General features: G+C 44.4%; 1 pseudogene; it reads right to left on the bottom strand.

Moving 5' to 3' along the window:
- Positions 1–81,891: 81,891 nt before the first annotated feature.
- Positions 81,892–84,228, bottom strand: LOC123396476 (annotated as a pseudogene).
- Between the last annotated feature and the right edge of the window lie 59,951 nt (positions 84,229–144,179).

Raw genomic sequence — 144,179 nt, 5'->3', positions numbered from 1 at the left:
CAAGTATGAGCTAGAATTGTTTGAAACAAATGTACATTCCCAACATACATCTGATGAAAGAATTCCTAGCTTACTAATGGAATTCCCACCTAAGAACTTCCGAAATTTCTGGTCATGCAATCTGGTCCACGGATGCAAGGATAAATTCATCAATCAACTCCTATACTAACCCGTCCAGTGTATCACATCCGTCAACACATAACAAGAATCTCGGAAGCTCATCTATCTCAGACCCTAGTAATCACAATGATACTAAGTGTGGCGGTACCTCCGAACTCTCTGCACCAGTACTGGGGATGTCGGGCTTATTGCGCCACTACTAGTATTGAAGCAATTTCGAATATCCTCCGTCCTGAGATACTAAGAAATCTGAATGATAACTATGCGCTCAAGAATCCCCTAGAGCTCAAATCCCCGGAATAAAATCAACACAGCAGGCGGCACCAAGACATAACTCTGTCACATCGGCATCATATAGATTCCAAAATAACCACGTGAACCTAATTTTTTTTGAGCGGGAAGAGGAGTAGAATCAAAATTTCCTAAGTCGTGAACCTCACCAGAGCATAGAAGAGGAGAAAAGAGAAACCTACTCTCCGATATAAATAAGACTCAAAATAGTTTTTCACTAGACTCGACTTGGCCAAGTTCGATCAATCAAAGGCTCACATGGTCGTAAGGCTCTAATTACCAACTTGTAACAACTAAGATGCAACACTTTACTTATTTGGGGGCGAGGCCTCAAGAGGGGAAAGAGTCGCATCTAAATGTTTCGCAAGCATGATAAACATTGCATTACATAATAGATGGAAGAGTAATAAGATTCGACTTACATTCGCCACAAGCTAAATTACAGACCCACACAGTCATACATTATTCAAATGGAAAACAGGGTCCAACTACGGACAAGATAAACGATAAAAGCTAATGCTATCCCGCCTTGCTGGGCCCACGATCATGACCAAGTGCCTCTAATCCTCGGGATACATCACGTACAACCTGCCACTAGCCTCGTCCAACTCCCACTTTAGCTGGGCATCCTCGGAAACATCTGCATCTGGGGTACCTGTACCTCTGGGTGGTCGTAATAATCTGTGAGCCACACGGACTCAGCAATCTCCTGACCTTGGTATCGAGTCTAACTAAGTTAATAGGTGAGGTCAGGATATGTGTTTGAGTTTGCAGCAACCTAAGCATTTATGGTGGCAAACTTACTGTAACGCCCAAGATGCAATCTTATCCTTATTTTGGCACGAGGGCCTCGACAGGGATAGAAGCGCATCTCGTCGTTTCGATAGAATGGATATTGTTACAAGTACATGTACAGAATAGATGAGTATATGGAATTGGCTTACACTCGCAACAAGCTACATCAGAGTCTCATCAATGCAACAACAAAAGCAGTCATCATGAAGAAGAGCAGGGTCCGACTACGGACGAAAACAAACAATGAAAGAACGACGTCCATCCTTGCTATCCCAGGCTGCCGTCTTGGGGCCCATCCTAGATCAAAGAAGAATAAGAAACTCCAAAAGCACAATCATCGCGCTCACGTATTAATATCACTTTACTTGTACCTGCAACTGGTGTCGTAGTAAACTTTGAGCCGCAGATACTCAGCAATCTAATTTCCAAAGGTATCAAGACTAGCAAAGCTTAATGGGTGAGGTATGGTTAAGTGGTGAGGCTGCAACAAGCAACTAAGCATTTATATGAGGTGGCTAACTTACAAGTACAAGAATACAAGAGGGGGTGATCTACGCATAGCGGACATGAACTACTGATGATCAAATGAATGATCCTGATCACCTACTCACGTCTGACATAACCCCACCATGTCCTCGATCGGAGAAGGAGCTCACGAAAGAGACAATCATGGTTACGCACCTAGTAGGCAAGTTTTAATTAAGTTTACTTCAAGTTATCTAGAACGGGATGTTAAACAAAGTTTCCACATTGCCACATAACCGCGGACACATATTTCCGAAAGATTTAACCCTGCAGGGGTGTTCCAACTAGTCCATCACAAACTACCACACGCTGCGCCGGAATAACCTTGATCAGGGAAAACCCGTGATCTCCTGGGGTTCCTATTGGAAAATGTGACACCCTCGGCTTAATCGTACGCTAATCATACACGCAAATGCGTACGATCAAACCCAAGGACTCACGGGGAGATATCACAACACAACTCTAGACACAAATAAAATAACATCAGCTTCATATTACATGCCAGGGGCCACGAGGGCTGGAATACGAAAGCTCGATAAACAAACGAGTCAGCGGAAGCAACAAATATCTGAGTACAGACATAAAACATGGGGTGCCTTAGAGAAGGCTAGCACAAAAGATACAACGATCGAACGAGGCGAGGCCTCCTGCCTGGGAACCTCCTAACTACTCCTGATCATCAGCGGCCTCCACGTAGTAGTAGGCACCGTCGGGGTAGCAGTCGTCGGCGGCGGGGACCTCCATCTCCTGGGCTCCATCATCTGGTCGCAGCAAACAGATCAAGGGGACAAGGGGGGAGCAAAGCAGCGGTGAGTACTCATCCAAAGTACTCGCAAGTCTTACATCAGAACTATTCTAGATATGCACCAGTATCAAAGAAGGGGGGTTATATGTGGACAGACTGCAGCAATGCGAGAATAGAGAGAGAAGGCCTGGTCCTATCGAAGACTAGCATCTTCAGGGTCTTGCAGCAATAGACGAGAGTAGAACAGGGGTAAAACATTAATAGTCATATTGTTGCAGCAATATTAAAGTGAGGTCACGCCTAAAGATCCTCCCTCGACTCCCTGCAAGGAAGCAATCCCGAGGAAAACTAATTCCAGTTAAGTAACAATTGTAGTTGTATAAGATCGGGGCACAACTCCAAGTCGTCCTGTAACCGTGGACACGGCTATCCGAATAGTTAATTTTCATCCCTACAGGGGTGCACCACATGTCCCGTCACGCTCGATAACACTCTGGCCGGACATACTTTTCTGGGTCCTGCTCGGCCTCGGAATATCGACACGTCGCAGCCCCACCTAAGACTAATCAGAGAGGCCAGCCCGCCGGTCTAAATCCTAAGCACAAAGGGTTCATGGGCCCAGTTCCCCTTCACGCTCCTGCACGTGGCGTGGGCGGCCGACGTCAGTCCTAGCATCCCTTAATCACAAGGGCGATGCATCTCGGGACCACTCGGGCGCGCGCCGCTACACTGCTGGCATCTGAAAAGCTTCGGCTGGTACCGCGACGCCGAGTACCCATAATTCTTCCCGCGTAGCCGGTTAGTGCGAAAAGGTCTCCGACCAACCCAGATCAAATACCCAAATCCATTAGCATTTTAATTAGGCCACCAACACTGTCTCACGGGAATCCACCCGTCTTACAACTAACCACCAATGATCCCAGTAACATGGTCGACTAACTGTGTGGTTGTAACATCGGGGGAATCCGAGGTATCACCCTCGTTGGATTCCGAACGATGTACCGTCAAGGTGGGCTTAGAGGAATCACCCTCGGGGGTCCCACACTCGCGGGGTTGCACGACAGAGGCGTCATCGGGAATGGTGAAAGAGGAATCACCCTCGATAACCACGACCGACTAGCTATACTACAGAGATATCATCAGGAGTACTTAGCGAGGTGTCACCCTCGGTACCCGATAGTATCGCTGTAGCGTCGTACAACGAAGGGGGTGAAAGTGTTGTGTCGGGTCTGGCTCGTCGATCAGAGATCGAGATTTGAAAAACAAGCGGGGCAACTGAACTACGGGGTCAGAGGGGATTACTTCTCCACCTATACTAGGCATATTAAAAGTACATGACTGATAGTAGCAGTTCATCAAAAACAGGCTATGCATCAGATATAGGAGCTAACTACAACAGTAGCAAAATACTAATGCAAGCAGTAGGAAGATAGACATAGGCGATATAGGAATGATCAAGGGGGGGTTTGCTTGCCTTGCTGCTCTGCGACAAAGGACTGATCGGCAGGGTCGTAGATGTACCCGGCAGCAGCGTCAGTCTCGGGGTCTACCGGTAAGAAGAGGGGGAAGAAACAATAAATAATAGCACCGATGCAACACAAAGCATGACATGGAAAGATGCAGGCTAGACATGAGCTAACGCAGCAACATCCGTCATAGACGGGTCGGAAGAATATCTGACGATATTTTCCGGGTCTCGGGCTACTACTGGTTATACTGCAAACGATGGAAAAGTTCCATGTTTGCTATGCTAGGGACGCGTGACAGACGAACGGACCGTGTATCCGGGTTCGTCTCGCTTTGCTGATCAACTTTCATGTTGAAATTATTTTGATCTGACTTACGGATTATTTAATATTAATTTTCAAAGTTTTATTAATTATTTAGGAATTAAAAACAGATTTAAATGATTTAATAAAATCCCATTATGACATCATCGCGATGTCAGGCTGACATCAACATTTGACTGGTCAACTAACCAGCGGGTCCCGAACGTCATAGGCACAAGTTTTATTTAAGATTTAATATTAATTAATCAGATTAATTTAGTGGGGGACCCGCGTGTCATACTCTAAGTATTCTAGTTAATTAATTTAACTAATATATCTATTTATTTATTTATTTAATAAAAACATTATTTTTTATTTTTTATATTAACTATCGCGTGGGGCCTCCGTGTCATAGACAGCGGGTGCATTGGCCCCACCGGTAAGTGACCCTAGGCCATTTACTCATCTTTTTATTATTAGATACCTAACCATGCAAATACCGTATTCCTCTAAATATCCATATACGCAAATACATACATCACATCTCATACATACATACATACATACGCATCTAATACATCATTTGTTTTTATTTCTTTTCTCTCTCAACACTCATCTCCCTCTATGCTAACAAAGAGACAGAGAACTCTCTCTGCTCCAACTCAACCTAGAGGAACCAAATATTCAAACCTTCCTACCGGAGTCTACCGTCGACGGATCGGGGTCCCGTTTGCCGGAACGGAACCGGGGCGGCGAGGAGAACGACATGGTGGGAGGAGCCCGAGGAGGGGCTCACCGACGGTGACGAGACGGCCCGATGAAGCCGGAGTTCGCACGAAGGTGAAGGTGACGACGGTGACGCGGTTCCGGTGAAGACGGGCGTGCCGGCGAGGAGGAGCCGGCCGGAGGTTCGCCGAGAGGGGCCCCGGTGAGGAGGGGCCCCCGGAGATGGAGCCGCCGACGGGGAGGGGCGGCCACCGTAGAGAGGGCCGCCGGAGATGGACCTCTCGGAAGGGGCCGGCCGACGAGATGGGGAGGGCCGAGGCCCCTGCCGGCGGGGTGGAGGCCGAGGGGGGGGGACCCGCCGGCGGAGAGAGGGGAGGGGCCGCGGGGGGAGGAGGAGGCCGTGAGGTGGGGGGCCGCCGGGGGAGGAGGGTCGGTGGAGGGAGGCCGTGGGGGAGCGGCTCGTGGGGGAGCGGCACGCCGGCGGGAGGAGGAGGCCGGCCAGGGAGGGAGTGGAAGAGGGGCGCCGGCCGAGGTGGGAAGGAGGAGGGAGCGAGAGGGGCTCGGTGGGGGGGGGGGGGCGAACGAGAGGTGAGGGGAGGGGTCTGGCGTCGTGGGAGAGAGTCACGGGAGGTGGGGTTCTCTCGTGGGGATGAGGGGCTGGGACAAGGGAGTGGGGGGGGGGGGGTGGCGGCGCACGGTGGGAGGGGGAGTAGCAAGGAAAGGCTGGGGGGGTTCGCTAGGGTTAGCGGGATGGGGGTGGCCGGCTGGGCCTGGCCGGTTGGGCCTTTTGGCCCAGCCAGGCCACGGGGGGGGGGGCTTTCTTTCTTTCGCTTTTTTTTGTTTTTTTTTGTTTTCTTTTTTATTATTACTTATTCTAATCCCTTTTTTTATTCTATTCTTATTTACTTTCTTTCATCATTTATTATTTATACTTTTAGTCCTTTCTTTTGTTTATTTATCTTCATTTACTATATTTCTTTACTTATTTTGTTAAAGCCCCTTTCTTAATATATCGGGATCATCAATGATTCCAAAAGTACCCGACTTGATATTATAATATGTTAGGGAATCTTTATAACTCCCCGACGTTGTTATCTCAACAACATAAAAATCTTTTCACGTTTGACTTAATCCCGAAGCTTCGAATTATGATTCGGTTTCAACCATCACGAGAACATTGATATAGTTAACGGTGACGTGGCATCATTAGCGTAGGATCACTATAGCTTAATTACAATAATTACTGTTGCAAAAGTCGAGGATGTCACAATTCTCCCCTACTAACAAGAATTCTCGTCCCGAGAATTAAGAGGTAGAGGGAAAGAGCCCGGGGTATTCATCACGAAGATGATCCTCGCGTTCCCAAGTGGCTTCATCTTCAGAGTGATTTGACCACTTCACCTTAAGGAACTTGGTGACCTTGCGACGAGTCTTACGTTCAGCTTGGTCGAGAATGCGGACCGGATGCTCTTTATAAGAGAGGTCTTGTTGTAGTTCAAGCATATCGTGATCCACTGCTCGAATAGGGTCCTTGAAGCAGCGATGAAGCTGAGAAACATGGAAGACATCGTGAACCTGAGATAGGTTCGCCGGCAGTTCCAAATTGATAAGCCATTTTTTTGCCTTTCGAAAACAATGAAAGGACCAATATAGCGAGAAGCTAACTTGCTCTTGATCTTAAAACAATGTGCACCTCTCATTGGGGTGACACGAAGATGTGTTTCCGCCAGGTTGATAGACCATATCCTGAGGGTGACGGTCATACTGACTTTTCTGACGAGACTGAGCAGCCTTCAGATTCGCATGAATAATGCGGACTTGATCTTTAGTATGTTGAATAATATCCGGACCGAAGAGTGATCGGTCCATTGAACGGTGGCTCGAGAATTTCATACGAGACCAAGTGTAAAGGATACTTTGGAGTCATAGATGTACAGGAGAGTCAGGTTTCAATCCTGTGGAACTTTGGGTTATGGGTCCACCATGTGGGCCGAGAGTAGACAGAGGGGTGACATATTACATGGTCTTGGTAACAAGACATGTCAGAGGATAACCTGTCAGTTATGTTGGCAACATCGTCGATACCAAGGGCGGGGAACGAATAGAACCATTTTCCTGCTCGTTGAAACGAGGCAGGCCAATAGGCAAGGTCCTCGTCCACCGGCGGCTACCGGAATGTTATCCACAATAGTAATATGGTCTTACTGACAGAGTTGTACACCAAGAATTTTACCTAAGCAGGGAATTAACACTGCTTAGATAAGTTATGCCACAATAAAAATTAAACAGACCAATGGGAAGGGAAAATGTGTTCACACACACAAGTATTAGAGTATACCATTCCCGAGGAAATCCTAGAGTATGGTATACATGATAGGTCATCCAGTACATAACCATCTTGGTAAAGAGACAAGAAGAATCATCATGTTTATCCATACCATGTGGTTTGGATAATTGATCAGGAACAATTTAGCATCGCGCTTCCAATTGTTCCTGTTGAATTTAGAGTACCACATCCGTGCTTTGGGGTAGCATCGACATGGTCATCAGATAAAGGTTGGACTTATGGATATACAAAGAGGAACCAGGAGGGACAACTTACAAAGCTAAGTCATACAATTTCCTCATGGTAGAATGGCGAACCTTACATATGGAAGGATTTATAACAATAGGTCCTCCGACCCAGTGTGCCAGACAAGACATCATGGTACCGTTTTTCCTAAAGACCAAAGTTATAATTATTGGGAAATGTTCCAACCATCATATCTGCCAGAGAATTAGACCTGATCGGTGCCGGGACACCTCACACTCAAGATGACTGAGAAGAAAAATGAAGACGCAAGATTCTCATGATATGAACTACACAAGCAATTCTTGAATCAAGAATTTGATTTAATACATATGAACACAATGTCAAGACATTCGTGCCCACATAGAATTCGTACGTCAAAATGCAACCGGGTTCTCATTTGGACACCATCATCGAGGCTAATCAAGGCGCCATGTGTAAGTCTGGATTAGCTCTTATGAAAGAACTTCTTTTCCTTGATCAAATCAGTCAGTAGCTTGACATGCTAAGAGAAATTATATGGAGTGAGGATAGCAAATCTTCAAAACATATAACACTTCACACATGCGTGAATGATTTGGTATTTCACGAGAGGCAGCGAAACAAAAACTTTCCATATTCACGGTGGAAAGAGTGCACGTGAACTTTGGGAAATACACTTCTACTATCCCCATATTCTTCATGATCTAGGCACAAGGATAATGATTTCAAGAGCTTCATCGTGGTACATAGAGAAGTTGAGGGTGTGGCTGATAGGCTCAACAGCAATCCCTCAAGGTTTTACCAGTGTTGAACTTCCAAAATTTATAATATTAAGGAGATAACATTTGTCAAATAAAATGGTATAATGTCGTATGCTCGAGGGAACAACAACAATTAAACATTGGTCGAAGGCTGCACTCGGAAATACGGGTTGAGTAGCACAACCAATGCTAAAATGATGAGTCAACATCCAACACACCAAGAAGGAAAACAATCAGTTGTTAACCTCAAGGGGATAGGGTTGGCAGAAGTATGGGAATCACACATCAGAGTTCATTTGTCGGTATACCAGTTAGAAGCAACACGGGACCAAGAAATGAATGGTGATGGCAAGAAGTATTACTATATCAAGAATTCCTAATACGCGTGCAATTTTCACGACATCCTTGACATACCAGATAGTAATACTCCAAGGTAGAAGATAACATAAGCTGGATAGTGAGTAACACAAAGGACAACACAAAACATGAACACGTTTGTGTTGGAGGGAAAGCAACACGGGTGTCGATGATAATACAAATCATCGAGGGAAATAGATGGTATTTCTCAACATGCATTCAATTGTTACGCTCCAAGAGCTCCGAATGCTGATGGTGATCACGACACATTTGTCGAGAAATTTCATGAAGATGTAATCGTTTAGCGACGACATCAAGCAAGGGAATGATGAAGCAAGAGGTTGTCGGAAACACAGATAAGACTGCTCGCTTAGAATTGAGATTGCCTTTCAAGACAACCAACATGAGGTGGAAAGCTCGATCCAAGCTTAACGCACAGTTGGAATTGTGTTTGAGGGATGAAGGTTATAGATAGCATGATCGAGCTCCAACATGACGATGATGACGTAGCTTAACAGCTTGGAATGACAAGATCGAGTACAAACTCGTAAACAAGGAAGATTACTAAAAATTGTTGAATCGCAATGCGTATTCGATTCAGATATCGATGTACTCGCGTGTCCAACAACTCAAACACAAGGCAACTAGAATTAAGGAAAATATCATAGTTGATGAGGAGCTCACAAGAAGTTCCATAGCTCCGCGATATCCTCGAGCTACAAGGAATTATACTCGGAGGTAGATCAACTTTACGGTTTGGACCGGCGTGTCGATCTGAAGAAGACAAGTACTTTAACTCGTCCGAGAATGAAATCAAGGTACGACAACATGGTCGGAACCACGACTGGAAAGGACAAGATCACATATCCCATATTTGAACTACAGAATGAATTGATTATTTATACGAGAAGTTTCTATGATAGTATCAACGTCGTTTCCATGGGCATGAACACAATGTTCAAGGTCGACTCCCACTTCATCAATGCATCACCTGCCATTTATTCCTCGCCTTTGATCAAGTTGTAGCTTTGAAAGAACATTTGGCAAAACACCAGAAGAGCAAGACTTGTGAAAACTCTTCAGGTCATATTGATTAAGGAAGGCACATGTCCAACCCATCGGGGCATCTTAGGAACATATACCACAAACTTCAAGAGTAACTAACACATGCCTGAAGGGCATGGCTGACAATTCGTATGGTACAACTTATCAAAGGGAGAAGACACAATTTACCAATGGCATCATGTGTCAGGGGAAGCAATTAGAAGAATTTTCTAAAGCAAAGGATGTCGTCGGATAATAACTCAAATGAGTCTGACAATCCAAAAATGATCTGATGTGAGTAACGGTACTCAATCAGAGGGATATAGGATGCAATGCATCGTGTTAATAGAACATCTGAAAAATATCGATACTTAACTACCAAAGGAATTAAGATTTCTAGATTGGTGTATCATAATCAGATGCTCCGGTCAAATACAAGTAAGCTGAATGGATTTAGATGGACAACCACCACAGTTGATTTGTCGAGAACCAGCTCTGTCTGGAAGGACGTATGCGCCGGAAGATAATTCAAGAGTGTCTGCAGATGATTGTGTGCATTCATACAAAAGTAGAATCGATAAGATTAGAGGAAATTCACAAAGGAATTTAATGAATGCGGCTAGACATATGGATTTAACCCTAACACAAGCAGGTGAAAAAGGTCAAAAGCAATAGGTTACAGGGGATTCCGAAAGATCAATTAGTAATTCGAAGAACTCTCGAAACCCGAGACAACTAATGATGGACGAATCCCCGATAAGAAAATTCATTGCCTCTCGTAAAGTAAGAGTAATTGGAGAAGAAGGTATGAAGGACATTTGTATGTAGTCATCCATTGTGGTTGACGAAGGAAGGGAAATCGCAAGAGCGATGGGCACAAGTTCTAGAGAGAAAGCATCGGAGAATATCATCGGAGTCTCCTCACGAATTGAGTCATTATCAGGAGTGGGGACTCTTCGGACGGAAGTATTTACGAGAACCTAATGTTAGAGTTAGTAAAATCTTTGACCCGAAATAGAAGAGAGAGTAGAGCCCAGAGTATAGGAAAGGAGTAAAAGATACTAATACCACCCAATTGAGATGTGGGCCCGTAAGCCACAACATCAGTGTTAGTAAAGTTTTTCAAACACTAGACTCAACTTTGGCCAAGGAGTTGGAAAGGGGGCTACCTACAGGCAGTCGGCTCTGATACCAACTTGTGACGCCCTCGGCTTAATCGTACGCTAATCATACACGCAAATGCGTACGATCAAACCCAAGGACTCACGGGGAGATATCACAACACAACTCTAGACACAAATAAAATAACATCAGCTTCATATTACAAGCCAGGGGCCTCAAGGGCTAGAATACGAAAGCTCGATAAACACACGAGTCAGCGGAAGCAACAAATATCTGAGTACAGACATAAAACATGGGGTGCCTTAGAGAAGGCTAGCACAAAAGATACAATGATCGAACGAGGCGAGGCCTCCTGCCTGGGAACCTCCTAACTACTCCTGATCATCAGCGGCCTCCACGTAGTAGTAGGCACCGTCGGGGTAGCAGTCGTCGGCGGCGGGGACCTCCATCTCCTGGGCTCCATCATCTGGTCGCAGCAAACGGATCAAGGGGACAAGGGGGGAGCAAAGCAGCGGTGAGTACTCATCCAAAGTACTCGCAAGTCTTACATCAGAACTATTCTAGATATGCACCAGTATCAAAGAAGGGGGGTTATATGTGGACAGACTGCAGCAATGCGAGAATAGAGAGAGAAGGCCTGGTCCTATCGAAGACTAGCATCTTCAGGGTCTTGCAGCAATAGACGAGAGTAGAACAGGGGTAAAACATTAATAGTCATATTGTTGCAGCAATATTAAAGTGAGGTCACGCCTAAAGATCCTCCCTCGACTCCCTGCGAGGAAGCAATCCCGAGGCAAACTAATTCCAGTTAAGTAACAATTGTAGTTGTATAAGATTGGGGCACAACTCCAAGTCGTCCTGTAACCGTGGACACGGCTATCCGAATAGTTAATTTTCATCCCTACAGGGGTGCACCACATGTCCCGTCACGCTCGATAACACTCTGGCCGGACATACTTTTCTCGGTCCTGCCCGGCCTCGGAATATCGACACGTCGCAGCCCCACCTAAGACTAATCAGAGAGGCCAGCCCGCCGGTCTAAATCCTAAGCACAAAGGGTTCATGGGCCCAGTTCCCCTTCACGCTCCTGCACGTGGCGTGGGCGGCCGACGTCAGTCCTAGCATCCCTTAATCACAAGCGCGATGCATCTCGGGACCACTCGGGCGCGCGCCGCTACACTGCTGGCATATGAAAAGCTTCGGCTGGTACCGCGACGCCGAGTACCCATAATTCTTCCCGCGTAGCCGGTTAGTGCGAAAAGTACTCCGACCAACCCAGATCAAATACCCAAATCCATTAGCATTTTAATTAGGCCAGCAACACTGTCTCACGGGAAACCACCCGTCTTACAACTAACCACCAATGATCCCAGTAACATGGTCGAGTAACTGTGTGGTTGTAACATCGGGGGAATCCGAGGTATCACCCTCGTTGGATTCCGAACGATGTACCCGTCAAGGTGGGCTTAGAGGAATCACCCTCGGGGGTCCCACACTCGCGGGGTTGCACGACAGAGGCGTCATCGGGAATGGTGAAAGAGGAATCACCCTCGATAACCACGACCGACTAGCTATACTACAGAGATATCATCAGGAGTACTTAGCGAGGTGTCACCCTCGGTACCCGATAGTGTCGCTGTAGCATCGTACAACGAAGGGGGTGAAAGTGTTGTGTCGGGTCTGGCTTGTCGATCAGAGATCGAGAATTGAAAAACAAGTGGGGCAACTGGACTACGGGGTCAGAGGGGATGACTGCTCCACCTATACTAGGCATATTAAAAGTACAGGACTGATAGTAGCAGTTCATCAAAAACAGGCTATGCATCAGATATAGGAGCTAACTACAACAGTAGAAAAATACTAATGCAAGTAGTAGGAAGAAAGACATAGGCGATATAGGAATGATCAAGGGGGGTTTGCTTGCCTTGCTGCTCTGCGGCAAAGGACTGATCGGCAGGGTCGTAGATGTACCCGGCAGCAGCGTCAGTCTCGGGGTCTACCGGTAAGAAGAGGGGGAAGAAACAATAAATAATAGCACCAATGCAACACAAAGCATGACATGGAAAGATGCAGGCTAGACATGAGCTAACGCAGCAACATCCGTCATAGACGGGTCGGAAGAATACCTGACGATATTTTCCGGGTCTCGGGCTACTACCGGTTATACTGGAAACGATGGAAAAGTTCCATGTTTTCTATGCTAGGGACGCGTGACACACGAACGGACCGTGTATCCGGGTTCGTCTCGCTTTGCTGATCAACTTTCATGTTGAAATTATTTTGATCTGACTTATGGATTATTTAATATTAATTTTCAAAGTTTTATTAATTATTTAGGAATTAAAAACAGATTTAAATGATTTAATAAAATCCCATTATGACATCATCGCGATGTCAGGCTGACATCAACATTTGACTGGTCAACTGACCAGCGGGTCCCGAATATCATAGGCACAAGTTTTATTTAAGATTAAATATTAATTAATCAGATTAATTTAGTGAGGGACCCGCGTGTCATACTCTAATTATTCTAATTAATTAATTTAACTAATATATCTATTTATTTATTTATTTAATAAAAACATTATTTTTTATTTTTATATTAACTATCGCGTGGGGCCTCCCTGTCATAGACAGCGCGTGCATTGGCCCCACCGGTAAGTGACCCTAGGCCATTTACTCATCTTTTTATTATTAGATACCTAACCGTGCAAATACCGTATTCCTCTAAATATCCATATACGCAAATACATGCATCACATCTCATACATACATACATACATACATACGCATCTAATACATCATTTGTTTTTATTTCTTTTCTCTCTCAACACTCATCTCCCTCTCTGCTAACAGAGAGACGAAGAACTCTCTCTGCTCCAACTCAACCTAGAGGAACCAAATATTCAAACCTTCCTACCGGAGTCTACCGTCGACGGATCGAGGTCCCGTTTGCCGGAACGGAACCGGGGCGGCGAGGAGAACGACATGGTGGGAGGAGCCCGAGGAGGGGCTCACCGACGGTGACGAGACGGCCCGATGAAGCCGGAGTTCGCACGAAGGTGAAGGTGACGACGGTGACGCGGTTCCGGTGAAGACGGGCGTGCCGGCGAGGAGGAGCCGGCCGGAGGTTCGCCGAGAGGGGCCCCGGTGAGGAGGGGCCCCCGGTGATGGAGCCGCCGAAGGGGAGGGGCGGCCACCGTAGAGAGGGCCGCCGGAGATGGACCTCTCGTATGGGGCCGGCCGACAAGATGGGGAGGGCCGAGGCCCCTGCCGGCGGGGTGGAGGCCGAGGGGGGGGGACCCGCCGGCGGAGAGAGGGGAGGGGCCGCCGGGGGAGGAGGAGGCCGTGAGGTGGGGGGGCCGCCGGGGGAGGAGGGTCGGTGGAGGGAGGCCGCGGGGGAGCGGCTCGTGGGGGAGCGGCTCGCCGGCGGGAGGAGGAGGCCGGCCAGGGAGGGAGTGGAAGAGGGGCGCCGGCCGAGGTGGGAAGGAGGAGGGAGCGAGAGGGGCTCGGTGGGGGGGGGGGCGAACGAGAGGTGAGGGGAGGGGTCTGGCGTCGTGGGAGAGAGTCACGGGAGGTGGGGTTCTCTCGTGGGGATGAGGGGCTGGGACGAGAGAGTGGGGGGGGGGGGGTGGCGGCGCACGGTGGGAGGGGGAGTAGCGAGGAAAGGCTGGGGGGTTCGCTAGGGTTAGCGGGATGGGGGTGGCCGGCTGGGCCTGGCCGGTTGGGCCTTTTGGCCCAGCCAGGCCAGGGGGGGCTTTCTTTCTTTCGCTTTTTTTTGTTTTGTTTTATTTTCTTTTGTTTTTTATTATTACTTATTCTAATCCCTTTTTTTATTCTATTCTTATTTACTTTCTTTCATCATTTATTATTTATACTTTGAGTCCTTTCTTTTGTTTATTTATCTTCATTTACTATATTTCTTTACTTATTTTGTTAAAGCCCCTTTCTTAATATATCGGGATCATCAATGATTCCAAAAGTACCCGACTTGATATTATAATCTGTTAGGGAATCTTTATGACTCCCCGACATTGTTATCTCAACAACATAAAAATCTTTTCACGTTTGACTTAATCCCGAAGCTTCGAATTATGATTCGGTTTCAACCATCACGAGAACATTGATATAGTTAACGGTGACGTGGCATCATTAGCGTAGGATCACTATAGCTTAATTACAATAATTACTGTTGCAAAAGTCGAGGATGTCACAGAAAACCTCAACCTCAAGATAGCCCAAAGTATCCTTGGTATCCCTTGCACAAGATGTTCGAGAAGAGTTAAACAAGTCCAGCAAGGCCACCCGATGAGCCAGATCCGCATCTTGAGTCATGCGCTCTCTATCTACGGGCATCAACTGTCTATGCAAAGTGGACGATGGCCAGACACCTCGAGTTTCCCCAGGGTTGCAGCGCTGACTGCTAGATGGGTGGACCAACACTCATGAGGAGCACTAGCCCATGGGTTTATCAATTTCCTCGGGTTAATTACTCCCTACGTGGCTCGTTAGTTATTAGGAAAATGTAGCACCAAAGTTAGGCCTTGCCAGACGAGTTTTATCCCAAAACGAAAATCTAGGGGGTCCCCATAACAACCCCAAGCATGTTAGGAGTGCTCATTTATGGAACATAACACCGGTAGTCGAAACTAAGGTGGCAAAGGTGGAACAAAACACCAGCCTAGAAAGGCCGAGCCTTCCACCTTTTACCAAGTATATATGTGCATTAAATTAAGTAACAATTAATATGGTGATATAACAAAGAACCCATGTTATCACATGGAAGCATCTGCACCTGCAACTAACAACGCTATCCAATGGTTAAGCAAGCGGTAACATAGCCAATCACTGGTTTGCTAGATTGTAGAAAGGTTGAAGGTTTCATGACAATGTTGAGAGGCTAACATTTAACAGGTGGTAGGCAACGAGACATAGCGAAAGAAACAATACAACTAGCATGGCAATGATAGTAATGGTATCTAGGGAAATGATCATCTTGCCTCAGATCCCGCTTGGAAAAAGAACGACTCCGCGAAGCAAATGAACCGATGTAGTCGAACAGGTCCTCACATTCTCACACAATTGCGGAACTCTATCGAGTCAAAGAAAACCGGAAACAAGCATCGACACACGATATTCACCACACACATGCATGATATGATGCAAACCCTAATATGATGCATATCGAGTTTAAATTATGCAAGTCATGGCATGGCAATTCACAACAATCAAACACTATACGTTAAGTCAAGCTCAAAATTGAACGAGTTGCATATAGACGAAACTCCACGTTTAATTATTTAGTTCACTCCCGTTAATTTCCATGACAATATTAAATGTTGTTAAACATGACAAGGTGTGAAGCACAAATAAACTACCTATCTAAGCCTTTTAAATGAGGTCGGAAACGACATATAGCATTCTCGAAATGACCCCATGCACTAACTTTGTAATCTATCCTGATTTGTCCTAACCACATTTTATGTTTGTTAAAAGGAAAAACAAAGTGGTTCACGTGGTTGTACTGGTCGTTCTAGTCGATTTACATATATGGCTCATCTCCAACGGAGCTATGATTAAATAACTACGAACTAAACCATTCTTAACACGTTGACACGCAAATCAATGCAAACAGCATGCTTAACAACTTTAAATATGCATGTGAGTTGGAAAATATTACTCTACGCGAAAATCTACACGTTTTACATATACAACTTGTCGCGATCCGACGCACGGTTTAAAAGTTATGAACGTTTTAATATACGCAAGGTTTCTCTAAAAGACTAAATCGCAGGTTAAAAGAAAAATCGCTACAAGCCCAATCTGTTTACTATGGGCTGAACCGGGCGGCGTGAGATAGATAAAGTGCGTCGGGGCAGGGAATAGGAGCGGCTTCTCAACGTGGGCCTATTGGGCCGGTCGGAGGAGGAGGCGGCCTGGTGGAGCGTTGGCTAGGCCAGCTGGCCTGGCCGTTGGGCTGAGCGGGGCGACGCAGGGCGCGACCCACCAGCCAGCGACACGAGCGGGCGCTCAGTCAACACACGCCACTCGTCTCCTGCTCGACCCCGAGCGACACAGGGCCGGTGTTGGCTACACCGGGGCAAGGGCGAGGGCGGCGTCAGTGCTGCTGGACTCCGGTGGCAGCGGCTGACGGCGGCAAGGGAAGCCGAGGGGCGGCAAGATCCGAAACTTGAGCTCCGAAAAAGAAAAGATGAAGCACTTGAGAAAAGAAGTGATATCATGAGCCACTCCGAAAGAAGAATTGAAATCACTTCGAAGAAATAAGGACAAGAATAAGAATTGTGTTATGCTCATCCTTCATCAAATTAAATTCATGACAAGTAACGCATTTATTATACCACCTATTCTTCTTGAAAGGATTGAAGAGAGAGATGAGCACAAACTGAAAAAGTATTGAAGGAACCACCGGTAAGAATTCGCAAATGAATGGAAATACCATGAATGAATAAAGATAAAAGAGAGCGAAGAGCTCATGAACCACCTGAGAGAAAACTTGAACACAACACCGGGATAATTGAGAGACGAACGAAGAGACAACAATTGAGAAGGATTTGAGAATGTAAGCTGAAAGCTGAGAACGAAGAAATGTTCTGAAATGATGGCCTTCGGAGGATTGAGAAAAGAAAACAACTCTGAAATGCACCAGATAGATATGGAGAACTCTCATGATTGGGAACAATTGCGAAGATAACACTAAGCTGAGAGGACAATCTTCAAAGAATGGAAAAAGACTTGAGAAAAACTCGTCTTCGGTTTTCAATGCACAAAATGACAAGAAGGAACACCACCAAAATTACTGCAACACTCCGGAATGATGAACAAGGAAAAGTTGAGCCAACGAAGAAATTAATTCGAATAGATCTTGGAAAAGGGATATCACTGATGAAATTCACACTTACGTCACACTTGAAAAGAATTAGAGATCTCCGGGAAAGATTACAAGAGAGAGATAAGATCCTAGGAAAGAACATGTGGGTTATGGGCCCACTAAAAGAAAACTTCGTTGAAACAATTGATTAGAAAAGAGAGATTTCACTGGTATAAAGAAAACTTGATGAAGTTGAGAACCTTGAAATAATTGAAAGGATTGAAAACAAGAAACTTCCGAGAATCTTCAACACACCGAATAGAATAGAGAGAGATGAAAAACAAAAAAAAAGACTTGATGAGAATTACCAACATGGAAAAAATTTAAAGGATGAAAAGGAAATTATGACACCAAAATCTTGAATTGACTCCCATAGAGGGAAAACAAAATGAAGAAATGATGAACTCAAAACTCCCGAGAATCTTCACCAAGAATCACAGGAAACAACACACAAGATAATATGGCGGAAGAAACACTGAAAAGAAAGGCACTAGGATGATAATCTAATCACTGAAGAAAAGGGTGGGAGGGCGGGGAAAACAAAGACAACTTGGGACACATGAGATGAACTCCGGAAAGAAATAATGGATTGATCTTGCAAATTTTGGAGATGATTGAGTTCACTTGAAGAGAAGCACGCCGGTTGAAAAGAATTGATCTGACGACATCGGTTGAAAAGGATTGAAAAGACAACTTGATTGAGCAAAAGAATTTTCATTCCCATAAAATATGAGAACACCACTTAGGAAAGATATGAAATCACCACTTGACATCGAAGAAACTCGAATTACCATATTCCAACAAAACAAAGGATGCGGCTTACGAAACAAGCCAGAACAAATATATGACAGAGATTTCGCTCGATGTTTTCGTGGATAGATTCGCACGGGCTGTATCCTAGAGTAGACATCATGTACAAGGCAGTGCACACGACATACAAAGCGTCCCCGAGTCGTAGAAAGCTACAAGGACTCTATAAGACACAATGAGAACCGTTGTAAGACGACCGTGAACAAACGAATCCACTAGATGTTGAACCCCCAACTCATATCATGCATCTGTTGGAAGATTGTCCTATAAGTAACTACTTGAATTCGTACCTAAGAACTCCAGAAATTTTCTGGACATGCGATCGGGTCCATGGATACAAGGAGTAAAATCCATCACTCAACTCCTGGCAATAACACTACCCGTCCAGTGTATCACATCCGTCAACACATAACGAGAGATCTCGGAAACTCATCTATCTCAGATCCTCATAATCACAACGATACTAAGTATGGTGGTACCCCCGAACTCTGTCCACCAGTACTTGGGATGTCGGGGTTATCTTGCGCTACCAGTATTGAAGCAATTTAGAACATCCTCCGTCCTGAGATACTAAGAAATCTGAATGATAACGATGTGCTCAAGAATCCCCTAGAGCTCAACTCCCCGGAATAAAATCAACACAAGAGGAGGCACCAAGTCATGACTCCGTCACATCGACATCATATAGATTCCAAAAATATCCGCGTGATCCTAAAAAAAATTGAGTGAGAAGAGGAGTAGAATTAAAAATCTTACGTCAGGATTCCTCACCAGAGCATAGAAGAGGAGAAAAAGGAATCCTACTCTCTGATATATAACTAGACTCAAAGCAGTTTTTCATTAGACTTGACTCGGCCAAGTTCGATCAATCAAGGGGGCTCCTAAGTCAGTGTTGCTCTGATACCAACTTGTAATGTCCAAGATACAATCATATTCTTATTTTGGCACGGGGGCCTCGACAGGGATAGAAGCGCATCTCGTCATTTCGTAAGAATGGATATTGTTACAAGTACATGTACATAATAGATGAGTATATGGAATTGAATTACACTCACCACAAACTACATCAGAGTCTCATCAATACAACAACATAATCAGTCATCATGAAGAAGAGCACGGTCCGACTATGAGCGAAAAAAAACAATAAAAGAACGATGCCCATCCTTGCTATCCCAGACTGCCATCGTGGAGCCCATCCTAGATCGAAGAAGAAAAATAAGAAACTCCAAAAGCACAATCATCACGGTCACGTCTTAATATCACTTTACTTGTACCTGCACCCGGTGCTATAGTAATCTGTGAGCCACAGGGAATCAACAATCTTATTTCCAAAGGTATCAAGACTAGCAAAGTTTAATGGGTGAGGTATGGTTAAATGGTGAGGCTGCAGCAAGGGACTAAGCATTTAGATGAGGTGGCTAACTTACGAGTAAAAGAATAAAAGAGGGGGGGTGATCTACGCATAGCAGACAAGAACTACTGATGATCAAATGAATGATCCTCATCACCTACTTACGTCAGACATAACCCCACCATGTCCTTGATTGGAGAAGGAGCTCATGGAAGAGACAGTCACGGTTACATGCTACGGCAACAAAAGTTCTTCCCCGGCAATGGTGCCAGAGATCCTTCTGTTGTCTCTTGAGCTTGTGTTGTTTTTTCCCTTGAAGAGGAAAAGGCGATGCAGCACAGGAGCAGTAAGTATTTTCCTCAATTTGAGAACCAAGGTATCAATCCAATAGGAGAATCTCATCAAGTCGAGAGTACCTGTGCAAACACAAAAGAGCTTGCACCCAACGCTATAAAGGGGTTGTCAATCCCTTCAAGATTGATTGCAAAGTGAGATCTCAAGGCGGAAAGTGCAACGAAGAAAAAGTGTAAGGCTGAAAATATGGTGTGGAGTAGACCCGGGGGCCATAGTGTTCACTAGAGGCTTCTCTCAAAATAGCAAATATTACGGTGGGTGAACAAATTACTGTCGAGCAATTGATAGAACCGCGCAAAGTCATGACGACATCTAAGGCAATGATCATACATACAGGCACTACAAGAAATATGCTCATATGTGATGTTTTTTAAAATGTCGTTGACGAATTCGTCATAAATCTATGACGATTTCATCCGAGATCATCGTAAACCGTTTGAGGGGATCAAATCTACATATAGATTACGACGATGTGAGTCAAAACGTCGTAACCGCATAAGATGAGATCGTCATAACTTTTACGACGATTGTAAAAATGTCGTAACATGTTCTAACTATGTTGACATGTCATTCGTGGGTCCATTCTATCCCACCTAATCCTAGTTTGTGAAGCAACCTACTATTCTATCATTCCGAAAATTCTCGAAAAATTCTCATAAATACTTTGGACTATATATTTCTCAAATATGTGAAAACCCTCCCTTCCATAGTTCAAAAATAATTCAAAAATATTCATTTTCCTATTCTGTTCAGAATAGCACTTTGTGTAGGAAGTGCTATTTCTATTTCTTTGATTACCCTCATATTGTTTGGGTGCTCTTTCCTACCCAAATCATTGCCTCATGAAAACTTTCGTAACGATTTGCCTAGTAAATCTTTCTCAACAAATTTCCAAAGTTTGTGTTCAGCTAACGGCTTTGTGAAGGAAGTACTAGATAAGAATATCCTGATGAGTTGAATTTTTTCCACGTCATCTATGTGCCCAAAACATAGCTCTCCATAAATTTTTAGCCACATCTAACAATCCACGTGAGCTCATCATCCAATCTTTGTTTCTGGTAATATTTTCATTTTGTGAAGCAACTAGACTTTATATTTCTTTATAGTTGATGAAAATTTACCACAGGATGACACTGTCCATATAACCTCACTCCACCAAATTTTAACTCATTTAATTCAGCCAGTTTCCCTCAATATTTTTCCCAATATTCTGTTCAGTAGAGAGCATTGTGAAGGAAGTATAAATTTTTCTTTATCCAAATTTTATGAAATGTTTACAGTACCTTAATGTGCCCAAATTATCATCCTCCTCCAAATTTTAGCTCAATCCAATCATCTATGTGAACCCAATTTCAATTACCATTTTCTGTCCAGATTGGCACATTGTAAAGGAAGTGTCACTTTTGCATGTTCAAATGTTATAATTTTTATACAGTGCCTTCATACGCCCAAATTAACATCATACACCAAATTTCAGCTCAATCCATTCATTCATTTGATCCCATCTTCAACATTCATATTTCTGCACAATGTGTTAGTTTGCAAAGCAAGTGCCACCTAGATTCATCCATTTGAGCTAAAAATTTCCCAAGAGAGTCTCCTTAGTAGATGATCATACTCAGCCAGAATTTAGTCCCATTGTCTATGTGAATTACCCGCACCGCTAATCAAACACTTGGTTGCTAATTTATGTTTGAGCTTAGTTCAGTCTCCTCGTGAGATTCTTCTATTGTATTCTTATTGCTAACACCTATCGAGGGATTGTACAACCCACCAGACATGCCTATTCCACCTAGAACAGGTGGCAACGCAACGGTCAGGCGGTGACCATGCGGCTGGCATGCAAGTTCACACCCTTTGGAGTTGGGGCCCTCGACCACCATCCAAACCTCGACGTCAAGGCACCACACCATGTATTTCTAATTAAATACATACTTATATACCTATAAATGATTTTTGGGAAAAATAAAGAGCAAACTATAATGCAGCTTCAGTTCAAATTTAACCCGCTTCCAACTGAATCGACATAAATTTGTCTTTTTCACGAGAGGTGGATAAAAGATTTTAACACCTAACCATTTTGTCAATTGTACATTAAATATGGACTAGTATTTTATAAAAATAATTTGGTCTAATTTTGAAACAAATATATGGTAGGTCCTTCACAAAAAAACTCATTTTGGTCACTTGAAAAATGAAAACTTCCTTAATCAACATTGTTTGCCATTCCAATATGCACCCTTGTGCATAATATTATATCATTTAAACAAACTATGTCATGAATGTGGTCATAAGATTGATCATTTGGCTTGAAAGCCATGAATCTTCACACATGATAGCCCATTTCTAAGAACACTTATTTAAAATAATTGTCGCATTACTTGTTTATTATTTTTCCTAGTAACATTGTCACATATAATGACACAATGCAATGGTTTTCCATTTTTTTCAATTTGTTTTGAATTTTTCATGGCCATTTCAAAACGCGGTCAAAACATCGGGTATGACCGTTCCTACCTAGTGGTTGAACCTTGACAATATTTTGGTGTTTCTATGATTAAATAGATACTTGTGTACCTAAAATGATTTTTAAGAAAAATAAAGAGCAAACTATAATGTAGCTGCAGTTCAAATTTGACCCGCTTTCAGCTGATTCAACGAAAATTTGTCTTTTTCACGAGAGGTCAATAAAATCCATTAACACCCAACCATTTGGTCAATTGTACATTAAGTATGTCCTAGTATGTTAGAAAAATGATTTGGTACAATTTTGTTACAAATATATGGTAGGTCCTTCACAAAAAAACTCATTTTGGGCACTTAAAAATGGAAAATGATTTTTTCATGCAAGGAACATGAAAACTTCCTTAAGTAACATTGTTTGCCATTTCAATATGCACCCTTGTGCACAATATTAGATCTTTTGAAGAAACTATCCCATGAATGTGACCATAAGATTGATCATTTGGCTTGAAAGCCATTAATCTTCACACATGATAGCTCATTTCCGAGAACATTTTTAAAAAATAATTGCGATATTACAAGGTTATTATTTTACCTAGTAACTTTGTCACATATAATGACACAATATGAAGGTTTTCTATTTTTTTGATTTTTTTTGAATTTTTCACGTCCACTTCAAAATGTGGTCAAAACGGCGGGTATGTCGACCATTCATATTATTTGAAAATGTAACAAGCTCTCATGTTTATGAAATTTGGTGTGGTATTGGTTTATAGTCTCTAGAAGGCGTGGAAAGTTTGTGAAAAAAATTACTAAGTTTTATCATGTTTATTTTGACAAAAGTAATAGTCTAAAGAAACACAAATTATTTAAAGCATTCCTATTGGATGGAATAGAGCTCTCCTAGATTCCTCTATTTTTAGTATTTGCAAACTACTCCCTCCGTCCCAAAATAAGTGTCTCAAGCTTAGTATAAGTTTGTACTAGAGCTTGTACAAAGTTGAGACAATTATTTTGGGACAAAGGGAGTATTTTAAATCACTGATTTTCCGAACCAATCAAAACCCTTCCCACGGATCGATGACATGGCGCCCATCCATCCATCCGTCCATCTCTTCATCCCACATCCATCCATCCATGTAAGTACAGAAAAAAAAACTAAAAAAAGCAACCCAAACCCTAGGTCAGATCCCCCCATCCCACCCTTCCTCCCTAGTCCCCATCTCCTCGCCGCCGCCGCCACCTCCTCCCTGTCCCCGCCCCCTCCCGATCCCCACCACCTCGTTTGAGGACAGGGACCACGAGCTGTCCTCGTCGGAGGCGGCGGCGCGGCGGCGCGCGCACGGGCCCAACGAGCTGCTCGACCACCCGGGGCACTCGGTGCTGCAGCTCGTGGCGCAGCAGTTCGAGGACACGCTGGTGCGCATCCCTCTCGCCGCTGGCGCCGTCTCGTTCGCGCTCGCGCTCTCCTCGTCGGCCGGCACGCTCACGCTCTCGGCCTTCGTCGAGCCGCTCGTCATCTTCCTCATCCTCGTCGTCAACGCCGTCGTCGGGGTCTGGCAGGAGACCAACGCCGAGAAGGCGCTCGAGGCGCTGCGCCAGATCCAGTCCGACCACGCCGCCATGCTCCGCGACACTGAGTGGGCGCCCGCCCTCCCCGCGCGCGACCTCGTCCTGGGGGACATCGTCATGGTCCGCGTAGGGGACAAGGTCCCCGCCGACATGCGCGTCCTCAGGCTCGTCTCGTCGAACCTCCGGGTCGAGCAGGGGTAGCTGGAGGTGAGGCTTCTCGATGTCGTCGAGTTCTACACTCCGTCCAAACTGAAAGGTGTGATATTTCGCCCTACCCTTGCGCCCCGCGTCAATTTTAGTGGTGGTTTGTATGTTGTGTGCTCTAGCGGATAGCAATGTCGCATCTTGAGTGACTAGATTGCCATGTATACTACACAAGTAGCTGTCTAGGATCCCTTCTTTATATTAAAATATGTGAGAATGATCGACCACTTTGTGAATACATGATGGCATAGAGTAAATACATAGTTTTAGATGAGCTGCCTAACCCTGCAGAACCCTTTATCTCATCGATGTTGTGAAAAAAGGGCAAACCATATCTTGTAATTTAGCTGCCTCATAGTTCCAGTGTGAAAACTATTTTAGGAGCATTGTTTTACTATTAGATTAAATTGCTACTCTTAATTACCCCGATACCGATGACATAATTACAATCAATTCCCTCACACCCTTAGCTCTTCAAATTGTATATGTTTTGGGTTTTCACACATTTGGTACCTCTGCCCGGCGAAAACATAGGGGTTAATCATGTTGTGCAATTCTATTCAGGCCTGGTTCAGGGAACTACCCGAAGGCGTGCTTGATAGCCTCTCACCGGAGCAAGTCCTGAACTGCAGCAGCCTCTCCTTCCAACGGCGACCAAGGTAACCTAGACCTCTTTCATCTATTCTGCTTCGATTTATTGTTGAGTTGCTGGCCTGTTGTTGCTCGTCAAGTGCTGCTGCTGTTGTGCTCTGCCTCTGCTGATTGCTTACGTTGTTCATGTGCTGCTGCTGCTGATTGATGTTTATGTGATGCTGCTGCTGCTGTTGTGCTCTGCCTCTGCTGATTTCTTATGTTGTTCATGTGCTGTTGCTGATTGATGTTCGAGGGGTTCGTGGACGAGGAGTCTGATGGCGAGGTCAAGCCCTTCCCCGCCGGCAGGAGCGGCTTCTCCGGAGGTAAAGAAAGGGCCCCTGTCAACCCCGCGTCGATTTGGGTGCTTCTGTTTGCCCTGCTCCTCTGACCTCTGAGGTGAATAGACGGTTTCTTGGGCCCGTCGTGCGATGGATGGATCCCGCGTCTAGGCCGCCTCTTCAGAGATCCATTGGATTTCCTGCTCTGTTCAGGATTTGGGGTGGTAGATTTGAGTCGTTTGGTGGGTTGGTGGTCGGATTCGCAGCAGTAGCTAGATGTAATGTCGATTTGTGCTAATTTTATGTGAATGCTCATTGCAACTTAATTACCCCGATTTCATATCTAAACTTTTCCTTTTTCATGTGACTGAGATATATCTAGAAAAAGATCCTTGATGCAACTCCGATGACTGATTAGAGAAGCTTGATGTTTATTTTTGTGAAAAATATGGTGCTGTATCCCCCCGCAAAGAAAAAAAAGAAGGAAAATATGGTGCTGTAGATGTGGCTTGTTCTGGAAAACTTTTATCTCCCCTCCCCCTGGGATTTCTCTGCACTTAGGTTCTCTGCAATATTTTGAGGGTGGAAACTTCTCTCATGGTGTATTTGCAAGTATATTTATGGATCGCTGTTTATTAGTCAAGGTTCTACTTGGTGCTAGTTTCCCGATCCCTACACTGATTATAGTTTCCTGGTAAGGTTCCACTTCCTCTATTTTCATGCATGGATCGGATCCTGGAGTATATTTCATTTAATGTGCCTCTGGTATCTATTTCTTTTTACCAGGCCTTATCGGTACTGATTCTATATGCTAGATGTACTGCTATTAATCCTGCTGACCCTCACATCCTGATTAGTGTCAATGGTGCACTAATCTATAAATCAGAAGGTATGTCCTGATACCTGATTAAACTGCTATTGAAGTTTGAGTGCTAATGCAGCATATCATTTTGATTAAAGATTAATAGTAGGCAATGTAAACTGTAATCAATAATTCAGGTAAAAACTTAAATATTCATAGTAGGCTATGTAAACAGTAGTCCACAGAAAAAGTACGTCGTTGTTTCCATGGTATTTTTGCTTTGTAGGCAATATTACGGTCTAATGTTTTTTTTATTTTGTTTCTTTCTCTGTTGCTAGGAAAGTGGTGAGAAGATGTCGATGATGCCTACTTGGGACATTCAAATCAACACAACATAAAAATTTCTGAACCTATGTCTCATAGAAGAGTGGAATGAACTCCATTGTTAGCAGATGTGCCATTGTTTTATTGTGGAATTCTGTCTGTTCTTGCTATATTTCTGTGTAAGGAAATGTATTCATGAGATGAGTTATTGTGTTATGTAAACTTGGGAGATGTATTATGTGATGTTATATGATGGATGATTTTAATTTGACTTGGAGTTTTCTTGATTTGAATATGAAATAGTATTGGATTTAATATTGGACAAATAATTGGGTTGAAAAGGCCCAACAAATAGAAAAGAAACCAAGTTCTGGAACGAAAAGTTTTGAATTTAAAAATGAAAAAAGGCCAAAATTGAAACTGGACCAAATGTATTTGGGCACTAAAAGGCCGGGGCCCAAATTATAAGGATACAAAAAGAATTTGAAAAAAATATATTAAAGTGGCTGTAAATAGGCTAGGGCCCAAAAAGAAGCCCAATAAGAAAAAGCTCAAGAAAATAAAATCAGTCCATGTGATCAATTGAAATGGGTTGGGCTGATTTCAACCTTGACGTTTTGATTTCGTCGTAATTTTGCCACGTAGGACTACCACGTAGGACTGGGTTAGATTACCAACGACAATTTACGATCGTCGTAAAGGTTACGACGATCGAGGAATCATCGTAAAAGTTACGACGATTTCGATCAAAACGTCGACGTTGTTCATTTCTGACGCTCCGTTTTCGACGCTTGGTTTTTCGTCGTAAGATCGTCGTAAACTAAAAACCGTGACGATGTAGCGACGAAAATATAGCATCGTGTAATAGCATATTCCTTGTAGTGAGGCATCACGTCCGAGACAAGTAGACCGATACTTTCTGCATCTACTACTATTACTCCACACATCGACCGCTATCCAGGATGCATCTAGTGTATTGAGTTCATGACAAATAGAGTAACACTTTAAGCAAGATGACATGATGTAGAGGGATAATCTCAAACCAATGATGAAAACCCCATCTTTTTACCCTTGATGGCAACAACACGATGCGTGCCTCGCTACCCCTTCTGTCACTAGGTGAGGTCACCGCACGGTATGAACCCAAAACCAAGGACTTCTCCCGTTGCAAGAATCATAGATCTAGTTGGCCAGGCAAAACCCACAACTCGAAGAGAATTACAAGGATATGAAATCATGCATAAGAGAGATCAGAAGAAACTCAAATAAGATTCATAGATAATCTGATCATAAATCCACAATTCATCGGATCTCGACAAACACACCGCAAAAGAAGATTACATCAGATAGAGCTGCATGAGGATCATGGAGAACTTTGTATTAAAGATCCAAGAGAGACAAGAAGCCATCTAGCTACTAGCTATGGAACCGTAGGTCTACGGTGAACTACTCACGAATCATCGGAGAGGTCATGGTGTTGATGAAGAAGCCCTCCGTATCCGAATCCACCCTCTGGCACGGCACCAGAACGTGCCCCAGATGGGATCTTGCGGAGACAGAAGCTTGCGGCGGCGGAAAAGTACTTTTGATGATCTCCTGATTTTTTCTGGGATTTTAGGGAATTTATAGGCAAAAGTCCTAGGGCAGAGGTGGCCCAGGGATCCCACAAGCCACGGAGGCGCCCCACTGGCCGCAGCTAGGGGGCTTGTGGGGCCCTGCAGGCCCCCTGCCCTGATTCTCAGGCTTCCCGATCTTTTTCTGTTTCAGAAAAAATCTTTTTGGCAGTTTCGTTCCGTTTGGACTCCGTTCAAAATCCTCCTCTGAAAGGGGTCAAAAACATGGAAAAAACAGGAACTGGCACTTCACACTGAGTTAATAAGTTAGTCCCAAAAAATATATAAAAGGCATACAAAACATCCAAAGTTTGACAAGATAATAACATGAAACCATAAAAAATTATAGATACGTTGGAGACGTATCAAGCATCCCCAAGCTTAACTCCTGCTCGTCCTTGAGTAGGGAAGTGATAAACACTGAATTTTTGATGTGGAATGCTACCTAGCATAGTTGTCCTTTGCAACTTCTTTCATGTGACATGAATGTTTAGATCCGTAAGATTCAAAACAATAGTTTGCTATTGACATGGAAAAAATAATACTTCAAGCAAACTAGCAAGGTAATCATGAACTTTCAAAATAACAAGGCCAAGGAAAGTTATCCCTACAAAATCATATAGTCTGGCTATGCTCCATCATCCTTACACAACTAATGTAAATCATGCACAACCCCGATATGGGCCAAGTAATTGTTTTCGCACTCTTACTTTCTCAAACCTTTTACAACTATCACGCAATACATGAGCGTGAGCCATGGATATAGCACTATAGTGGAATAGAGTGTGGTGGTAGTTGTGAGACAAAAAGGATGAGATGGTCACATTGACTCGGTGTATCAAAGGGCTATGGAGATGCCCATTAATAGATATCAATGTGAATGAGTAGGGATTGCCATACAAATGATGCACTAGAGCTATAAGTATGTGAAAGCTCAAAAGGAGAACTAGTGGGTGTGCATCCAACTTGCTTGCTCACGAAGACCTTGGGGAATTTGACGAAGCCCATCATTGGAATATACAAGGCAAGTTATATAATAAAGATTCCCACAAGCATATGGTAGTGACAAAGCAAGAATCTCTCAATCATGAAGAACATGGTGCTATTATGAAGCACAAGTGTGGAAAAAGATAGTAGCATTGTCCCTTCTCTCTTTTTCTCTCTTTTTTTTATTTGGGCACTTGGCCTCTTTTTTTTGGGCTCTTTGGCCTCTTTTTTTTATTTTTTATTTCCTCACATGGGACAATGCTCTAATAATGATGATCATCACACTTTTATTTACTCACAGCTCAAAACTCAGAACGATGATAACTCTATAGGAAATGCCTCCGGCAGTGTACTCGGATGTGCAACGATCTAGCTTGGCGTATGACGTTGGAACATCTCGCTAGCTATCTTACGATCATGCAATGGAAATATGAGAGTGACGGCACAAGTCATGACACAGAACAGTGGGAGTTTCATGGCAATATATCTCGGAATGGCTATGAAAATGCCATAGTAGGTCGGTATGGTGGCTGTTTTGAGGAAGGCATATGGTGGGTTTGTGCACCAGCGAGAATTGCGCGGCACTAGAGAGGCTAGAAATGGTGGAAGGTGAAAGTGCATCTATACCATGGACTCACATTAGTCATGAAGAACTCACATATTTGTTGCGAAAGTTTTTATTAGTAATCAAAACAAAGTGCTAAACGCATACTCCGAGGGGAAGGGTTGGTAGGTGTTAACCATCGCGCGATCCCGACCTCAACACAAAGGATGAAATTCAATAGATCAATTATGCTCCGAACTCCTAACATAGTGGTTCACCATACGTGCATGCTACGGGAATCACTAACTTCAACACAAGTATTTCTAGATTCACAACACCCTACTAACATAACTCTTAGTATTACCAAATCCACGTCTCAAAACTAATTCAGAGGAATCAAGACTTCTCTTTCTACTCAATGCACATGAAGATGGAGGTTTTCGTATCCTCTTTGGGTACCTATCACCTTTGGGACTACTTTCATGGCATAAGCCAACTACCAAGTATCGCACCGCCGTGCTCTAAAAGATCTAAGTGAAGCACATAGAGCAAAATTATCTAGCTCAAAAGATATAAGTGAAGCACGAAGAGCATTCTAGCAAAATCACGATGAGTGCATGTCTCTCTCTAAAGGTGTGCAGCAAGGATGATTGTGACACAACAAAAAGAAAAGACTCCTAAGATACAAGACGCTCCAAGCAAAACACATATCATGTGGTGAATACAAATATAGCTCCAAGTAACGTTACCGATGGATTGAACACGAAAGAGGGGATGCCTTCCCGGGGCATCCCCAAGCTTAGGCTTTTTGGTGTCCTTGAATTTGGCTTAGGATGACTTGGGAATCCCCAAGCTTGAGCTCTTTCCACTCCTTATCTCTTTGTCCATGAGAACATCACCCAAAACTTGAAAACTTCACAACACAAAACTTAAACAGAAACTCATGATATCATTAGCACAAGAAAACAAACTACCACCTCTTTAGATACTGTAGAAAACTTGAATTCTATTTATATTGGTGTTGGCTATTGTATTCCCACTTTTCCATGGCTAGTACGCCCCGATACTAACCATAATTTCATCAAAACAGGCAACCAACTCAACAAAAACAGAATCTGTCAAAAACAGACCAGTCTATAGCAATCTGTATACTTCGTATACTTCTGGTACCTAAACAATTCTGAACAATTACGACTGCGTGCGAAAAAGGCATATCAACCAGCAGCAAAAAGAATCAACTCAAAAGCACTTTCTGGATAAAAATTAAAAATCATCTCGTTAGTGAAAAGTTTATGTCTTTTTCCAGCCGGATCAAACAACCATTACCAACACTAATCATAAACGTTTTGCTTGGCTCAAACACTAAAAGAAACACAAGAAACACAATCACAACAGAATTATGATGGTGTGGACGCAACAAAACAGAAAGAAAAAGAAATAAATTCATTGGGTTGCCTCCCAACAAGCGCTATTGTTTAACGCCCTTAGCTAGGCATAAAAGCGATAGAATCACTTATCGTCGTCTTTGGTGCTCAAACCATAAGTGGCCCTCATCATAGATTCATAAGGCAATCTTATTTTCTTTCTAGAAAAGTGCTCCATGCCCTTCTTTAAAGAATATTGAAATCTAATATTCCCTTCCTTCATATCGATGATAGCACCGATAGTCTTAGGAAAGGTCTACCAAGAATAATTGGGCATGTAGGATTGCAATCAATGCCAAGAACAATGAAAACCATGGGTACATAGTTCCTATTTGCAATAATAAGAATATCATTGATCCTTCCCATGGGTTTCTTGACAGTAGAATCCGCAAGATGCAAATTAAGAGAACACTCTTCAATCTCATTAAAACCCAGAACATCACATAAAGACTTTGGAATCGCGGAAACACTAGCACCCAAATCACACAAAGCATTGCATTCATAGTTTTTGATTTTGATAGTAGGTTCCCACTCATCATGAAGCTTTCTAGGGATAGAGACTTCCAATTCAAGTTTCTCTTCAAGAGATTTTATCATAGCTTCGACGATATGATCGGTAAAGGCTTTGTTTTGGCTATAAGCGTGTGGAGAGATTAGCATGGATTGCATCAAGGAAATGCATTCAATCAAGGAGCAATTATCATAATTGAATTCATTGAAATCCAAAGTAGTAATTTCATTACTACTCAAAGTTTTAATATCTTCTACTCCACTTTGAATGCTTTTAGCATCAAGATAGATGGACTCCGAATCATTGGGGCACTTTTCAACCAAAGTGGATTCATATCCAGCCCCATCATCATTAGGTTTGACACAAGAAAACAAAGATTCAATGGGAGTCACACCAAGCACTTTAAGATCTTCATGATTCTTATCACGGGAACACGCCTTTTTAGGCCATTCATGTCTAGCACGAATTTGGGCGGTTATTTCTTTGCTCTCAATCATGGAAACACGCATAGCTTTCAAAGTTTCATCCATATTGATCTTGGGAGGAGCACATCTAACTTTCAAAGCATCAATATCACTAGACATTCTATCAACGCTCTTAGCCAAATCGTCAATTTTGAGTAGTTTTTCCTCTATGGACGCATTGAAAAAAAATTGCGAGTTGATGAACTCTTTGATATTACTCTCTAGATAAGAGGGTAACCTATTGTAATTTCCATGAGTATTGTTGTAGGAGTTGCCAAAATTATTAGAGGAGTTACTAGGAAAAGGCCTAGGAAAATAGTTTCCTCTAAAAGCATTGTTGTTGCCAAAATTATTCCTACCAACAGAATTAACGTCCAAGCTAGCGTTACTACTCTTAATCAAAGAAGACAAGGGCATATAATTAGGATGTAAAGGAGCACTTCTACTAGAAACCAAATTCATTAACTCATCCATCTTAGCACTCAACGAGTTAATTTCTTCTATAGCGTGTACCTTCTTACTAGTAGGTGACCTTTCAGTGTGCCACTGAGAGTAGTTTGTCATGATATTGTCTAGGAGTTTCGTGGCTTCTCCTAACGTGATTTCCATGAACATTCCACCGGAGGCAGAGTCCAAGATATTTCTAGAAGCGAATTTCAAGCCAGCGTAGAAGATTTGTATAATCATCCAAAGACTCAAGCCATGAGCGGGACAATTTCTAATCATCAATTTCATTCTCTCCCAAGATTGTGCAACCTGCTCACGATCAAGTTGCTTAAAATTCATGATATCATTACGAAGAGAGATAATCTTAGCCGGCGGAAAATACTTGGATATATAAGCATCTTTGCACTTCTCCCAAGAATCGATACTATTTTTGGGCAAAGACGAAAACCAAGTTTTTGCTCGATCTCGCAACGAGAAAGGAAAAAAAGCTTCAATTTAATCACATCATTGTCCACATCTTTCTTATTTTGCATATCGCAAAGCTCAATGAAGGTGTTAAGATGGGATGCGACATCTTCACTAGGAAGGCCGGAGAATTGCTCTTTCATAACAAGATTTAGCAAAGCGGCATTGATTTTGTATGACTCCGCACTAGTGGCGGGAGCAATCGGAGTACTAATAAAATCATTATAATTAGTATTCGAGAAGTCACAAAGTTTGGTGTTTTTAGTCATGGTGACTTCGGCAAGCAAGCAAGCACACAACCAAACAAAAAGCAAGTGAGAAAAAGGGCGAACGAAAAGGCGAACAAAAAAGGCAGACGAAAAAGGCAAATTGGTGAAGTGGGGGAGAAGAAAACGAGAGGCAACTGGCAAACAAAGTAAATGCAAGAGATGAGTTTGCGACACTTATTTGAATGAGTTCTTGACTTGATCCTCCCCGGAAACGGCGCCAGTGATTGTTCTGCTACGACAACAAAAGTTCTTCCCCGGCAATGGTGCCAAAGATCCTTCTGTCGTCTCTTGGGTTTGCGTTGGTTTTTCTCTTAAAGAGGAAAGGGTGATGCAGCATAGGAGCAGTAAGTATTTTCCTCAGTTTGAGAACCAAGGTACCAATCCAGTAGGAGAATCTCGTCAAGTCCAGAGTACCTGCGCAAACACAAAAGAGCTTGCACCCAACGCTATAAAGGGGTTGTCAATCCCTTCAAGATTGATTGCAAAGTGAGATCTGAAGGCGGAAAGTGCAACGAAGAAAAAGTGTAAGGCTGAAAATATGGTGTGGAGTAGACCCGGGGGCCATAGTGTTCACTAGAGGCTTCTCTCAAAATAGCAAATATTACGGTGGGTGGACAAATTACTGTCGAGCAATTGATAGAACCGCGCAAATTCATGACGATATCTAAGGCAAAGATCATACATATAGGCACCACGTCCGACACAAGTAGACCGATACTTTCTGAATCTACTACTATTACTCCACACATCGACCGCTATCCAGCATGCATCTAGTGTATTGAGTTCATGAAGAACAAAGTAACGCTTTAAGAAAGATGACATGATGTAGAGGTATAATCTCAAACCAATGATGAAAACCACATCTTTTTATCCTTGATGGCAACAATACGATGCGTGCCTTGCTACCACTTCTGTCACTAGGTGGGTCGCGACATGGTATGAACCCAAAACCAAGCACTTCTCCCATTGCAAGAATCATAGATCTAGTTGGCCAGACAAAACCCACAACTCGAAGAGAATTACAAGGATATGAAATCATGCATAAATCAAAATTCATCGGATCTCAAATAGTAAACACTACGGCCACTAGTAAACTATTTGCTATTTTGAGAGAAGCCACTAGTAATATTTGCTATTTTGAGAGAAGCCACTAGTAAACACTACGGCCCCCGGGTCTATTCACATCCATCGTTTACACCTTCGCTTTTACTTTGCTTTGTTACTTTGTTGCTTTCAGCTCTCACTTGGAAAACAATCTATAAGGGATTGACAACCCCTTCATAGTGTTGGGTGCAAGCTTTTGTGTTTGTGCAGGATCTTGAGATACTCTTCTGCCGGACTAATACCTTGGTTCTCAAACTGAGAGAAATACTTATCGTCGCTGTGCTACATCACCCTTTCCGCTTCGAGGGAACACCAACGCAAGGCTCCAAGGCCACGGGGGAAATCCTTTGCATACTTGCCTAGGAAGTCCCTTAAGGCGTAGCCGCAGCTGAAGGATTCCTGGTGTCGTCGACACAACTATTTCCTGGCGCCGTTGCAAGGGATACACAGCACACATCAGAAGTATTTCTGGCGTCGTTGACGGGGAGGAGAAATCAAGATCTATCCAAGTAGGTCTCACAAACTCTTCTCTTGCATTTACTTTTGTTGCCAGTTGCCTCTCGTTTTCCTCTCCCCCACTTCACATTTGCCATTTTCATTCGCCTTTTCCTTCGCCGTTTTCTTTTGCCCTTGCCATTTTCCTTTGCCGGTTTCTTGCTTGCTTGTATACTTGTTTGGTAGTTGAAGTCATCATGGCTGAAAACACCAAACTTTGCGACTTCTCGAGCACTAATAATAATGATTTTATTAGTACTCCGATTGCTCCCGCCACTAGTGCGGAATCGTATGAAATCAACGCAGCTTTGCTGAATCTTGTTATGAAAGAGCAATTCTCTGGCCTTCCTAGTGAAGATGTCGCATCCCATCTCAATACCTTCATTGAGCTTTGCGATATGCAAAAGAAAAGAGATGTGGATAATGACGTGATTAAGTTGAAACTTTTTTCCTTTCTCGTTGCGAGATCACGCAAAAACTTGGTTTTCTTCTTTGCCTAAAAATAGTATCGATTCTTGGGATAGGTTTGAAGATGCTTACATATCCAAGTATTTTCCGCCGGCTAAGATCATCTCCTTACGTAACGATATCATGAATTTCAAGCAACTTGATTATGAACACGTTGCACAATCTTGGGAGAGGATGAAGCTTATGATTAGAAATTGTCCCGCTCATGGCTTGAGTTTGTGGATGATTATACAAATCTTTTACGCTCGCTTGAATTTCACTTCTCGCAATATCTTGGACTCCGCCTCAGGTGGAACATTCATGGAATTCACGTTAAGAGACGCTACAAAACTCCTAGATAATATCATGACCAACTACTCTCAGTGGCACACTGAAAGGTCGCCTGCTAGCAAAAAGGTGCACGCTATAGAAGAGATTTACTCGCTTAGTGCTAAGATGGACGAGTTGATGAATTTGGTTGCTAGTAGACACACTATCGTAGATCATAATGACATGCCACTATCTTCTTTGATTGAGAGTAGCAACGCTAGTTTGGACGTGAATTTTGTTGGTAGGAACAATTTTGGCAACAACAATGCTTTTAGAGGAAACTATGTTCCTAGGCCTTTTCCTAGTAACTCCTCTAACAATTATGGCAATTCCTACGGCAACACTTATGGAAATCACAACAAATTACCCTCTTATCTAGAGAGTAATATCAAAGAGTTCATCAACTCTCAAAAGATTTTCAATGCGTCCATAGAGGAAAAACTACTCAAAATAGACGATTTGGCTAAGAGCGTTGATAGGATGTCTTGTGATATTGAAGCTTTGAAAGTTAGATGCGCTCCTCCCAAGATCAACTTGGATGAAACTTTGAAAGCTATGTGTATCTCCATGAATGAGAGCAAACAAAGAACCGCCCAAATTCACGCTAGACATGAATGGTTTAAAAGGATGCGTTCTAGTGATGCAAATCACGGAGATCTTAAAGTGCTTGGTGTGTCTCCTATTGAATCTTTGTTTTCGCGTGTCAAACCTACTTATGGAGGGGCTAGATATGAATCCACTTTGGTTGAAAAACGCCCCAATGATTCGGAGTCCACCTATCTTGATGATAAAGGTGTGGAGAGTGGAGTAGAGGAAGTCAAAATTTTGGGTAGTAATGAAACTCCCACTTTGGATTTCAAGGAATTCAATTATGATAATTGCTCCTTGTTTGAATGCATTTCTTTGATGCAATCCATTGCAAACTCTCCACATGCTTATAGCTAAAGCAAAGCCTTTACCGGGCATATCGTAGATGCTATGATGAAATCTCTTGAAGAGAAGCTCGAACTAGAAGTCTCTATACCTAGAAAACTTCATGAGGAGTGGGAACCTACTATAAAAATCAAGATGAAAAACTATGAGTGCAATGTTTTGTGTGATTTGGGTACTAGTGTTTCCGCGGTTCCAAAGTCTTTATGTGATATTCTTGGTTTTCATGAGATTGAAGAGTGTTCTCTTAATTTGCATCTTGCGGATTCTACTGTCAAGAAACCCATGGGGAGGATTGATGATGTTCTTATTGTTTCAAATAAGAACTATGTACCCGTGGATTTCATTGTACTTGACATAGATTGCAATCCTTCATTCCCCATTATTCTTGGTAGACCTTTCCTAAAGACTATTGGTGCTATCATCGATATGAAGGAAGGGAATATTAGATTTCAATTTCCTTTAAAGAAGGGCATGGAGCACTTTCCTAGAAAGAAAATAAGATTGCCTTATGAATCTATGATGAGGGCTACCTATGGTTTGAGCACCAAAGATGACTATATGTGATTTCATCACCTTTCGCCTAGCTAAGGGCGTTAAACAAAAGCGATTGTTGGGAGGCAACCCAACAAATCTATCCTTTTTCTTTCTGTTTTGTGTTTTCCACACTTTCATAATTCTGTTATGATTGTGTTTTTTTGTGTTTCTTTTCGCGTTTGTGCCAAGAAAAACCATTATGATTAGTCTTGGGGATGATCGTTTGGTCATGTTGGAAAAGACAGAAACTTTCTGCTCATGAAAAGAATTTTCATTTTTTCTGTAAGATCTTTTGAGTTGATTCTTTTTGCTGCTGATTGCTACGCAAATTCTCCAAACTGTTGTAATTGTTCAGAATTTGTGAAGTACCAGAGGTATACGAAACATACAGATTGCTATAGACTGGTCTGCTGTTTGAGATTATCCCTCTACATCATGTCATCTTGCTTAAGGCGATACTCTGTTCTTATGGACTTAATACACTAGATGCATGCTGGATAGCGGTCGACGTGTGGAGTAATAGTAGTAGATGCAGAAAGTATAGGTCTACTTGTTTCAGACGTGATGCCTACAGAAATAATCATTGCATAGATATCGTCACGAATTTGCGCAGTTCTATCAATTGCTTGACAGTAATTTGTTCACCCACCGTCTACTTGCTTTCATGAGAGAAGCCACTAGTAAACACTACGGCCCCCGGGTCTATTCACATCCATCGTTTACACCTCCGCTTTTACTTTACTTTGTTACTTTGTTGCTTTCAGTTCTCACTTGGCAAACAATCTATAAGGGATTGACAACCCCTTCATAGCGTTGGGTGCAAGCTTTTGTGTTTGTGGAGGATCTTGAGATACTCTTCCGCCGAATTGATACCTTGGTTCTCAAACTAAGAGAAATACTTACCGTTGCTGTGCTGCATCACCCTTTCCGCTTCGAGGGAACACCAACGCAAGGCTCCAAGGCCACGGGGGAAATCCTTTGCATACTTGCCTAGGAAGTCCGTTAAGGGCTAGCCGCAGCTGAAGGATTCCTGGTGCCGTCGACACAACTATTTCCTGGCGCCGTTGCAAGGGATACACAACAAACATCAGTGACCGATAAGGATTATGAATGCTCTGTCGACCCTGAGTTAATCACTCTGGTCGAATCTGATCCTTTTCACGGTTATGAGTCTTAAACGGTTGTAGCCCATCTTACCAAACTGCACGATATAGCCACCTATTCACTTGTGAGGAAAAGATCCACCACTATTATATCCTCAAGCTGTTTCCTTTCTCGCTAAAGGATGATGTTAAGACCTGGTTCACTTCTCTTGCTCCTGGTTGTGTGTGTAGCCCCCAGAATATGGTCTACTACTTCTCCGAAAATATTTCCCTGCCCATAAGAAGCAAGCTGCCTTGCAGGAAATATACAACTTTGCTCAAGCTGAAGAAGAGAGTCTCCCACAAGCTTGGGGGAGGCTCGTCCAGCTACTGAATGCTTTGCCTGATCACCCTCTTGAGAAGAATGAAATACTTGATATCTTCTATAATGTACTTGCCGTTGCTTCCAAAGACCACCTAGATAGTTGTGCTGGTTGCGTTTTTAGGGAACGAACCGTAGAAAAAGCTGAGATCCTATTGAATAACATCATGTTCAATGAGAATACTTGGACTATTCCCGAACCACCTCCTAAGCCAACTCCGAAGAAAAGAGGTATTCTATTCTGCAGTCCTGAAGATATGCAAGAAGCCAAGAAATCTATGCGAGAGAAAGGCATTAAATCTAAAGATGTCAAAAATCTACCACATATCGAAGAGATCCACAGTCTTGATAAACCGATACAGGTAGTAGAAGTAAATTCTCTGCGTAGGTTTGATGAGAGTGATATTCCTTTTGATAAACCTGCTAGCTTATGCGTGGATGAATTTGATAAAAAAAATTCCAAACAACAGAGTTTCAATGATTATGTTAGCAGACAATTGGAACAGAATGCTCGTATGCTTAGTCATTTAACTGCTTGTGTGGACAGAAATGTCAATGATCTTAAGCTTCTGAGTAAATATGCCTCTATGGTTACTACTCGGGTAGAACAAGTACTAAAGGCTCAGAATGACTTGCTCAATGAGTTGAATGACAATTCCATCAGAGTCCTCACTAGAGGCGGTAGAATGACCCAAGAACCTTTGTATCCTGAGGGTCATCCAAAGAGAATTGAACAAGATTCTCAAGGAGTTAGCACTGATGCACCTAGTCATCCTAGAAAGAAGAAGAAAGATGATAGGAACCTGCACGCTAGCAACCCTGTCGCTACTACACCTGAGAGTCCAAACGATGTCTTTGTCTTTGATGCTGAAACAAAATCTGGTGATGAACATGAGCCTAATGATAATATCAATAGTGATGTTCATGAGGATGCTCAACCTAGCAACGATAAGGATGTGGAGATTGAACCTGTTAATCTTGATAACCCACAGCCTAAGACTAAGAGATGCGATAAGAATGACTTCTCTGCTAGGAAGCATGGTAAAGAAAGGGAACCATGGGTTCAGAAACCCATGCCCTTTCCTCCCAAACCATCCAAGAAAAAGGAAGATGAGAATTTTGAGCGCTTCGTTGAAATAATCAGACCTGTCTTTCTGCAAATGCGTTTGACAGATATGCTCAAAATGTCTTTGTATGATAAGTACATGAAAGATATTGTGACTAATAAGAGGAGGATACCTGAGGTTGAGATTTCCACCATGCTTGCTAACTATACCTACAAGGGTGGAACTCCTAAGAAACTAGGTGATCCCGGTGTACCCACTATACCTTGCTCCATTAGAGGCAACTACGTTAGAATTGCGTTATGCGATCTTGGAGCCGGTGTTAGTGTTATGCCTCTCTCTCTTTATCGTAGACTTGAACTGGATAAGTTGACACCCACTGAAATCTCTCTGCAAATGGCCGACAAATCAACTGCTTTCCCTATCGGCATTTGCGAGGATGTGCCTGTTGTGGTTGCCAATGTCACTATCTTAACAGACTTTGTTATCTTGGATATTCCCGAGGACGATGTCATGGCGGTCATCCTCGGAAGACCCTTTTTAAACACCGCAGGGGCTGTAATAGATTGCAACAAAGGCAATGTCACTTTCCATGTCAACGGTAATGAGCATACAGTGCACTTTCCGAAGAAACAATATCGAGTACATTGCATCAATGCTATCGAAAAAACTTCATTGATTCTTATTCGGAGATTTGAATGCCCTATTCCTCGTGTCAAGATGAAGTATGTGATGCTTGTTGGGGATATACACATCCCCATTGAGGTGACCTAGTGACTATTCGAAAATTCTCCGTTCTCTTTTGTGATTCGAAAAGGTTTGTCGGGGAGACTTGATCAACCTCACTGACGGATTTCTTTCAATGACCATGAGATGGATGAATCGAGGAGTCACAAACCTCTGTTCCAAGCTTTCACCTTCGGTTGCTTAGAAGAAAAATAATAGATTTAGTTTAGTTTTCCCTGTTTTCTGTTTTAGCGTCCGGTGGAAAAGTACCCCGAAAATAAAAGTTCTCCGAACGCTGTGAAAATCAAGTATGATTTTTTCTAGATTTTTTGAAAAATACTGAGACAAAGAGCTTGTCTGGGGGCTACACCAGTGGGCCACAAGCCCTGGAGGCGCGGGCACCCGCCTGGCTGCGCCACCCAGGCTTGTGGGGGCCCACAGGCACCCCCTCCACTCATTCTTGCTCTCATCTGGTTCTCCTACCTCCAGAAAAAAATCATTTCGCAGCTCACACCCGTGTTCTTGCTCCTCTTGTTGGGATTTTCGATCTCTTTGCTCAAAGCACCATTCTCCGAACTGTTTTGGGGAAATTACTCCTTGGTAAGTGACTTCTCCATTGGTCGAATTAGTTTTTGCTCTAGTGCCTTATACTTCGTGTATTTTTGCTGCCTTGGTGACCATATGCTTGAGCTTTGCATGCTAATTTTAGCTAGTCCCAAGTAGTTTTGATGCGTAATATGGCCTCTAGGCACTTGTGGCAGTAGTTGCTACTAGTTTAGTTGAGCCTTGTTCACTTTTCCTTTGGGTCACTGAAAATTTCAGAAAAGGAAGATGTTTAGGAGAAACTATCATGGTGGTTCCTCAAGCAAGAGAGGTCCACGTCATGCGATTAGGGAGCCCGATCCTTACCAACCAAGGGACGCGTAGGTACAACCATGTGAAGGGGCTTCTCATGAATTTATGATTGAGGCAGGTTTCAAAGACGAGTTTGATGCACTTGTTCGCAACGTCGGACTCGAAGAATTCTTCTCCGATAAATGGGAACAGTATGTTGCTCTCACTGCCTCTTTTGTTCGTAGATTCAAATTTTCAGTTGGCCATGACACATCGGTATAGTTTGATCTCTATGATAAATCGTATACCATGGATTTAGAGGATTTTAATAGAATTTGCAAAATACCTATTTGGGGTAGCCTCAGTGATCCTCCTAAATCTTCGGTTAGAGATTTTTTCTCTGGTATTACTGTTGGAGAAACTAGAGACATTATGCAAGCTACCATGGGGAGTATTCATTTTCCTGCCTTGCATTACTTTGCCCTCTTCATAGGCAGAAGCATTAATGGCAAGATTGAGCATTGTCACCTCTGCGCACCCGACCTTAGTATCCTTAAGAGCGCAGTGATGGGTGACAAGAGTTTCAATATGGGAGCTATAATAGCAAGGAGGCTGAATAAGAATGCTAATGAAGGGGATTTCTTTGGTGGGATCTATGCCACACGCATAGCAAATTTTCTTGGAGTGCCCATCCGCGAAGGAGATCCCCCGCTTGATACGTCTCCATCGTATCTACTTTTCCGAACTCTTTTGCCCTTGTTTTGGACTCTAATTTGCATGATTTGAATGCAACTAACTCGAACTGACGCTGTTTTCGGCAGAATTGCCATGGTGTTGTTTTTCTGCAGAAATGAAAGTTCTCGGAACGAACTGAAAATTTACGAAGATTTTTCTGGAATAAAAGAAAAATACCTCCGCAAAGATCCACCGGAGGAGGCGTGCCGGTGGGCCACAAGCCCACAGGCCACAACCACCCCCTATGGCCGCGCCATGCAGGCTTGTGGGGCCCACGTGGCACCACCGCCCCCAATCTCAGCTCTATATCTTCCATTTCACCTGGAAAAAAAATCAGAGAGAAGGTTTCATCGCGTTTTGCGATACGGAGGTGCCGCCACATCCTGTTCTTCATTTGGAGGGCAGATCTGGAGTCCGTTTCGGGCTCCCGAGACGGGAAATCGTCGCCTTCGTTATCATCAACTTTTCTCCATCGACAATTCCATGATGCTCTTCATTGTTCGTGAGTAATCTCATCGTAGGCTTGCTGGACAGTGATGAGTTGGATGAGATCTATCATGTAATCGAGTTAGTTTTGACGGGCATTGATCCCTAGTATCCACTATGTTCTAGATTGATGTTGCTACTACTTGGCTATGCTTAATTCTTGTCACTAGGGCCCGAGTGCCATGATTTCAGATCTGAACCTATTATGTTGTTGCCAATATATGTGTGTTTTAGATCCTATCTTGCAAGTTGTAGTCAACTACTATGCATTATGACCCGGCAACCCCGGAGTGACAATAGCCGGAACCACTCCCGGAGATGATCATAGTATGAGGAGTTCATGTATTCACCACGTGTTAATGCGTTGGTCCGGTTCTTTATCAAAAGGAGAACCTTAATATCCCGTAGTTTTTATTAGGACCCCGCTGCCATGGGAGGGATGGACAATAGATGCCATGCAAGTTCCTTTCCCTAAGCACGTATGACTACATACGGAATACATGCCTACATTAGATTGATGAACGGGAGCTAGTTACATATCTCTCCGTGTTATAGCTGTTACATGATGAATCACATCCGTCATACTCATCCATCATCGATTCACTGCCTACGAGTCTTTTACTACTGTTGTTACTTGTTACTTTTTTGCTGCTACTACTACTGTTCCTTACTACTCTGCTGTTACTTGTTGCAAGACTTTGTTGGCTCCGACATCCCGTCAACAAGGCTTTTTACTGGCGCCATTGATACAACAGTTAGGAATAGTTTGCCGTCAACAGATCGTTTCTGGCACCGTTGCAATCATACTACTCTGCTACTAATACTTTGATTGCAGACACTAATCTTTCAGGTGTGGTTGAATCTGACACATTCAGCTGCTAATACTTGAGAATATTCTTTCGCTTCCCGTCGTGCGAACCAACATATTTGGGTTGAATACTCTACCCTCGAAAACTGCTGCGATCCCATACGCTTGTGGGACATCAAGGCTTTTTCTGGCGCCGTTGCCGGGGAAGCACAACTATATTCTCTAAGTCACTTGGGATTGACGTCCTCTGATCACTATGAGGAATCCGAAAGATCCAAGAACTAAAATCCTACCTTCCACTATGAGGAGACGTAAGGAAGTGCCATCTAGATCTGCACTTGATTCACCTTCAGTTTTGAGTAAGTTTGCGACATCACCTCCTGCTAGAAATCTTGATATGTCGCCTGTGCTTGATGATGCTACTTCTGCTGCCCATGATGCTTATGATGATGTTATGCTTGATACTATGCCTGATGATGCTATGCTTGATACTATGCCTGATGATGCTATGCTTGATACTATGCCTGATGATGATATGCTTGATACCATGCCTCATGATGCTATGCCTGATACTGCTTTGCCACTAGGTGCATTCCTTGATGCACATATTGCTAGAGTTGCTGCTAGACGTGATGATACTTCTGAAACTGCTGATACTATTGATGTAGAACCTGCTACTATGCCTGAATTGCCTGTTATGCCTGATACACGCTATGTTATGGAGGGAGTGATAGCTGAGGATTTTCTTGCGTCTAAGGATAGCTATGATGTTGAGAAACTTCTGTGCAAGTGGAAAGAAAAATCTCTGAACGCTAGGATGAAATACGACCCTAAGTTTGCCACTTCGCCTATCTTTGTGACCGATAAGGATTATGAATTCTCTGTCGACCCTGAGTTAATCACTCTAGTCGAATCTGATCCCTTTCACGGTTATGAGTCTAAAACGGTTGTAGCCCATCTTACCAAACTGCACGATATAGCCACCCTATTCACTAGTGAGGAAAAGATCCGTCACTACTATATGCTCAAGTTGTTTCCTTTCTCGCTAAAGGATGATGCTAAGACATGGTTCACTTCTCTTTCTCCTGGTTGTGTGCGTAGCCCCCAGGATATGGTCTACTACTTCTCTGAGAAATATTTCCCTGCCCATAAGAAGCAAGTCGCCTTCCAGGAAATATACAACTTTGCTCAAGCTGAAGAAGAGAGTCTCCCACAAGCTTGGGGGAGGCTTATCCAGCTACTGAATGATTTGCCTGATCACCCTCTTGAGAAGAATGAGATACTTCATATCTTCTATAATGGACTTACTGATGCTTCTAAAGACCACCTAGTGTTTTTTTGGAATGAACTATAGAACAAGCTGATATTCTATTGAATAACATCTTGTGCAATGAGAATGCTTGGACTATTCCCGAACCACCTCCTAAGCCAACTCCGAAGAAAAGAGGTATTCTATTCCTTAGTCCTGAAGATATGCAAGAAGCCAAGAAATCTATGCGAGAGAAAGGCATTAAAGCTGAAGATGTCAAAAATCTACCACCTATCGAAGAGATCCATGGTATCGATAACCCGATACAGGTAGTAGAAGTAAATTCTCTGCGTAGGTTTGATGAGAGCGATATTCATTTTGATAAACCTGCTAGCTTATGCATGGATGAATTTGATAACTTTGTTGCCAAACAACAGAGTTCCAATGATTATGTTAGCAGAAAATTGGAAAAGAATGCTCGTATGCTTAGTCATTTAAGTGCTTGTGTGGACAAAAATGTCAATGATCTTAAGCTTCTGAGTAAGCATGCCTCTATGGTTACTACTCAGGTAGAACAAATACTTAAAGCTCAAAATGACTTGCTCAATGAGTTGAATGACAATTTCGTCAGAGTCGTCACTAGAGGCGGTAGAATGACCCAGGAACCTTTGTATCCTGAGGGTCATCCGAAGAGAGTAGAACAAGAGTCTCAAGGAGTTAGCACTGATGCACCTAGTCATCCTAGAAAGAGGAAGAAAGATGATAGGAACCTGCACGCTAGCAACCCTGTTGCTGCTACCCCTGAGAGTCCAAACGATGCCTCTATCTCTGATGCTGAAACACAATCTGGCGATGAACATGAGCCTAATGATAATATCAATAGTGATGTTCATGAAGATGCTCAGCCTAGCAATGATAAGGATGTGGATATTGAACCTAGTGTTGATCTTGATAACCCACACCCCAATAATCAGAGATACGATAAGAATGACTTCACTGCTAGGAAGCATGGTAAAGAAAGGGAACCATGGGTTCAGAAACCCATGCCCTTTCCTCCCAAACCATCCAAGAAAAAGGATGATGAGGATTTTGAGTGATTCGTTGAGATGATTAGACCTGTCTTTCTGCAAATGCGTTTGACGAATATGCTCAAGATGTCATCCTCAGAAGACCCTTTTTAAACACTGCAGGGGCTGTTATAGATTGCAACAAAGGCAATGTCACTTTCCATGTCAACGGTAATGAGCATACGGTGCACTTTCCGAAGAAACTATATTGAGTACATTGCATCAATGCTATCAAAAAAACTTCATCGATTCTTATTGGGAGCTTTGAATGCCCTATTCCTCGTGTCAAGATGAAGTATGATTTGCTTGTTGGGGAGATACACATCCCCATTGAGGTGACCTAGTGACTATTCGAAAATTCTCCGTTCTCTTTTGCGATCCGAGAACGTTTTGTCGAGGGGATTTGATCAACCCCATTGACGGATTTCTTTCGATGACCATGAGATGGATGAATTGAGGAGTCACAAACCTCTGTTCCAAGCTTTCACCTTCCATTGCTTAGAAGAAAAATGATAGATTTAGTTTAGTTTTCCCTGTTTTCTGTTTTAGCGTCCCGTGGAAAAATACCCCAAAAATAAGAGTTCTCCGAATGTTGTGAAAATCTAGTATGCTTTTTTCTGGAATATTTGAAAAATACCGGGACAAAGAGTCTGTCTAGGGGCCACACCAGTGGGCCACAAGCCCTAAAGGCGTGGGCACCCCCCTGGCCACGCCACCCAGGCTTGTGGGTCCCACAGGCACCCCCTCCACTCATTCTTGCTCTCATCCGCTTCTCCTACCTCCAAAAAAATTGTTTCGCAGCTCAAACCCGTGTTCTTGCTCCTCTTGCTAGGATTTTCGATCTCTTTGTTCAAATCACCGTTCTCCGAACTGTTTTCGGAAAATTACTCCTTGGTAAGTGACTCCTCCATTGGTCCAATTAGGTTTTTCTCTAGTGGCTTATACTCCGCGTATTTTTGTTGCCTTGGTGACCATGTTCTTGAGCTTTGTATGCTAATTCTAGCTGGTCCCAAGTACTTTTGATGCGTAATATGGCCTCTGGACACTTGTGGGAGTAGTTGCTACGAGTTTCATTGAGCCTTATTCACTTTTCCTTAGAATCACTAAAAATTTCAGAGATAGAAAAGTGAAAAGATGAGGAGGTTCTTGAGAGGCTCTTCAAGCCATGACCCCAAGGATGACGGGAGTGAGAAGAAGCCCAAGTATCCGGTCCCTCGAATCGCGGAAGTTCGAGCGTGCGAATGGCGAAGTGACGCGTTCTTACGCGCCGCTAGAATTTATGAGGACTTTTATCACTTGGTGGAAACGCAGGCCTTACCACCTTTGTTGAAGATAAGTGTTTGCAATACCTCCTCCTCACTAATATCTTCGTACAAAGCTTTAACTTCTATCCGAGGAAGAATCCTGCTATGGTTGAGTTTAAACTGTATGATGTCCCCCAACGCATGTCACTCCAGGATTTTTGCAATGTTTGCAAATTACCTTACGTAGGGGATATTCATGAACCTCATCAACGGGACTTTGAAGCTTTCATCGGTACAATTGTTGTAGGAGAGGAGAGAGGAGTGTCTTGCGCTAGAGCTGCTAGCATTCATTTTCCCGTGCTTCGGTACTTCTCACTATTAGTGGGAAAATGTTTGATTGGTCGTGGGAAATCTGGGTAACTTAGTTCCCCAGATCTTGCGGTCCTGCGCGAAGCCCTTGATAATGATAAAAATAATAGCTTGGGGGCTATAGTAGCTCAACGGTTGAACCTGAACCGTTCTAAGGGTGTTGTCTATGGAGGTATCTACGCTACTCGTCTTGCGAGACACTTTGAGATACCCATTAGACTAGAGGAAGAAGAAGAGATTCTTCTTCCCGAGAGATATCTAGATTACGATACCATGGTTCGCCATGACTTTCTTGATAGAGATATAGGTGGAAGGATGATTTATAACCTGGTATTTAGTCAGGGTACTCGTGAGACTATTACTTTGCCTGCTCCTTCTTTGTTCAATCTTCATGCAGGCAGGTACACTATTATGCCCTCGGACATCTATGCATATTGGGGCTTGGCCCAACCACAGGTACCCGTGCCCGAGCCACCAGTCGAGTACCACACGCCGGTTTATCAATCGGAGCCAGAGGAGCTCACATAGCAGTGGCATCCTCAGTCCGCTCCGGAGTACCCCAGAGCTGGTTATTTCCCTCCTTGCGAGTAGACCAAGTTAGGCCAAAAGCCTAAGCTTGGGGGAGTGCGTGTTCTCACCGACTTTACATTCTTGCTTATGCTTTCACTTTGTTAGCGGGTGTTCACACTTTGCCACTGTATCATCCTTGCTAGTTTTATTTTCTTTTTCTCGTTTTCTTTTCCTGTGTCTGTCTAGTTTGAGAAAAAACCCAAAAAGATTTTCTTTTTCCTCTTTTGCTTGTTGGGAGCTTTCCCGTGTAGATAGTTTTCTTTTTATTTGGGCCAAGGTAGAAGATATTGGTTACAATGTTTAGTGGCTCTTGCATGCATACCTGTTTATATTTCAAAGAGCCATATTACTTTGTCTTCTCCTTTGTGTTTGCGTGCAGATTTCAGCGTAGTCCAATGCACGAGCACGCTTATTATTGTTCACATCGTTCGGTCGTGCAAGTGAAAGGTAATAATGACGATATATGATGAAGTGACTGAGCCTGGAAAAGCTGGTATGAACTCGATCTATTTTGTTTTTGTAAATATGACTAGCTCATCATGCATGATTCAACTTTGTTGTGAGAGAAACATGTTTGCAATGACAACTTAGAGATCATAGTTGCTTATGCCATGCTTATTTAGCTAGGAGCTTATAATGGTTTGTCTTGGAGGCCCACATGAATGTTGAGATGACTATGATGTAGTATGATAGGATGGTATATGTGTGTTTTAGATCCTAGTATGATAGGATGGTATATGTGTGTTTTAGATCCTAGTATGATAGGATGGTATATGTGTGTTTTAGATCCTAGTATGATAGAATGTTGAGATGACTATGATGTAGTATGATAGGATGGTATATGTGTGTTTTAGATCCGAGTGCCATGATTTCAGATCTGAACCTATTATGTTGTCGCCAATATATGTGTGTTTTAGATCCTATCTTGCAAGTTGTAGTCACCTACTATGTGTTATGACCCGACAACCCCGAAGTGACAATAGCCGGAACCACTCCCGGAGATGACCATAGTATGAGGAGTTAATGTATTCACCGCGTGTTAATGCGTTGGTCCGGTTCTTTATTAAAAGGAGAACCTTAATATCCCGCAGTTTCCATTAGGACCCCGCTGCCACGGGAGGGATGGACAATAGATGTCATGCAAGTTCTTTTCGCTAAGCACGTATGACTACATACGGAATACATGCCTACATTAGATTGATGAACGGGAGCTAGTTACATATCTCTTCGTGTTATAGTTGTTACATGATGAATCACATCCGTCATACTCATCCATCACCGATCAACTGCCTACGAGTCTTTTACTACTGTTGTTACTTGTTACTTTGCTGCTGCTACTACTACTATTCCTTACTACTCCGATGTTACTTGTTGCAAGACTTTGTTGGCTCCGACATCCCGTCAACAAGGCTTTTTACTAGCGCCATTGATACAATAGTTAGGAATAGTCTGCCGTCAACAGATCGTTTCTGGCACCGTTGCTATCATACTACTCTGCTACTGATACTTTGCTTGCAGACACTAATCTTTCAGGTGTGGTTGAATCTGACACATTCAGCTGCTAATACTTGAGAATATTCTTTCGCTTCCCGTCGTGCGAACCAACAAATTTGTGTTGAATACTCTACCCTCGAAAACTGTTGCGATCCCATACGCTTGTGGGACATCACCGCTCCATACAGCTTTCCTTGACCGCGTCGCTTTGACGTGCTACCGGTTTCTTGAGAGGGATTATGAATCCCTCCTATATCGTCTGATATTTAACCGACAACGTGTTTTCCATGTTAACCTTCCTGCTCCTGCCTTCTTCGACTTTCAGGTAAAACGGAGATATTACATAACCAGAGGAGAGGCAGAGGAGTTTGAGAGGGAGGCAAAGGCTGCTCGTCTCCGTGAGGCAGATATTCAGGCAGTGGCTACAGCACTCCCGTATAACCCCCATTATGATTTTGGGTGTCGCCACGACCATCCTTGGGAGTAGACCAACTTAGGCCAAAAGCCTAAGCTTGGGGGAGTACGTGTTCTCACTGACTTTACATTCTTTCTTATGCTTTCACTTTGTTCGTCGGTGTTCACACTTTGCCACTGTATCATCCATGCTAGTTTATTTTATTTTTTTCTCGTTTTCTTTTCGAGTGTCTGTCTAGTTTGAGAAAACCCAAAAAGATTTTCTTTTTCTTCTTTTGCTTGTTGGGAGCTTTCCCGTGTAAATAGTTTTCTTTTTCTTTGGGTCAAGGTAGAAGACCATGGTTACAATGTTTAGTGGCTGTCGCATGCATACCTGTTTAGCTGTCATAGAGCCATATTACACTACAATAAAAACGGTCAATCATGACCAAAAATAATGACGGTGATTTAATTGGTCACTGATCCATGACCAAAATTCTGAAATTAGTCATGACAAGTCTAAGAGGGTTCGAAGCCCATAACGTTATGACCTTTTGCGTTCATTAGTTCATCATCCTATTGCACAAAATGGTCATTAAGATGTGTAGCATTATTTATGATCATATTTCAGTGCTACCATGATCAAATATAAGGTCGTAAACATATGCGTCGAGGTGACTGTACGACACCTCATCAATTTTGCCTATGTGTCATGCATGCAGAGCGAAAATTTGTTTTATACATATATGGATGAAGTAAATGATATTAGATAAATACCAATAAATTATAATTATTCACTTTAATATCCAAAATATTTTAGAAAATACAATATAATTACCAAAATGAAATATATGAGCCCATGCTAATCTCATAATTTTTAGACCCTATTTAGATAAATAGTTTTGAAAGGTTGTATAGGGTACCTTAACTTGGTGTTTGAGACGATAAAAATTTAAACATGACCTCGTGCCTCATTTTAACACAATTATTATAAAAGTTCACATAAGAAGTATGGAGATATAAAAGTTTTCAACACATTATGTTGAATTTGGTTCCAATGTCAACCCACATGCATTTGTATAGAAGTAGAGAGGTGCGAGCCCTTTCTAGATACATATCTTATTTTCTTATTTTTAAAGTCAAATATGTTTGCCTTGTTAAATATATATTCCTTCAGTGAGACAAGGGTGACGCGCCTTGCGATTGGCCGCACAAGTGCTCTTTTGCACTGCATGTTCATAAGAAAATACACCTAAACTCATAGTATGTGTGCCTGAAAATACAACGAAACCACATCTCATCAACAAGTCCAATGATGTGGATATACAGTTAAACCACCTGTTTTTAGGCAATAAAAAATACAACTAGAGACAACAATATGGGTCCGTATTTGCTAAATCCAATATTTATACGGACTTGAGCAGACCCATTAACTAATAAGATATAATTCACTAAAAAATAGGATATAAAGTCCCTTCCCCCACAAAACTAAGCCTAACCCTATCTCCAGAGTCCCCCTCGACTCCCCTCCCACCTCTCCCGTCCCCCTCGACTCCCCTCCCACCTCTCCCGTCCCCCTCGACTCCCCTCCCACCTCTCCCGTCCCCCTCGACTCCCCTCCCACCTCTCCCGCCGCCAGCCTTCCTTCCCCTCACCAGATCCCCTGTGCTCCCATCCGCCGCGGCAGGCCCCTGTGCTCCCTTCTCCACCTCTCCCGTCAACCTCCCTGCCACCATCCCCTGTGTCTGTTTAGTGCGGATCTGGCTGCCACACTCTCTTCCCCCGTTCATTGCGGGAGGCCATGGTGTGGGCGCGTACGACCATGGCGTGGACGACCATGGTGTTCAAGGAGAACGTTGCGCCCTGTCGATTCATTTTTGGCATCCGTCCCTGCGCACCCCCGCTCCAACGAGTACATGTGACCAAGGAAAACGACGACAAGGCTGCCGACGGTATGCTGCAGAGTCCATGCCGGAGCAGCACACCCTTGTTCCTTTGTCGGGTATGACGCCGGCAGTGACAAGCAAGTCGGATTTCCCCCCGGTTCATCCGCTCGTATTCCTCTCTCAAAATAGTGCATGTGCTTTGTGCAAGCGCAACTGAAGTGGGTTAACTAGGCGGTAGTATTGAATTTGACTGGGCATATATTCGGCCCTGTGTAATTTCATTCAGTTTGGACAATGGAATGTCTACTTGGACATATGGTTTACTAGTTTGTGTGAAGCCTCTTACAGTATTAGTGTGTCTTCTCACAGGAAGTTGTGGCAGTGACCACCGAGGTACAGGAGGAGATTCTTCGTGAGATGCTCTATGCCTTTGTGGTTTGCTTGGTCTAGCAATTTTCTTATGCATATGTGAAGTTAGAATTGGCAACACCCTAGCATATCTATGCTGACAGTGATGCCCAGATGCAGAATGTAGGCATGTTCCAATTAGAAGGTGTTCCAACTTTTGGTATTATATTGTAAAGCCATCTAACATGTCCAGGTGTATGAACATTTAGTGTATTGATTGAAGATGTCCATAATTCTTGCCAAATGCTCGGTAGACAGCGAGTATATGTGCCATACGTGGAGTTATTGTTAAGCTGTTAAATGTAGCTGCCACTGCCTTATGGCCATGATTAAGGTGTGTACTTAATTAAATTGCTGATTCATTTTTATTTTAGAATGTTCTCAATGAATCATGATCTTCTTTATCCTAACATATATGTTTATGTTTCATGCATGCCTTGTGCTGACATGTAATTTTTGAACATCAGATCCAAGTTTTGGTATTGCTTGCGTGCGAAAGGTCAACGTCGTGTATGAGAATGACATGGACTTGATGATTAAGCTCTACCAATTTGCTGCCAAGTGAGAGCCTCCTAATTTTTTACAGTATATTTTCTAAAATTTTGTCTAAATATGTGGTATAACTATCTAGTGGCGTAAGAGGAAAACGTCTGTTACAGCCAGTAAAGCTGAATGTCTTTATTCATTATTCTGGATTTAGCAGTTTCCCGACCACATTTGTGTATGTTATTACATCACGTAGCTTCACGTATTGGTTTTCCAATGTTGCATAATCTTGTAATAATTAGCTAGTGCATTGTAATGTTGGTAAATGAAGCCACTAATATAGTAGAGCAAGTTTGAAAATTGCCCACACTGATATGTGTAATGTTGTGCCATCTCTTTTATTTATTTTCGAGGAGCTATCAGTTAATGTCCCAACCACTGTAAAGCAAACTGGTTAGGTGCAGTGGTGTTTATTAAAAACATGCCTTCTTCTGGTTAGATTTTACCTTTGCTTATTAGAGAAAATATATACTCACTGGTCAGCTTTCTGTATGCTCTGAAGACATAACAGAAAATAAGAACCGGAACATGAAGTCATTATTAGGAGCTTCCTCTGATGAACATTTCAAAATAGAAAATTCCAAATAAGTTTTCTGTTGCAAATTTTCTCTGTTTAAGACAGGAACTCTAAGAACAAAGCGCTTTAGATTTTCATGTTTAAGACAGGACAACGAACAGTGTCCTGTTGGCTGGAAAATAACAAACACATTCAGGGGCGGACCTACGTTCATGCAGCCGGTGTCACTGGACACCGGGTAGAAGTTCTGGTTGCCCTATGTATAGCTTGTATTTGGGACTGTGACACCGGTAAAATTTAATGCGGGACACTGGTTGGAAGATGGAGCAAACGAGAGCTTGCACGCAACACGGCAGTGGCCCATCTAGCTGCCAATCATCCATGGTGTGCTTGCTAGCAGCCATATCGATCGATTGGATCCTATCATGTACGTACGCGTGTATCATGTGCCTATATTCAGTTGTTGTCCCCTCCTCTGGCCGTGCCGCCGCCCCTCTCCCTTGCTCGGTTGCTGCTTTCTCGCTTCCTTTGGTCACACCACCATGCCTCGCCCACCCAACAGTCCCCAGCACAAGCATGCACATGTCTAGTAAGTTTAACTTCGAAACAATAAAGATTAACAATATGTTGTATTTATTTATTTCTATTCCTGCATCTGCAAACACAATAATGTAAATTGTTGTGCACTTGCAATAACATAATTATTAGGGAATTAACATGGGAATTCATGTTGCTTTCACTGATCGTATTTCTTTCTATTGTTTAGAATTCTTATGTTTTACTGTTCAACTTTACATAATCCGCTAGAATTTGAAGTGGAACATTTTATTTTGGTAAGACTATTCACAATTGGACATTTTCAGTTTCGAGTGTCTTACTTTTAAGTATATTTTCCTTAGTATTCATCCTTTATGGTGTATGTGTGGACACCGAGTGATTTTTGTTCTAGGTCCACCCCTGAACACATTGCAGTACCTGATTTCATGCCATTAGAGTATCTTGTTCGAAAACACGAGAGTTATTATTAGCAAATTTAGCGACTGCATATCAGTAAAGATTTTAAATTGAAAACACTGTGCAAACCAATAACCAGTATAACCTCCAATATAGAAATATACCTAATGGATATCTTTTTAGAAGTCTGCGGGTGTGAAGTTTTACATGGTTCCGGAAGTGGACAGGTTCTTAATACTTTGACCCCATTGAAGCATCACTTACAGTCTCATGTGTACCTAATGGATATATTTTGTATGCTTTCTTATGTTTGATTATTTGAATTACCAGGATGATCTGAAGCACCCAGAAGAAGTAGAGGACATAGAGGACAGGTCAGGAGGAGGGAACAAGAAACTTTGTTTATCATTGATGTTATGTGTGATCAACAAAATCCTGTGCTTCTCATTCAATCTTTGTCGAACTATGTTGAAGTGTGATTATGCACTTGTTGGGCCCTTTTGCTGTGCACCTGCAGTTGTAGAACTATTTTGTTGTGCACTTGTTGGGCCTTGAACCTTTATGTGTAGAGGAGTCGATTGATGATGTATTGTAATTCATGTGATGTGTTACTGAAATGAAATATATACAACTAATGTGCAATCTTTATTCTTTTCTACTTGTTTTTTAATGGGCCTATCTTGGGATATACATTCTTTTGGGAAAATAATGCATCAGCCTAAACAATTTAGACATTTTTAATAATAAAATAGTATTGGTGAAGGCCCATGTAGACAAGATTACTGAATTGGGCTGTGAAATTTATGATGATTCCATTTGGTCACTAGCAATGCCATGTCAGCACAGCCACGTCAGATCCTACATGGCTCACACAAATGAGTAATGACCAAACCAAAATTTTGGTCAATAGAACTCTATGACCAAAATTTTAGAAAGGTCAAGTTTGTTCATTCTTGACGGCCAACTGTTGACCTTGTAAATTTGGTCAAAAAAGGTCAATAAACAACAACAATGACGAATCAATGACCAATATAGGGAGTCATAATTGACCTTATTTCTTGTAGTGTTACTTTGTCTTCTCCTTTGTGTTTGCCTGCAGATTCCAGTGTAGTCCAATGCATGAGCACGCTTATTATTGTTCACATCGTTCGGTCGTGCAAGTAAAAGGCAATAATGACGATATATGATGAAGTGACTGAGCCTGGAAAAGCTGGTACAAACTCGATCTATTTTGTTTTTGTAAATATGACTAGCTCATCGTGCCTGATTCAGCTTTGTTGTGATAGAAACAGGTTTGCAATGACAACTTAGAGATCATAGTTGCTTATGCCATGCTTACTTAGCTAGGAGCTTATAATGGTTTGTCTTGGATGCCCACACGAATTTTGAGTTGACTATGAGGTAGTGTGATAGGATGGTATCCTCCTTTGAATGTTTCAAGTGGCTTGACTTGGCACATGTTCACGCATGTAGTTGAAACAAAATCAACATAGCCTCTATGATATTCATGTTCATGGTGATTTATGTCCTACTCATGCTTGCACTCAATGTTAGTTAATCTCAATGCATTTTGATGACTGTTGTCGCTCTCTAGTTGGTCGATTCCCAGTCTTTTGCTAGCCTTCACTTGTACTAAGCGAGAATACTGCTTGTGCATCCACCTCCATAAACCCAAAGTTGTTCCATATGAGTCCACCTTACCTACCTATATGCGGTATCTACCTGCCGTTCCAAGTAAATTTGCATATGCCACTCTCTAAACCTTCAAGAAATAATCTGTTTTGCGTGCCCGAGCCGCTCATGTGGTGATAGGGGGCTATCAGTATCTTCCATGCTAGGCGTGTTATCCTTGATATGTGTTTATTCACTATCATTCACGAGAAAGGGGCCGGTAATTGGAATTCCCAGTTCCATGCTCAAATCGAAAAGATAATTGCAATCAAAACTCCCCCAGGATTGATGTTGGTATGGACGGTACCCGAGGATTCGGCTAGCCGTGGAAGGTGATTGATTGGTGGTGGGGGAGTCAAAACTTTACTTTTCTGTTTGGGAACCGCCTATAGCATGTGTAGCGTGGAAGATGTTGAGAACTCTTAGTCATTGCGTTGACAATGAAAGCATGCCACCCAAAATTATTATCTCTGTTTCCAAAGCTTGAGCTCTGGCACCTCTGCAAATCAATGCTTCCCTCTGCAAAGGGCCTGCTTATTTATATTCATGCTGAGTCATCCTCTTCTTATAAAAGCACTAATTAGAGAGCACCTCTGTCGTTTTTATGCTTTGCTTTTAACTATGTTGAGTATGAATGTGACTGGATTTTCTTTGTCATGGATTACAATGTTTAGTCAGCCCTTGGTCTTTGAAGGTGCTCTGCATTTATGTTTTGCGGTCTCAAAAAGAGCTAGCGAGATACCATCTGTTCGTACTGCTTCATGATTGTTTTGATCGAAGTGTTAACGTTTGAGACTTATTATTCTTTGCTTGCTAGTTGATTATGCCATTGATATGAGTTTACCGTGAGACCTAGATGGCATTTGCTTATGTGGTTTGCTTGTGATCTTGCTGAAATTCTGGTTATGAGTTAGACATATTTGCAACAACAAGATCAAACAGAGTTCGTCAAAGTTTTTCTTTTGTCTCTTTCAGTTTATCAACTGAATTGCTTGAGGACAAGCAAGGCTTTAAGCTTGGGGGAGTTGATACGCCTCCGTCGTATCTACTTTTCCAAACTCTTTTGCGCTTGTTTTGGACTCTAATTTGCATGATTTGAATGGAACTAACTCGGACTAACGCTGTTTTCAGCAGAATTGCCATGGTTTTGTTTTTGTGGAGAAATAAAAGTTCTCGGACTGACCTGAAAATTTACGGAGAATTTTCTGGAATTAATGAAAAATACATGCGCAAAGATCCACAGGAGGAGGTGAGCCAGTGGGCCACAAGCCCAGGGGGCGGGGCCACCCCCCTGGCTGCGCCTGGCAGGCTTGTGGGGCCCATAGAGCTCCACCGCCTCCAATCTCAGCTCTATATATTCCGTTTCGCCCGGAAAAAAATCAAGGAGAGAAGGATTCATAGCGTTTTACGATACGAAGGCGCCGCCACCTCCTCTTCTTCATCTGGAGGACATATCTGGAGTCCGTTCTGGGCTCCGAAGAGGGGAAAACGTCGCCATCATCATCATCAACCTTCCTCCATCGCCAATTCCATGATGCTCTTCACCGTTCGTGAGTAATCTCATTGTAGGCTTGCTGGACGGTGATGAGTTGGATGAGATCTATCATGTAATCGAGTTAGTTTTGACGGGGATTGATCCCTAGTATCCACTATGTTCTGAGATTGATGTTGCTACTACTTTGCCATGCTTAATGCTTGTCACTAGGGCCTGAGTGCCATGATTTCAGATCTGAACCTATTATGTTGTCGTCAATATATGTGTGTTTTAGATCCTATCTTGCAAGTTGGAGTCACCTACTATGTGTTATGACCCGGCAACCCCTGAATGACAATAGCCGGAACCACTCCCGGAGATGACCATAGTATGAGGAGTTCATGTATTCACCAAGTGTTAATGCATTGGTTCGGTTCTTTATTAAAAGGAGAACCTTAATATCCCGTAGTTTCCATTAGGACCCCGTTGTCACGGGAGGGATGGACAATAGATTTCATCCAAGTTATTTTCCCTAAGCACGTATGACTACATACGGAATACATGCCTACATTAGATTGACGAACGGGAGCTAGTTACATATCTCTCCATGTTATAGCTGTTACATGATGAATCACATCTGGCATAATCATCCATCACCGATCCAATGCCTACGAGTCTTTTACTACTGGTCCTTTCTCTGTTACTTTGCCACTACTGTTGTCACTGCTACTGCTGCTACTCTGTTGCTACTGTTGTTACTGTTGCTACTGCTGCTATCATACTACCTTGCTACTGATACTTTGCTGCAGACACTAAATCTTTCAGGTGTGGTTGAATTGACAACTCAGCTGCTAATACTTGAGAATATTCTTTCGCTTCCCCTTGAGTCGAATCAATAAATTTGGGTTGACTACTCTACCCTCGAAAATTGTTGCGATCCTCTATACTTGTGGGTTATCACACGGGTGCTCCAACTAGTCTATCACAAATTACCATATGTTGCACCGGAATAACCTCGATTAGGGAAAACCCGTGATCTCCTCGGGTTCCTATTGGAAAACCTCAACCTCGAGATAGCCCAAAGTATCCTTGGTATTCCTCGCACAAGACGTTCGAGAAGAGTAAAACAAGTCTAGCAAGGCCACCCGGTGAGCCAGATCCGCATCTAGAGACGTCCGCTCTTTATCTACGGGCATCAACCATCTATGCAAAGTGTTCGATAGCCGGACGCCTCGAGTTTCCCCAGGGTGGCACCGCCGACTACTAGGTGGGTGGACCAACACTCATGAGGAGCACTGGCCCGGGGGTTGATTAAATTTCGTCGGGTTAATTACTCCCTATGTGGTTCATTAGTTATTAGGCAAATATAGTGCCAAAGTTGGACCTTGCGAGATGAGTTTTATGCCAAAACGAAAATCTAGGGGGTCCCCATAACAACCCTAAGCATGTTAGGAGCGCTCATTTACGGAACATAACACCGATAGTCGAAACTAAGGTGGCAAAGATGGAACAAAACACCAGGCTAGAAAGGCTGAGCCTTCCACCTTTTACCAAGTATATAGGTGCATTAAATTAAGTAACAATTAATATGGTGATATAACAAATAACCCATGTTATCACATGGAAGCATCAGCACCTGCAACTAGCAACGCTATCCAATGATTAAGCAAGCGGTAACATAGCCAATCATTTTTTTGCTAGGTTGTAGAAAGGTTGAAGGTTTCATGGCAATGTTGAGAGGCTAACATTTAACAGGTGGTAGGCAACAAGACATAGCGAAATAAACGAGATAACTAGCATGGCAATGATACTAATGGTATCTAGGGAAATGATCATCTTGCCTGAGATCCCGCTTGGAAGAAGAACGACTCTGTGAAGCAAACGGGTCGATGTAGTCGAACGGGTCCTCACATTCTGACACGCTTGCGGAACTCTATCAAGACGAAGCAAACCAGAAACAAGCATCAACACACGATATTCACACACACATGCATGATATGATGCACACCCTAATATGATGCATGTCGAGTTTAAATTATGAAAGGCATGACATGGCAATTCACAACAATCAAACACTACACGTTAAGTGGAGCTCAATATGCAACGAGTTGCATATTGACGAAACTCCACATTTAATTATTTAGTTCACTCCCGTTTATTTCCACGGCAATATTAAATGTTGATAAACATGGCAAGGGGTGAAGCACAAATAAACTAGCTATCTAAGCCTTTTAAATGAGGTCGGAAATGACATATAGCATTTCTGACATGACCCCATGCGCTAACTTTGTAATCTATCCTGATTTGTCCTAACCATATTTTATATTTGTTAAAAGGCAAAACAAAGTGGTTCAAGCGGTTCTACTCGCCGTTCTAGTCCATTTACATATATGGATCGTCTCGAACGGAGCTACGATTAAATAACTACGAACTAGACCATTTCTAACACGTCGACACACAAAACAATACAAACAGCACGGTTAACAACTTTAAATATGCATGAGAGTTGGAAAATATTACTCTACACGAAAATCTACATTTTTTACATATACAACTTGTCGCGATCCAACGCATGGTTTAAAAGTTACAAACGTTTTAATATACGCAAGTTTTCTGAAAAAGACTAAATCGCGGGTTAAAAGAACAATCGCTACGGGCTGAGTCTGTTTACTATGGGCTGAACCGGGCGGCGCGAGATAGATAAAGTGCGCCAGGGCGGGGAATAGGAGTGGTTTATCACCGTGGGCCTATTGGGCCGGTCGGAGGAGGAGGCGGCTTGGTGGACTGCTGGCTGGGCCAGCTGTCCAGGCCGTTGGGCTGAGCAAGGCGATGCAGGGCGCGGCCCACCAGCCCTCGAGCGATGAGGGCCGGTGCTGGCTGCATCGGGGCAATGGACGAGGGCGGCGTAGGTGTTGCTCGACTCTGGCGGCAGCGGCTGATGGCAGCAAGGGAAGCTGAGGGGCAGAGGGATCCGATAGGATCTGGCCAGGATCCACCGGATCCGGCGGTTGTGGGCAACGTTCGGTGAGGAGGAGCCCGGGGCGGCAGTGCTGCGCAGCTGGCGGCGGGGCACACCGACGGGGAACGCACGAGGCGGCGGCGGGGCATGGAGATCCGTTGAGGGCAGCACGCTTGGGGCCGGCGGACGGTCGACGAGGTCGTGGCGGCGCCGACCAGCTCGGGGCCCCTTGAGCACAGGAGCTCGGCAGATCTGTGGGAGGCTGCTGTTGCTCCCCTCGGGGCTGGCGGCGGCGCTAGTGGTCGATCCGGGCCTCCCCGGGCCCATTTTGGGCTCGGTGGGCCGGCGGTTGGAGGAGAGAGAGGCGCCGTGGGTGGCGTCTTGTTTGGGGTTTGGGCACGGGATCCAAGGGGATTAGGGTTTGGTCCGAATTTGGTAGGAAGGTTTGTTAAATAAGGAAAGGGGGTTGGGGTTAGGGGAATTAGCCCATTTTCGGAGCGTTCGATCTCGATCGGACAGCTTCGGTCGCGGGATTGGCTAGGATGGATATGATGGGATGTGTAGAGGGGGCTAGGCAGAGATGAGAGGGAAAACGGGCAACCCGACGATAGAGATTTTACACTGAAAAACGTCCGACGGTAAACCGATGACGGCGCCGCTACGTTCAACCGTTCGGGTATCAAATGGACTCTGATTGCGACGAAAATTGGCAGGCAGCCTACCTATACTATATTAAGACCGCACGCCAAGTTTCAAAGCAATCCGAGAATATTTGTCATGCACTTTTAAAAACAAATATTTTATTGATGCCGCGGGCGCGTGCATGTGTGGTTGGTCTCAAAACAGTCAACGACAAAAAGGAAAGAACCGGCAATTAATAATGGATGCGGTTTTGAAAACTGGCGACAACGTAGTGCCGATGCAATTCCGTATGATGCTAATGATGCGACGATGAATGCGACAAACAACCTAATCACACTGCGGAAACGGAATAAAAGGGGAATCTTTTGGAGCATCGGTCTCAGGCTGTCACACTTGCATTGAACAGAATTAACATTATGGTGGTCTACGCATGATGATCGAGATCTAAGAATGATCACTAGTGATCCCGAACACTTACTTACGTCATTCATAATCCCACTCTGTTCTCGATGAGAGAAGGAACTTTGAAGGAAACAGTCACGGTTACGCACACAGTTGGGAAGTTTTAATTAAGTTATGTAGAACTAGATGTTAAAAAAATATCCATGATTGCCACATAACCGCAGGGGTGCTTGAACTAATCCATCACAAATTACCACATGCCGCATAGAAATCTTCAACCACGAAGCTCACGATCTCGTCGGAATCCTTAGAGGAAAACTCAACTCTGAGAAGACCCAAAGTGTCACCGGAATCCCAATGCACAAAATATATCGTTAAGGTAAGGCAACTCCAGCAAGACCACCCAACGTGTCGACGAACCCGATAAGAGCCGCGTATCTCAATCTTAGGACACGACGAATGAGCAGCACATACAGTGGCCGGATAGAAATCCCCCGAGTTGTCGCGTGTGGCCCCCGCAAGTGGCTCTAGTTCGGATCAATACTCATGAGGAGCACTATAACACCCAAGATTTCTAAATTTGGATTTCCTTGGATTTTTAAATTTTTGGCTTTGGTAAAAACTTTGAAGCTCTTTTACAAACCTTCTTAAGAAAAACTTTTGGAGCCTTCTTTCTCCACCAAATAAGTTTTAAAGATATTATTTTGGCCTCTTCTCAAAATGAATTGGTTTAGAAGAATAATCTTCTTTTTGCAACTTTGGAAATTATTCCATAAACCTTCTATTTTTTCTTTCAAAAAGATTTACTTCATCCCCATTCTATTTTAAAACCTTTTTACACCTCTCCTAGCCCTCAAGATTCATTTCTTATTATTTTCCAAAACTTTAGAAGGCTTGGATCACCCTTCATATTTTATTTTCATAAAAAGGGATTTTGTGTAATCATTTTGAACCCGTGCCATTTTACAAAGGAACTCCTTTATTCCTTTGGAGTCTTGACCCCAAACTCTTGCAGTTTGTAGCCCTTACTATCTCCATTAATTTCCATCAAAGTTTGAAATTTTCATATTTGGTTTGACTAAAGTTTGACCACAAAATCTTGTTTTCTTTTCAAACCTGTCTTAAACTTCTCAAAAATTTGAAAATTTCTGCAATGCTTTTGCACCCAAAGAGAATACTTCCCAAAAAAATTCAGCTCGAAATTCATTCATCAGCCACCACTTTCAATTCACCAAACACATCACCTACACTCTGAAACTGCAAGTGTGTGAATTTAATTTCACACAAGATTCAGTTCAGAGCCGCAGCTCCAAACCTTCGTCAATCTCACCAGTATCATTGTATGCGGCGTCGATCCTGTGCACAAGCTTATCTGTAGTGCCGCTCGAAGTTTGGACACTTCCTCGCGTCGGTGGCAAGCTGGCAGAGCGGACCAAGCTCCGGTAGCGGCCCTGCAACGGCCACAGCACCTCCTCTGCTGCAGCCTCGCGCCGCCCATCGCCTCTTCAGCCTCCGCGTGTCCTCCTGCACCTGTGCATGCCATAAGAGCCGTTGCCATGCTCCGGTCTTCACAGAGCGCATTTTCTGACGCCGCAGCGCACAGCAAGACCCGCATCGTCGCCGCGCCCCCTCCGTCGATGACCAGCCCGTCTCTGGTCAAAATTGAGACCCCATGGTGGTTAGGTACGTCCCGCACCACCTAATCGCCTTCCTGAGCCCCTGCTTCACCGGAATCGCTCGCCGGAGTAAATGTCGAAACTCCTCCCGCGGCTCCTATATATAGAGCCTCTCCCCCGAGCTTCGGAGTTCATATCCTGCACCTCTCCACACCTCTGCTTCACTCCATAGCAACACCCGATCCAGGAAGGGGTCCTCGAGGGGCCTTCTTCCCCAACTCCGGCCGCCCCATCTGCTTCGGGATCCGGCCATTCCTAAGCAGGGTAAGCCATAGTAGGACCTCCAGAGACATCCATTCGCACCCAGGAGCCCTTCCCCTCCTAACCCCTCGTCCAATTGATCACAAGAACTTCTTTGTCGTCGAATCCCCATCTCACTAGAGCTGTCGTCCGCCGGAGTCTTGCTGTCGTCGACGTGAAGCTAACCCCTCATCTAAAACCACCTCCATCAGACGGGCGGGTCGAAGGTGAGTACAGCCGCACCCTCAGCCAGCCCTCTGCTCCCTCCTATCGTCGTCGGCAACCATCGTGTGCTTCTGGCACCGGTGAAGCCTTCGAACCTGACAGGGGGACCCCCCCTTGTCAGTGTCTCCCCTCCTCTGAAACGTTTTCATGGAAAACGTATTTTGTCCAAAGCCATTTTCTTTTCAAGGGAAACGCCTTTCCCTTTGGGCGCTTTGACTTTTCGCCACCTAGCCCATGTCCTTATTTATTTCTATTGCAGATTGGTACGTGAAACTATTTTAGCTATAACTTTTGATCCACAACTCCTTTTTCAGTGATTCTTTTTGCAAAATTATCCTTATAATGCCTAGTTTATTTTAAGATTTTTCTAAAAATAGTTTGGAGCCAGTAGCTAGGCAGTGCCACTTGTGTCTTTGTTTGCTTTATACCATAGATTCCGATAGAGGGAATGCTGCGGTAACAAAAGTACTTCCTTGGCGCTAGGAATTCTTCTTGTTACTTCTCTGGTTTGCGTCGGTTTTTTCCTTGAAGAGGAAAGGGTGATGCAGCACAGGAGCAGTAAGTATGTCCCTCAGTTTGAGAACCAAGGTATCGAACCAAAAGGAGGGCCTCGTCAAGTCCAAAGTACCAACGCAAGCACAAACAAGCTTGCACCCAATGCTTCAAAGGGGTTGTGAATCCCATCAAGATTGTTTGCAAAGTGAGATTTGAAGGCGGAAAGTGCAACGAAGTAAAAAGTGTAAGGCTGGAAATATGGTGTGGAGTAGACCCGGGGGCCATAGTGTTCACTAGAGGCTTCTCTCAAAATAGCAAATATCACGGTGGGTGAAAAAATTACTATCGAGCAATTGATAGAACCGCGTAAAGTTATGATGATATCTAAGGCAATGATCATAAATGTAGGAATCACGTCCGAGACAAGTAGACTGATACTATCTGCATCTACTACTATTACTCCACACATCGACCGCTATCCAGCATGCATCGAGTGTATTGAGTTCATGACGAACAGAGTAATGCCTTAAGCAAGATGACATGATGTAGAGGGATAATCTCAAACCATAGATGAAAACCCCATATTTTTACCGTTGATGGCAACAACACGATGCGTGCCTCGCTACCCCTTCTGTCACTGGGTGAGGTCACCGCACGGTATGAACCCAAAACCAAGCACTTCTCCCATTGCAAGAATCATAGATCTAGTTGGCCAAACAAAACCCACAACTCGAAGAGAATTATAAGGATATGAAATCATGCATAAGAGAGATCAGAAGAAACTCAAATAAGATTCATAGATAATCTGATCATAAATCCACAATTCATCGGATCTCGACAAACACACTGCAAAAGAAGATTACATCGGATAGATCTCCATGAAGATCATGGAGAACTTTGTATTGAAGATCCAAGAGAGAGAAGAAGCCATCTAGTTACTAGCTATGGACCCGTAGGTCTATGGTGAACTATTCACGCATCATCGGAGAGGTCATGGTGTTGATGGAGAAGCCTTCCGTGTCCAAATCCCCCTCCGGCAGGGCACCAGGGCGTGCCCCAGATGGGATCTTGCAGAGACAGAAGCTTGCGGCAGCAGAAAAGTGATTACGATGGTGCCTTGATTTTTTTGGGAATATTTGGGAATTTATAGGCGCAAGATCTTGGTCAGGGGACCTCTAGGGGGCCCACAAGCCTGCATGGTGCAGCCCTCCTGGTCGCGGGGTGGGGGCTTGTGAGGCCCCTAGGGCTCTTCTGGCTTGGCCCCCAAGCTCTCCGATCTTCTTCCGTTCCAGAAAAATCTTTTCGGGGATTTTCTTCCGTTTGGACTCTGTTTCAAAATCTCCTCTGAAAGGGGTCAAAAATATGGAAAAACAGGAACTGGCACTTGGCACTGATTTAATAAGTTAGTCCCAGAAAATAAATAATACGCATGCAAAACATCCCAAGTTTGACAAGATAATAGCATGAAACCATCAAAAATTATAGATACGTTGGAGACGTATCAAGCATCCCCAAGCTTAACTCCTGCTCGTCCTCGAGTAGGGACGTGATAAAGAATGAATTTTTGATGTGGAATGCTACATAGCATAGTTGTCCTTTGCAACTTCTTTCATGTGGCACGAATATTCAGATTTGTAAGATTCGAAACAATAGTTTTCTATTGACATGAAAACAATAATACTTCAAGCAAACTAGCAAAGTAATCATGAACTTTCAAAATAACAAGGCCAAAGAAAGGTATCCCTACAAAATCATATAGTCTGGCTATGCTCCATCATCCTCACACAACTAATGTAAATCATGCACAACCCCGGAATTGGCCAAGTAATTGTTTTCGCACTCTTACTTTCTCAAACTTTTTATAACTATCATGCAATACATGAGCGCGAGCCATGGATATAGCACTATAGGTGGAATAGAGTGTGGTGGTGGTTGTGAGACAAAAAAGGAGGAGATGGTCACATTGACTCGGTGTATCAATAGGCTATGGAGATGCCCATTAATAGGTATCAATGTCAATGAGTATGGATTGCCATACAAGAGATGCACTAGAGCTATAAGTATGTGAAAGCTCAAGAGAAATCTAGTGGGTGTGCATCCAACTTGCTTGCTCACTTAGACCTAGGGCAATTTTGAGGAAGCCCATCATTGGAATATACAAGCCAATTTATAAAACGAAGATTCCCACTCGCATATGGTAGTGACAAAGCAAGAAGCTCTCAATCATGAAGAACATGGTGCTATTATGAAGCACAAGTGTGGAAAAATATAGTAGCATTGTCCCTTCTCTCTTTTTCTCTCATTTCCCTTTTTTTATTTGGGCTCTTAGGCCTCTCTTTTTTATTTTCTCTTTTTTTTTGTTTTTGGGATGTTTGGCCTCTTCTTTTTTTCCTCACATGGGACAATGCTCTAATAATGATGATCATCACACTTTTAGTTACTCAAAGCTCAAAAATCACAATGATGATGACTCCATAGGAAATGCCTCCGGCAGTGTACCGGGATGTGCAATGATCTAGTATGATCACGCAACGGCAATATAAAAGTGACGGCACAAGTCATTAGACGAAACGGTGGTGGTTGCATGGCAATATATCTCGGAATGGCTATGAAAATGCCATAGTAGGTAGGTATGGTGGCTGTTTTGAGGAAGGAATTTGGTGGGTTTGTGCACCGGCGAGAATTGCGCGGCGCTAGAGAGGCTAGCAATGGTGAAAGGTGAAAGTGCATCTATACCATGGAGTCAACATTAGTCATAAAGAACTCACATACTTGTTGCAAAAGTTTTTATTAGTAATCGAAACAAAGTGCTAAACGCATACTCCGAGGGGAAGGGTTGGTAGGTGTAAACCATCGCGCGATCCCGACCTCAACACAAAGGATGACAATCAATAGATCAATTATGCTCCGACTTCCTAACATAGCGGTTCACCATACGTGCATGCTACGGGAATCACTAACTTCAACACAAGTATTTCTAGATTCACAACACCCTACTAACATAACTCTCAATATTACCGGATCCGTGTCTCAAAACTAATTGAGAGGAATCGAAACTTCTCTTTCTACTCAATGCACATGAAGATGGAGGTTTTTGCATCCTCTTTGGGTACCTAGCACATGGGACTTCTTTCATAGCATAAGCCAACTACCAAATCACGCACTGTCATGCTCTAAGGATATAAGTGAAGCACAAGAGCAGAAGTGTCTAGCTCAAAAGATATAAGTGAAGCACTATAGCAAAAGTATCTAGCTCAAAAGATATAAGTGAAGCACTAGAGCAAAAGTATCTAGCTCAAAACATATAAGTGAAGCACAATGAGCATTCTAGCAAATTCACGATGAGTGCCTATCTCTCTCTCTCTCTCAAAAAGGTGTGCAGCAAGGATGATTGTGACACAACAAAAAGAAAAGACTCCTATAATACAATATGCTCCAAGCAAAACACATATCATGTGGTGAATAAAAATATAGCTCCAAGTAATGTTACCGATGGATTGAAGACGAAAGAGGAGATGCCTTCCCGGGGCATCCCCAAGCTTAGGCTTTTTGGTGTCCTTAAATTTGTCTTGGGGGCCTTGGACATCCCCAAGCTTGAGCTCTTTCCACTCCTTATCTCTTTGTCCATGAGAACGTCACCCAAAACTTGAAAACTTCACAAGACAAAACTTAAACAGAAACTTGTGATAACATTAGTACAAGAAAACAAACTACCACTTCTTTTGGTACTGTAGCAAACTAGAATTCCATCCATATTGATGATGAGCTACTGTATTCTCACTTTTCCATGGCTAGTATCCCCCGATACTAACCATAGTTTCATCAAAACAAGCAACCAACTCAACAAAAATAGAATCTGTCAAAAACAGACCAGTCTATAGCAATCTGTATACTTCGTATACTTTTGGTCCCTCAAAAAATATGAACAATTACGAAGGTCTGGGGAAAAAGCATATCAATCAGCATAAAAAAGAATCAACTCAAAATCTCTTTTTTAATAAAAATGAAAAATCATCTCGTGAGCGAAAAGTTTCTGTCTTTTTCCAGCAAGATCAAACAACCATTACCAAGACCACTCATAAAGGTTTTGCTTGGCTCAAACACAAAAAGAAACACAAAAAACATAATCACAACAGAATTATGAAAGTGTGGACGCAACAAAACAGAAAGTAAAAAAGATAAATTCATTGGGTTGCCTCCCAACAAGTGCTATTGTTTAACGCCCTTAGCTAGGCATTGATAATTCAATGATGCTCACACAAAAGACAAGAATTGAAGCACAACGAGAGCATCATAAAGCATGTGAAAATCACATCTAAGTCTAACATACTTCCTATGCATAGGCATTTTATAGAAAAACACATTGTCAAGACAACCAATAGTTACCATATGCAAGGAAGAAGAAAGAGACAATAGCAATCTCAACATAACGAGAGGTAATTTGGTAAGATGAAAGTTTCTACCACAATATTTTCCTCTCTCATAGCAATTAAATGTGGGATCATAATCAAATTCAACAATATAGCTATCACAAAGGATATTATTTTCATGATCCACATGCATTCAAAGTTGACGCTCTTCAAAAATAGTGGGATTATCATCAACTAAAGTCATGACTTCTCCAAACCCACTTTCAATAGTGGACATAGCAAAACTAGCATCCCCAAGCTTAGGGTTTTGCATATTTTTAGCATGATTGTCAGTAATAGAATTTATAGTGAAACCATTGCAATCATGCTTTTCATCCAAGGAGCCCTCGTGAATCACTTCATAAATTTCTTCCTCACAAATTTGAGATTCACGCATCTCAAGCAAAACTCCATAAAGATAGTCAAGTGCACTCAACTCACTAGCAAGTGGATCAACATAATTGGATCTCTTAAAGAGATTAGCAAGTGGATGAGGATCCATGTCACTAGATTTTTAGCAAGCGAAGATGCAAGCATATTGAAGGCACATGGCACACAAGCGAACAGAAAGCAAGCGAGAGAAAAGAGCGAACGAAAAAGGCAAACAAAAAAAGGCAAATTGGTGAAGTGGGGGAGAGGAAAACGAGAGGCAACTAGCAAACAAAGTAAATGCAAGAGATGGGTTTGCGACACCTACTTGGATGAGTTTTTGACTTGATCTTCCTCCCCGGCAACGGCACCAAAAATTCTTCTGCTGCGGCAAAAAAAGTCCTTCCCTGGCGAGTAGGAATTCTTCTTGTTACTTCTCTAGTTTGCGTCGGTTTTTCCCTTGAAGAGGAAAGGCTGATGCAGCACAGGAGCAGTAAGTATTTCCCTCAGTTTGAGAACCAAGGTATCGAACCAAAAGGAGGGCCTCGTCAAGTCCAAAGTACATGCGCAAACACAAACAAGCTTGCACCCAACGCTTCAAAGGGGTTGTCAATCCCTTCAAGATTGTTTGCAAAAGTGAGATCTGAAGGCGGAAAGTGCAAGAAAGTGAAAAGTGTAAGGCTGAAAATATGGTGTGGAGTAGACCCTGGGGGCCATAGTGTTCACTAGAGGCTTCTCTCAAAATAGCAAATATAACGGTGGGTGAACAAATTACTGTCGAGCAATGGATAGAACCACGCAAAGTCATGACGATATCTAAGGCAATGATCTAGCATATAGGCGTCACGTCCGAGACAAGTAGACCGATACTTTCTGCATCTACTACTATTACTCCACACATCGACCGCTATCCAGCATGCATCTAGTGTATTGAGTTCATGACGAACAGAGTAACGCTTTAAGCAAGATGACATGATGTAGAGGGATAATCTCAAACCAATGATGAAAACCCCATCTTTTTACCCTTGATGGCAACAACACGATACGTGCCTCGCTACCCCTTCTGTCACTGGGTGAGGTCACCGCACGGTATCAACCCAAAACCAAGCACTTCTCCCATTGCAAGAATCATAGATCTAGTTGGCCAAACAAAACCCACAACTCGAAGAGAATTACAAGGATATGAAATCATGCATAAGAGAGATCAGAAGAAACTCAAGTAAGATTCATAGATAATCTGATCATAAATCCACAATTCATCTGATCTCAATAAACACACCACAAAAGAAGATTACATCGGATAGATCTCCATGAAGATCATGGAGAACTTTGTATTGAAGATCCAAGAGAGAGAAGAATCCATCTAGGTACTAGTTATGGACCCGTAGGTCTATGGTGAACTACTCACGCATCATCGGAGAGGTCATGGTGTTGATGGAGAAGCCTTCCGTGTCCGAATCCCCCTCCGGCAAGGCACCAGGACATGCCCCAGATGGTATCTTGCGGAGACAGAAGCTTGCGGCGGCGGAAAAGTGATTACGATGCTACCTTAATTTTTTGGGGAATATTTGGGAATTTATAGGCGCAAGATCTAGGTCAGGGGACCTCCAGGGGGCCCACAAGCCTGCATGGCGCGCCCCCCCTGGCCGCAGGCTAGGGGCTTGTGGGGCCCGTGGGGCTCTTCTGGCTTGGTCCCCAAGCTCAACGATCTTCTTCCGTTCCAGAAAAAATCTTTTCGGGGATTTTCTTCCGTTTGGACTCCATTTAAAAATCTCCTCTGAAAGGGGTGAAAAACATGGAAAAAACAGGAACTCGCACTTGGCACTGAGTTAATAAGTTAGTCCCAGAAAATAAATAAAAGGGATGCAAAACATCCCAAGTTTGACAAGATAATAGCATGAAACCATCAAAAATTATAGATACGTTGGAGACGTATCAGGGAACACCGACGCTAACTGCATCGAGCTTGCTCCCGACTACGTGGAACCAGACAAGCATGTTTGAACTCTTGATGTGTTGTTTGCTACCTAACTCATATTTAATATTCATCACCTTGCATATTTTATACATGCTACTTATATTATAACAATGGTAAAACATGGTGATGGCATGTGATAGTCATGAGAGGTCGTGGAATAACCTAGTCACGCGGAACGTGATAGGTTATGGCTTGGTCATGACATGTGCATGATGGTGCCGGTAAAACTTGGTTAAACTCCAGTATCGACCTAGATCGAGTCTTGTCCATGTCATACTTCTCTAACGTGCTACCACAGTTTCCTGGATAATGGATTCGGTAAAGTCAGTTGTAGACCTATTATCAGTCACACACCAAGTAGAGGGGTCGGTATGAAGGTATCCATGGCCCTGGACTAAATCCAGTCATCCAGTCAGGGGGCATGGTGTTTCCGGTCTGGGACCGGAAGGGAGGGCACTCCCCGTGAGCGCGCGGTATAATTTTTGTATCCCATTCTAATCGAGGTCGGAGCCTCCCCGTCTTATGGTTTTGCCTTGGCAGTGTAGTCTGGGTGAAGCCGGGCTTTGCGGAGGTAAAATGGATGTGTGCTGGTTCTGAGTGTCCTCTTCTCATGTGTCGTAAGCGGGATTAGTCTTCTTGACTATCGAAACCCGTGAGCTATGGGTAAAGAGTACACCCTCTGCAGAGTCAAAACTATTCAAGTAGTCGTGTCCTCGGTCAAAGACGTTATTTGACGAGTCAAGTGTCGGTCCTAGAGTCGGTCTATGGAGTATAAGTGATGGTAATAATAATGGTTGTGGAAAATCATATGATAATGTGGAACATGATCAAATATTTTTATTGGTTCAAGAATTATCCTGAAGGTTGGTTGTACCACCCAGATACTCCTTGTTATTTATTTATTATGCCCTTTCTGCGGTGTCGCCAAGACGCCCGACTGCGGCCTATTTATTTATTATGCCCTTTCTGCGGTGTCGCCAAGACGCCCTGACTGTGTCCTGTTATTTATTTATTATGCCCTTTCTGCAGTGTCGCTGACGCCCGACTGCGGCTTGTTATTTATTTATTATGCCCTTTTTGCGGTATCGCTGAGAAGCCCGACTGCGGCTTGCTATTTATTTATTATGCCCTTTCTGCGGTGTCGCCAAGACGCCCGACCGTGGTCTGTTATTTACTTTATGCCCCTACTGTGGTGTTGCTAAGACGCCCGTTTGTGGCTTGTTATTTATTTTATGTTATGCCCTGTATGTGGTGACGCTCGAGACACCCGATCAATGCATTTTTCTTTTCTGTTAGGATATCTCGGGAGGACTCCTGCCTGATTTATCCACTAACTTAATTTATTTCTAATGCTTACATTTGATATATCATAATCTGTACCATGCATATTAATAATTAACTGCATGCATCTCATCTTTTGTGCAAACTTTTTGCGAGCACTTTTCAAAGTACTCACTGGCTTGTTGCTGTGGCCAGATATAGATGAAGGAGACCACATGGATGAAGAGTTCGATATCGAGTCTGATGTCTAGAGGAGTCCCAGTCAGTCTTGCGATCCTGGAGTCTGCCGTTGTATTATTCCACAGCTTCCGCCACCTCGAATAAATCGTCGAGCCTCACTCTGATGCTTGACGCATAGTAGTACTTGTCATGTCACATTACTCTGATGTGACGTGCCCCTTTTATTTTACGAGCAGTAGAGTCACCCTAAGACCACTGTAACATTCCATTTACTTGAGACTTGGATATGTTGTAATAATTTTAGAGCAACCCTTACTCTGCTTGCATAATATTAAATACTACTGGTTATCTGTATCGAGATGAGTCTGTCAGTGAAAAATATTTTTCTTCACTCGGGACGCACATGGCTGATTTCCAACTAATTCTGTTATTTGGAAACCAGCCATGACAAGCACTCGCCCGGGTTGTTGATTAGTCTCCTCGAGGTAGTTATTCATGTGCTTTTATTATTAAGTTGTTAGCAAATTAACACCAAAGTTGGGTCTTGCCAGACACGCCTTAACACTAAACGATTTACCAAGGGGGTTGATACGTCTCCATTATATCTACTTTTCCAAACTCTTTTGCCCTTGTTTTGGATTCTAATTTGCATGATTTGAATGGAACTAACCCGGACTGACGTTGTTTTCAGCTGAATTACCATGGTGTTGTTTTTGTGCAGAAATGAAAGTTCTCAGAACGTCCTGAAAATTTACGGAGAATATTTCTAGAAAATATGAAAAATATCTGCGCAAAGATCCACCGGAGCGGGTGAGCCAGTGGGCCACAATCCCTGTGGCCGCGGCCACCCCCCAGGCCGCGGCGTCAGGGCTTGTGGGTCCCATGTGGCTCTGCCGCCCCCAATTCCAGCGCTATCTATTCCCTTTCGTCCCGGAAAAAATCAAAAGAGAAGATTTCATCGTGTTTGTGATATGGAGGCGCCGCCACATCCTGTTCTTCATCTGGAGGGCTGATCTGGATTCCGTTTTGGGCTCCGTATCAAGGAGATCGTTGCCATCGTCATCATCAAGCTTCTTCCCTCTCCAATTCCATGAAGCTCTTCATCGTTCATGAGTAATCTATTCGTAGGCTCACTAGGCGGTGATGAGTAGGATGAGATCTATCATGTAATCGAGTTAGTTTTGACGGGGATTGATCCCTAGTATCCACTATGTTCTGAGATTGATGTTGCTATTACTTTGCCATGCTTAATGCTTGTCACTAGGGCCCGAGTGTCATGATTACAGATCTGAAATTATTATGTTTTCACCAATATATGTGTGTTTTAGATCCGATCTTGCAAGTTGTAGTTACCTACTATGTGTTATGATCCGGCAACCCCGGAGTGACAATAACCGGAACCACTCCCGATGATGACCATAGTTTGAGGAGTTCATGTGTTCACCAAGTGCTAATGCGTTGGTCCGGTTCTTTATTAAAAGGAGAACCTTAATATCCCGTAGTATCCATTTGGACCCCGCTGCCACGGGAGGGATGGACAATAGATGTCATGCAAGTTCTTTTCCCTAAGCACGTATGACTACACACGGAATGCATGCCGACATCACATTGACGAATGGGAGCTAGCCACATATCTCTCTGTGTTATAACTGTTGCATGATGAATGTCATCCAACAAATCACCGATCCATTGCCTACGAGTTTGTCCCACTACTGCTGTTACTTACTTTGCTCTGCTGCTGTTACTTGCTCTGCTGCTATTGTTCTTACTACTGTTGCTGCTACTGTTACTTGTTGCTGCTGTTACTTGCTTTGTCCTGCTGCTGCTGCCACTATTGTTGCTACTGTTGTTCCTTGCCACTACTGTTACTCGTTACTCTGCTACTACCTGCTACAATACTTTTCTGGCGCCATTGATACAACCGTTAGGAATAATGTGCCTTGTCACGAGATCGTTTCTGGCACCGTTGCTATCATATTTCTTTGCTACTGATACTTTGCTTGCAGACACTAATCTTTCAGGTGTGGTTGAATCTGACACATTCAGCTGCTAATACTTGAGAATATTCTTTCACTTCCCGTCGTGCGAACCAACAAATTTGGGTTGAATACTCTACCCTCGAAAACTGCCGTGATCCCACACGCTGGTGGGCCATTGCAAGACAATTGCTAATTGTTGAGCAACTGGGACAAGCTCTTTTCTGGCTCCATTGCCGTGGAGGCATCAAGTCAGGAATAGTTGCACGTCAACGGTATTTTTCTGGCGCCGTTGCCGGGGAGGCATCAAGTCAGGAATAGTTGCACGTCAACAGGGGTCCAAACAACAACCCCGAATGTGTTAGGACCGCTCAGTTATGGACTCAAAACCGGTAGCCGAAACTAAGATGGCAAGAACGGAACAAATCACCCAGCAAAAGGCCAGGCCTTCCGCTCTTTACCAAGTATATAGATGCATTAATTAAATAGAATTTAAATAAGATGATAATCAAATTTCCCATGTTATCACATGGACCAGCTGGCACCTGCAACTAGCAATGCTAATAAGAAATGGTTGAACAAGCCTATCTTAGCCAACCAACATTTGCTAGGAGAGGAGGTATTTGAGGTTTCATGGCAATGTTTGATGGCCTATATATCATGTGGTAGGCAGCGGAAAATAACGATGAAACGAATCAACTATGCATATCAAAGCTAGAAACGACGTCAAGGTCACGATCATCTTGCGTGTGAAATCTTTAGAGTGGAACTATTCATGATCTTTCTGCACGAACTCACCGGACTCCTCAAACTCGTTTCCCGTACCCGATGCTACCCAAAGAAATAACAGCAAATAACACCAGCAAAGTATAAGGCAACAATCAATATGATTTATGTATGCACAACCTTCAAAATATGCATAGAAACAATCCTACTCAAATGAAAAATTGCCACCTCATAACAAAATGGAACTTTTGCACAACTGCTCAAATCTGGAATCCAGTGCTACCATTGGATTCCTGGGGCTTTTCTACCCCAAATCCATATATCATACTCCTATACTTGTATGCATAAAAACACCAAAAAACAACAAATAAATTCTACATAGGATCGTAAAATACTTATGTCAAGAACAGGGGTTGTTCTTGCAGCTGCCAGATTTGGTATAAACCAGATTAGGCAAATCGACTTTTGGAATATTCCATATTTGGAAAATGCATCACAAACAATAAAACACACACCTAATTCATTCGAGAGGGGGGTCCCACTGATCATGGCACCAGAGCCCCCTAGTATGACATGTGGGCCCATTGGCCCACCTATCAGGTGACACTCTACTACACAGTAACAAAAGCAGGCATAAAATACATGGGAGAGGTGGGACTCAAACCCACACACACAACACACAATACAACTAGGCTACACTCTGTTAGCTGAACTAAGAGAGGAGCGAAACTACTATACTAGCTATAGTGCCAAACGCAACATAGGGAAAACCTATGAAAATAAAAACGGGAGAGGTCAGGGCTCGAGCCGTGGACCTGCTACGCTGCGGTGCGCTCTGCTGCCACTGCGCTGCTACGGTGCGCCTGAGCCCCCTAGTATGACATGTGGGCCCATTGGCCCACCTGTCAGGTGACACTCTACTGTGGGAGAGGTGGGACTCGAACCCACACACACAACACACAATACCACTAGGCTACACTCTATTAGCTGAACTAAGAGAGGAGCGAAACTACCTATACTAGCTATAGTGTCAAACGCAACACAGGGAAAACCTATGAAAATAAAAAGGGGAGAGGTCACGGCTCGAGCCGTGGACCTGCTGCGCTGCGGTGCGCTCTGCTGCCACTGCGCTGCTACGGTGCGCCTGATAGAACAAAGGCACAAATATAGAACAGAGGCACAAATGCACAAGGATCTACTCTCCTAACAAACCACGGGAACACAAAACACAGAATGAAAGGGGGTGCGCTGGGTAACGAACCCGTGATATCTTGGTCGTCGCGCGGGGCGCTGGGTATCGAACCCGTGACCTCTTGGTTGTCGCGTGGCGCTCAACCCGGTCGGGCTAGGAGGGGGACCTGCTCTGAGAGGGGATCCACCCTAACTGAAGCAAACAAGGAGGTGCCGACGACGGGTTCGTCGGTTCACACTTGCACACGGCCACGCTGGGCTCTACGGCACTATGCTCCACGAGCTACGGGGCCACGATGCAGAGGCGGACTTCAAGGCCATGCATGCACGACATGCATGCGCAAGCGGCGGCTGTTGTGGCTACGCACGTCAGTGCAACTCCGACGTGCTGCGGCTAATGCGTGACACGGGGCTAGTAGAGAGGTGAAGGGAGGAGAATGTGGGTTGCACGCTCATCAAGAGGCGGAGAGAAGTGGATCCACGCGACGAGGAGGAGGAAGCGACAACGAGGTGTTGTAGAAGAGGTTCACTGGAGTAGCCGCCCTAGAGGACGTTGGGGACGTCGACGAAGAAGCCTCGGGGTCCGATATGCGTGGGAATGGAACCCCACGGAAGGTTGCGTGCTCCTGGTGCTGTAGGGGGTCGAGGACGCCGGATCACCACGATCTCGAACTCTTGTCGGAGCCTTCCATGGCGCGGTGGAGCTCGAGGACTTGCCCGGCGGCACTAGGAGGGGAGAGGAGGGGAGAATGAGGTGCTAGGGTTAGGAGGAGGCACTGAGGCGGCTACATAGCCTCAAACCACGGGCTTGGAGCCGTCTGATCGAGCAAAAGCAAGATCGGTGGTGGTTTGGTGGTTCGTACAGGAGGTGACGCCAGGAGGAGGAAGGGGGTGTCCTGGTTGGGCTCTTGGCCAGATCTTAACAAAACCTGGGCCGCCTCTCTCTCTCTCTCTCTCTCTTAAATTAAATTCCCTTCGCAAATAAAACTTGAAGCTAGATTGAAAAAAAATACCAGAGGCAAACGAAAAACAATTTAACTAAAACAAAAAATACTTTTGGACTTCTAAAATCATGCTCCAATTTATAAAAATAAATTGGGCATTTTCCAAGAGTAAAATTTAAATGCCTTTGATTTAAATAAGACTCTGTTTTTAAATAAAATAAAAAGGAAAATAAAAATAAAACCAGAGGGGTTGCCTCCAAAATTTACAATAAGTATTTTAGAAAAGGAGGAACTTTTAAAATGGGCCAAACAACAACTTTAAAATCTGCCTCAATAAATGGAAAGGAAAGAGTTTTAAAACCATGGTGCAACAAGAGGTTTTAAGAGCTTGATCTTGTTGCATCCAATCACATAGCAAACACCAAGGCACCTCACACGATGCACTTCACACCTCATCCCAAGGTGCCACAAGCAATAGAAAACAAGAACAAGAACAAGAATTGATGCTATGCATGATGCCATGATGCACATGAAATGAAGACGCTATTACTCATGCATATTGATCATCAAAGCAAGATTCCCATATAAGGAAGAAATTACAAGAGGAGGAAGGGATAATGCAACTGCGTTGTCACGGTATGTATCAATGTGATTGTAGTTTTTCTTGTTATTAAGTCTAGTTAATTTTTATCTAATATAGCTTATTTTATCGGACACTGTACATATCTAGTAGGTACTACTGTTATTTTGGCTTGAAGATGCTGGAACAATGTTTTTCCTTCGAATGCTACCTGATAGCTTTGTCCTGTCAAGGTTAATTGAGTCGATTTTACCATAGCTTGAAAAATTATAGTAAATGCTACTGCAGTTCTGGCTTGAGGGTGCCAAAAGAACGATTTCCCTGCCAATTATGTTACTTGGTTAGGCTTCCCGTAATGGGAGTATCATAGATAGTATTATGCATGTCAACTAGGCAATTTCGATGAGGTGATATAGAATTAAATGAAGAAAGAGAGGGTTGAGTATCATATCATGATACCGTATCATATTAAATGTTATCTGCTATTTGTCTTGCATGGTAATAAATGAACCACCCTAAGATACTAACACATGATATTATGCATTGCGGTTGTGGTATCATACACTAGTATCATATGCATGATACTACCCATTACAACCAACCTTAGCTGTGGTCTAATGATTTTGCCTTTAGTACTATAAATGCAGATTAATAATAATAAGTCTGGCTTTGATGTCTTTCATGAATAACTAAATGCTTTTGTTACTTCACTTAGTCGCCCAGTAGCACCGCAGTTGTAGATAAGTAAGTTCATGCTAGTAACTTTTTTTGTTTTGAGATGGTTCATGCTAGTAACTTCAGGACTACTAAGTTATTAACGTCTTTGCTTTGATCTAAGTGATTTATACTTCTCTGATGGGCTCATTGCATGCAGATGGATCGTCGGAGGGGCCCATGTCAGGTCTGTGATCCTTGATAAAGAGTGCAACCGGGATCGCCTCCTCCGAAGGCCTTGTTTGGTTTGTGCCTAGCCCCCTTGTATTAGTCGGGGTCTCATTTTAATCCACGTGTATCATCGAGACATAGAATTGTTCCCGGATGAGGCCTAGAAACTTGTTTGGTTCAGCCCATGCGTGGAATATCCACGGGTCAATCCACTACGTTCCACTCCAAACCACGGGGTTAAAAAGAATCACCCTTCACACGTGGAACGAATCCACCAGAGTAACGAGGGGGATTGGTGACATGATGGTTTCAACCAATTCCACGTGTGGATCTGTTTCACTAGTGGATAAATTCCCTAGTAACCAAATGAGGCCGAAAGCAACTAGGTAACGAGCGCTCTTCAGAAGCCTTCCAGCGATCGCTCCTGCGCGCTGCCACTTGCCGTGTTTCCAGCCGCCGTCACGTGTCGCGCTATCAGCATTTTCTTCGAATTTTGTTTTATATTCATCCGTACGCGTTTTTTTCTTTTTGAGTGATTTTTTTCTTTTTTTTTGTGTTACAGTTTTTCACCGGTCTTTCGTAACTTTTGGACGGAAAAAGAATTTCAAAAATATTTTTTTGCAGAAAAAACGCGTTTTCTATTTATTTTTTACGTAAAAAAACATCTTTTTTGTTTTTTGCGAGAGGTACGGTTTTGCTTCCGCAAAAGGCACGGTCGTGCCTCTCGGAAAGAAAAACAACGCGTTTTCAGGTTTTTTTGCGAGAGACACGGTTTCGCTTTCGCGAAAAGCACGGTTTTGCCTTCGCGAGAGGCACATCCGTACCTTTCAAAAAGAAAAAAAAAACATGTTTTCTGGTTTTTTGCGAGAGGCACGGTTTTGCCTTCGCGAGAGGCACGCCCTTGCCTCTCCCGAAAGGGAAAAAACGCGTTTTATGTTTTTTTTCTACGAGAGGCAAGGTTTTGCTTCCGCGAAAGGCATGATTTTGCCTTCGCGAGAGGCACGCCTCTCCCAAAAAGGGGAAAACCGCGTTTTCTGCTCTCTTTTTTTCCACGAGAGGCAAGGTTTTGCTTCCGCTAGAGGCACGGTTTTGCCTTCGCGAGAGGCACGACCCGTGCCTCTTGGAAAGGGAAAAAAACGTGTTTTCTATTTTCTTCTATCGTATGAGGCACGGTTTTTTCGTCCGGTTTATTTCTTCCGGTTTTTTCATGGAAAAAAAAGTTCGTCAAAATCTATCAACATGGCATCTAGTTTTGAAGATCTCGACGCGAGAAAGCCAACGACAAAAATGGTTCGAGATTTGGACGCACGGTTTAGAAGATAAAACGTTTTAAAAAATACGGATTTACGAAAAAAAAGAAAACTTCCAGGTTGCGACAAGTGACACACATGCAATGTATCACTTGTCGCAACCTGTAAAGATAAAAGTAATCTTGAAAGGTGTATTCGATAAGGGTGATGCTCTGCGCCGGCGCGCCGGCCGCCCAATCTACGAGCTGTAGGCGGGCCGCGTCGTTAGATCTCCATGCAGCATTTTTTTCTTGATACAACAAATTTCGTCCACGATGCAGCAATTTTCGTCAACGGTTGCAACAAAAAAAATTGTAGCAAAAAAATATATATCTGCTTGATCGTAGCAAAAAAACGAAGTTGATGTTGCGTGGTAGCAAAAGTCAAACGCCGATTGTAGCAAATATCTACGTGAAAGTTTATGCAACTTTTTTAGTGGACGGTTTTAGCAAAAAATGATGCTGGTTGTAGCAAAAAATAACATGGTTGTAGCAAAAGTCAAAACGCCGGTTGTAGCAAAAATTCATAAACTCAACTTGCAACCAAACGTGAATGTAGCTTTTTGAATAGACAGATTGTAGCAAAATGAAAAACGTTTGTATCAAATTCACACATAGTTGCAGCAAATCTGATAAAAAATGTTATATGCACCTGGCCAGCGAGGCGCACGGCCCACGCGGCTGGGTGAAAGCATTTACCATTCGATAATTAGTGATTTCGGCCTCCTCGTGCTGGCGGAGGTGCACATGCGAGTGGCGCCTTGCAGGCTTCATGTGTTGCATCATCCATGACGACTTATAAGAATCCCCCGAAGACAGTGCACCAACAGTTGCGCATGCACTTGTCCCGCGCATTGGCACGAATGTGCAACACCTCCTTGCTTGATAGGAGAGTGTTGGACGAGTTCGTATGTGAGATATCAGAAGCACTGGTGAGTGCAGATTTCCTCCCAGAGATGGTCGCAGAGCTGCAACTAAAAGTCAAGAAAGCCATGGATCCCATAGTAAGCGGCAGCCATCACAGCATACATCAGGTTGTGTCACTAAATCCTTCTGATATGTACTATAAGACTGATCTTGTAGCTGAACTTTGATATCTGATTTTGGTTTTGCAGGTTGTGTGTAAGGAGATCTGCAAGTTAATTGATTCTGGTAGAAAGCCGTCCTTTGTCCCCAAGAAGGGGAAGCCATGTATTGTTCTGGTGATAGGTCTCCAAGGTTGTATTGTAAACCATTTTCCTGCATCATATATTTTGGTTATTTGGGTCATATCTATCATTTTCCAAAAAATATCATGCTGTTCACATTTAATACTTTTCTTGATGTCATCAAGCCTAAGGTCATTTTGTACGATTTGTGCACCAAAAACATCCATTTTGGGTATATATCAAATCTCTCTCTTATTTTTTTGATTTCTTCTTTTTTTGGTCCCTCATTTTTTTATCCCACTTGCATCACTTATGTCATTCTTCTTGGAGAAAAGGCAAGCTAATAAAGTTCAGTACATGGGACCATCCCAGGGGAGTCCTGGTTACAAGAGGAAAGGCTAGCAAAACACATGCTAACAATAGACATCATGCCCCAATTTGCCTACGTGTATAATACAACAACAACAACAAAGCCTTTAATCTCAAACAAGTTGGGGTAGGCTAGAGGTGAAACCCATAAGATCTCGTGACCAACTCATGGTTTTAGCACATGGATAGCAAGCTTCCACGCACCCCTGTCCATGGCTAGTTCTTTGGTGACACTCCAATCCTTCAAGTCTCTCTTAACGGACTCCTTACATGTCAAGTTCGGTCTACCCTGGCCTCTTTTGACATTATCAACACACTTTAGCCATCCACTATGCACTGGGGCTTCTCGAGATCTGCGTTGAATACGTCCAAACCATCTCACACGATGTTGGACAAGCTTCTCTTCAATCGGCTCTATCCCAGCTCTATCTCGTATATCATCATTCCAGACTCGGTCTTTCCTTGTGTGCCCACACATCCATCTCAATATGTGCATCTCCGCCACACCTAACTGCACATGTCACCTTTTAGTCGGCCAACACTCAGCGTCATACACAGGGACGGAGTTAGGAATTAAGTTCAATGGCGTCACCTTCATTAAAGCATGGGTTCACCTCTATGATTAGGAACCTATGACATGCAATTTATCAAGGACGTCGTCCTATAGAACTTGCCTTATAGCTTTTGTGGCATTCTCTTGTCATAGAGAATGACAAAAGCTTGGCGCCACTTCATCCATCCGGCTTCAATTCGATGGTTCACATCTTCATCGATATCGCCATCCTTCTGAAGCATTGACCCCAAATATCGAAAGGTGTCCTTCTGAGGCACCACCTACCCATCAAGGCTAACCTCCTCCTCGTGCCTAGTAGTACTGAAACCGCACCTCATGTACTCGGTTTTAGTTCTTCTAAGTCTAAAACCTTTCGATTCCAAGGTTTGTCTCCATAGCTCTAACTTCCTGTTGACCCATGTCTGACTATCACCACATCATCCGCAAAGAGCATACACCATGGGATATCTCCTTGTATATCCCTTCTTACCTCATCCATCACCAAGGTAAAAAGATAAGGGCTGAAAGCTGATGTGTGGTGTCGTCCTATTTTAATCGGGAAGTCATCACTATCGCCATCACTTGTTCGAACACTTGTCACAACATTATCGTACATGTCCTTGATGAGGGTAATATACTTTGCTAGGACTTTGTGTTTCTTCAAGGCCCACCACATGACATTTTGCGGTATCTTGTCATCGGTCTTCTCCAAGTCAATAAACACCATATGCATGTCCTTCTTTTGCTCCCTGTAACTCTCCATAAGTTGTCGTACCAAAAAAATGGTTTCCATGGTCGACCTCCTAGGCATGAAGCCAAACTGATTTTTGGTCACGCTTGTCATTCTTCTTAAGAGGTTCTCAATGACTCTCTCCCATATCTTCATTGTATGGCTCATCAACTTAATTCCACGGTAATTAGAACAACTCTGAACATCCCTCTTGTTCTTGAAGATTGGTACTAGTATACTCCGTCTCCATTCTTCTGGCATCTTGTTTCCCCGAAAAATGAGGTTAAAAAGCTTGGTTAGCCATACTATTGTTGTCCCCTAGGCCTCTCCACACCTCAATGAGGATACAATTAGGGCCCATTGCCTTGCCTCCTTTCATCCTTTTTAAAGCCTCCTTGACCTTTGACTCCTGGATTTGCCGCACAAAACACCTGCTAGTATCATCCAAGGAGTCGTCCAGTTCAGTGATAGAGCTCTCACCCTTCCCATTGAACAACTTATCAAAGTACTCCCGCCATCTATGCTTAATCTTCTCGTCCTTCACCAAGATCCAATCTGCTCCGTCCTTGATGCATTTGATTTGCTCAACAGCCCATGTCTTCCTCTTTGGGATCTTGGCCATCTTATAGATATCCCTTTCGCCTTCCTTTCTGTCTAACCGCTGGTAGAGGTCCTCATACGCTCGACCCCTTGCTTCACTCACAACTCGTTTTGCAGCCTTCTTTGCCATCTTGTACTTCTCTATGTTGTCCGCACTCCTATCCAGGTATAGACGTCTGAAACAATCTTTCTTCTCCTTCACTGCCTTATGGAAATCATCGTTCCACCTCCAGGTATATTTATCTTTGCTTTAAATCCCCCTGGACACTCCAAACTCCTCTAAGGCCACTTTACGAATGCAAGTCGCCATCTTCATCTACATGTTATCTGCATCACCTCCTTCCTCCGGAGGGCCCTCCTTAATGACTCTCTCCTTGAACGCCTGAGCTACCTCTCCCTTGAGCTTCCACAACTTCATTCTAATGACTTTGGCACGCTTGTCCCGCTGGAAACGAATCCAAAAGCGGAAATCAGCAACCACAAGCTTATGTCGAGGGACAACACTCTCTCCCGGTATCACCTTACAGTCTAGGCACGCACGTCTGTCTTCTCTTCTCGAGAGGATGAAATCAATCTGGCTAGAGCGTTGACCACTACTAAAAGTCACTAGATGTGTTTCTCTCTTCTTAAAGAGGGTGCTAGCTCCGATCATGTCATAGGCTAGCACAAAGCTTAAGACATCTTCTCCTTCTTGATTCCTAATGCCATAGCCAAAGCCCCCATACACCCCTTCAAAACCCGTGTTAGATGTGCCCACATGGCCATTGAGATCTCCTCCTATGAAGAGCCTCTCGCCAACGGGTACACTCATAACCATGTCCTCTAGGCCTTCCCAGAACTCCCTCTTGGTGTTCTCATTGTGGCCTACTTGCGGGGCATACTCGTTGATAACATTGAGAACTAAGTCCCCAACTACCAGCTTGACGAGGATAATCTAGTCCCCACGTCTCTTGACGTCTGCCACTCCACACTTGAGGCTCTTGTTGATCACGACGCCTACTCCGTTTCTGTTTGCAGCCATCCCCGTGTACCACAGCTTGATGCCAGTACCCTCCACCTCCTTCGCTTTTGTCCCCTCCATTTGGTCTCTTGGACACAAATGATATCAACACGTCTCCTCACCGCCTTATCAACTATCTCCTGAAGCTTACCTGTCAGAGACCCTATGTTCCAGCTACCTAAGCGGATCCTCCTAGGCTCGGCTACTTCCTTACCCTCCGCACTCGTCGAGTCAAATGCGAAGACCCTTGCTCATTTTCCACTACACCTGGGCGTTGATGTAGCGCGCCACTAAGGTTGCGATGACCCGATCCTTGCTCACTTGCCACCGTATCCATATCACGATACGGCGCTGTTGGGGAACGTCGCATGGGAAACAAAAATTTTCCTACGCGCACGAAGACCTATCATGGTGATGTCCATCTACGAGAGGGGATGAGTGATCTACGTACCCTTGTAGATCGCACAGCAGAAGCGTTAGAGAACGCGGTTGATGTAGTGGAACGTCCTCACGTCCCTCGATCCGCCCCGCGAACAATCCCGCGATCAGTCCCACGATCTAGTACCGAACGGACGGCACCTCCGCGTTCAGCACACGTACAGCTCGACGATGATCTCGGCCTTCTTGATCCAGCAAGAGAGACGGAGAGGTAGAAGAGTTCTCCGGCAGCGTGACGGCGCTCCGGAGGTTGGTGATGATCTCGTCTCAGCAGGGCTCCGCCCGAGCTCCGCAGAAACGCGATCTAGAGGAAAAACTATGGAGGTATGTGGTCGGGCAGCCGTGAGAAAGTCGTCTCAAATCTGCCCTAAAAGCCCCATATATATAGGAGGAGGGAGGGGGACCTTGCCTTGGGGTCCAAGGGATCCCCAAGGGGTCGGCCGAGCCAGGGGGAGGACTCTCCCCCCCCCCCCAAACCGAGTCCTACTTGGTTTGGTGGGAGGGAGTCCTTCCCCTTTCCCACTTCTTCCTTTTTTTTCTTTCCTTTGATTTTTTCTCTCTTGGCGCATAGGGGATTGGTGGGCTGTCCCACCAGCCCACTAAGGGCTGGTGTGACCCCCCCAAAATGTCTATGGGCTTCCCCGGAGTGGGTTGCCCCCCTCCGGTGAACTCCCGGAACCCATTCGTCATTCCCGGTACATTCCCGGTAACTCCGAAAACCTTCCGGTAATCAAATGAGGTCATCCTATATATCAATCTTCGTTTCCGGACCATTCCGGAAACCCTCGTGACGTCCGTGATCTCATCCGGGACTCCGAACAACATTCGGTAACCAACCATATAACTCAAATACGTATAAAACAACGTCGAACTTTAAGTGTGCAGACCCTGCGGGTTCGAGAACTATGTAGACATGACCCGAGAGACTCCTCGGTCAATATCCAATAGCGGGACCTGGATGCCCATATTGGATCCTACATATTCTACGAAGATCTTATCGTTTGAACCTCAGTGCCAAGGATTCGTATAATCCCGTATGTCATTCCCTTTGTCCTTCGGTATGTTACTTGCCCGAGATTCGATCGTCAGTATCCGTATACCTATTTCAACCTCGTTTACCGGCAAGTCTCTTTACTCGTTCCGTAATACAAGATCCCGCAACTTACACTAAGTTACATTGCTTGCAAGGCTTGTGTGTGATGTTGTATTACCGAGTGGGCCCCGAGATACCTCTCCGTCACACGGAGTGACAAATCCCAGTCTTGATCCATACTAACTCAACTAACACCTTCGGAGATACCTGTAGAGCATCTTTATAGTCACCCAGTTACGTTGCGACGTTTGATACACACAAAGCATTCCTCCGGTGTCAGTGAGTTATATGATCTCATGGTCATAGGAATAAATACTTGACACGCAGAAAACAGTAGCAACAAAATGACACGATCAACATGCTACGTCTATTAGTTTGGGTCTAGTCCATCACGTGATTCTCCCAATGACGTGATCCAGTTATCAAGCAACAACACCTTGTTCATAATCAGAAGACACTGACTATCATCGATCAACTGGCTAGCCAACTAGACGCATGCTAGGGACGGTGTTTTGTCTATGTATCCACACATGTAAATGAGTCTTCATTCAATACAATTATAGCATGGATAATAAACTATTATCTTGATACAGGAATTATAATAATAACTATACATTTATTATTGCCTCTAGGGCATAATTCCAACAGTCTCCCACTTGCACTAGAGTCAATAATCTAGCCCTCACATCACCATGTGAATTACATTGTAATAAATCTAACACCCATACAGTTCTGGTGTCGATCATGTTTTGGCCGTGGAAGAGGCTTAGTCAGCGGGTCTGCTACATTCAGATCCGTGTGCACTTTGCATATATTTACGTCCTCCTCCTCGACGTAGTCGCGGATGAGGTTGAAGCGTCGTTTGATGTGTCTGGTCTTCTTGTGAAACCTTGGTTCCTTTGCTAAGGCAATGGCACCAGTGTTGTCACAGAACAAGGTTATTGGATCCAGTGCACTTGGCACCACTCCAAGATCCGTCATGAACTGCTTCATCCAGACACCCTCCTTAGCCGCCTCCGAGGCAGCCATGTACTCCGCTTCACATGTAGAATCTGCTACGACGCTTTGCTTGGAACTGCACCAACTTACTGCACCCCCATTAAGAATAAATACGTATCTGGTTTGCGACTTAGAGTCGTCCGGATCTGTGTCAAAGCTTGCATCGACGTAACCTTTTACGGCGAGCTCTTCGTCACCTCCATACACGAGAAACATCTCCTTAGTCCTTTTCAGGTACTTCAGGATATTCTTGACCGCCGTCCAGTGATCCACTCCTGGATTACTCTGAAACCTACCTGCCATATTTATGGCTAGGCTAACATCCGGTCTAGTGCACAACATTGCATACATGATAGAGCCTATGGCTGAAGCATAGGGGACGGAGCGCATATGCTCTCTATCTTCATCAGTTGCTGGGCACTGAGTCTTACTCAATCTCGTACCTTGTAACACTGGCAAGAACCCTTTCTTGGACTGTTCCATTTTGAACCTCTTCAAAACTTTATCAAGGTATGTGCTTTGTGAAAGTCCTATCAGGCGTTTTGATCTATCCCTATAGATCTTAATGCCTAGAATGTAAGCAGCTTCTCCTAGGTCCTTCATAGAGAAACTTTTATTCAAGTAACCTTTTATGCTCTCCAAAAGCTCTACGTTGTTTCCAATCAGTAATATGTCATCCACATATAATATTAGAAACGCCACAGAGCTCCCACTCACTTTCTTGTAAATACAAGATTCTCCAACCACTTGTATAAACCCAAATGCTTTGATCACCTCATCAAAGCGTTTGTTCCAACTCCGAGATGCTTGCACCAGTCCATAAATGGATCGCTGGAGCTTGCACACCTTGTCAGCATTTTTAGGATCGACAAAACCTTCGGGCTGCATCATATACAACTCTTCCTTAAGGAAACCGTTAAGGAACGCCGTTTTGACATCCATCTGCCAGATTTCATAATCGAAAAATGCAGCTATTGCTAACATGATTCTGACGGACTTAAGCATCGCTACGGGAGAGAAAGTCTCATCGTTGTCAATTCCTGGAACTTGTGAAAAACCCTTTGCCACAAGTCGAGCTTTATAAACGGTCACATTACCGTCAGCGTCCGTCTTCTTCTTAAAGATCCATTTGTTCTGAATAGCCTTGCGGCCCTCAGGCAGCATCTCCAAAGTCCACACTTTGTTCTCATACATGGATCCTATCTCGGATTTCATGGCTTCTAGCCATTTGTTGGAATCTGGGCCCACCATAGCTTCTTCATAATTTGCAGGTTCATTGTTGTCTAACAACATGATTGATAAGACAGGATTACCGTACCACTCTGGAGCAGCGCGTGATCTCGTCGACCTGCGTGGTTCAACAGAAACTTGAACTGGAGTTTCATGATCATCATTAACTTCCTCCTCAACCGGCGTCGCAATGACAGAGGTTTCCCCTTGCCCTGCGCCACCATCCAGAGGGATGAGAGGTTCGACAACCTCGTCAAGTTCTATCTTCCTCCCACTCAATTCTCTCGAGAGAAACTCCTTCTCGAGAAAAGTTCCGTTCTTAGCAACAAACACTTTGCCCTCGGATTTGAGATAGAAGGTGTACCCAACTGTCTCTTTTGGGTAACCTATGAAGACGCACCTTTCCGCTTTGGGTTCCAGCTTTTCAGGCTGAAGCTTTTTGACATAAGCATCACATCCCCAAACTTTAAGAAACGACAACTTTGGCCTTTTGCCATACCACAGTTCGTATGGTGTCGTCTCAACGGATTTCGATGGTGCCCTATTTAAAGTGAATGCAGCTGTTTCTAATGCATAACCCCAAAACGATAACGGCAAATCAGTAAGAGACATCATAGATCGCACCATTTCTAACAAAGTACGATTACGACGTTCGGACACACCATTACGCTGTGGTGTTCCAGGCGGTGTTAACTGCGAAACAATTCCGCATTGTCTTAAGTGAGTACCAAACTCGAAACTCAGATATTCACCCCACGATCAGACCGTAGGAACTTGATCTTCTTGTTACGATGATTTTCCACTTCACTCTGAAATTGCTTGAACTTTTCAAATGTTTCAGACTTGTGCTTCATCAAGTAGACATAACCATATCTACTTAAATCGTCAGTGAAGGTGAGAAAATAACGATATCCGCCGCGTGCCTCCACGCTCATTGGACCACACACATCGGTATGTATGATTTCCAACAAGTCACTTGCACACTCCATTGTTCCGGAGAACGGAGTCTTAGTCATCTTGCCCATGAGGCATGGTTCACACGTGTCAAGTGAATCAAAGTCAAGTGACTCCAAAAGTCCATCAGCATGGAGTTTCTTCATGCGCTTTACACCAATATGACCCAAGCGGCAGTGCCACAAAAATATGGCGCTATCATTGTTTACTCTAACTCTTTTGGTCTCAATGTTATGTATATGCGTATCTCTATCAAGATTCAATATGAACAATCCTCTCACATTCGGTGCATGACCATAAAAGATGTTACTCATAGAAATAGAACAACCATTATTCTCAGACTTAAAAGAGTAACCGTCTCGCAATAAACAAGATCCAGATATAGTGTTCATGCTCAACGCAGGCACTAAATAACAATGATTTAAGTTCATCACTAATCCCGATGGTAGTTGAAGTGACACTGTGCCGACGGCGATTGCATCAACCTTGGAACCGTTTCCTACGCGCATCGTCACTTCGTCTTTCGCCAGCCTTCGTCTATTCCGCAGTTCCTGCTTCGAGTTGCAAATGTGAGCAACAGAACCGGTATCGAATACCCAGGCACTACTACGAGAGCCGGTTAAGTACACATCAATAACATGTATATCAAATATACCTGATTTTTCTTTGCCCGCCTTCTTATCTGCCAGATACTTGGGGCAATTGCGCTTCCAGTGACCCATACCCTTGCAATAGAAGCACTCTGTTTCAGGCTTAGGTCCAGCCTTGGGTTTCTTCGGCGGATTGGCAACAGGCTTGCCACTCTTCTTCGAATTGCCTTTCTTGCCTTTGCCGTTTCTCTTGAAACTAGTGGTCTTGCTCACCATCAACACTTGATGCTCTTTACGGAGTTCAGACTCTGTGACTTTCAGCATCGCAAACAACTCGCCGGGAGACTTGTTCATCCCTTGCATGTTGTAGTTCAACACAAAGCCTTTATAGCTTGGCGGCAGTGATTGAATGATTCTGTCAGTGATAGCTTCTTGCGGGAGTTCAATCCCCAGTTCAGCTAGACGGTTTGAGTACCCAGACATTTTGAGCACATGTTCACTGACAGACGAGTTTTCCTCCATCTTGCAAGCATAGAATTTATCGGAGGTCTCATACCTCTCGATCCGGGCGTTCTTCTGAAAGATAAACTTCAACTCCTGGAACATCTCAAATGATCCATGACGCTCAAAGCGACGTTGAAGTCCCGGTTCTAAGCCATACAAGACTGCACATTGAACTATTGAGTAGTCCTCCTTACGTGCTAACCAAGCGTTCTTAACATCCTGATCAGCCGTAGCGGGTGGTTCATCTCCTAGCGCAGCATTAAGGACATAATCCTTCTTTCCAGCTTGTAAGATTAGCTTAAGATTACGAGCCCAGTCTACAAAGTTGCTTCCATCATCTTTCAACTTAGCTTTCTCTAGGAACGTATTAAAATTCAGGATGACACTTGCGTGAGCCATGATCTACAACACAAATATATTCAAAGTGGACTTAGACTATGTTCAAGATAATTAGAGTTCAACTTAATCAAATTATATGCTAAACTCCCACTCAAAAAGTACATCTCTCTAGTCATTTGAGTGGTTCATGATCCACTTACACTATCCCAAGTCCGATCATCACGTGAGTTGAGTATAGTTTCAGTGGTAAGCATCCCTATGCTAATCATATCAACTATATGATTCATGATCGACCTTTCGGTCTCATGTGTTCCGAGGCCATGTCTGTACATGCTAGGCTCGTCAAGCTTAACCCGAGTGTTCCGCGTGCGCAACTGTTTTGCACCCGTTGTATGTGAACGTTGAGTCTATCACACCCGATCATCACGTGGTGTCTCGAAACGACGAACTGTAGCAACGGTGCACAGTCGGGGAGAACACAATTTCGTCTTGAAATTTTAGTGAGAGATCACCTCATAATGCTACCGTCGTTCTAAGCAAAATAAGGTGCAAAAAGGATTAACATCACATGCAATTCATAAGTGACATGATATGGCCATCATCACGTGCTTCTTGATCTCCATCACCAAAGCACCGGCACGATCTTCTTGTCACCGGCGCCACACCATGATCATCCATCAACGTGTTGCCATCGGGGTTGTCGTGCTACTTATGCTATTACTACTAAAGCTACATCCTAGCAAAATAGTAAACGCATCTGCAAGCACAAACGTTAGTGTAAAGACAACCCTATGGCTCCTGCCGGTTGTCGTACCATCGACATGCAAGTCGATATTTCTATTACAACATGATCATCTCATACATCCAATATATCACATCACATCGTTGGCCATATCACATCACAATCATACCCTGCAAAAACAAGTTAGACGTCCTCTAATTTTGTTGTTGCATGTTTTACGTGGTGACCAAGGGTATCTAGTAGGATCGCATCTTACTTACGCAAACACCACAACGGAGATATATGAGTTGCTATTTAACCTCATCCAAGGACCTCCTCGGTCAAATCCGATTCAACTAAAGTTGGAGAAACCGTCACTTGCCAGTCATCTTTGAGCAAAGGGGGTTACTCGTAACGATGAAACCAGTCTCTCGTAAGCGTACGAGTAATGTCGGTCCAAGCCGCTTCAATCCAACAATACCGCGGAATCAAGAAAAGACTAAGGAGGGCAGAAAAACGCACATCACCGCCCACAAAAACTTTTGTGTTCTACTCGAGAAGACATCTACGCATGAACCTAGCTCATGATGCCACTGTTGGGGAACGTCGCATGGGAAACAAAAATTTTCCTACGCGCACGAAGACCTATCATGGTGATGTCCATCTACGAGAGGGGATGAGTGATCTACGTACCCTTGTAGATCGCACAGTAGAAGCGTTAGAGAACGCGGTTGATGTAGTGGAACGTCCTCACGTCCCTCGATCCGCCCCGCGAACAATCCCGCGATCAGTCCCACGATCTAGTACCGAACGGACGGCACCTCCGCGTTCAGCACACGTACAGCTCGACGATGATCTCGGCCTTCTTGATCCAGCAAGAGAGACGGAGAGGTAGAAGAGTTCTCCGGCAGCGTGACGGCGCTCCGGAGGTTGGTGATGATCTCGTCTCAGCCGGGCTCCGCCCGAGCTCCGCAGAAACGCGATCTAGAGGAAAAACTATGGAGGTATGTGGTCGGGCAGCCGTGAGAAAGTCGTCTCAAATCTGCCCTAAAAGCCCCATATATATAGGAGGAGGGAGGGGGACCTTGCCTTGGGGTCCAAGGGATCCCCAAGGGGTCGGCCGAGCCAGGGGGAGGACTCTCCCCCCCCCAAACCGAGTCCTACTTGGTTTGGTGGGAGGGAGTCCTTCCCCTTTCCCACTTCTTCCTTTTTTTCTTTCCTTTGATTTTTTCTCTCTTGGCGCATAGGGGATTGGTGGGCTGTCCCACCAGCCCACTAAGGGCTGGTGTGACCCCCCCAAAATGTCTATGGGCTTCCCCGGAGTGGGTTGCCCCCCTCCGGTGAACTCCCGGAACCCATTCGTCATTCCCGGTACATTCCCGGTAACTCCGAAAACCTTCCGGTAATCAAATGAGGTCATCCTATATATCAATCTTCGTTTCCGGACCATTCCGGAAACCCTCGTGACGTCCGTGATCTCATCCGGGACTCCGAACAACATTCGGTAACCAACCATATAACTCAAATACGTATAAAACAACGTCGAACTTTAAGTGTGCAGACCCTGCGGGTTCGAGAACTATGTAGACATGACCCGAGAGACTCCTCGGTCAATATCCAATAGCGGGACCTGGATGCCCATATTGGATCCTACATATTCTACGAAGATCTTATCGTTTGAACCTTAGTGCCAAGGATTCGTATAATCCCGTATGTCATTCCCTTTGTCCTTCGGTATGTTACTTGCCCGAGATTCGATCGTCAGTATCCGTATACCTATTTCAACCTCGTTTACCGGCAAGTCTCTTTACTCGTTCCGTAATACAAGATCCCGCAACTTACACTAAGTTACATTGCTTGCAAGGCTTGTGTGTGATGTTGTATTACCGAGTGGGCCCCGAGATACCTCTCCGTCACACGGAGTGACAAATCCCAGTCTTGATCCATACTAACTCAACTAACACCTTCGGAGATACCTGTAGAGCATCTTTATAGTCACCCAGTTACGTTGCGACGTTTGATACACACAAAGCATTCCTCCGGTGTCAGTGAGTTATATGATCTCATGGTCATAGGAATAAATACTTGACACGCAGAAAACAGTAGCAACAAAATGACACGATCAACATGCTACGTCTATTAGTTTGGGTCTAGTCCATCACGTGATTCTCCCAATGACGTGATCCAGTTATCAAGCAACAACACCTTGTTCATAATCAGAAGACACTGACTATCATCGATCAACTGGCTAGCCAACTAGACGCATGCTAGGGACGGTGTTTTGTCTATGTATCCACACATGTAAATGAGTCTTCATTCAATACAATTATAGCATGGATAATAAACTATTATCTTGATACAGGAATTATAATAATAACTATACATTTATTATTGCCTCTAGGGCATAATTCCAACAGTCTCCCACTTGCACTAGAGTCAATAATCTAGCCCTCACATCACCATGTGAATTACATTGTAATAAATCTAACACCCATACAGTTCTGGTGTCGATCATGTTTTGGCCGTGGAAGAGGCTTAGTCAGCGGGTCTGCTACATTCAGATCCGTGTGCACTTTGCATATATTTACGTCCTCCTCCTCGACGTAGTCGCGGATGAGGTTGAAGCGTCGTTTGATGTGTCTGGTCTTCTTGTGAAACCTTGGTTCCTTTGCTAAGGCAATGGCACCAGTGTTGTCACAGAACAAGGTTATTGGATCCAGTGCACTTGGCACCACTCCAAGATCCGTCATGAACTGCTTCATCCAGACACCCTCCTTAGCCGCCTCCGAGGCAGCCATGTACTCCGCTTCACATGTAGAATCTGCTACGACGCTTTGCTTGGAACTGCACCAACTTACTGCACCCCCATTAAGAATAAATACGTATCTGGTTTGCGACTTAGAGTCGTCCGGATCTGTGTCAAAGCTTGCATCGACGTAACCTTTTACGGCGAGCTCTTCGTCACCTCCATACACGAGAAACATCTCCTTAGTCCTTTTCAGGTACTTCAGGATATTCTTGACCGCCGTCCAGTGATCCACTCCTGGATTACTCTGAAACCTACCTGCCATATTTATGGCTAGGCTAACATCCGGTCTAGTGCACAACATTGCATACATGATAGAGCCTATGGCTGAAGCATAGGGGACGGAGCGCATATGCTCTCTATCTTCATCAGTTGCTGGGCACTGAGTCTTACTCAATCTCGTACCTTGTAACACTGGCAAGAACCCTTTCTTGGACTGTTCCATTTTGAACCTCTTCAAAACTTTATCAAGGTATGTGCTTTGTGAAAGTCCTATTAGGCGTTTTGATCTATCCCTATAGATCTTAATGCCTAGAATGTAAGCAGCTTCTCCTAGGTCCTTCATAGAGAAACTTTTATTCAAGTAACCTTTTATGCTCTCCAAAAGCTCTACGTTGTTTCCAATCAGTAATATGTCATCCACATATAATATTAGAAACGCCACAGAGCTCCCACTCACTTTCTTGTAAATACAAGATTCTCCAACCACTTGTATAAACCCAAATGCTTTGATCACCTCATCAAAGCGTTTGTTCCAACTCCGAGATGCTTGCACCAGTCCATAAATGGATCGCTGGAGCTTGCACACCTTGTCAGCATTTTTAGGATCGACAAAACCTTCGGGCTGCATCATATACAACTCTTCCTTAAGGAAACCGTTAAGGAACGCCGTTTTGACATCCATCTGCCAGATTTCATAATCGAAAAATGCAGCTATTGCTAACATGATTCTGACGGACTTAAGCATCGCTACGGGAGAGAAAGTCTCATCGTAGTCAATTCCTGGAACTTGTGAAAAACCCTTTGCCACAAGTCGAGCTTTATAAACGGTCACATTACCGTCAGCGTCCGTCTTCTTCTTAAAGATCCATTTGTTCTGAATAGCCTTGCGGCCCTCAGGCAGCATCTCCAAAGTCCACACTTTGTTCTCATACATGGATCCTATCTCGGATTTCATGGCTTCTAGCCATTTGTTGGAATCTGGGCCCACCATAGCTTCTTCATAATTTGCAGGTTCATTGTTGTCTAACAACATGATTGATAAGACAGGATTACCGTACCACTCTGGAGCAGCGCGTGATCTCGTCGACCTGCGTGGTTCAACAGAAACTTGAACTGGAGTTTCATGATCATCATTAACTTCCTCCTCAACCGGCGTCGCAATGACAGAGGTTTCCCCTTGCCCTGCGCCACCATCCAGAGGGATGAGAGGTTCGACAACCTCGTCAAGTTCTATCTTCCTCCCACTCAATTCTCTCGAGAGAAACTCCTTCTCGAGAAAAGTTCCGTTCTTAGCAACAAACACTTTGCCCTCGGATTTGAGATAGAAGGTGTACCCAACTGTCTCTTTTGGGTAACCTATGAAGACGCACCTTTCCGCTTTGGGTTCCAGCTTTTCAGGCTGAAGCTTTTTGACATAAGCATCACATCCCCAAACTTTAAGAAACGACAACTTTGGCCTTTTGCCATACCACAGTTCGTATGGTGTCGTCTCAACGGATTTCGATGGTGCCCTATTTAAAGTGAATGCAGCTGTTTCTAATGCATAACCCCAAAACGATAACGGCAAATCAGTAAGAGACATCATAGATCGCACCATTTCTAACAAAGTACGATTACGACGTTCGGACACACCATTACGCTGTGGTGTTCCAGGCGGTGTTAACTGCGAAACAATTCCGCATTGTCTTAAGTGAGTACCAAACTCGAAACTCAGATATTCACCCCACGATCAGACCGTAGGAACTTGATCTTCTTGTTACGATGATTTTCCACTTCACTCTGAAATTGCTTGAACTTTTCAAATGTTTCAGACTTGTGCTTCATCAAGTAGACATAACCATATCTACTTAAATCGTCAGTGAAGGTGAGAAAATAACGATATCCGCCGCGTGCCTCCACGCTCATTGGACCACACACATCGGTATGTATGATTTCCAACAAGTCACTTGCACGCTCCATTGTTCCGGAGAACGGAGTCTTAGTCATCTTGCCCATGAGGCATGGTTCGCACGTGTCAAGTGAATCAAAGTCAAGTGACTCCAAAAGTCCATCAGCATGGAGTTTCTTCATGCGCTTTACACCAATATGACCCAAGCGGCAGTGCCACAAAAATATGGCGCTATCATTGTTTACTCTAACTCTTTTGGTCTCAATGTTATGTATATGCGTATCTCTATCAAGATTCAATATGAACAATCCTCTCACATTCGGTGCATGACCATAAAAGATGTTACTCATAGAAATAGAACAACCATTATTCTCAGACTTAAAAGAGTAACCGTCTCGCAATAAACAAGATCCAGATATAATGTTCATGCTCAACGCAGGCACTAAATAACAATGATTTAAGTTCATCACTAATCCCGATGGTAGTTGAAGTGACACTGTGCCGACGGCGATTGCATCAACCTTGGAACCGTTTCCTACGCGCATCGTCACTTCGTCTTTCGCCAGCCTTCGTCTATTCCGCAGTTCCTGCTTCGAGTTGCAAATGTGAGCAACAGAACCGGTATCGAATACCCAGGCACTACTACGAGAGCCGGTTAAGTACACATCAATAACATGTATATCAAATATACCTGATTTTTCTTTGCCCGCCTTCTTATCTGCCAGATACTTGGGGCAATTGCGCTTCCAGTGACCCATACCCTTGCAATAGAAGCACTCTGTTTCAGGCTTAGGTCCAGCCTTGGGTTTCTTCGGCGGATTGGCAACAGGCTTGCCACTCTTCTTCGAATTGCCTTTCTTGCCTTTGCCGTTTCTCTTGAAACTAGTGGTCTTGCTCACCATCAACACTTGATGCTCTTTACGGAGTTCAGACTCTGCGACTTTCAGCATCGCAAACAACTCGCCGGGAGACTTGTTCATCCCTTGCATGTTGTAGTTCAACACAAAGCCTTTATAGCTTGGCGGCAGTGATTGAATGATTCTGTCAGTGATAGCTTCTTGCGGGAGTTCAATCCCCAGTTCAGCTAGACGGTTTGAGTACCCAGACATTTTGAGCACATGTTCACTGACAGACGAGTTTTCCTCCATCTTGCAAGCATAGAATTTATCGGAGGTCTCATACCTCTCGATCCGGGCGTTCTTCTGAAAGATAAACTTCAACTCCTGGAACATCTCAAATGATCCATGACGCTCAAAGCGACGTTGAAGTCCCGGTTCTAAGCCATACAAGACTGCACATTGAACTATTGAGTAGTCCTCCTTACGTGCTAACCAAGCGTTCTTAACATCCTGATCAGCCGTAGCGGGTGGTTCATCTCCTAGCGCAGCATTAAGGACATAATCCTTCTTTCCAGCTTGTAAGATTAGCTTAAGATTACGAGCCCAGTCTACAAAGTTGCTTCCATCATCTTTCAACTTAGCTTTCTCTAGGAACGTATTAAAATTCAGGATGACACTTGCGTGAGCCATGATCTACAACACAAATATATTCAAAGTGGACTTAGACTATGTTCAAGATAATTAGAGTTCAACTTAATCAAATTATATGCTAAACTCCCACTCAAAAAGTACATCTCTCTAGTCATTTGAGTGGTTCATGATCCACTTACACTATCCCAAGTCCGATCATCACGTGAGTTGAGTATAGTTTCAGTGGTAAGCATCCCTATGCTAATCATATCAACTATATGATTCATGATCGACCTTTCGGTCTCATGTGTTCCGAGGCCATGTCTGTACATGCTAGGCTCGTCAAGCTTAACCCGAGTGTTCCGCGTGCGCAACTGTTTTGCACCCGTTGTATGTGAACGTTGAGTCTATCACACCCGATCATCACGTGGTGTCTCGAAACGACGAACTGTAGCAACGGTGCACAGTCGGGGAGAACACAATTTCGTCTTGAAATTTTAGTGAGAGATCACCTCATAATGCTACCGTCGTTCTAAGCAAAATAAGGTGCAAAAAGGATTAACATCACATGCAATTCATAAGTGACATGATATGGCCATCATCACGTGCTTCTTGATCTCCATCACCAAAGCACCGGCACGATCTTCTTGTCACCGGCGCCACACCATGATCATCCATCAACGTGTTGCCATCGGGGTTGTCGTGCTACTTATGCTATTACTACTAAAGCTACATCCTAGCAAAATAGTAAACGCATCTGCAAGCACAAACGTTAGTGTAAAGACAACCCTATGGCTCCTGCCGGTTGTCGTACCATCGACATGCAAGTCGATATTTCTATTACAACATGATCATCTCATACATCCAATATATCACATCACATCGTTGGCCATATCACATCACAATCATACCCTGCAAAAACAAGTTAGACGTCCTCTAATTTTGTTGTTGCATGTTTTACGTGGTGACCAAGGGTATCTAGTAGGATCGCATCTTACTTACGCAAACACCACAACGGAGATATATGAGTTGCTATTTAACCTCATCCAAGGACCTCCTCGGTCAAATCCGATTCAACTAAAGTTGGAGAAACCGTCACTTGCCAGTCATCTTTGAGCAAAGGGGGTTACTCGTAACGATGAAACCAGTCTCTCGTAAGCGTACGAGTAATGTCGGTCCAAGCCGCTTCAATCCAACAATACCGCGGAATCAAGAAAAGACTAAGGAGGGCAGAAAAACGCACATCACCGCCCACAAAAACTTTTGTGTTCTACTCGAGAAGACATCTACGCATGAACCTAGCTCATGATGCCACTGTTGGGGAACGTCGCATGGGAAACAAAAATTTTCCTACGCGCACGAAGACCTATCATGGTGATGTCCATCTACGAGAGGGGATGAGTGATCTACGTACCCTTGTAGATCGCACAGTAGAAGCGTTAGAGAACGCGGTTGATGTAGTGGAACGTCCTCACGTCCCTCGATCCGCCCCGCGAACAATCCCGCGATCAGTCCCACGATCTAGTACCGAACGGACGGCACCTCCGCGTTCAGCACACGTACAGCTCGACGATGATCTCGGCCTTCTTGATCCAGCAAGAGAGACGGAGAGGTAGAAGAGTTCTCCGGCAGCGTGACGGCGCTCCGGAGGTTGGTGATGATCTCGTCTCAGCCGGGCTCCGCCCGAGCTCCGCAGAAACGCGATCTAGAGGAAAAACTATGGAGGTATGTGGTCGGGCAGCCGTGAGAAAGTCGTCTCAAATCTGCCCTAAAAGCCCCATATATATAGGAGGAGGGAGGGGGACCTTGCCTTGGGGTCCAAGGGATCCCCAAGGGGTCGGCCGAGCCAGGGGGAGGACTCTCCCCCCCCCCCAAACCGAGTCCTACTTGGTTTGGTGGGAGGGAGTCCTTCCCCTTTCCCACTTCTTCCTTTTTTTCTTTCCTTTGATTTTTTCTCTCTTGGCGCATAGGGGATTGGTGGGCTGTCCCACCAGCCCACTAAGGGCTGGTGTGACCCCCCCAAAATGTCTATGGGCTTCCCCGGAGTGGGTTGCCCCCCTCCGGTGAACTCCCGGAACCCATTCGTCATTCCCGGTACATTCCCGGTAACTCCGAAAACCTTCCGGTAATCAAATGAGGTCATCCTATATATCAATCTTCGTTTCCGGACCATTCCGGAAACCCTCGTGACGTCCGTGATCTCATCCGGGACTCCGAACAACATTCGGTAACCAACCATATAACTCAAATACGTATAAAACAACGTCGAACTTTAAGTGTGCAGACCCTGCGGGTTCGAGAACTATGTAGACATGACCCGAGAGACTCCTCAGTCAATATCCAATAGCGGGACCTGGATGCCCATATTGGATCCTACATATTCTACGAAGATCTTATCGTTTGAACCTTAGTGCCAAGGATTCGTATAATCCCGTATGTCATTCCCTTTGTCCTTCGGTATGTTACTTGCCCGAGATTCGATCGTCAGTATCCGTATACCTATTTCAACCTCGTTTACCGGCAAGTCTCTTTACTCGTTCCGTAATACAAGATCCCGCAACTTACACTAAGTTACATTGCTTGCAAGGCTTGTGTGTGATGTTGTATTACCGAGTGGGCCCCGAGATACCTCTCCGTCACACGGAGTGACAAATCCCAGTCTTGATCCATACTAACTCAACTAACACCTTCGGAGATACCTGTAGAGCATCTTTATAGTCACCCAGTTACGTTGCGACGTTTGATACACACAAAGCATTCCTCCGGTGTCAGTGAGTTATATGATCTCATGGTCATAGGAATAAATACTTGACACGCAGAAAACAGTAGCAACAAAATGACACGATCAACATGCTACGTCTATTAGTTTGGGTCTAGTCCATCACGTGATTCTCCCAATGACGTGATCCAGTTATCAAGCAACAACACCTTGTTCATAATCAGAAGACACTGACTATCATCGATCAACTGGCTAGCCAACTAGACGCATGCTAGGGACGGTGTTTTGTCTATGTATCCACACATGTAAATGAGTCTTCATTCAATACAATTATAGCATGGATAATAAACTATTATCTTGATACAGGAATTATAATAATAACTATACATTTATTATTGCCTCTAGGGCATAATTCCAACAGGCGCGTCACCAGGGGTGATGGCCCGGCCCTTCTCAATTTGACACCACACCCGGGTTCCGATGTGGCGCGTGGCTGAGAGGATTACGCCCCAACGAAAATCTTTTGGGTTTCATCTCCATAAGAGTGGCTGAGTTTTGAGCTGAGCCTATCACAACCCTCCTCCTCTACCCGGGCTTAGGACCGGCTATGTTGAGACAACATAGGCGGAGTTGCCTTAATAAGCAAACAAAAAGATCTAGATAAAACATAACTTCTTCAACATCTTGTTGATGATTAAGTGAATATTAATCCATAATTTTCTCCCCTCAAAAAAAAGATCATCTTATGGATGACAATCAGAAGGTTGACTAGCAGTTTGGCTTCGAAAATTAGGTTTTACTCCAAATCAACACCCCTGTGCCCACATTTTTTGGTGCCCTTGTCCAACTCATATAGTATCCCTAAGAGTAAACCACCCTATTGTCGAGTGTTTATTTACATATTGTCAAGGTTTATTGATATTTGTGTAGCATTCCTAAGAGTAAACCACCTTATTGTCCAATGTTTCTTTACATGTTGTCAAGGTTTCTTGATGTTTGTGTAATTAAGAAGATTTCATGATAGATTGCCCATTTTGCTTACATTGTTTTTGGTAGAAATAGGATACCTACCAGACCTAGATCACAGGTTATATGGGTGCAAGGGTAGCTGGCGTGGCGATGGGCGCGGTTGTCGGCGGCTGTGACGCCCTCGGTTTAATCATACGCTAAACATACACGCAAATGCGTACGATCAAACCCAAGGACTCACGGGAAGATACCACAACTCTAGACACAAATAAAATAACATCAGCTTCATATTACAAACCAGGGGCCTCGAGGGCTAGATTACGGAAGCTCGATAAACACACGAGTCAGCGGAAGCAACAATATCTGAGTACAGACATAAAACATGGGGTGCCTTAGAGAAGGCTAGCACAAAAGATACAACGATCGAACGAGGCGAGGCCTCCTGCCTGGGAACCTCCTAACTACTCGTGATCATCAGCGGCCTCCACGTAGTAGTAGGCACCGTCAGGGTAACAGTCGTCGTCGGCGGGGACCTCCAACTCCTAGGCTCCAACATCTGGTCGCAGCAACGGATCAAGGGGAGAAAGGGGGAGCAAAGAAGCGGTGAGTACTCATCCAAAGTACTCGCAAGTCTTACATCAGAACTATTCAAATTATGCATCATTGTCAAAGAAGGGGGGGTGTTATATGTGGACTGACTGCAGCAATGCGAGAATAGAGAGAGAAGGCCTAGTCCTATCAAAGACTAGCATCTTCAGGGTCTTGCAGCAATAGACGAGAGTAGAACAGGGGTAAAACAATAATAGTCATATTGTTGCAGCAATATTAAAGTAAGGTCACGCCTAGAGATCCTCCCTCGACTCCCTGCGAGGAAGCAATCCCGAGGCAAACTAATTCCAGTTAAGTAACAATTGTAGTTGTATAAGATCAGGGCACAACTCCAAGTCGTCCTATAACCGTGGACACGGCTATCCGAATAGTTAATTTTCATCCCTGCAGGGGTGCACCACATGTCCTGTCACGCTCGATAACACTCTAGCCGGACATACTTTTCTGGGTCCTGCCCGGCCTCGGAATATCGACACGTCGCAGCCCCCCCTAAGACTAATCAGAGAGGTCAGCCCGCCAGTCTAAATCCTAAGCGCAAAGGGTTCATGGGCCCAGTTCCCCTCCGCGCTCCTGCATGATGCAAGGGCGGCTCATGTCAGTCCTAGCATCCCTTAATCACAAGTGCAATGCATCTCGGGACCACTCGGGCGTGCGCCACTACGATTGTTGACATCTGAAAAGCTTCGGCTAATACCGCGACGCCGAGTACCCATAATTCTTCCCGCGTAGCCGGTTAGTGCGAAAAGGTCTCCGACCAACCCAGATCAAATACCCAAATCCATTAACATTTTAATTAGGCCATCAACACAGTCTCACGGGAATCCACCCGTCTTACAACTAATTACCAAAGATCCCAGTAACATGGTCGAGTAACTGTGTGGTTGTAACATCGGGGGGAATCCGAGGTATCACCCTCGTTGGATTTTGAACGATGTACCCGTCAAGGTGGGCTTAGAGGAATCACCCTCGGGGGTCCCACACTTGAGGGGTTGCACGACAGAGGCGTCATCAGGAATGGTGAAAGAGGAATCACCCTCGATAACCATGACCGACTAGCTATACTACAGAGATATCATCAGGAGTACTTAGCGAGGTGTCACCCTCGGTACCCGATAGTATCTCTGTAGCGTCGTACAACGAAGGGGTGTATGTGCTATGTCGGGTCTGGCTCGTCGATCAGAGATCGAGATTTGAAAACAAGCGGCGCAACTGGACTACGGGGTCAGAGGGGATGACTGCTCCACCTATACTAAGCAGATTTAAAGTACAGGACTGAAAATAGCAGTTCATCAAAAACAGGCTATGCATCAGATATAGGAGCTAACTACAACAATAGCAAAATACTAATGCAAGTAGTAGGAAGAAAGACATAGGCGATAGAGGAATGATCAAGGGGGGGGTTTGCTTGCCTTGCTGCTTTGTGGCAAAGGACTGATCGGCACGGTCGTAGATGTACCCGGCAGCAGCGTCAGTCTCGGGGTCTACCGGTAAGAAGAGGGGGAAGAAACAATAAATAATAGCAACGGTCCAACACAAAGCATGACATGGCAAGATGCAGGCTAGACATGAGCTAACGCAGCAACATCCGTCATAGACGGGTCGGAAGAATATCTGACGATATTTTCTGGGTCTCGGGCTACTACCGGACAGATGGAAAATGATGAAAAAGTTCCATGTTTGCTATGCTAGGGACGCGTGACAAACGAATGGACCGTGTATCCGGGTTCGTCTCGTTCTGCTCATCAACTTTCATGTTGAAAATATTTTTGATCTGACTTACGGTTTATTTTATATTAATTTTTAAAGTTTTATTCAATAATTAGGAATTAAAAACAGATTTAAATAATTTAATAAAAAGCTATTATGACATCAGCATGATGTCATGCTGACATCAGCAGTTGACTGGTCAACTGACCAGCGGGTCACGAATGTCATAGGCACAAGTTTTAATTAAGATTAAATATTAATTAATCAGATTAAATTAGTGGGGGACCCACATGTCATACTGTAATTATTCTAATTATCCAATTAACTAATTAACTGATATATCTATTTATTTATTTAATAAAAACAATATTTTTATTTTTATATTTTAATTTTTACTTTACTTAAAGAGAGGGTGTGGGGCCTCCCTGTCATAGACAGCGGAGTGAGTTGGCCCCACCGGTAAGTGACTTTAGGCCACATACACATTTTACCTACAAATACCTATTCATCCAATTAACGTATTCTCCATATACCTACATACATAAATACATACATCGTGCATCTCATACATACCAAATACGTACGACATTTATACATACATACATACGCAAATACATCGTTTATTTTTATTTCTTTTCTTTCAACTCATCTCCCAACTCCCACCTCTCTTCTTAACACAGAACTCAACAGAGAGAGATACATCACCACCATCACCTATGCGAACCTAACGGCGTCGGATCGGAAAGCCGTTTGCCGGAACGGAACCGGGACGACACAAGGAAGGAGATGGTGGGAGGAGCCCGAGGAGGGGCTCACCGACGTTGACGAGAGGGCCCGGTGAATCCGGAGTTCTCGTGAGGTGGAGGTGACGGCGAGGAGGAGGACGATGCATTGACGGTGGTGCCGGTGCAGGTGAGGACGGTCGCCGGCGAGGAGAGTCGCCGAGAGGGGCCCCGGTGAGGAGGGCCCCCGGGATGGAGCCGCCGACGGGGAGCTCCGGCCGGCGCGGGGGGCGACGGGAGACGAGGTTCCGAAGGTGGGGGCTTCGGCCAGCGGGGAAGGGGCTCGATCCCGGAGGGCGGCTCGGTCGCGGGGCTCCTGGTGGATCGGAGCGGGACGTAGGGAGGGAGGCCGATGTGTGTAGGGGAGGGCCGGGTCGCCGGAGCTTGCAGGGTGGAGGTGGTGCCGCGGTGGGGAGAGGGGCCGATGAGGGGGATCCAGGAGGGCTCGCCCGGCGGGAGGATCTTGGGGTTTCGGGATGGGAGGCTCCCGGGGCGAGGTGAATCGGTCCCTGGAGGCAGGGATGGGCCGACGGTGTTGTCGGTTGGGAACCTGGCGTGAGCGAGGTGCTCGTGGGGGGCTCCTCTTGGGCTCCAGGGAGGACGAGGAATGAGGGGGTTCTGGGGCCGATGGGGAAACGGGAGTGAACGAGATGTGGGGGTAGGTGCGGGAGACGTGGGGCGTCGGTGGGTTTCGGTGTGGGTGACCGAGAGGAGCGGGGGTTCGTGCGCCTGGGAGGGGGGCGCGTGGGGATCGCTGGGGGGTTCGGTAGGTGAAGAGGGGGCCGTGGGAGTTGGTAGGCGAGCGGGAGGCGGGAGCCCTGGTGGCGGCGGGGGGAGAGCGAGGGGAGCCAGCTCGCTAGCTAGGGTTTGGCCGCGGTGGACGGCTGTGGCCTGGCCGGCTGGCCCACTAGGCCTAGTTGGGCCAGGGGGTGGGGGGTTCTTTTTTTTTAATTACTTTCTTTTTTTATTAAATATAATTCTTTTTATAATTCAATTCTATTACTTTCTTTTATAATTTACTATATATACTTTTAATTATTTCTTTTATTTATTTCTTTTCATTTACTATATTTCTTTACTCTATTTTATTTAAAGCTCCACTTCTAAATATATTGGGATTACCAATATTTTCAAAAGTGACTGATTCATTTTTATACTTCGCTAGGTAATCTTTATAACTCCCCGACGTTGTTATTTCAACAAATGAAATCTTTTCTCGTTTGACTTAATCTGAAAGCTCGAATTTTGATTCGGTTTCAACCAACATGACAACATTGATATAATCCACGATGACGTGACATCATTAGCGTGGAATCACTCTCGCTTAATTACAATCATCACTGTAGCAAAAGTCGATGATGTCACAATTCTCCCCTACTAACAAGAATTCTCGTCCCGAGAATTAAGAGGTAGAAGGAAAAAGCTCGAGGTATTCATCACGAAGATGATCTTCGCGTTCCCAAGTGGCCTCATCTTTAGAATGATTTGACCATTTCACTTTGAGGAACTTGGTGACTTTGCGGCGAGTCTTACATTCGGCCCGGTCGAGAATGCGGACCGGATGTTCTCTATAAGAGGGTTTTGTTGCAGTTTTAGCATATCATGATCCACTGTTTGAATAGGATTGTTGAAGCAGCGGCGGAGCTGAGACAGATGGAAGACATCGTGAACCTAGGAAAGATTTGACGGCAGATCCAATTAACAAGCTACTTTTCCATGCCTTTAGAGAATAGTGAAAGGACCAATATAGCGAGGAGCTAACTTGCCCTTGATTACAAAACGGTGTGCGCCTCTCATTGGTGTGATACGAAGATATGTCTTTTCGCCAGGTTGATAGGCCATATCCTGATGATGACGGTCATACTAACTTTTCTGACGGGACTGAGTAGACTTCAGATTCTCATGAATAATGCGGACTTGACCTTCATCGGGCTGGACCACATCCGCACCGGAGAGGGATCGGTCCATTGAACGATGGCTCTGGAATTTTCATACGAATCCATGGGCACAGAATACTTTGGAGTTGAAGATATACAGGAGAGTCAGGTTTCAATCATGTGGAACTTTGGGTTATGGGTCCACCATGTGGGTCGAGAGTAGGCAGAGGGATGACATATTACATGGTCTTGGTAGCAAGACATGTCTGAGGGTAGCCTGTCAGTTATGTTGGAACAACAGCGATACCAAGGGCGGGGAACGAATAGAACCATTTTCCTGCTCGTTGAAACGAGGCGGACCAATAGGCAAAGTTCTCGTCCACCGGCGGCTACCGGAATGTTATCCACAATAGTAACAGGGTCTTACCGACAGAGTTGTACCCGAAGGTTTTTACCTAAGCAGGGAATTTACAATGCTTAGATAAGTAATGCCACAATAAAGGTCAAACAGACCAATGGGAATGAGAATGTGTTCACGCACACAAGAATTTAAAGTATACCATTCCCGAGGAAACATAGAGTATGGTATACATGATAGGTCATCAAGTACACAACCATTTAAACAAAGATGTAAGAAGAATCATGATGTTTACCCATACCATACGGTTTGGATAATTGATCAGGAACAATTTAGCATTGCGCTTCCAATGTTCATGTTGAACTTTGAAGTACGACATTCGTGCTTCGGGATAGCATTGACATGGCCATCCGATATAGGCTGGACCTTGGGCATACAAAAGGATCCACGAGGAATAAGCTATGAAATAAGTCATATAGTTTCCGCACGAAAGGATGGCGAATCTTACATATGGGATAATTTTTAACAATAGGTCCTTCGGCCCGGTGTGCCAGACAAGACACCACCGTACCGGTTACATAAAGACCAAGGTTATAATTATTGGGGAAATGTTCCAACCATCATATCTGCCCGAGATTCAAATCTGATTGGTGTCGGGACACCTCAGACCCAAAATGCCTGAGAAGAAAAATGAAGACGCAAGATTCTCATGATATGAACTACACAAGCAATTCTTGAAATATGAGTGCGATGGTAAGGCACATGAACACCATGTCAAGACATTCGTGCCACGTGAAATCCTTATCTCAAAAGGGAACTGGGTTCTCATTTTGGGAACCATCATCGAGGATGACAAGGTTCCATGTGTAAGTCTGGATTAGCTCTTATGAAAGAGCTCCTTTTCCTTGATCAAAACAGTCAGTAGCTTGGCGTGCTAAGAGAAATTATATGGAGTGGAGATAGTAAATCTTCAAAACATATAACACTTCGCACATGCGTGAATGATTTGGTATTTTCCAAGAGGAAGCGAAACAAAACTTTCACATATTCACGGCGGAAAGAGGGCACGTGAACTTTGGGAAATACACTTCTACTATCCACATATTCTTCATGATCTAGGCACAAGGATAATGATTTCAAGAGCTTCATCATGGAACATAGAGAAGTTGAGGGTGTGGCTAATGGGCTCAACAACAACCCCTCAAAATTTTGACAGGGATGAATTTCCAAAATTCTAATATCAAAGAGATAGCATTTGTCAAATCAAATGGTATAATGTCGTATGCTCGAGGGAACAACAACAATTAAACATTGGTAAAAGGGTGCACTCGGAATTACTGAGTGAGACGACAAATGTTAAAATGATGAGTCAACACCCAACACACTAAGAATGAAACAATCAGTTGTTAACCTCAAGGCAACAGGGTTGCCAGACATATTGGAATCACACATCAGAGTTCACTTGTTGGTATTCCGGTTTGAAACAACACGGGACCAAGAAATGAATGGTGATATCGAGAAGTATCACTATATCAAGAATTCTTAAGAGGTGCGATGATGCTCACCACATTCTTGATAGAAAAGATAGTAATACTCCAAGGTAGAAGATTAAATAAGCTGAATAGCAGGGGACTTAAGGGACAACACAAAACATGAACACGTTTGTGTTGGAGGGAAGGTAAACAATGATGCCGATGATAATACAATCATCGAGGGGCAAGGATGGTATTTGTCAACATGCATTCGATTGATACCCTGCAAGAGCTTAGAATGCTGATGATGATCACGACACATTTGTCAAGAAATTTCATGAATATGTAATCGTTTAGCGACGACATCAAGCAAGGGAGTGATAAAGCAAGAGGTTGTCGGAAACACAGATAAGACTGCTAGCTTAGAATTGAGATTGCCTTTCAAGACAACCAACATGATGTGGAAAGCTCGATGCAAGCTTAACGCACAGTTGGAATTGTGTTCCAGGGATGAAGGGTATAGATAGCATGGTCGAGCTCCAACATGACGATGATGATGTAGCTTAACAGCTTGGAATGACAGGATCGAGTACAAACTCGTAAACAAGGAAGATTACAAAAAAAATGTTGAATCGCAATGCGTACTCGATTCAGTTATCGATGTACTCGCGTGTCCAACAACTCAAACACGAGGCAACTGGAATTAAGGAAAATATCATAGTTGATGAGGGGCTCACAAGGAGTTCCATAGCTCCGCGATATCGTCGATCTACAAGGAATAATACTCAGAGGTAGATCAACGTTAAGGTTTGGACCGATGTATTGATCTGAAGAAGACAAGTACTTTAACTCGTCTGAGAATGAAGTCAAGGTAGGACAACATGGTCGGAACCACGATTGTAAAGGACAAGATCACAGATACCAGATTTAAACCACATAATGAATGATTAATGTTACGAGAAATTTCTATGATAGGATCAACGTCATTTCCATGGGCATGAACACAAAGTTCAAGGTCGACTCCCACTTCATCAATGCATCACCTACCACTTACTCCTCGCCTTTGATCAAGTTGTAGCTTAAAAATATTATCTGGCAAAACACCAGAAGAGCAAGACTCGTGAAAACTCTTCGGTTTATGTTGATTTAGGAAGGCATAGGTTCAACCCATTGGGGCATCTTAGGAACATATACCACACACTGCAAGAGTAATTAACACATGCTTGACAACAGAGCATGGCCGACAAAAGTATAGGATACAATTTATCAGAGGGAGAAGTCACAATTTACCAATGACATTATGTATCAGTGGAACACTATCAAAAAAAATTAATGTAAAGGGATGCCGTCAGATAATAACTCAGAATGAGTCAGGCAATCCACAAATGATCTGATGTGAGTATTGGTACTCAATCAGAGAGAGATAGGATGCAATGCATCGGGTTATAGAACATCTGAAAAATATTGATACTTAGTTACCAAAGGAATTAAGATTTCTAGATTGGTGTATCATAAACAGATGCTCTGGTCAAATACCAGTAAGTTCAATGGACTTGGATGGACAGCCAACCAAAGTTGATTCGTCGAGAACCAGCTCTGTTCGAAAGGATGTCTGAGCCGGAAGGTAATTTATGAGTATCAACACATGGTTGCGTTCATTCATACAAAGGTAGAATCAATAAGATCAGAGGAAAATTCACAAAGGAATTTAATGAATGTGGCTAGACATATGGATTCAACCATAACACAAGTAGGTGAGAAAGGTCAAAACCAATAGGCTACTGAGGATTCCGGAAGGTCGAATAGTAGTTCGAAGAACTTTCGAAACCCATGACAACTGATGACGGACGGATCCCCGATAAGATAATTCGTTGCATCTTTGAAAACAAGAGCAATTGGAAAACAAAGTATGGATGACATTTGTATGTCGTCATCCATAGGGGTTAACGGAGGAAGGGAAATTGCAAAAGCGATGATCACAAGTTCTCGAGTGAACATCAGAGATTATCCTCGGAGTCTTCTGACGGATCAAGTCATCGTTTGGAATTGCGGGGCTATCCGTGTAGATGTGATTATGAGAACCTAATATTAGAGTTAGTAAAACCTTTAGCCCGAAAGAGAAGAGAGAGTAGAGCCCAGAGTATAGGAAAGGAGTAAAAGATACTAATACCACCCAATTGAGATGTGGGCCCGTAAGCCACAACATCAGTGTTAGTAAAGTTTTTCAAACACTAGACTCAACTTGGGCCAAGGAGTTGGAAAGGGGGCTACCTACAGGCAGTCGGCTCTGATACCAACTTGTGACGCCCTCGGTTTAATCTTACGCTAAACATACACGCAAATGCATACGATCAAACCCAAGGACTCACGGGAAGATATCACAACACAACTCTAGACACAAATAAAATAACATCAGCTTCATATTACAAGCCAGGGGCCTCGAGGGCTAGAGTACGGAAGCTCGATAAACACACGAGTCAGCGGAAGCAAAAATATCTGAGTACAGACATAAAACATGGGGTGCCTTAGAGAAGGCTAGCACAAAAGATACAACGATCGAACGAGGCGAGGCCTCCTGCCTAGGAACCTCCTAACTACTCGTGATCATCAGCTGCCTCAACGTAGTAGTAGGCACCGTCGGGGTAGCAGTCGTCGTCGGCGGGGACCTCCAACTCCTAGGCTCCAACATCTGGTCGCAGCAACGGATCAAGGGGAGAAAGGGGGAGCAAAGAAGCGGTGAGTACTCATCTAAAGTACTCGCAAGTCTTACATCAGAACTATTCAAATTATGCATCATTATCAAAGAAGGGGGGGTGTTATATGTGGACTGACTGCAGCAATGCGAGAATAGAGAGAGAAGGCCTAGTCCTATCAAAGACTAGCATCTTCAGGGTCTTGCAGCAATGGACGAGAGTAGAACAGGGGTAAAACAATAATAGTCATATTGTTGCAGCAATATTAAAGTAAGGTCACGCCTAGAGATACTCCCTCGACTCCCTGCGAGGAAGCAATCCCGAGGCAAACTAATTCCAGTTAAGTAACAATTGTAGTTGTATAAGATCACGGCACAACTCCAAGTCATCCTATAACCGTGGACACGGCTATCCGAATAGTTAATTTTCATCCCTGCAGGGGTGCACCACATGTCCTGTCACGCTCGATAACACTCTATCCGGACATACTTTTCTGGGTCCTGCCCGGCCTCGGAATATCGACACGTCGCAGCCCCACCTAAGACTAATCAGAGAGGTCAGCCTGCCAGTCTAAATCCTAAGCGCAAAGGGTTCATGGGCCCAGTTCCCCTCCGCGCTCCTGCATGATGCAAGGGCGGCTCATGTCAGTCCTAGCATCCCTTAATCACAAGCGCAATGCATCTCGGGACCACTCGGGCGCGCGCCACTATGATTGTTGACATCTGAAAAGCTTCGGCTAATACCGCGACGCCGAGTACCCATAATTCTTCCCGCGTGGCCGGTTAGTGCGAAAAGGTCTCCGACCAACCCAGATCAAATACCCAAATCCATTAACATTTTAATTAGGCCATCAACACAGTCTCACGGGAATCCACCCGTCTTACAACTAATCACCAAAGATCCCAGTAACATGGTCGAGTAACTGTGTGGTTGTAACATCGGGGGGAATCCGAGGTATCACCCTCGTTGGATTCCGAAAGATGTACCCGTCAAGGTGGGCTTAGAGGAATCACCCTCGGGGGTCCCACACTTGAGGGGTTGCATGACAGAGGCGTCATCGGGAATGGTGAAAGAGGAATCACCCTCGATAACCACGACCGACTAGCTATACTACAGAGATATCATGAGGAGTACTTAGCGAGATGTCACTCTCGGAACCCAATAGTATCTCTTTGGCGTCATGCAACGAAGGGGGTGTATGTGTTGTGTCGGGTCTGGCTCGTCGATCAGAGATCGAGATTTGAAAACAAGCGGGGCAACTGGACTACGGGGTCAGAGGGGATGACTGCTCCACCTATACTAAGCAGATTTAAAGTACATGACTGAAAGTAGCAGTTCATCAAAAATAGGCTATGCATCAGATATAGGAGCTAACTACAACAGTAGCAAAATACTAATGCAAGCAGTAGGAAGAAAGACATAGGCGATATAGGAATGATAAAGGGGGGGTTGCTTGCCTTGCTGCTCTGCGGCAAAGGACCGATCGGCACGGTCGTAGATGTACCCGGCAGCAATGTCAGTCTCGGGGTCTACCGGTAAGAAGAGGGGGATGAAACAATAAATAATAGCAACGGTGCAACACAAAGCATGACATGGCAAGATGCAGGCTAGACATGAGCTAACGCAGCAACATCCGTCATAGACGGGTCGGAAGAATATCTCACGATATTTTCCGGGTCTCGGGCTACTACCGGACAGATGGAAAACGACGGAAAAGTTCCATGTTTGCTATGCTAGGGACGCGTGACAGACGAATGGACCGTGTATCCGGGTTCGTCTCGTTGTGCTGATCAACTTTCGTGTTGAAAGTATTTTGATCTGACTTACAATTTATTTTATATTAATTTTTATAGTTTTATTCAATAATTAGGAATTAAAAACAGATTTAAATAATTTAATAAAAAGCTATTATGACATCATCATGATGTCATGTTGACATCAGCAGTTGACTGGTCATATGACCAGCGGGTCCCGAACGTCATAGGCACAAGTTTTAATTAAGATTAAATATTAATTAATCAGATTAATTTAGTGGGGGACCCACGTGTCATACTCTAATTATCTAATTAACTAATTAACTCATATATCTATTTATTATTTATTAAAAACATTATTTTTATTTTATATTTTAATTTTTACTTTACTTAAAGAGAGGGTGTGGGGCCTCCCTGTCATAGACAGCGGGGTGAGTTGGCCCCACCGGTAAGTGACTTTAGACCACATACACATTTTACCTACAAATACCTGTTCATCCGATTAACGTATTCTCCATATACCTACATACATAAATACATACATTGTGCATCTCATACATACCAAATACATACGACATTTATACATACATACATATGCAAATACATCGTTTATTTTTATTTCTTTTCTTTCAACTCATCTCCCAACACCCACCTCTCTCCTTAACACAGAACTCAACAGAGAGAGATACATCACCACCATCACCTATGCGGACCTAACGGCGTCGGATCGAAACGCCGTTTGCCGGAACGGAACCGGGACGACGCAAGGAAGGAGATGGTGGGAGGAGCCCGAGGAGGGGCTCACCGACGTTGACGAGAGGGCCCGGTGAAGCCGGAGTTCTCGTGAGGCGGAGGTGACGGCGAGGAGGAGGACGATGCGTTGATGGTGGTGTCGGTGCCGGTGAGGACGGTCGTCGACGAGGAGAGTCGCCGAGAGGGGCCCCGGTGAGGAGGGCCCCCGGGATGGAGCCGCCGACGGGGAGCTTTGGCCGGCGCGGGGGGGCGACGGGAGACGAGGTTCCGGAGGTGGGGGCTTCGGCCAGCGGGGAAGGGTCTCGGTCCCGGAGGGCGGCTTGGTCGCGGTGCTCCTGGTGGATCAGAGGGGGACGTAGGGAGGGAGGCCGACGTGTGTACGGGAGGGCCGAGTCGCCGGAGCTTGCAGGGTGGAGGTGGTGCCGCGATGGGGAGAGGGGCCGACGAGGGGGATCCGGGAGGGCTCGGCCGGCGGGAGGATCTTGGGGTTTCGGGATGGGAGGCTCCCGGGGCGAGGTGAATCGGTCCCTGGAGGCAAGGAGGGGCCGACGGTGCTATCGGTTGGGAACCTAGGGCGAGGGAGGTGCTCGTGGGGGGGCTCCTCTTGGGCTCCAGGGAGGACGAGGGGTGAGGGGGATCTGGGGCGGATGGGGAAACGGGAGTGAACGGGATGTGGGGGTAGGTGCGGGAGACGTGGGGCATTGGTGGGTTTCGGTCGGGGTGAATTAGAGGAGCGGGGTTTCGTGCGCCTCGGAGGGGGGCGCGTGGGGATCGCTGGGGGGTTCGGTAGGTGAAGAGGGGGGCGTGGAATTGGTAGGCGAGCGGGAGGCGGGAGCCCTGGCGGCGGCGGGGGGGAGAGCGAGGGGAGCAGCTCGCTAGCTAGGGTTTGGCCATGGTGGGCGGTTTTGGCCTGGCCGGCTGGGTCACTAGGCCCAGTTGGGCCAGGGGGTGGGGGGGTTCTTTTTGTTTTTTTTTATTTTTTTAATTACTCTCTTTTTATTATTAAATCTAATTCTTTTTATAATTCAATTCTATTACTTTCTTTTAGAATTTACTATATATACTTTTAATTCTTTCTTTTATTTATTTCTTTTCATTTACTATATTTCTTTACTCTATTTTATTTAAAGCTCCACTTCTAAATATATTGGGATTACCAATATTTTCAAAAGTGCATGATTCATTTTTATACTTCGCTAGGTAATCTTTATAACTCCCCGACGTTGTTATTTCAACAAACGAATTCTTTTCTCGTTTGACTTAATCTCAAAGCTCGAATTTTGATTCGGTTTCAACCAACATGACAACATTGATATAATCCACGATGACGTGACATCATTAGCGCGGAATCACTGTCGCTTAACTACAATCATCACTGTAGAAAAAGTCGAGGATGTCACAGCGGCGAGGCACCGTTGTCGTGCGAGAGAGAGGGAGAGAGAGTAGGGGCGGCTAGGGTTAGGGCACCGACTCCTTCTAGGAGCCGATCAAAATAGATTGATCTTGCTTAATTCCAAAAGGTGTCCTTTACATGAGTATATATAACTTCTCTAGGCTAGCAAATATAATAAATTGGGCTAACTTCTCCCAAGTAGCATCCTCCTCTGGAAGACCGTGCCACTGGATCAAAAGACGCCACTGTTGGGCAACGTCGCATGGGAAACAAAATTTTCCTACGCGCACGAAGACCTATCATGGTGATGTCCATCTACGAGAGGGGATGTGTGATCTACGTACCCCTGTAGACCGTACAACAGAAGCGTTAGTAAACGCGGTTGATGTAGTGGAACGTCCTCACGTCCCTCGATCCGCCCCGGGAACCGTCCCGCGATCAGTCCCACGATCTAGTGACGAACGAACGGCACCTCCGCGTTCAGCACACGTACAGCTCGACGATGATCTCGGCCTTCTTGATCCAGCAAGAGAGACGGAGAGGTAGAAGAGTTCTCCGGCAGCGTGACGGTGCTCCGGAGGTTGGTGATGATCCCTTCTCAGTAGGACTCCGCCCGAGCTCCGCAGAAACGCGATCTAGAGGTAAAACCGTGGAGATATGTGGTCGGGCTGCCATGGCAAAGTTGTGTCAAATCAGCCCTAAAACCTCTGTATATATAGGGGGAGGAGGGGGGAGCCTTGCCTTGGGGTCCAAGGACTCCCAAGGGGGTCGGCCGAACCTAAGGGGGGAACCCTCCCCTTCCAAACCGAGTCCAACTAGGTTTGGAAGGAGGAGTCCTTCCCCCTTTTCCCACCTCCTCTTTTTTTTCTCTTTGATTTTCTTCCTATGGCGCATAGGGCTCTCTTGGGCTGTCCCACCAGCCCACTAAGAGCTGGTGCGCCACACTCAATGCCTATGGGCTTCCCCGGGGTGGGTTGCCCCCCCCCCCCCCCGGTGAACTCCCGGAACCCATTCGTCATTCCCTATACATTCCCGGTAACTCCGAAAACCTTCCGGTAATCAAATCAGGTCATCCTATATATCAATCTTCATTTCCGGACCATTCCGGAAACCCTCGTGACGTTTGTGATCTCATCTGGGACTCCGAACAACATTCGGTAACCAACCATATAACTCAAATACGCATAAAACAACGTCGAACCTTAAGTGTGCAGACCCTGCGGGTTCGAGAACTATGTAGACATGACCCGAGAGACTCCTCGGTCAATATCCAATAGCAGGACCTGGATGCCCATATTGGATCCTACATATTCTACGAAGATCTTATCGTTTGAACCTCAGTGCCAAGGATTCATATAATCCCGTATGTCATTCCCTTTGTCCTTCGGTATGTTACTTGCCCGAGATTCGATCGTCAGTATCCGCATACCTATTTCAATCTCGTTTACCGGCAAGTCTCTTTACTCGTTCCGTAATACAAGATCCCGTAACTTACACTAAGTCACATTGCTTGCAAGGCTTGTGTGTGATGTTGTATTACCGAGTGGGCCCCGAGATACCTCTCCGTCACACGGAGTGACAAATCCCAGTCTTGATCCATACTAACTCAACGAACACCTTCGGAGATACCTGTAGAGCATCTTTATAGTCACCCAGTTACGTTGCAACGTTTGATACACACAAAGCATTCCTCCGGTGTCCGTGAGTTATATGATCTCATGGTCATAGGAACAAATACTTGACACGCAGAAAACAGTAGCAACAAAATGACACGATCAACATGCTACGTCTATTAGTTTGGGTCTAGTCCATCACATGATTCTCCTAATGATGTGATCTCGTTATCAAGTGACAACACTTGCCTATGGTCAGGAAACCTTGACCATCTTTGATCAACGAGCTAGTCAACTAGAGGCTTAATAGGGACAGTGTTTTGTCTATGTATCCACACATGCACTGTGTTTCCAATCAATACAATTATAGCATGGATAATAAACGATTATCATCAACTAAGAAATATAATAATAACTAATTATTATTGACTCTAGGGCATATTTCCAACAGTCTCCCACTTGCACTAGAGTCAATAATCTAGTTCACATCACCATGTGATTTCAACGAATCCAACACCCATATAGTTATGGGTCTGATCACGTCTTGCTCGTGAGAGAGGTTTTAGTCAATGGTTCTGAAACTTTCAGATCCGTGTGTTCTTTACAAATCTTTATGTCATCTTATAGATGCTGCTACTATGTGCTATTCGGAAATACTCCAAATATCTACTCTACTATACGAATCCGTTTCACTACTCATAGTTATTCGGATTAGTGTCAAAGCTTGCATCGACGTAACCCTTTACGACGAACTCTTTAACCACCTCCATAATCGAAAAAAATTCCTTAGTCTATTTAGTTACTAAGGATAACTTTGACCGCTGATCAGTGATTCAATCATGGATCACTTCTGTACCTCTGAACACACTTTGAGTCAAGGCACACATCAGGTGCGGTACTCAGCATGGCATACTTTAGAGTCTATGGCTAAGGCATAGAAGACGACCTTCGTCTATTCTCTTTATTCTGCCGGGGTCGGGTTTTTGAGTCTTACCCAAATTCACACCTTACAACACAGTCAAGAACTCCTTCTTTGCTGATCTATTTCAAATTACTTCGAAAATTTGTCAAGGCATGCATCTTGTTGAAACTTGTATTAAGCGTTTTGATGTATCTCCATAGATCTTGATGCTCAATGTTCAAGTAGCGCAATCCAGGTACTCCTTTGAAAACTCCTTTCAAACAACCTTGTATGCTTTACAGAAATTCTACATTACTTGTGATCCACAATATGTCAACCACATATACTTATCAGAAATTCTATAGTGCTCCCACTCACTTCTTTGGAAATACAAGTTTCTCATAAACCTTGTACAAACCCAAAATCTTTGATCATCTCATCAAAGTGTATATTCCAACTCCGAGATGCTTGCACCAGTCCATTGAAGGATCACTAGAGCTTGCATACTTGCTAGTATCTTTAGGATCGACAAAACCTTCTGGTTGTATCACATACAATGTTTTCTCAAGGAAACCGTTGAGGAAACAATGTTTTGACATCCTACGTGCAATATTTCATAAATAATGCAGCAACTACTAACATAATTCTAATAGACCTTTAGCATCGCTACGAGTGAGAAAGTCTCATCATAGTCAACTGTTTGATCTTGTCGAAAAACATCTTTGTGACAAGTCGAGATTTTCTTAATAGTGACTTATCACCATCATCGTCTGTCTTCCTTTTAAAGATCCATCTTTACTCAACAGTCCTATGACCATCAAGTAGTTCTTCCAAAGTCTACACTTTGTTTTCATACATGGATCCTCTATCGGATTTCATGGCCTCCAACCATTTGTCGGAATCCGGGCCCACCATTGCTTTCTCCATAACTCGTAGGTTCACTGTTGCTCAACAACATGACCTCCAAGACAGGGTTACCGTACTACTCTGCAGTAGCACGCGACCTTGTCGACCTACGAGATTTGTAGTAACTTGATTCGAAGCTCAATGATCACCATCATCAGCTTCCACTTCAATTGGTGTAGGCGCCACAGGAACAACTTCCTGCGCCCTGCTACACACTGGTTGAAGTGATGGTTCATTAACCTCATCAAGTTCTACCACTCTCCCACTCAATTCTTTCGAGAGAAACCTTTCCTCCAGAAAGGATCCATTTCTATAAACAAACACTTTGCTTTTGGATCTGAGATAGGAGATGTACCCAACTGTTTTGGATATCCTATGAAGATGCATTTATCCGCTTTGGGTTCGAGCTTATCAGACCGAAACTTTTTCACATAAGTGTCGAAGCCCCAAACTTTCAAGAAACGACAGTTTAGATTTCTCTAAACCTCAGTATATACTGTGTCATCTCAACGGAAATACGTGGTGCCTCTATTTAAAGTGAATGCGGTTGTCTCTAATGCTTAACCCATAAACGATGGTGGTATTTCGATAAGAGACATCATAGCATGCACCATACCTAATAGTGTGTGGCTATGACGTTCAGACACATCATCACACTATGATGTTCTAGGTGGCATGAACTGTGAAACAATTTCCAAATTGTCTTAACTGCGTACCAAAACTCGTAACTCAGATATTCATTTCTATGATCATATCGTAGACAGTTTATCCTCTTGTTACGACGAACTTCACTCTAAAACAGAATTGAACTTTTCAATATTTCAGACTTTGTGATTCATTAAGTAAATACTCCTGTATCTACTCAAATCGTCAGTGAAGTAGGAACATAATGATATCCACTGCGTGCCTTAGCACTTATTGGACTGCATACATCAAAATGTATCACTTCCAACAAGTTACTATCTTATTTCATCTTAATGAAAACAAGGCCTTGCTCATGTGGTATGATTTGCATGTCACTAGTGATTCAAAATCAAGTGAGTATAAAGAACCATCAGCATGCAGCCTCTTCATGCAATTTATACCAACATGACTCAAGCGGCAGTGCCACAAGTAAGTGGTACTATCATCATTACCTCGTATCTTTTGGCACCAATATCATGAACATGTGTAACACTACGATCGAGATTCAATAAACCATTGAAGGTGATTATTCAAGAAAATAGAGTAACCATTATTCTCCTTAAATGAATAATCGTATTGCAATAAACACGATCCAATCATGTTCATGCTTAACGAAGCACCAAATAACAATTATTTAGGTTTAACACCAATCCCGATGGTAGAGGGAGCGTGCGATGTTTGATCATATCAACCTTGGAAACACTTCCAACACGTATCGTCACCTCGCCTTTAGCTAGTCTCCGTTTATGCCGTAGCTTTCATTTCGTGTTAGTAATCACTTAGCAACCGAACCGGTATCCAATACCCTCATGCTACTAGGAGTACCAGTAAAGTACACATCAACATCATGTATATCAAATATACTTCTTTCGACTTTTGCCAGCCTTCTTATCTACCAAGTATCTAGAGTTGCTCCGCCTCAGTGACTGTTCCCCTCATTACAGAAGCACTTAGTCTCGGGTTTGGGTTTAATCTTGGGTCTCTTCATTAGTGCAGCAACTGTTTTGCCATTTCACGAAGTATCCCTTCTAGCCCTTGCCTTTCTTGAAACTTAGTGGCTTTACAAACCATCAACTATTGATGCTTCTTCTTGATTTCTACTTTCGCAGTGTCAAACATCGCGAATCGCTCAAGGATCATTGTATCTATCCTTGATATGTTATAGTTCATCACGAAGCTCTCATAGCTTGGTGGCAGTGACTTTGGAGAACCATCACTATCTCATCTGGAAGATTAACTCCCACTTGATTCAAGTGATTGTCGTACTCAGACAATATGAGCACACGCTCAACGATTGAGCTTTTCTCCTTTACTTTGTGGATAAAGAATCTTGTCGAAGATCTTATACCTCTTAACAAGGGCACAAGCATGAAATCACAATTTCATCTCTTTAGAACATCTCTTATCAAAACGTTTCAAAACATTTTCAAAACATTTTCGGCGCCTTGCTTCTAAGCCATTAAGTATTTTGCACTGAACTATCGTGTAGTCATCAGGAACGTGTATGTCGGATGTTCACAACATCCACAGACGACGCTCGAGGTGCAGCACACCGAGTGGTGCATTAAGGACATAAGCCTTCTGCGCAGCTGAAAGTGCATGTTATGCCCCTAATTGTCTTTTGGTGTTAATGACAACACATACATAGGAAACTAGTCCTATTTGTTGAGTGTATCTCAGGACGGCAAGTACTTTAGTAGATTAAGATTTCTGTGCCAAAGGCTGCCTGAAAGGATTGGTGAGTTATATTTCGAGAAGACTCGGGATTAAGAAGAGATGTTGTAGAATAGTCTTTTGAAGTTTACTGATATTGAGTATAGGGATCCCGCACTATTAAGAGGGGATCACAGGCTTTGCGAGAAACTTGCTCATACCACATCTCTACAATCATATCAAACATCACACAGTATCCACTCTCTACAAGTCAACATATGTCCAATCTCCTCGGACATCCGGCTCCCTCTGGACGTCCAAGGGCCGGACATCCGCAGCCAGACACCAGTAGGTTGTTCACACTATAACTCGGAAATCCGGCTCCCTCCGGACGTCCGAGGGCCGGACATCCGGCCAAGATCCGGAAATCCGAAGGCCAACACCAGTAGTTTGTATACACTATATCTCGGACATCCGGCCTCCTCCGGACGTCCGAGCTCCGGATGTCCGACCCCCGTAGGAAATCCGGAAGCCACCACCAGAAGAAATTGTGTTGTATAATACGGTCTTCCGGGCCTCCTACGGTCGTCCGGCTGCTGATGTATACGAATGGGTTCAGGCTCACCTACAGGCCTCGGACGTCCGACCCCTTCCGGACGTCCGGGCACTGATGAATTCTGTTGAGCTTCAGTCAGGCCTACAGGTCTCGGACGTCCGACTCCCTTCGGACGTCCGGTCCCTCACGGACGCCCGGACGTGTGACAAGTGCCGGACGTCCGGACCCTGTGTGACTTATTACACCACCAACGGCTGGATTTCACCCCACACTATATATACTCTTCTCCCACCTCGAGATAGTGTGTTCAACACAGCTAAGACACATCCAAGAACACCTTTCCTCTCACTCACTCTTGTCTACACCAAATCCTAGATCCCAAGAGCATTTGTGAGTCATTTAGAGTGTTGTTCCAATCAAAAGAAAGATCGTCTCCCTCTCCTCCTTCCCACCAAAGTGATTTGTGATTTGAGCAAGTTTTGAGCAATCCCCGTGATCTTGTTACTCTTGGAGGTTGGAGACTCCTAGGCGGTAGGAGTCTTCGGAGAGGAATCAAACCATTGTGATATCCCCCGGAAAGTTTGTGAAGGTTCGGAAGCCACCTCAAGGCTTACCACTAGTGGTTGAGAAACGCCTTCGTGGAGTTATCTCAAAGGGAGAATAGGGTGAGCCTTCGTGGCGTTGGTGTGCCTTCGTGGTAACATCCGCCCCTCTAACGGTGACGTAGCTTCCCTCCAAGGAAGTGAACATCGGGATACATCCTTGTCTCTCTCGGAGTTTCGGTTATTCCTAACCCTAACTCTCTACTTGTGTTAATCCTTATTACATACTTGTATTTCCTTATTGTTTACCGCTTGCCTTGCTTCACTCCTAATAGCTTACTCTTTGTCATAGCAATTATTAGGCTTACACTTATATTCCGCACTTTAGCCTAAAATTGCTAAGTAATTGTTAAAATTTGGATTTGTACCTATTCACCCCCCCCCCTCTAGGTCCATCTCGATCCTTTTCAATTGGTATCAGAGCCTCGTGCTCTATTTGTGTGGCTTAACCGCCCTAGAGCGAGATGGACATGGATCCAGCTGCAGTAGCTCCAGTGCAGAGGGACGGTACTTCCACGGAAGTCAAGTCTTTCACCTCTGAGGACCTGGAACGGGCCCTTGCCAAGCAAAAAGAGGAGCATGATGCTTCTCTTGAGTCCATAATTCAAATGAGACTAGCTGCACTAACCACGGGGACAACCACGTCCCCGAGGGCCTCAGGGCCCCACGTGCACGGTACTTCATTTGGCCAGCCTCCTCCGGAGAGGAACCAAACCAGTGTTCCATGCCTTTATGCTAAGTCTCAAATTGAGAAACCTAAGTACAATCCTGGAGGAAAACCTCCCTTGCTTGATGACAATTCCGATTTTTCTTTGTGGAGAGTTGGTATGCAGGATCATCTTAGGTACGCCAACGATGAGATGCTGGACATCCTCGAGCATGGGTACAATCCTGTTGATCCAACATGCCTCACGCCCAGAGAAACTTATGACAAGCATCTCAATGACACTGCGATCATGTGCATAAGAAAGGGGATGAATGACAAGCAACGAAGACCTTACATTCACATCACAAGTGCCAAGGAATTGTGGGACAGCATCATAAGGACCAAGACCGGTACCTCCACTCTTCGGCTTGCTCAATATGAAATTGCCAAGGGGCAATTACAAAATTTCTGTATGGAAAAGGGTGAATCTCCCAAGAAACTACTAGAACGGCTCATGACTCTCGCCGCAGACATTGAGTCATGTGACTATGACAAGACGCAAGATGGTTTCAATTTGACCAAGAGATTTCTTGTGGACAAGTTACTTCACGCTCTTGCTCCATATCATCATCAAATGGTATGGGACATGAGACAGCATCATGCCTTCAAAGAAAGGACTCCGGATGACATCATATCCACTTTCCAACTATTTGAAGAGTCAAAGGCAAATGCAACAAAGCACCTAGCCATGCATGGCACTTCAACATCAAAGATCAACCTTGCTTTGAAAGCCAAGCATGAGTATGACGAAGAAGAAAGCGAATAAGAAGAAGGTGATGATGACTGTCAAGATGGTGATGATGTTGACTCTGATGAAAGCCCATCTTTTGAAGACATTGCCCTCTTTGTGAAGAAGTTCAATGCAGGGAAGTTCAAGGGAAGATTTCCAAAGAAGAAGGTAAGGAAATGCTATAACTGTGAGGAAACCAACCACTTCTCCAACGACTGCCCTTATGAGAAGACAGAAGACAAACCAAGGTTTCCAAAGACCTTCGTAAAGAACAAGTTACCAAACCCTATGAACTCCAAGTCCAAAAGGACAGATGGAAGAGCAATGGTTGCTCAAGAAGAATCAGATCCAGAAGATGTTGGTGGAGTTGCCGGAGTAGCTCAAGATACACAGAGTACTTTGAGGCTAGTCAACAAAAGTGGTGATGTTGTTCACTACAACTATATGAAGGACTACAAGGGCAACGCTCACAAGTGTCTAATGGCAAAGACTGCCATGGAAGATGGGGAAGACCAAAGCTCCCATGATAAGGTTAAGGTAACCCCACGGCTAAACTCTTTCAGTCTTGCTTCTACCCCTTCTGATGAGTATCTTGATGCGGAAGATCATTATGAGGATAACGATTTAGATCATCCCATGTTTGCTAAAATGAACAAATTTATGGGTTCTCTCAAAGGAAAGAAGCTCACTATGTTTCGCATACTTATGGAAATGGTGGGTAAGCACACCAATACCATCAAGGAACTCGAAACCCTCGTCACTGAGGAGAAGGAGAGAAATGAACTCCTTGAGCAGAAAGTCCTTTATGAGGAAGCACAAAATGATGCATTATGTTCAAAAGTAGGTGAAAACCTTGATAAACCTGCTAATGATCTTGCCTCCTTGAAAAAGGCTGAAAATGTGTGCAGAGAATTACTAAATGATAAAGACCGACTTGTGAACTCTCATGCTTCCCTTTCTAAGGACTGTGAGCGTCTATCCTTGTCTCTCAAAGACAAAGAAGAGAAACTCACTGTTCTTACAAAGAGCTTTGAGGCACTCAAGGTCACTTATCTTGACACTCTAGCTAAAGCCTACTCCTCACCTGTTATCAATATTGATACCTGCACTACTAACCCTAGTAGTGAACTGACATCTATCCGTGAGGAAAACTGTTCATTAAGGGCCCAGCTAGACAGAGGTCTCATGACATGTGCACAAGGACAAAAGACTCTCAATGAGATCTTAAGTCGGCACAATGGAGGTGTCGCAAAGGAAGGGCTTGGGTTCAACCCAAGTACTGCCAAGAAAAGTGCATCTCCTCTGAAGTGTACCACTCCTCTTAAGGAAATATTTGTACCGGAGGGACACACGGAGAAAGGTAAGGTTGTGAGTGGATCGGCCACCAGGGGTCCATCTGCTCACAACAAGAAACCGAATTTATGCCACCATCCTATGTATTACGCAAATCAAAGGAAGGAGAGGTATATGCTAAATTCGTCGGTGCCCGTAATGCATTTCGATTCTATGCTATTTGGGTCCCTAAGACTCTTGTAACTAATGTGAACGGCCCCATGACAAAATGGGTACCTCAAACCAAGTCTTAATTCTTTACAGGCTATTTTCCCCAGTGGAGCAAAATGGGTGATCGACAGTGGATGCACAAATCATATGACCGGAGATAGTAACTTGCTCTATGACTTCATGCAAGCCATTCGACCATACATGAGCATTGTATTTGGTGGAGGGTCGAAAGGGCAGGTAATTGGATTGGGCAAGGTGGCAATCACTAATGACATGTCTATTGCAAATGTCATGCTTGTTCAATCTCTCCAATATCATTTACTTTCCGTTCGTCAATTGGCTTCCGTCGGTTATGACACACTATTTGGACTAACGGATGTGAAAGTCTTTAAGAGAGACACTCTTGAAGTGGCTTTTGTTGGAGAGTTGGATGGCAACCTTTACACGGTTGATTTCTTGAAAGAGAGCACTTTCCATACAACTTGTCTAATGGCCAAGGCCGACATGGGATGGATGTGGCATCGCCGGCTCGCCCACGTTGGCATGAAAAATCTTCAAAATCTCTTAAACGGCAATCACATCCTTGGACTAACAAATGTATCTTTTAAGAAAGATCGTGTGTGCAGTGCATGCATAGCTGGGAAGCAACATCAATAAAGACATCCACCCAAGAACGTTGTATCCACTTCGAGGCCGTTAGAGCTCCTTCATGTGGATCTATTCGGGCCTCATTCATGGGCAAGTCTTGGAGGGAAAAAGTATGGCCTAGTCATTGTTGATGATTACTCAAGATATACATGGGTGTTCTTTCTCAAGTCCAAGGACGAGACAAAGGTCACTTTCATTGATTTTGCCAAACAATCCCAGCGGAAGTTTGACAAGGACATTAAGGCAGTTAGAAGTGATAATGGCTCTGAGTTCAAGAACTACACCCTAGAAGAATTTCTGAGTGATGAGGGGATTGAACATCAGTACTCCGCACCCTACACTCCCCAACAAAATGGTGTGGCAGAAAGGAAGAACCGGACACTTGTGGAAATGGCAAGGTCCATGTTAGATGAATACAAGTCACCACATAGCTTTTGGGCTGAGGCCGTCAACACAGCATGTCATGCATCAAACCGGCTCTTCCTCCGATCAATATTGGAGAAAACTCCGTATGAGCTCCTAACTGGGAACAAGCCAAATGTTAAGTACTTTCGTGTGTTTGGATGCAAATGCTTCATCCTCAACAAACGGGAACGGTTAGGAAAATTTCAATCCAAAACAACTGAGGGGATTTTTGTTGGCTATGGATCAAACTCTCACGCCTATAGAGTCTACAACAAATCCACTGGATGTGTTATAGAAACCTGTGACGTGACGTTTGATGAATTTAACCGCTCCCATGGGGAGCAAGTTGATCTAAATGATGCAGGTGAAGAAGACTCCCCACAAGATATCTTAAACATGGGTGTAGGTGCACTTTTGCCTATGGAACAAAGACCCCATGATGATGATGAAGATGATGAGAACATCTCGCATCCTCAAGACATTTCACTACCCGTACCTCCACAAGATGCTAGCACACCCATCATACCAGTTGTTGAGGATCAAGTAGGAGATGACACTCAAGAACAAGTTGATCCTCAAGAGGTAGACCAAAGTATGGGCATGCTTGATGATGAACCTCAACAGGTGCAACGCGAAGAGGAATATCTTCCTCCGCACATAAATGATCCATATGTTGAGGACATTGATGATGGAAACGAAGTTGAACCTCGTGAAACCTTGACCTCCATCATGCCACGTGTGGCCGGTCGTGTTGATATTGATCAAATCCTCACAGGTGTATCGGAAGGTAGAGTGACTCGTAAACAATTAACAAACTTTTGTGCTCACTTTTCGTTTGTCTCTAGTACCGTGCCACACAGGGTTCAGGATGCACTATGTGACAACGACTGGTTACTTGCTATGCAAGAAGAGCTAAACAGCTTCACACGCAATGAAGTATGGTCATTGGTAGAACGACCAACTGAAGAACATAATGTTATTGGAACTAAATGGATCTTCAAGAACAAGGAAGATGAGAACGGGACTATTCTACGCAACAAGGCAAGGTTAGTAGCACAGGGGTACTCCCAAGTTGAAGGTTTGGACTTTGGTGAAACTTTTGCCCCTGTAGCTCGTCTTGAGTCCATTCGCATTTTATTGGCCTATGCTGCTTTTAATGGTTTTACCTTGCATCAAATGGATGTGAAAAGTGCTTTTCTTAACGGTCCTCTACAAGAAGAAGTATATGTATCACAACCACCTGGGTTTGTTGACCCTCATCACAAAGACCATGTATATAAATTTCACAAGGCACTTTATGGTCTTAAACAAGCACCCCATGCTTGGTACGATCATCTTAAGAAGTTCCTACTCGATGATGGTTTTGTGGTGGGGGTGATCGATCCCACTCTTTTTACTAAGAGGGAAAATGGTGATTTGATCTTATGCCAAATCTATGTAGATGACATCATTTTTGGTTCTCCTAACATCCATTTGTGCAAGAAATTTGCGGCCTCCATGACCAAGACTTTTGAGATGTCACTCAACACGGATTTGAAGTTCTTCCTTGGTTTTCAAATACAACAATTTCAAGAAGGGATTTTCTTGTCTCAAACTAAGTACTTCAAGGACATTCTTGAGAAATTTGATATGACAAATGCTAAACCAATGAAGACACCCATGGCCACCGATGTAGTTCTAAATGAAGACTCAAACAGTATTCCTTTTGACCCATCTACTTATCGCTCCATGATTGGTTCGCTGCTTTACCTTTGCGCATCTAGACCGGACATCATGTTAAGTGTAGGAATATGTGCTAGATTTCAAGCTTCCCCTATGGAAAGCCATCACACGGCGGTTAAGCATATTCTTAGATACCTTGTTCACACCCCAAAGTTAGGCTTATGGTACCCTAAGGATGCAAAGTTTGATCTTATTGGGTATTCTGATGCGGATTGGGCCGGTGATAAAGTGGGACGGAAATCCACTTCCGGTGCATGTCAGTTTCTTGGACGCTCGCTGGTAAGTTGGTCCTCGAAGAAGCAGAACTGTGTTTCTATCTCCACGGCCGAGGCCGAATATATTGCAGCCGCAAGTTGTGCTACACAATTGCTATGGATGAGACAAACACTGAAGGATTATGGTATCATGTATCGACACGTTCCTCTTCTCTGTGATAATGAAAGTGCCATAAAGATCTCCGTAAACCCCATTGATCACCCTCGCACAAAACATATTGATATTAGGTATCATTTCTTGAGAGACCATGTGCAAAAGGGTGACATTGATATTACCCATGTGGGTACCGACATGCAGTTAGCCGACATTTTCGTATCTTGGAGCTTGACAACATATCTTGAAATCTTGCACACATACATACACTCACATTATGGTTGTGTCTTGATGTGTGCATATATTTAGGGGGAGTGCGTCGTAATTCTATTTTTTTAAAAGGCTTATAACGTACGCACAGATCATCTCATGCATGTAATGCTTCTAGAATACCGGTGCTCATAGTTTGTTATACATATATATTCCATGAAAGTCATCATCATCACAACAAAATTACCAGAACTGCCTCTCTCGGACTTCCGGCTCACTCAGGACGTCCGGCGCCAGAAATCCTTCCGGACGTCCGACGCCTCTCGGACGTCCGACCTCCGGACGTCCGGGGCCTGTCGGACGTCCGACACCTCGGGGACCCTATATAAAGCTGGGCGCGGGGCTGGGTCTTTTTACCCTAATCCACAGCGCCCCACTTCCCTTAGCCGCCGCCACCAGCCCTGGGAGCAGCTCAAGGAGCTCCTCCCCAACGCCACCCTCCTCCAATTCGACCGATCTCCTCCGCGGATCCCCTTCTCCTCCTTCCGTATCCTTCACGGGATCCCTCTCAGGTTGCTCCTCCGTCCTTCCTCACGTGGATTTGGTTTATCCCTTGTTCTTCCTTGTTCATTCCTCATTTGGGATTCGTCATCCACGTAGGGATCCATGGGCAAAACCAAGCACATCGCTCGGAAGATCGTGGCAGCCTCATCCTCTCACACCCCTATGAACACGGGGTCGGAATCGGATGAGCCACTCCGTCCCTACAAACGGCGTCTCCATCATCGTCTGACGATGCTAACCCCGATTTAGAGGAGGAGATTGTCGGCGAGGAACTTCCTCAACCCGTCGCTCGAAGGTCCAAGCTCGGGTCTCGCCGGGCATCCTACATGCCACAACCGCCTCCTGCCCAGCCTGAAGGTGAAGCTCGCCGCATCTCCTTAGAGCCCCCTGCCACGTTAGGTCGTTCTATTACCAACTTTACCACTCTTGGGGCCGCTTCTTAGTTCACTTTCCGCCGCGACGTAAATCCATACAAAGTCGGCAGTGACTCTACGGATTCACGTTTTCGGACAAACATCCAGGCAGACGTCTTTTCCACGGTCATAGTTCCTAAGGGCTTATCCAATCATCTTTACATTGATATTGAGCATATTCGCAAGCATCCGGCGAAATATCCGGGTGCCTTTGAGCTTATTGAGTCTTCGGGGCTTGCCGCCCCGTTTGCTTTTCATTGCGACTATAATGTTGCTGCCATTCACTAGTTTTATGCCACGTGTCATTTTGACACCGACAACACTGTCACCTGGATGACCTCTGATGTTCGCCTCAAAGCCACTTATGCTACTTTTGTTGCCGCTCTGGGTTTTCCCCATTCCGGTCATAAAATACATAAGGATGATCCTAATCATGCACCCAAGAACATTGAAGTGTGTGGACACCTCCTCAAACCACTTAGTGAGCTTGATGAGGATGAGCACCAGGAGGACCTTAACCAGGTATCCATCTGGCGCTCACCCTTCTTCATTATCTTTCACTGTGTCATCCGCACCATCTATCCCAAGATGGGTGATAAGGGTTCTTGCAGTGGCTATTGCATCGATATCATGTACCACTTGTTCCAGAACCCCAAGACCAAAATCAATGTGCCTCATTTCCTATGGCATGAGATTCGGCTTGCTAGCTTTCAGTACAAGCGAGCCTTTCCTCATGCTCCTTTCATTCACGCACTTATTAACCACGTTGCTGATTTCTCTGTGGCTACCACTCACATCCATCGCAAGTGGACCATTCCCGCTCACATGGCGCATGATTTTGCTCCCAAGGGCGCCCCTTCTTCCTCTACCACCACTCGCCGCACTGCTGCACGGGCCGCCACCCCTTCATCTAGCTCCACGTCTCTCGGTCGCATTGCCAAATTCCTTGGCAAAGCTCACTCTGCCTTGATGAAGGTTGTCTCCTTTCAGTGTGGTCAAACCCATGATGTGGTTTCCCGCTTAGTCTCTTCTCAGAATGCCCTCAAGGCTCGTCTGAGAGCCTCGGGCGATCTTACTGTGAGTGATGATGAGGCCCCTCGTGCTGCTCCTTCCATTGATTTTGGCTTCCCTTCTGGTCCTGAGTGGTCTGAGTTCTTCGACGAGGCTGGGGGCAGTGGTTTGGCTGATGATGATGATGAGCTCTGAGCTTGGTTGGTGTTATTGTTGGCTCCCTTTTTGGTCCTTGGTGACAAAGGGGGAGTAATGTATCGTAGTTAAATTTTTATTCTCGTCATGTTTAGTCTTTGGAGATTTAATGTAATGGATACAATTCATGTATGGCTACTTATGAATGGTTGTGATTTGCTATGATATCATCATAGACTATTATGTCTTGCTCTTTTATTTCTATGATGATCTATTATTCTTCCATGTTGATCCATTTGGAGCTTCGATTTTCTTATCATGCATATCCTAAGGGGGAGCTCCGTACTAAAATATCTCCTAGACTATAATGTATGGTTAATATTTTTGAGACCTATGTATATGTTGTCATCAACTACCAAAAAGGGGGAGATTGAAAGTGCATGCTATGCCCCTAATTGTCTTTTGGTGTTAATGACAACACATACATAGGAAACTAATCCTATTTGTTGAGTGTATCTCAGGACGGCAAGTATTTTAGTAGATTAAGATTTTTGTGCCAAAGGCTGCCTGAAAGGATTGGTGAGTTATATTTCGAGAAGACTCGGGATTGAGAAGAGATGTTGTAGAATAGTATTTTGAAGTTTACTGATATTGAGTATAGGGATCCCGCACTATTAAGAGGGGATCACAGGCTTTGCGAGAAACTTGCTCATACCACATCTCTACAATCATATCAAACATCACATAGTATCCACTCTCTACAAGTCAACATATGTCCAATCTCCTCGGACATCCGGCTCCCTCCGGACGTCCGAGGGCCGGACATCCGGCCATGGTCCGGAAATCCGCAGCCAGACACCAGTAGGTTGTTCACACTATAACTCGGAAATCCAGCTCCCTCCGGACGTCCGAGGGCCGGACATCCGGCCAAGATTCGGAAATCCGAAGGCCAACACCAGTAGTTTGTATACACTATATCTCGGACATTCGGCCTCCTCCGGATGTCCGAGCTCTGGATGTCCGACCCCCGTCGGAAATCCGGAAGCCACCACCAGAAGAAATTGTGTTGTATAATACGGTCTTCCGGGCCTCCTACGGTCGTCCGGCTGCTGATGTATACGAATGGGTTCAGGCTCACTTGCACGCCTCGGACGTCCGACCCCTTCCGGACGTCCGGGCACTGCTGAATTCTGTTGAGCTTCAGTCAGGCCTACAGGTCTCGGACGTCCGACTCCCTTCGGACGTCCGGTCCCTCACGGACGCCCGGACGTCCGACAAGTGTCGGATGTCCGGAACCTGTGTGACTTATTGCACCACCAATGGCTGGATTTCACCCCACACTATATATACTCTTCTCCCACCTCGAGGTAGTGTGTTCAACACAGCTAAGACACATCCAAGAACACCTTTCCTCTCACTCACTCTTGTCTACACCAAGTCCTAGATCCCAAGAGCATTTGTGAGTCATTTAGAGTGTTGTTCCAATCAAAAGAAAGATCGTCTCCCTCTCCTCCTTCCCACCAAAGTTATTTGTGATTTGAGCAAGTTTTGAGCAATCCCCGTGATCTTGTTACTCTTGGAGGTTGGAGACTCCTAGGCGGTAGGAGTCTTCGGAGAGGAATCAAACCATTGTGATATCCCCCGGAAAGTTTGTGAAGGTTCGGAAGCCACCTCAAGGCTTACCACTAGTGGTTGAGAAACGCCTTCATGGAGTTATCTCAAAGGGAGAATAGGGTGAGCCTTCGTGGCGTTGGTGTGCCTTCGTGGTAACATCCGCCCCTCTAACGGTGACATAGCTTCCCTCCAAGGAAGTGAACATCGGGATACATCCTTGTCTCTCTCGGAGTTTCGGTTATTCCTAACCCTAACTCTCTACTTGTGTTAATCTTTATTACATACTTGTATTTGCTTATTTCTTACCGCTTGCCTTGCTTCACTCCTAATAGCTTACTCTTTGTCATAGAAATTATTAGGCTTACACTTATATTCCGCACTTTAGCCTAAAATTGCTAAGTAATTGTTAAAATTTGGATTTGTACCTATTCACCCCCCCCCCCCCCCTCTAGGTCCATCTCGATCCTTTTCAGCAGCAACGAGGACAATCCTCGGTTTTACAGACTTAGTCTGCAAAGTTTGCTACTCTCAACTTTCAACTAAATTTTCTCTATGAACATATAAAAAACAGTAGAGCTATAGCGCAAGCTACATCATAATTCGCAAAGACCATTAGACTATGTTCATGATAATTAGTTCAATTAATCATATTACTTAAGAACTCCCACTCAAAAAGTACATCTCTCTAGTCATTTGAGTGGTACATGATCCAAATCCACTATCTCAAGTCCGATCATCACGTGAGTCGAGAATAGTTTCAGTGGTAAGCATCTCTATGCTAATCATATCAACTATACGATTCATGCTCGACCTTTCGGTCTCATGTGTTCCGAGGCCATGTCTGCACATGCTAGGCTCGTCAAGCTTAACCCGAGTGTTCTGCGTGTGCAACTGTTTTGCACCCGTTGTATGTGAACGTTGAGTCTATCACACCCGATCATCACGTGGTGTCTCGAAACGAAGAACTGTCGCAACGGTGCACAGTCGGGGAGAACACAATTTCGTCTTGAAATTTTAGTGAGAGATCACCTCATAATGCTACCGTCGTTCTAAGCAAGATAAGGTGCAAAAAGGATTAACATCACATGCAATTCATAAGTGACATGATATGGCCATCATCATGCGCTTCTTGATCTCCATCACCAAAGCACCGGCACGATCTTCTTGTCACCGGCGTCACACCATGATCTCCATCATCATGATCTCCATCAATGTGTCGCCATCAGGGTTGTCGTGCTACTCATGCTATTACTACTAAAGCTACGTCCTAGCAATATAGTAAACGCATCTGCAAGCACAAACGTTAGTTTAAAGACAACCCTATGGCTCCTGCCGGTTGCCGTACCATCGACGTGCAAGTCGATATTAACTATTACAACATGATCATCTCATACATCCAATATATCACATCACATCGTTGGCCATATCACATCACAAGCATACCCTGCAAAAACAACTTAGACGTCCTCTAATTTTGTTGTTGCATGTTTTACGTGGTGACCATGGGTATCTAGTAGGATCGCATCTTACTTACGCAAACACCACAACGGAGATATATGAGTTGCTATTTAACCTCATCCAAGGACCTCCTTGGTCAAATCCGATTCAACTAAAGTTGGAGAAACTGACACCCGCCAGTCATCTTTGAGCAACGGAGTTACTCGTAGCGATGAAACCAGTCTCTCGTAAGCGTACGAGTAATGTCGGTCCGAGCCGCTTCGATCCAACAATACCGCGGAATAAAGAAAAGACTAAGGAGGGCAGAAAAACGCACATCACCGCCCACAAAAACTTTTGTGTTCTACTCGAGAATACATCTACGCATGAACCTAGCTCATGATGCCACTGTTGGGGAACGTCGCATGGGAAACAAAATTTTCCTACGCGCACGAAGACCTATCATGGTGATGTCCATCTACGAGAGGGGATGTGTGATCTACGTACCCTTGTAGACCGTACAGCAGAAGCGTTAGTAAACGCGGTTGATGTAGTGGAACGTCCTCACGTCCCTCGATCCGCCCCGCGAACCGTCCCGCGATCAGTCCCACGATCTAGTGCCGAACGGACGGCACCTCCGCGTTCAGCACACGTACAGCTCGACGATGATCTCGGCCTTCTTGATCCAGCAAGAGAGACGGAGAGGTAAAAGAGTTCTCCGACAGCGTGACGGCGCTCCGGAGGTTGGTGATGATCTCATCTCAGCAGGACTCCGCCCGAGCTCCGCAGAAACGCGATCTAGAGGTAAAACCGTGGAGATATGTGGTCGGGCTGCCGCGGCAAAGTTGTGTCAAATCAGCCCTAAAACCTCCGTATATATAGGGGGAGGAGGGGGAGCCTTGCCTTGGGGTCCAAGGACTCCCAAGGGGGTCGGCCGAACCTAAGGGGGGAACCCTCCCCTTCCAAACCGAGTCCAACTAGGGTTGGAAGGAGGAGTCCTTCCCCCTTTTCCCACCTCCTCTTTTTTTTCTTTTCTCTTTGATTTTTCTTCCTATGGCGCATAGGGCTCTCTTGGGCTGTCCCACCAGCCCACTAAGGGCTGGTGCGCCACCCTCAATGCCTATGGGCTTCCCCGGGGTGGGTTGCCCCCCCCCCCCCCCCCGGTGAACTCCCGGAACCCATTCGTCATTCCCGGTACATTCCCGGTAACTCCGAAAACCTTCCGGTAATCAAATGAGGTCATCCTATATATTAATCTTCGTTTACGAACCATTCCGGAAACCCTCGTGATGCCCGTGATCTCATCCGGGACTCCGAACAACATTCGGTAACCAACCATATAACTCAAATACGCATAAAACAACGTCGAACCTTAAGTGTGCAGACCCTGCGGGTTCGAGAACTATGTAGACATGACCCGAGAGACTCCTCGGTCAATATCCAATAGCGGGACCTGGATGCCCATATTGGATCCTACATATTCTATGAAGATCTTATCGTTTGAACCTCAGTGCCAAGGATTCATATAATCCTGTATGTCATTCCCTTTGTCTTTCGGTATGTTACTTGCCCGAGATTCGATCGTCAGTATCCGCATACCTATTTCAATCTCGTTTACCGGCAAGTCTCTTTACTCGTTCCGTAATACAAGATCCCGTAACTTACACTAAGTCACATTGCTTGCAAGGCTTGTGTGTGATGTTGTATTACCGAGTGGGCCCCGAGATACCTCTCCGTCACACGGAGTGACAAATCCCAGTCTCGATCCATACTAACTCAACGAACACCTTCGGAGATACCTATAAAGCATCTTTATAGTCACTCAATTACGTTGCGACGTTTGATACACACAAAGCATTCCTCCGGTGTCCGTGAGTTATATGATCTCATGGTCATAGGAACAAATACTTGAGACGCAGAAAACAGTAGCAACAAAATGACACGATCAACATGCTACGTCTATTAGTTTGGGTCTAGTCCATCACATGATTCTCCTAATGATGTGATCTCGTTATCAAGTGACAACACTTGCCTATGGTCAGGAAACCTTGACCATCTTTGATCAACGAGCTAGTAACTAGAGGCTTAATAGGGACAGTGTTTTGTCTATGTATCCACACATGCACTGTGTTTCCAATCAATACAATTATAGCATGGATAATATACGATTATCATGAACTAAGAAATATAATAATAACTAATTATTATTGCCTCTAGGGCATATTTCCAACAGCCACACACCACGACTTTGCTGAACCTTCAACACCTTAGCTGGATCAGGAAGTAAGCGCCCGTTTGACGTCGGTGGAAGACCTAGTCCGCCTGCCGGCCGCTCCCTAGGAAAGGCTTCAATATGCCCACATGAAAGACATCGTGTAGACGAGCACCGGGGGGCAACTGAAGGCGGTAGGCGACGCTGCCTACGCGTTCCAACACCCAAAAGGGTCCCGCATAGCGAGGGGCTAGCTTGCGCTTGGGGCGAGTGTCAAGTGACTACGTAGAACGGTGGATAAGACGCAACCACACCCAATCACCCACCGCAAACTCAACCTCGCGGTGGTGAGCATCATAGTACTTCTTGGACAACTGCTGGGCCTGAAGAAGACGCTACCGCACCTCAGCAAGGATGGCATCGCGGTCACGAAGAAGTACTTTCGTCGCCTCAGTCTATGCCATCCCTGGCTGGAGAGGCAGGATAGCTGGAGGAGGCCGACCGTAGACGACCTCAAAGGGGGTGGCATGCAGGGTGGAGTGGTACTAAGTGTTGTAGTAGTACTCCGCCCATGAGAGCCAGTCCACCCAAGCTCGTGGTCGATCACCTGCAATGCAGAGTAAGTACATAGCAATCACCTTATTGACAACCTCTCATTGTCCGTCTGTCTGGGGATGAAAAGTCGTGCTCAAGCGCAACTTGACTCCTTCCAACCAGAAAAGATCCTACCAAACATGGCCAGTGAAGACCGGATCACGTTCGCTGACGCTCGAAGAAGGAAACCCGTGGAGGCAGACGATGCCGTCGAAGAAAACCCACTACAGAAGTGGCGGTGTAGGGATGGGCATGGCCCAGTGCGATAAAGTGGGCATACTTGGAGAAAAGGTCCACCACCATAAGGATGACGGACTTGCCGCCCACCTTAGGAAGGCCCTCGATAAAATCCATGGAGATGTAGGCCCACACCTGCGAAGGCACCTCAAGGGGCTGTAAGAGGTCGGCTGGTTGCAACGTCTGCGTCTTGTTGCGTTGGCACGTCACACAAGACCGCACCCAGTCACGCACCAATGCTCGGTCCTCGGGCAGATAGAAGTCGACACAGAGGCAGTGGAGAGTTTTCTGCACCCCCTCATGGCCCGCTGAGTGAGCCAAAGGAAGAGCCTGGTGACGGAGATCGTCATGCTTGGGCACAAAGAGGCGCCGAACGTGGAGGAGTAACCCATCATCCAGTCGCCATGGCGCCGGTAAATATCCCTCCGCAAGCCCAATTCTGCCGAAGAAGTTGAGCATGTGCGGCCATCGCAGTGGCTCGGCGAATGTCATCGATGAAGAAAAACGAAGGCCCGAAGCGGATGCAAAGGGCAGTGCCCTCGGTGTCTGAGGCGCCATCGTCAGGGTCGGTGTCACGGCATGACAAGGCATCCGCCACGATGTTGAGATGACCTGGCCGGTACTCAATGGTGAAGTCGTAGCCGAACAGCTTACTGATCCACTGATGCTGCGGAATGCTGGAGAGACACTGATCCAACAAAAATTTGAGGTTGTAGTGATCAGTATGAATCAGGAAGTGTCCTCCCCAAAGATACGGTCGCCGGTGTCGTACAGCCTGTACCAAACCGATGAGCTCTCGCTCGTAGGCCGCAAGCTTGTGATCACGTGTGGCGAAGGGTCGGCTGAACAAAGCAAGTGGCCCCGCGCCCTGGTGGAGAACCGCGTCGAAGCCCACGCCTGATGCATCACAGTCAACCATGAACTGCTGCTCAAAATCCGGCATCTGAAGGACCGACCGTGTGGTAAGAGCCGCCTTGAGCGACTGGAAAGCGGTAGCTGCCTCCTCATCCTAGGAGAAGGCGTCGCGGCGCAGCAGCCGTGTGAGTGGCGCGGCGAGAAGGCCGAACTCCCGAATAAACTTTCGGTAGTATCCAGCTAGACCCAAGAACCCGAGGAGGGCCCGCAGTGAATGTGGTGCCGGCCGAGACGCGGTTGTTGTGATCTTGTCGGCGTCCATGGCAACTCACGTTGAAATGACGTGGCCGAGATATGCGACGGATGTTGTGCCAAACGAGCACTTCGGGCGCTTGAGGTGGAGTTGATGCGCTCGAAGCTCGTTGAAGATGATGGCTACGTGTTGCAACTGTTCTAACCAAGAGGAACTGTAGATGAGAATATCATCAAATAAAACGAGCAGAAACCGTCGCAAGTAGGGTCGGAGTATGTCGTTCATTAAGGCCTAGAATGTCGCCGGTGTTGGGGAACATTGCATGGGAAACAAAAAAATTCCTACGCACACGAAGACCTATCATGGTGATGTCCATCTACGAGAGGAGATTTGGATCTACATACCCTTGTAGATCGCACAGCAGGAAGCGTTAAGAAACGCGGTTGATGTAGTGGAACGTTCTCACGTCCCTCGATCTGCCCCGCAAACCGTCCCACGAACCGTCCCGCGATCCGTCTCACGATTTGTTCCGATCTAGTGCCGAACGGACGGCACCTCCGCGTTCAGCACACGTACAGCTCGACGATGATCTCGGCCTTCTTGATCTAGCAAGCAAGACGGAGAAGTAGATGAGTTCTCCTGCAGTGTGACGGTGCTCCGGTGATGGTGAAGGATCTACTCCTGCAGGGTTCCGCCCGAGCTCCGCAGAAATATGATCTAGAGGTAAAACTATGGTGTCTAGATCTGAGTTGCACATGGAAAAAGTTGTCTCAAATCAGCACTAAATCACCACTATATATAGCAGGGAGGGGAAGGAGACTTGCCTTGAGGACCAAGTCCTCAAGGTGCGCCGGTCAAGAGGGAGAGGAGGAGTCCTACTCCAATCCTAGTCCAACTAGGATTGAAAGTGCAGTCCTTTTCTTCCTTCCCACCTTTTCTTTTTTTTCTTTCTTTGGTTTTTATCTTATGGCGCATAGGCCTTATTTGGTTGTCCCACCAGCCCACTAAGGGCTGGTGCTCCACCCATAAGTCCTTTGGGCTTCCTCCGGGAGGGTTGCCCCCTCCCGGCGAACTTCCGGAACCCATTCGTCACTCCCGGTACATTCCCGGTAATGCCCGAAAACTTTCCGGTAACCAAATGAAGTCATCCTATATATCAATCTTCGTCTCCGGACCATTCCAGAAACCCTCGTGATGTCCGCGATATCATCCAGGACTCCAAACAACATTCGGTAACCACGCATACAACTCAACTATATTAAAACATCGCCGAACCTTAAGTGTGCAGACCCTGCGGGTTCGAGAACTATGTAGACATGCCCCGAGGTACTCCTCGGTCAATATCCAATAGCGGGACATGGATGCCCATATTGGATCCTACATATTCTCCGAAGATCTTATCCGTTGAACCTCAGTGTCAAGGATTCATATAATCCCGTATGTCATTCCGTATGTCCTTCGGTATGTTACTTGCCTGAGATTCGATCGTCGGTATCCGCATACCTATTTCAATCTCGTTACCGGCAAGTCTCTTTACTCGTTCTGTAACACAAGATCCCGTGACTTACACTTATTCACATTGCTTGCAAGGCTTGTGTGTGATGTTGTATTACCGAGACGGCCCCGAGATACCTCTCCGTCACACAGAGTGACAAATCCCAGTCTTGATCCATACTAACTCAACGGACACCTTCGGAGATACCTATAGAGCACCTTTATAGTCACCTAGTTACGTTGTGACGTTTGATGCACACAAGGTATTCCTCCGGTGCCAGTGAGTTATATGATCTCATCGTCATAGGAATAAATACTTGACACGCAGAAAACAATAGCAATAAAATGACACGATCAATATGCTACGTATATAATTTGGGTCTTGTCCATCACATGATTCTTCTAATGATGTGATCCCGTTTATCAAGTGACAACACTTGCCTATGGCCAGGAAACCTTGACCATCTTTGATCAACGAACTAGTCAACTAGAGGCTCACTAGGGACAGTGTGTTGTCTATGTATCCACACATGTATTTGATTTTCCAATCAATACAATTCTAGCATGGATAATAAACAATTATTATGAACAAGGAAATATAATAATAACTAATTTATTATTTCCTCTAGGGCATATTTCCAATATCCGGTGCATTGGAGAGACCGAAAGGCATCACCAAAAACTCAAAGTGGTTGTGATGCGTGCCAAAGTCCGTCTTCGCGATATCGTCCTGGTGCATCCAAACCTGATGATAGGCAGAATGCAAGTCGAGCTTAGTGAAGAAGCATGCCCATAAAGCTCATCCAGGAACTCCTCCACGACCAGTATAGGAAATTTGTCCTTCGACGTCTTGTCATTCAGAGCACGATAATCGATGCAGAAATGCCACGAGCCGTCGGGCTTGCAAACAAGGAGCACTCGTGCCGAGAACGGCGAAGTAGAAATCCGTATGATGCCCAAGGCGAGCATATGCGTGCACTGCCGTTCCATCTCATCCTTCTGCAGCTGTGGGTAGCGGTATGGTCGTACGGCGACGGGTGCTGTCCTCGGGAGAAGGTGAATGCGATGATCGCACACTGCTAAGGTAACAAAAGTACTTCCTTGGCGCTAGGAATTCTTCTTGCTACTTCTCTTGTTCGCGTCGGTTTTTCCCTTGAAGAGGAAAGGGTGATGCAGCACAGGAGCAGTAACTATTTCCCTCAGTTTGAGAACCAAGGTATAAATCCAGAAGGAGGGCCTCATCAAGTCCAGAGTGCCTGCGCAAACACAAACAAGCTTGCACCCAACGCTTCAAATGGGTTGGCAATCCCTTCAAGATTGTTTGCAAAGTGAGATCTGAAGGAGGAAAGTGCAACGAAGTAAAAAGTGTAAGGCTGAAAATATGGTGTGGAGTAGACCCGGGGGCCATAGTGTTCACTAGAAGCTTCTCTCAAAATAGCAAATATCACGGTGGGTGAACAAATTACTGTCGAGCAATTGATAGAACCGCGTAAAGTTATGACGATATCTAAGGCAATGATCATACATATAGGCATCACGTCCGAGACAAGTAGACCGATACTTTCTGCATCTACTACTATTACTCCACACATCGACCGCTATCCAGCATGCATCTAGTGTATTGAGTTCATGACGAACAGAGTAATGCCTTAAGCAATATGACATGATGTAGAGGGATAATCTCAAACCAATGATGAAAACCCCATCTTTTTACCCTTGATAGCAACAACACGATGCATGCCTCGCTACCCCTTCTGTCACTGGATGAGGTCACCGCACGGTATGAACCCAAAACCAAGCACTTCTCCCATTGCAAGAATTATAGATCTAGTTGGCCAAACAAAACCCACAACTCGAAGAGAATTACAAGGATATGAAATCATGCATAAGAGAGATCAGAAGAAACTCAAATAAGATTCATAGATAATCTGATCATAAATCCACAATTCATCAGTAGGGATTGCCATACAAGAGATGCACTAGAGCTATAAGTATGTGAAAGCTCAAAAGGAAAACTAGTTGGTGTGCATCCAACTTGCTTGCTCACGAAGACCTAGGGCAATTTTGAGGAAGCCCGTCATTGGAATATACAAGCCAAGTTATATAATGAAGATTCCCACTAGCATATGGTAGTGACAAAGCAAGAAGCTCTCAATCATGAAGAACATGGTGCTATCATGAAGCACAAGTGTGGAAAAAGATAGTAGCATTGTCCCTTCTCTCTTTTTCTCTCTTTTCTTTTTTTGAAATTGGGTTGTTAGGCCTTTTTTCTCCTTTTTTGGGCTCTTTGGCCTCTTTCTTTATTATTTCCTCATATGGGACAATGCTCTAATAATGATGATCATCACACTTTTATTTACTCACAGCTCAAAGATCACAATGATGATGACTCCATAGGAAATGCCTCCGACAGTGTACCGGGATGTGCAATGATCTAGCATGGTGTATGATGTTGAAACATCTCGCTAGCTATCTTATGATCATGCAATGGAAATATGAGAGTGACGGCACAAGTCATGAGACGGAACGGTGGGAGTTGCATGGCAATATATCTTGGAATGGCTATGAAAATGCCATAGTAGGTAGGTATGGTGGCTGTTTTGAGGATGGAATTTGGTGAGTTTGTGCACCGGCGAGAATTGCGCGGCACTAGAGAAGCTAGCAATGGTGGAAGGTAAAAGTGCATCTATACCATGGACTCACATTAGTCATGAATAACTCACATACTTGTTGCGAAAGTTTTTATTAGTAATCAAAACAAAGTGATAAACGCATACTCCGAGGGGAAGGGTTGGTAGGTGTTAACCATCGCGCAATCCCGACCTTAACACAAAGGATGAAAATCAATAGATCAATTATGCTCCGACTTCCTAACATAGCGGTTCACCATACGTGCATGCTACGGGAATCACTAACTTCAACACAAGTATTTCTAGATTCACAACACCCTACTAACATAGCTCTTAATATTACCAAATCCACGTCTCAAAACTATTTGAGAGAAATCAAAACTTCTCTTTCTACTCAATGCACATGAAGATGGAGGTTTTTGCATCCTGTTTGGGTACCTATCACATTTGAGACTACTTTCAAAGCATAAGCCAACTACCAAATCACGCACCGCCGTGCTCTAAAAGATATAAGTGAAGCACTAGAGAAAAAGTATCTAGCTCAAAAGATATAAGTGAAGCACTATGAGCATTCTAGCAAAATCATGATGAGTGCATGTCTCTCTCTCTCAAAAAGGTGTGCAGCAAGGATGATTGTGACACAACAAAAAGAAAAGACTCCTAAGATACAAGACGCTCCTAACAAAACACATATCATGTGGTGAATAAAAATATAGCTCCAAGTAATGTTACCGATGGATTGAAGACGAAAGAGGGGATGCCTTCCCGGGGCATCCCCAAGCTTAGGCTTTTTGGTGTCCTTGAATTTGGCTTGGGATGCCTTGGGCATCCCCAAGCTTGATCTCTTTCCACTCCTTATCTCTTTGTCCATGAGAACGTCACCCAAAACTTGAAAACATCACAACACAAATCTTAAACAGAAACTCGTGATAACATTAGCACAAGAAAACAAACTACCACTTCTTTTGGTACTGTAGCAAACTTGAATTCTATCTAAATTGGTGTTGGGCTACTGTATTCTCACTTTTACATGGCTAGTACCCCCCCCCCCCCGGATACTAACCATAGTTTCATCAAAACAAGCAACCAACTCAACAAAAACATAATCTGTCAAAAACAGACCAGTCTGTAGCAATCAGTATATTTCGTATACTTTTGGTACCTCAAAAAAATCTGAAAAATTACGACGGCCTGGGCAAAAGGCATAGCAACCGGCAGCAAAAAGAATCAACTTAAAAGCTCTTTCTGAATAAAAATGAAGAATCATCTCGTGGGCGAAAAGTTTCTGTCTTTTATCAGGAGGCTCAAACACAAAACGGAACACAAAAAAAACAATCACAACAGAATTGTGATGGTGTGGACGCAACAAAACAGAAAGAAAAAGATAAATTCATTAGGTTGCCTCCCAACAACCGCTATTGTTTAACGTCCTTAGCTAGGCATAAAACCGATAGAATCACGTATCGTCGTCTTTGGTGCTCAAACCATAAGTGGCCCTCATCATGGATTCATAAGGCAATCTTATTTTCTTTCTAGTAAAGTGTTCCATGCCCTTCCTTAAAGGAAATTGAAATCTAATATTCCCTTCCTTCATATCGATGATAGCACCAATAGTCCTTAGGAAAGGTCTACCAAGAATAATAGGGCATGTAGGATTGCAATCAATGTCAAGCACAATGAAATCCACGGGTACATAGTTCCTATTTGCAACAATAAGAACATCATTGATCTTTTCCATGGGTTTCTTGACAGTAGAATCATCAAGATGCAAATTAAGAGAACACTCTTCAATCTCATTAAAACCCAGAACATCACATAAAGACTTTGGAATCGCAGAAACACTAGCACCCAAATCACACAAAGCATTGCATTCATAGTTTTTTATTTTGATTTTGATGGTAGGTTCCCACTCATCATGAAGCTTTCTAGGGATATAGACTTCCAATTCAAGTTTCTCTTCAAGAGATTTTATCATAGCTTCGACGATATGATCGGTAAAGGCCTTGTTTTGGCTATAAGTGTGTGGAGAATTTAACATGGGTTGCATCAAAGAAATGTATTCAATCAAGGAGCAACTATCATAATTGAATTCCTTAAAGTCCACGGTAGGAATTTCATTACTACTCAAAGTTTTAACATCTTCTACTCCACTTTCAATGCTTTTAGCATCAAGATAGATGGACTCCGAATCATTGGGGCACTTTTCAACCAAAGTGGATTCATATTCAGCCCCAAAATTAGGTTTGACACAAGAAAACAAAGATTCAATGGGAGTCACACCAAGCACCTTAAGATCTTCGTGATTCTCATCACGAGAACACGTCTTTTTAATCCATTCATGTCTAGCACGAATGTTGGCGGTTCTTTCTTGGCTCTCAATCATAGAAACACACATAGCTTTCAAAGTTTCATCCATGTTCATTTTAGGAGGAGCACATCTAACTTTCAAAGCATCAACATCACTAGACATTCTATCAACGCTCTTAGCCAAATCGTCAATTATGAGTAGCTTTTCCTCTATGGACGCATTGAAAATCTTTTGAGAGTTGATGAACTCTTTGATATTACTCTCTAGATCATAGGGTAATCTATTGTAATTTCCATGAGTATTGTTGTAGGAGTTGCCAAAATTATTAGAGGAGTTACTAGGAAAAGGCCTAGGAAAATAGTTTCCTCTAAAAGCATTGTTGTTGCCAAAGTTATTCTTACCAACAAAATTAACGTCCAAGCTAGCGTTGCTACTCTTAATCAAAGAAGACAAGGGCATATCATTAGGATCCAAAGGAGCACTTCTACTAGCAACCAAATTCATTAACTCATCCATCTTAGCACTTAATGAATTAATTTCTTCTATAGCGTGTACCTTCTTACTAGTAGGTGACCTTTCAGTGTGCCATTGAGAGTAGTTTGTCATGATGTTGTCTAAGAGATTTGTGGCATCTCCTAACGTGATTTCCATTAACGTTCCACCTGAGGCGGAGTCCAAGATATTTCTAGAAGCGAAATTCAAGCAGCGTAAAAGATTTGAATAATCATCCAAAGACTCAAGCCATGAGCGGGACAATTTCTAATCATCAATTTCATTCTCTCCCAAGATTGTGCAACATGTTCATGATAAAGTTGCTTGAAATTCATGATATCATTACGAAGAGAGATGATCTTAGCCGGCAGAAAATACTTGGATATATAAGTATCTTTGCACTTATCCCAAGAATCGATACTATTTTTGGGCAAAGAAGAAAACCATGTTTTTGCACGATCTCACAACAAGAAAGGAAAAAAGCTTCAATTTAATCACGTCATTATCCACATCTTTTTTATTTTG

Source organism: Hordeum vulgare, chromosome 1H (assembly GCF_904849725.1).
Source record: "Hordeum vulgare subsp. vulgare chromosome 1H, MorexV3_pseudomolecules_assembly, whole genome shotgun sequence".
In the NCBI taxonomy this organism is placed as follows: Eukaryota; Viridiplantae; Streptophyta; class Magnoliopsida; order Poales; family Poaceae; genus Hordeum; species Hordeum vulgare.
Note: the sequence above shows the minus strand (reverse complement) of the source record. Positions and strands in the feature narration are given on the sequence as shown.